General features: G+C 37.4%; 1 protein-coding gene across 2 annotated transcripts; it reads right to left on the reverse strand.

The window, feature by feature from the left end:
- Positions 1-11,714: 11,714 nt before the first annotated feature.
- ADAMTS5 (ADAM metallopeptidase with thrombospondin type 1 motif 5) lies at positions 11,715-57,920 on the reverse strand. 2 transcript variants are annotated; one of them, XM_082624809.1, is made up of 9 exons: positions 57,154-57,920; positions 54,995-56,783; positions 43,691-43,823; positions 31,309-31,476; positions 22,555-22,838; positions 20,999-21,182; positions 20,450-20,625; positions 18,275-18,450; positions 11,715-12,714 (listed from the first exon to the last, which is right to left on the reverse strand). In XM_082624809.1, exons 2-9 carry the CDS (start codon positions 56,099-56,101, stop codon positions 12,147-12,149), a joined length of 2,796 nt encoding a protein of 931 aa, XP_082480935.1. In that variant the 5' UTR covers positions 56,102-56,783; positions 57,154-57,920; the 3' UTR covers positions 11,715-12,146. The 2 variants fall into 2 exon arrangements, with proteins under 2 accessions (XP_082480935.1, XP_082480934.1); XM_082624808.1 differs by having other exon boundaries at positions 54,995-56,833.
- Between the last annotated feature and the right edge of the window lie 86,259 nt (positions 57,921-144,179).

The raw sequence follows: 144,179 nt of genomic DNA on the forward strand, positions 1-144,179 counted from the left end.
ACATTGTTGTTTCTGAAATGAAAACTTCCATATATTTGTGTGTAGAAATGACATGGTTGCACAGAATAATTAACTTTAAAATGTTGATAACTACAAAGAACAGCATATCGTATAATCTTTCAACTTTGGATGAATCAAGGAAGGATCTATGAATGTTACTGAATCATGCATTGTGAAATTTTTAATTAGTTGTGTTAAAAAAGAATGTTCTGGGACTTCAAAGTCTTTGCCTTAAGAAACCTTGTAGATTCCACTTGGTTCTCTGTAAACTCCTACTCTTGGACCCCTGAGCCACCTTGTAAGGAGACTGACAACAACCTGCTGAAAAGACCATGGGGAAAGGCCTGAGACTACAAAAAAAGGAGGGTCCAAGCTGAGCCTGACCTTCTCATTGTCCTTGTCAAGATACCAGGCATGTGAGTGAACCTATCTCGGACCCTCCAGTCCAGTCCAGCTACCAGATGAATCTCATCACATGACCCCAGTTGAGGTGTATCTCCCAACTGAGCCCTGAGTCACAAGATCATGAGGTTCAAAAAACTGTTGTCTTAAACCACAAAATTTGGGGATGGTTTGTTAATAGCAATACTAAATCAGAACATCCTTATTAAAATTTTAACTTATTTGATCAAAACCTTTATTTATTTATTGCCAACAAAAGATTTCTTAGCTGCATTTTGGAAAACATTTTTCCAGGCAGTAGATTTCTTTACTCCATGAACTCCTATCACTTTTGTTCCTGTTTTTAACCTGCTTTTGTTTGTTCTTATCACTGTGGCTACAGGTTCTCATTTCCCAACAAGCTTTTAGCTAATCCTGTCCTTGAGTCAGGGTGTATATATGGATCACTGTCCAGCAGCCCAAGTGACTCCATATCAAATTTAGTTTAGATGAGGGTCTGACCTCAAGCCTTTGTGCCCGTTCTAGCAGGTTGGATTCTGTGCTTTTCTTGTGTTCCCCTTTCTCATAATGTAGTCGCAAGAACTGGTTCTTAACCTTGTTCATTCTGATTAAGGGTCTAAGTTGGTAGACTTTCTAATACTCCACTCTAGATTGGGATCTTTCCTTGTTTTCATTTTCTGTAAGTGCCGTGTCAAGTTGCCAGATATTTGGCAGCCTAAAATAACACTAATTTATTATCTCACAGCTATCTAGATGTCTAGGCTCAGCATGGCTCTGTTGGGTCTCTGCTTTGGGTATAACCAGATTGGAATCAAGGTGTCAACAGAGCTGCATCCCTTTCTGGAGGCTCTGAGGATGACTCTGATTCCAGGCTCCTTCATACTGTAACCAGAATCCAGTGTCTTGCCGTTGTAAAACTGAGGTCCCTGTTTCCTTGCTGGCTGTCAGCCAGGGGTCATTCTCAGCTTCTAGACACTGTCTACATTCCTTGGCTTCTGGCTCCCTTTCTCCATCTTCAGAGTCAGCCATGGTGCATGGAATCCTTCTTGTGCTTGGAATTTCTCTGGCTTCACCTTCTGCCTTTCTTTTCTCCTTTTAAGAGTTTATGTGATTACTTGAAGACCCCCAGTTAACCCAGGATAATCTTCCTATTTTAAGTTAGGGGGGTTAGTAACATTAATTCCATCTGCAAAATAGTTTTAGAGCAGTACCTGGATTAGTGTTAGACTGAATAATCAAGGGATGGGAATTATGGAGGGAAATCTTTAGAATTCTGTCTTTTCAATATTCCATCCCAGGAACTAAAGATCTGTCTTGGAACCAAGAAGCTGAGTTCTTGCTACCACCCATCTACCCTGGCTCCCCTACTTCCCTGGCCTAACCCTGGCTTGCCTTTCGTCTATAATGTCAGTGTTACCTGTTTAAAATATTTCCATTACCATGTTTTTTCCTCACTTGCTAAGGCAACTTTGATCATTTTCTGAACCCCCTTAATGATGATTATCTGCCTGGATTGCTATCCATTCCTTCCTTCCTTCCTTCATTCGACAAGTACTTATTGAGTACTTATTATATGCCAGGTACCTTCTGAGAAGCTGATGATAAGGTAGTGGAAAAAACAAAGACTATGTCCTTAAAGTATGTGCATTTGTATAGATAAATAATCAGACATATACAAATGAGTATATAATAAAATTTCAAGTGATAAGTGCCATGAGGAAAAATGAAGGAGGGATGGTCCTCTTTGTTGTAGGGTAGTCAGGGATGGCTTCTCTGAGAGACAACATTTAAGTAGAGACTTGAGGGAAGATTAGAAGTAAGTGTATATAAGGGCAAAAATGTTCTATGCAAAGAGTTCTGGTCAGGGTTCCTGCTCAGTACTGAGCAAATCAGATGGGAGGTAAAGCAGCTGGACCAGGGTGAGGAAAATAGGAAAGGAAGTCAGAGGGGAGGCAGGAACCAGAGTTTTGGGGGCTTTAAAGGCCATGGAAAGGACACTGGTTTTTACTTTGAGTAAGGTAGGAAGGTATTGGCGAATTTTCATCCAAGGAGTTAAATGATCTGACTTATGGTTTTGCATGATCAGTCTGGCTGCTGAAGGAAGCAGGAAGCACCATCAGGAAGCATTTGTTAGCATTCAGGGTGGAACATGCTGGTGGTTTGGACTTAGGTGGTCGGAATGGAGGATCTCAGAAGTGGCTCTTAGCATCATCTCGAGGGAAGAGATATCTACTTCTTGTTCCTGTGCACTAATATTCTGTCTGACATACCCACAGTGGTCACAGTTCTGGCCACTTCTTCAGGGTTCCACCTAATAAGCTCTTGTGTCTTTTGTATCTTCTGTTTGATAATATCCAACTCTAAATGAGCTCCCATATTCAAACTGCCTAAAACAACTTAACTAAGATCCAAGGAGCCCAGGACGGGCACAAAGGGTTGTGCCCCTCCCGTGCAGCTCCATTTTATGCGTGTTTCTTTCCGGGATACCCCTGACATTCCAGGCTTGCACGTCTTGGTGGACCAGGGATCCCCACCTTGCTCCCCTATGGGATTACACTTCAGTGGCTCTCTGTTTAAAAGCTTCCGGGGGGTGGTGCAGTTATTCTTTGGAATATTCTCAGTATTGTAAAAGTTCTTATCTGAGGGCACAGTTGATTTTTGGAAAGAGCCACAAGTAGGTCCAAGTCAAATCTGATGAAGAGGTTGCATCAAGCTGAATGATCGTTTTTTAACCAAAGTAGAATGAATTGTGATTGGCAGGATTTCGAAACCTCATGGAAGCTGTGTGTTCTTGCAAATCCCGAGGTGCTGTACCAGCCACTGCTCCTAGATGTCCTCCCTGCCCTGCCCCTTCATGTGTCACCGTCCTACCTACTTGCTGGCTTATAACAGTTAAATTAAAAAAAAAAAATCTACCCTTTCTAGGTTCTCATCAATACACTACCAGTGTTCCCACAGGTACCCCAGTGAGTCTTTGAGACATTTTCTATCTGAATCGGGAAGAAAACCAAGGAATGGATGAAGCCCCTTGTCCCATTTCCAGTCTGTCCCCTCCCCCCAAATATAGGTGCAAAATACATGTAAGTTCCTCAGGGCCTCCCTCGTCCTTTCAGGGCTCTTGCAGGACATTACTCTGATAAACCACTTTTGGTGAAAATGTAGGCTCCTTCATGTGTGCCCACCCCAGACTAGGCTGTGAATGTTTTTTTTTTTTTTAACTTTGGTAAAAATAACATAAAATTACCATTTTAACCATTTTAAAGTGTGCAGTTCAGTAGCATTAAGTAGTTTCATTGTTGTGTAATCATCCCCACCATTATTTTCATTGCAAAACTGAAACTGTACCCATTCAAGGACTCCCCATTCCTCCCTCCCAACAGCCCCTGGTAACCACCATTAATTCAATTCCTGTCTCATATAAGTGGAATGATACCTTCTGTGATTGGCTTATTTTGCTTAACATGATGTCCTCAATGTTCATCTACTTTGTAGCATATGTCAGAATTTCCCTTTTTTAAAAGGCTGAATAATACTCCATCGTATGTATGTATCATATTTTGTTTATCCATTTACCTGTCAATGGACTTTCAGGTTGCTTTCACCTTTTGGCTCTTATGAATAATGCTGCTATGAACATAGGTGTACCGAAAAAAAAAAAAAATCCATGGAACAAGAAAAAACATCTTTGAATAGGAAAGAGATAGTAAAAATGCTCAAGACTAAAGGAACACTCTGGATAAATTCTTTACAATGTCTTGTAAGTACCAGACTTATTTGGAAGATGAATAGGTTAGTGGTCCCCAACAATTTTGTAGATGAAAAATTTTTTTCACCTAAAACTAGTTCAGTCACTGTTTTTGGGATGAGTCTACTACAAATGATTAAGAATATACTTTCCTGTTTTCCAAGATCTAGATGCTTTTAGTAATAAATAACAACAACAAAAGGTCTGAAACTCCAAGACAAACTCCAATGAAAGCAGAAATAGGTAGGCAAAGTGCTATGGGCATATAGAAATAAAAACAGAAATCAATATAATGGCAAAATTAATGAAATTCAAGTCAGAGTGAGGTTCTGGGACTGCTTACTATCTTTCTCCATCCCTGGGAACTGCCCCAGTTGGTGAATCATTCTGGAATTTGAATCTCTTTACCTATGAGATGGATATGGAGGAAAATTGGGAAAAACAGAGCTATGCTCCTTTGCTCGTGTCTACATTAAGACATAAATATTTTTCATTCCATGGGAAAACATGTTTAATTGAACAGATACAACAATAATATATTAAGAAAAAACCCACAGAATCTAGGAATTAAAGATGGTTTGGACTTTTCAAATGTCTGTTGCTCTATTTAGAACCATCTTTGTTCATTTTACTCCTAATCTAAAAACTACCCCCAGGATCATTTTTACACTTTCGACCTTGCCTGAACCAGCTCATTATTAGCTGTGAAGGAGTTTGTAAGATTAAATACCAAAGTTTTTTTTTTCCCCTTCCAGCCATTTTACGTTTGCTACATCAAATTCTCTCTCCTTAAACAATAGTTCTTTGTACACTCTAAGCTCTTGTCTGTACTCTCACTGCTTGCCTGATTCTCCAGTTTCCATGCCATTTTAATTGGAATTTTAGGACCACTCTTGCTTTTACTCAAGGGCCCACACATTAGGGCATCTAAATACTTCCCCTCATTTCCCCAGTCTCACACATTCTTCCATCCACCCTGCAATCTCTCCCTCAGACTCTCGGTCCATATGGATTTAAGACTCCTAGTGCTATGAAAAGCCAATAATTGATAATAAATATCTAAAGTGATTATGACAGTGCCTGGCACTTGGTGACACCTAGATGACCATTGACAGTTACGATGATGTGAGAGCCATCTGCAATATTGGGATCTTAAGACCAATGTCATAGGGGTCATGGAGAGAAACACCTGGGAGAAAGTTTGTGACGTCTTCACCCAGGGCCTGACCCAAAGAGGTGTTCAACCAATCTTAACCGAATTATTATATACCATGCTTTTAAATGTTTAAGCATTTTAAATTATTTCTTTCAAAAGTATACATCCTACCAAGAATAAAATTTAATGTACAGTTCTGAAATACTATTTGATAAGAGAGAGAAATTCAATGTTTGCAATATACACTAATAGTAATGATTTCAGGTTTAGAAGGAATTCACGTCCTTTGGAATCCTAATACTATAAATTTGATACCAAATATTAATAAATAGGCTTTTGCTAGTGGATATCAATTGTTTTTGAACTTCCATGCATGCATTATTATTTTGGCTCTTTAATTTTATATCTAGAATATGTTCATTTTTAGAAAAGAAAGGATGAAGCAGGTAGATTATATTGCTTGCTGCTTCTAATTTAACACCAGAAGTTTGACACTAGACAGACTTAGCAGGTGGTAGTTGGTAAGAAGAACTTGAAGCAATATAGCTCATTGTATTTTAAGAGAGAGAAAGTATTAATTGTCTGTACCAATGTGAATGAGGGATGATAGAAATTATAGAGAACCTAGGGCTTCATTAAGACCTGGCTTGGTCCTATTGCTGTCATGAGAAAATTAAAAATAAATGGACAATAGTTTCCACCTCCAAAACATATTATATGCAGTACATACTTTAACCTAGTTTACAATTTACATTTATTATGCCCAGTGAAACAACAAAGCCAATGTTTAATTTTACAGTTTAAAGTCACACATAGGGGAAATGCTTTACAAAATAAGATATTGTTCATTAATGAAAAATATTACAGTATAGGTCCCAAAAGTCTCAGTTCAAGTGGTTTACCTGAATAACAGAGCTGTTGTGGAATGCAGGCTACAAGACACAGTAATGCTTTCAATAGTCATTTCAGATTTGAAATTTGCCAAAGCTGAAGAGACATTTGAAACAAGACCCGTCTTAGTTTTCCAAGATTGTTTTTGGCTTTCCAACAGCATTATATTTACTGAAAAATGCCAACACTTCTGGAAAATTGAGTGTAAAAAGCAGCTTACATTTTACTGCTTGTATACAGCATGTAAATCTTCAATAGTTTACTCTACCTTGAAAGCATCTTTCAAGATTTAAGAATCTCAGTTCTACCTATTTTTGTTTATTACCTCACTTGATTCACAGACTCTAATATAGAAATCAAATATTCGTGCCACTGCCTACATCAAATCGAACATATTCCCGCAATCTGTTTAGTTATCTGCAGTCTATTTACAAAGCAAATGCATGATTTGCTCTGATCAATGTGTCATACTAAAATGTAAGCAGTATTTGTCGACTCCTACATTTATGTCATGCCGGAGTGTGTGATGCAAAAATACCATCCAGAGACTTCCTTAATCCAAAGTCTAGTTTCACAAAGTCACACACAGTATGATATTCTATCCTAGATATACTCAGCATGGGGTGAGTGTTTTTCATATGTTGTGAATTGTTACAGAAAAGGTGGAGATATAGTAGCCAAGTGTATGTATGAACATAAAATATTGCAAAGCTTAAAGTCCAGCTAAATATACACAGAAGTTCCTTTGTGTATAAGAAACAAACAAGTTTGTTTGAAAGGAATGCTGATGGCTTAGTATGTGATGGAACATGACATTTAAAAGTGGGCTACACCAACCTGATGCTCTTCAAGTTTGGACGTCACATTAAGCATCCTCAATGTACATATAGCTTATGTCACTAAACACTGCCAATCTGAATGACCATTAAATACAATTTCCCAAACTTTGAGTATCAAGTTGTGCCCAAGCTTCACCAACTGCTTAGAGTTCTTTCTTGCAAATTGAAAAATCATGTAGGATAAAATAGTAACTCAGAAATACCACATTTGGCAGTTGGTCACTGAAAATGTTAGCACCTTGATAAAGATTACAATTGGTCATTGGATGTGCCAAAGGAAAAGTAAAAGAAAAAATGCCCTGTTTTATTTATAAATCACAGTTTTCCTCACAGTGTTAGACTTGGGTCACTCTGATGTGGCAGTGCCTTATAGGATGATGGGCCATTATTTATTTTTTTTTCATTTGACCAATGGCAGTACACATGGATCAGCTGGTGCAGCTATGAGATAAGGACCACGGACAGCAAACTTACTCTTAGTGCTAGAATTTTAAGAGGGTGCAACTAACAGGGTTAATGGATGTGTATGTTTCAGTCCTACTCCATTTTAAAACCAGCGTTTTCTAACAACATAGTCCTTTACCTTTTCTACAAAATCTGCATTAAAAAGTATGATACAATGGCACCGGAAAAATATTTGCCAGGTTGAATGCTTTTCTGATCTAAACACTACGTATATTCTCATTTTCTGGCTCACTAATGCATGGGTTGGTGTTTCATGGGTTGGTGTTCTCATACATTAACTGAATATAACACAAAATTATGTAGTATAGACTGATGTGTTAATCTTGTGTTATAAATTGAGCAGTCATTTCTGTAGTTCATGCTAACAGGGAGTTATTAGAAAGATTGTGTTTTTCAGTGGGCTATTGAGCTAAGTTGATCTACCTGTTTGACAACCTAAAACTACATGTTGTTGACAAATGAGAAAAATAATAGAGAAAACATGTAAATTCCTTTTCTGTGTGTCTATGATAGATCACCTTGACCCTGTACTTGGTTCTATTATAGCTTTGGATGGACATTTCTGTCTTCAAGGTCATTCATTTACTTTGTACCTTTGAAATGTTAAAAAATATATATAAGGTGTTTTTATGGATTCAAGTTTAACTACTAATAGATTATTAATAGTCACCAATCATACCAATGCGATTTCATACTCAGCCATAAACTATTAGCAAAATCCAGCCATTATTAAATTCAATCTTATTTCACAAACAGTGAGCTCTAAGTTATAGCACAAGTCCTGAACTTCTTTGACTCTGGCTGCTGTCCTTACCTAAACCATTACAATGACCTTGTCCAATGAGGAAGGAGTAAAGGGGAGAAACATCAGAACCAGAGATTGATCTAGCCAATTGTGTATCCAAAGGTGCTTTGCCTTATTGCTATGACCAGACTGTGAAATCATAGTCAGGAGCAAGCTGGTGTGCTCAGAGGTGTCCCTGCTTGTCCCAAGTCCTATTATCCCTCCAAGAGATTAATTCGTAGTAGTAAAAAGTCATATTGTGTCATTGGAGATCCCACACTTGGTGAAACAGTTATGACTACAAACATTTGAATAATTTAAATCCACATTGTTTACTCTCATCTATAGAATCTTAAAGATACTAGAGACTGAATGATATTAATTTTAAGGAGGGTTTCTAGAGCAGCAAAAGACATTATTTGGTTTTATTATCATTGATATCACTCGGAGGCTGTGATGTATCAACAGCTCCTTGTCCAAGTTCATCAGTGAAGCTCATGGACCTGATTTTGAATTGTGTCTTAGCTTCTATGGGAAGCTTCCAGGCTACCTATATATCCTAATTTAAAACTTAGACCTTAGTTGCTTGAATAAATGCTTTTCTTATCTGAAGCTTGGATAACTTAGTATTAAATGGAATCCAAAAGACCTATTAAAATAACTACAAGTGATGAACACTACTAGCCATGGAAGATTAAATTTAAAACTTACTTAGAAAGAAAAGGGATAGTATCACAATAAGAATACATGAGGAATATATACATATACAACTGTTTCACACAGAAAGCTTTCTGTAAAAAAAAATACAAAAGCAACCAGTGCCGTATATTATGTAAACTCACAAAGTGTACTTTATACACAAACATGAAGCATAAATTAAAAAGTAGGACAACAGCAAAACATCTTAAATATAGAAGAATTTGCACATATTTTTGTTAAATAAGAATAAATAATTTTATCACACAAATTCACATACCAGTTGCAAAAACAATAAATTACTTATTTTTTCAGTGCTGCAACTTTTTTTTTTGTTTGTGATTAATCCCTTCATACTTAATGTGCTAAAACTGTTTCCACAGGAAGGCAGAAGAAGTTGAATTTGTTGAATAAATTAAAACAATGTCCTTAAAGCTCTAAACAACAAGGTAGGGCTTCGTTTGACTTTTTTCTGTTCCAGGAGAAATAAATGCTATTTTCTTCTGGGTTCCCTTAGTATTAATGAAACAACCTGGAGTATTTAGTTTTGTGAGTGAGATTAGATTCTTACCAACCTGAGCATTTTTAGACAAGTTTTGTTTTGTTTTTTTTTTTCTTTTTAGGAAGTAGCCCCTAGCATCCTGAATCCTACGCTCTTTATTCAAGATGTAACTATGGAAAGGTAAAAGGCATAACCCAATGTGAAACTGAACTAAATTATCTTCATTATAGAGGATTTTCCCTTTGCTCATCATTCTCTATGTCTACCAAACACTCCATTTCTCTGAATTTCAGTTTCCAGTCTATAAATTTTCTCAGGAGTTTAGACATACATTCCTTAGTCAGTCTATTGATACCCATACCAAACCAAACCAAACCAAACAAAAAACTCTAAAGGAAACTCCTTAAAAGCATGGAATAGTGGTTTATTTGGTCTAAGCTCTCTAGGATTGCTCCCATGAGAAGAGTAAAACTTTAATATTTGGGGAAAAAATGAATCATTGGTAAATCATATTTAAAAATCTATGAATACAGTATGGAGAAGCAGAGTAGGAGAAATCATGTTTGCTCTTCAATTAATTTTTAATGTTGCTGTCAATATAACCACAAAAGATAAAAAAAAAAATTGTCATAGTTTAAGTACTTGATTCAAGTTATTCTGAATACTGGAAAAAGTAAAGTTGGTCCTTCTCTTAGTTCTCTCTGCATAGTCAAGTGGTCGCTGTGATTTTTTATTTTTAATTTTTTTTCTGACTGATATGAATAGCTTTGTTCCCTGTCCCTGATATCTGGTACCTTCATCAAATGGAGGTTACCAGTCTTGTATAGGCCTCCTTTTTCTAACTAACTGGTAATTTATTAAGAAAAAAGGACCACGTCTAAAGCAAAGTCAGTCTATGAAAATCCAAAGGATGATTAACAGTTTTGTTAACTGTTACATAATTACATAATCCTTTTATATTAAAAATATCTTATAATAAAAATAAACTCTCGTGAGCTTAAGGAAACTCAAACAATAGTTTCCTAATATCCTTATATGCAAATCTTTAACAATAGGCACATTTGGTATGATTATTATAAAATTTTATAAAAACAACTAGCTTTGTGATATTTCACAAAGAAAAAGAAAAACCAAATGAAATGAAATATCTTAGATTTTCTGAGCTATGGGGTAGAGCGATGCAGTTTACTCTCTATGAGATTTTTATGCAGATGACTGTAAAAGTTTTCCATTTCTAACTATTCCAACTCACAACCTACCTAGACAGGCTATGGAAATAAGAACAGACTTTGCAAGGACCATCACATTTCATCACTCAAACACTTACTGGTACAACCAAATGCTTTCTAATTGGGAAAAATCTTAAGTACAGTATAAGTATACTTGGATGAAGAAAAAAAAAACAATGCAAGGAATTATTGCCTATGGTGTGGAAACAGTATTATTAATATTAACCATTTTTCTTCACTAGCCACATTAATGATAACCACTTCTAGATGTGGCTAACTACCAAGTCAACAAGAAGTACAAAACATTGTAGGTCCTACAGAACCCTTGAACAAAACAAACAAGCAAAAACAAAATGCATTTTAAAGGCTCACTGGTAAGAGGTATACCAGTGTTGAAGGTGACAGAAAATTCTTTGCTGTGTGTTCTGAATGTATATTACACATTGTGAGATATCAGATGGGAACCATAGAAAGAGAAAGCAGTTGTGAAAATATAACTTGAAAATATGGTGAAACATGTATGTGTTTTCTTTTTAAATTCTAACAGGAGGAGACTAATTTTTAGACTCGATAACATACACACACACACAAACATTTCTTCTACCTCCTAATTATGCATTAGTTTGGCTGGCTGCCTGAAAAAATACAGGCAGTCAAAGGCTTAAATAAATGGACCCCTGTATGTATTTAAATGACTAGATACATTGAGCTTCTTTTTTCTTTTCAGAATTTCTCAGAAGATTCTTGCTGTCAAAATGGTTTTTGACGAAAATTTTATCTCCTGTAGTCTGAACGTATACTAAATCTTTCTTAAAACAGCAGCAAGTTCTTAATTTCCAGTAAAACATCCACAGCTCTTTCTATAAACTGGAAGGAGTGGAAACAGCTGCAGACCTACTTTGGTCAAACACTTTTTATAGAAATATATATATATATATATATATATATATATATATATATATATATATATATATATATATATATATATATATATAATAGAACCAAGTGATATAAAGTGACATACCAAGGAAGAATGTATTTACAAACAGTAAAAATAAGCTACTGTGTAAATAATATGCACGAAAATGATTACGATGCCTTTGTAGACATTCTGTAAGAGGTAGGTGACAAGGGGGAGACTGCTCTGCCATCTTCAAATGTCCCCTGATTCTACATTCATCAGTGTTTTTGTATTCTTGTAGGCCCAGGGGATGTTCAATAACTCCCAAGTTTTTCTATATTCCAAGGTCACCACTGTAACATGAAGCAGTGAGCATCTTTCTTTGGTCGCTGAGAGTAGATTCTGCCCATAATCGGACTCCTGTTGACAATGATCCTGAAGTGTGACTTTCCGTGCTTTCGGTTGACCTCGTGTTCACCACGACTGTATCAGTGATGAATCATCCAGTTGTCTCTGCAGAAGACCACAACCACAGGCTAACATTTCTTTAGCAAACATTGCTTAAATGCAGAAGGCCTCTGAGAGAGAAGACATCCCTTAGCTAACTTCCGGTTTCCATCCTGGCACTGCACCGTCCTGGTGTGCCAACCCGTGTCACAGGTTCTAGAACAGGCGAGCCAAGGGCCCGTCACCCACTGCAGCTGTGGAGTGGGCGATCCCACTTTATTGCTGCTGTCGCTAGTGACAGAGTTTAATTTTGGAGTGGACTTCTTGGGAACAAAAAAACTGTAACGGACATCTAAGGCTTTAGTTGGGTCTGTTGCAAGAATCTGTACGATTAGAATTTCCTTCGTGGCTGAGTAGCCCATCCCATGCAAGAAGTCATCCCTGTGGCTCCAACCACTGTAGTTCATGACTGTTCCATTGATGTCAATGATGGTTTCCGAAGTGGAGATCATGTACTTTCCATTGATAAGGTACTCACCGTTTTTCTTCTTCAGGGCTAAGTAGGCAGTGAATCTAGCCTGGTCTTTGGCTTTGAACTGTCGGACTTTTATGTGAGTCGCGCCTTCTGGGATCCTCACAACATCAGTGTAACCCTTGCTGGAAGCAGCAATGTCCACAGGGAGAGAGAGAAAAAGAAAGGGGAGGAAAGAAAGATAAGCAAATGCTTAACAAATGGATAAAAAAAATAGAAATTCTCTAAAAGCCTCACCTTATCTTAATATAAAGTTTTAATGTATTAAAAAGATTCATTTAAAATTGCCTTCAAAAATTAATTTTCTTAGAACAAATTAAAATTGCAGTCAGACTATCACATTGTATACATTTGTATTATGATGTTCAAAATTAGGATGATGTTAGCAATCTGGCTTGGTTTTAAAAATTTATACTACCTTTAGCTAAAGGTTTACACAAAAATCACACATCCTTATCAAATCTTATCATCTTTACAAAGCTACTTTAGGCTTCTTCTGGCACAAAATGCACGTAAACACAAACCAGTAAAAATCTACCCTCAATTAATCTCATAGAAGTCTTTCAATTAACATTCCTCAAGCTTGTTTGCATATTAAGATCATGTGAGGATCTTTAAAAAATTCCAAAGCCTACAAATTTAAATCTCCAGATGCCAGAGCAGTTAAACCCCCATCTTTCAGAATGGGTTATAGGCAGCAGTACTTTTAGAGTTCCTCACACTGTTCCAAGGTGCAGACTAGTTGGGAAACCACGGATTTAATTATTTGTTGGGCTATAGACAGGTTAGAGGTTCTGACTCCATTTCTACTAAAACTCTGGATTTCCTGGGGCAGGACAGAAAATAGAACATAAAATTCTTTAACTGTGTAACCGTAGCTTACCAGAACCATCGAAGGATGAAAAAATCCTTAATGCCTTAGCAAATTTCCCTGAAAGCTTAGGGTCTGCAAAGTGTTATGGTCAATTGAGCGAGGCTTTATGGTGAGTGACATATGAGATAGATCTCTAATGGCCCATCATCTGCTCAGGAAAATGGGCAAAGGCATAAATATCTCTGATACCCATAAGGTTGCAGAAAACACAAGGACAGAAAGGTTAAGTAAGCACCAAGGGACTATACCAGTGATGAGGAGTCATCTTTTGCCCAAATCTTTGCCTCTCTAAGTAATTTCACATTAAGGTCCTCATATGTTTTACTTTCCTAGTTATTTAAATAGAAACAAATACTTTACTTGTGCAGTTTGATGGATGTTTGTGAAATTTAATTATTTACTTCTGAATTCTTACTCAAGTTTAGAGGATACGGGATAACGGATTCATATATGTAAAATCCAAATGTGTTTCCCACTCAAACATTTCCTCTGAATTGGAGAGGAGGCTTATCCCCAGGGAAGGCCCCTTTCTTTTGGGCATCTGACCTACCATGACGGCCAGACAGGTGTCAGAGCTTCCTACTGTGTTGAAGAGAGAAGATGCAATGCTGATGATGTTGCTTATCTATTCAATTTGATTCATTAGCTTTTTTTTTTTTTTTTTTTTTTTTTTTTTTTTTTTTTTGGTTGCACCACTTAGCTTGCAGGATCTTAGTTTGCCGACCAGGAACTGAACATGGGCCCTCAGCAGTGAAAGCCCGGAGTCCTAACCACTGGACTTCCAGGGAATTCCCTCATTTGATTCATTATCTTAATTTTTGTAATACATTTGGACTAGATTCTGTCACAGGATTTTTTTTTTTGAAGTATCTAATATTAAGAGATGAGATGTTTCTACAATGGCTTCAAACAAAGCCAGGAGAAAACATTCCATCTTACCTAAAAAGTCTATAACGTGGAGATGTATTAAAGTATTTGCACAAGTTCACTCCAGAGCTAATGAGTGGCAGTTCTAGGCCTCTCGACTCACAGTTTATGCTCCTTTTACCACGTCCCCATTGCATGAATCCCTTTCCTCCACCAACTGTACTTCATAACAGTTAAAATAAGTTCTGGTGATGTTCAGAGTTTAAATGATACCAAACAGAGTGTCAAGAAGATGAAGAATATAGGGTAAGGGAATTTGACAGGAGAGCCTTTTTTTAAATCCTGTTCTTAGAGTCTGACTCATATTCACGAGCATCACTGGGAACCCTCAGCACTGCGCAGGTCTCAAACTGAGCTTCCCTTGCCACTGGGAAGTATGAGGATTCATGCCCTGATTTCTTTTTTTTAAACATCTTTATTGGAGTATAATTGCTTTACAATGTACTGTTATTTTCTGCTGTATAACAAAGTGAATCAGCTATACATATACATATATCCCCATATCTCTTCCCTCTTGTGTCTCCCTCCCCCCCACCCTCCCTATACCACCCCTCTAGGTGGTCACAAAGCACCGAGCTCATCTCCCTGTGCTATGTGGCTGCTTCCCACTAGCTATGTATTTTACATTTGATAGTGTATATATGTCCACTCTCTCAACTTCGTCCCAGCTTACCCTTCCCCCTCCCCGTGTCCTCAAGTCCATTCTTTATGTCTGCATCTGCGTCTTCATTCCTGTCCTGCCCCTAGATTCATCAGAACCACTTTTGTTTTTGTTTTTGTTTTTTTTTAGAGTCCATATATATGTGTTAGCATACGGTATTTGTTTTTCTCTTTCTGACTTACTTCACTCTGTATGACAGACTCTAGGTCCATCCACTTCACTACAAATAACTCAAGTTATTGTTTCTTTTTATGGCTGAGTAATATTCTGTTGTACATATGTGCCACATCTTCTTTAGTGCCACATCTTCTTTATCCATTCATGTGTCGATGGACACTTAGGTTGCTTCCATGTCCTGGCTATTGTAAATAGTCATGCCCTGATTTCTTGATGTTTTAGTAAAATAGGTTTCCCTTTGTACTCTTTATTCATTTTCTTTGCACCCTTCTTGGTATCATTTACACTTTGGACATTAACCAGCTTCCTTGGCTACCATGAATGAATGCAGGTGTTTTCATATAACTATGAAGTATGAAGTGTGGCTGGCAAGGCGGGGAAATCTTCTTTTCTTCAGGGCTATCTCCCTAGTACAAGAACAGTACCTGCCATGAAGGAATACATGCATTCTTACATACTAAGCATGCTGCCATGGAAGGGACATTCTAGTAGGGTGGGGCTTAGACACCCAAACAAAATATGTGACGATATCTGTTGATTAAGAGCTGTGAAGAAACAGTGTAAGAAGATAGAGGAATGACGAGGATGGGGGAGAGAACCTCCTATTCACGTATGGAAGCCACCACCTTGTTGGGGGGTGGGTAGTGGTGACATTTAACAGACATCTAAGGGAATTCTAGAGGAAGCACCGCTTATTAATTGTTAAAAATTGTTCCAGGCAGAGGAAATAGTGCACATGCTGCCACTTGCCATGTTTGAGGAGTGTTGGGAAGTCCAGTATGTTAGCGCAGAGCAAGGGAAGTGGCCAGTGTAGAAGGGACTCAGAGCAGTGCAGGGACCAAATGTTTTAGCATCTCACAGATTATGAAGAGATCTCGGACAGTGACTCTAAGTGAGAAGGTAGCCATTGGAGGGTTGAGCCCAGGAATGCCACCATCTGACTTAGGTGATAAAGTGATGGCTCTCTCTGCTTTGTGAAAAAGAGTCTGTGAGGGGCCAGGGGCCAGAAGACCCATGGGAAGACCACTGGATTGGTCCAGGCAAGAGACAATGACTACCAGATGGCAGTGCTTCTGCTCGTGCGGTAAGGGGCAACCAGATTCTGGACATATGTTGGAAGTAGGACTGAGAGGATGTGCAGATGGATGGATTGTGGGGTGTGAGAGAAAATGAGGTGTGAAAGATGATGCCAAAGTTTGGGTACTAGGCAGGAGAAGGATTGAGTTGCCCTTTACTGATGCGAAGAAAATTGAGGGAGGAGTGAATTAAAATTAGTGAAGAGGTTTGAACTTAGTGCAGTGTTTTAATATGCATTATCTCATTTGGTCCTCACAGCAACATTCATTTGCAAGGTAATTACTATTATTTCCATTCTACTCTCAAGGATGCTAATTGTAAAGAAGTTGAGTGACTCTTCAAAGATCACGTGGCTAGTGAATTACTGAGCCAGAGCATGATTGCAAATATTCCAGCTACAAGATCAATGTTCTCTTTTATCGATCACACTAGGCCAAGATAATTTATATAGGATACTCAAACAGGTCATTTGTACCACATACTATAATCTTGGTCAAAACAATTTGCAAGCAGTTATGTTGCAACCTGCTTGTTGCTATCATGAATGTCTTCCTTCACCTTTTCAGGTGACATCAAATATGCAGATATTTGTTGTAAATATAAAAGCTTAATGCTAAATTTAGCATTATAAAAAGAGGTTTATAAGTTGATGTAGGAAGGATACACAGCATACAGTACATAAGGTAAGGTATTACTTTTTAAAAATAATTTTATTTCTCATTTGGTTCCTGAATTGTTTCCCTTCCTTTTTTTTGTTTCTTTTTTTCTTTTTTACAAATGGCCTGTGCATCCTATTTTTATGACCTAAGCTATAGCCTCTACTTTGGCGTTTATCAGCCAAGTAAAACTGGGTAAGTCTTAAACTTTCAGAGTCCCAATTCCTTCATTTGTAAAGCAAAACGTTAGACTGGATCATTTCTAAGGAGCCTTGCACCTTTGAAATATATTAAAACACAAGATATAATTGGACTTGCAGGGTTTTTGACCTAGATGGCCCAACACAATTAGATGAATAATTATTATATCACTAACAAATAGGATTAGTAATGCATATTTTAATACAGAATAAATTCTCCAGCCATACTTTTTTTATCATATCAAAGGACATTTCTAGTTTTTTACATTACCATGGCATATGATTGTTTTAAGAAATTCTTATTGTTGACTTGGTTTGTATATTCCTCTCCAGTTAAAGACAACAGAGCACATATATCAGGAATACAGGTGAACCTGACTAATACCACTCGGCATAAGAGTGGTCTGGTGAAGAGGAAAAACAATCCTGCATTCCAGCAGATTCTTTAGCTGACTCAGCCATCCTAGCTGATAGTATAATATTTCATGCCAGAAAGTGGTACTTTCTAAACTTACATATATAAAGCAAGAGTGTAATCAAGGACCATAAGAGGAAGCAGGAAACTGACATTATTCATTACAGAGTAGATATAAACCAGGATAATTGTCTCAAAAACAGGCTTGCCATCTACACTACTGCAGATAACTTACATTTTGCATTGAGAAATGTTTTCTCAAGAAAACTACAGCCTAATTAGAATGTATTTGTAAAAAAAACAAAAACAAAAACAAAAACAAAAACGAACAGTAGTTAAGTTGGAAACCAGCCATCCCTTCCTAAATGGTGTTTCAGAAATAACAGATCTGCAAGATATGGCTAAAGTGGAATGTCACAGACCTTTTCTTTGCCTTTTTCACACTCTGCAAAACCTGAACCCACGGCTATTGCAGTTAATCTTCTTGCAGAGGTGACATGGGTTTCCAGTCGGCATGTAGAGCTCATTTCATGTCCTCTCCTTCCCTTCACTCCTCATATTCATAATGTGTAATTAGGTCCTGGCTAGATGTCCTCCCACAGATAGCTTATGATGTAACACGAGATCTCCTTTATCAATTTTGCAAGAGTCTAAAGCTTCGTTCAGATCAGATAAGGACAATCGTTCTCTCAGGTTACCTTTTTTTATTGAAGGTTCCAATCACCTTTGTGCAGCTGGAGTTGTCTCCTCCACACACTCCACACTTGTCATACTGCAGCTTCGAGCCAATGATGCCGTCACAGCCCGTCCTCACACACTTTCCCCGGACGCAGACGGAATTGCTGTATGGCCTGCATTCCGTTCCATCAGTCACCTGAAGAATGAGAAACTCTTTAGCAGTGGGAAATAGTTGGACCTGTGAAGGTGGGTTCTTTGATAAAATTGCAAGTTCTAATTTGGGAGTTTTAAGTTTGATTGGAATAGATAGTACTTTGGAAACTAAACAACCAATCAAAACAAACAAACAAACAAAAAAAACAAAAAACAAAACCCATAGTCTCCAGGAGTATCCAACTGAAAAATTCTTGACATATTGGCAGAAAGAAGAAGAACTGGGATAGATTAGGGTTATGCCCTTTCTCTCTTCTTTATCTCTTGAGCTTAATTCCGAATGTGTTAGGAGACCCGAGGTCCTAGTCTCTATTTCTGTGTGCGTAATACGTTCCCATGGTATAGTCTTGCCTTTTTATTGCTAGTAACAATCTTTCACTTAGTGTGTGAGACTGTCTGTCACTTGTGTGGAGAGCAGAATACGAGCAGGCTCACGAATGCAGACAACCTTTTTGTTTGCACAATTGTTTTTTGTTAATTAATTTTTATAGTTGATTTACAATGTTGTGCTAGTTTCTGCTGTGCAGTTAAGTGAATCAGTTATACATATGCATTATATCCACTCTTTTTTAGATTATTTTCCTATATATGTCATTACAGAATATTAAGTACAGTTCCCTGTGCTCTACTATAAGTTCTTGTTAGTTACCTGTTTTATATATAGTAGTGTGTATGTGTCAATCCCAATCCCAATTTATCCCTTCCTCTCTCCCCGCTTGGTAGTTTGTTTTCTATAACCATAACTTTGGTTTCTATATCTGTGACTCTATTTCTGTCTTGTGCATAATTGTTATTACCGTAACAAAATTGAAAATCTACACTGGACAGTCACAACCTTGTAACGGTTGGAAAGCATTCCCTATTGTGTTGAACTGTGAGACACTGAAGTAGAGACAAATTTGTGTAAAAAAGAAGTCTGGGAAGGTCAGAGAAAAGTACTTACTGGAAGAGACTGAATATTTTTAAAGAAAATAATTGGCATATATTTAATAAGCTAGTTACAAAATACTATGTATATGGACTCAGTGGTTTGTGCATATAAGTATGTATAAGTAACACATATAGTCATATGTGTAAACATACATATTTTGTATTTGTGTATATACAAAACTCTTTCATATAAGTGTGTGAGTATATGAGGGTGTATATGTGTATAAAGTGAGGTAGGGTATTCTTCAACAGGTTAACAGTTCTCTAAATGATTATATTTCCAGGTAATATTTTTGCTTTTATTTCTCTATAATATTTTTAAATGAAAATGTATTATTTTTCAATAAAAAGATAAAACATTTTAAATGTTACATAAATTGGACATTAACTTATTTTTCAATAATATGTCATAAATATCTGAAGACCAGTTACAGAGATGGTTTTAAATATAGCACCTATTTGCAAATTAGATAAACTGTTTTAAACTGCCACATAATGTTGCTTGTGAGAAATGAAACTTCAGTAAGTTAGAAAATGCTCTTCTGTGGAAAACAAGGGATAATTTCATATGCATATATTATAAATGTGTATAACTAGAAGGACATTGATACATTTTAAAGGTACAAGACATTTTAAAGTCTAGGTCAGGGATGATGATCTTGAATCTATCTTCATGAATCGCCAAAGGAATTCTTCAGTAAAAGATGACAGAAAAATAGAAAATTTTCTTGTTTTATAGTCCCCTTTACAAATGTACCTAGGGAATACTATTTTGAAGTTAAGTTTGCAATTCACCTTCTTGACAGAGAGTTACACTTTTTCAAAAATAGCTTTTAAAACATTTACTTGTTCTGTTTACAAAATCCTTTTGATTCATTGTAGCAAGTTTGCAAATATAGAAATTACAGAGGTGAAAATGAAACCTTCCAAAACCTAGCCACCCCCCCGCCCCCAAATAATGACTGTTTACATTTGGTATGTGCAGGCTCCATTCTACCAAATAATTTCCCCCAAGGATGCCTACTGTTTCTGGACCGTCTGCATGCAGTTACCTTTGGAGAAAACACTACATAGTAGCCGGTGCCCTTAGCTCTGCAGGTCAGTTTGCACACATCTCCTGGCAGGACGCCTGCATATTTGGGAACCCATTCCACAAATGTTTTGACTCCTTTTGCATCAGACTGATATCCATTTTTGGCCTCACACTGCTCATGACGAAAAGATTTACCTAAAAATCAAACATGTCACATTATTACTCTCTCTGTTCTGAAACTTAGATATATTCTCGTTCATTTAAGTACATTTAAGGAGATGATAGATGTTAACTTTTTTTTCCAGAGTCTCTCCACACCAGTGTTGAAGGATTTTTATCTTCAACACAGAGTTCAAAACAACAATTATTTTCTTCCTACTCCCTGAACACTCGGTTGGTTATAATAATAATTTAAAAATCACTCATATATTTGTTATTGATTTGCATACTGGTGGAACTGTGCAGTACAAGATTGATAGGCTAATTCTCCAGCCTCCACTATTTATTACTGCTAGAATACAAATGACACCCAACATATGATGGTTGCTGACACTTGGGAGCAGCGTACCATTGGCCGGGCAGGGTAGGACATTGCAGGAGCGGTAGATGGCCCTCTTCCCTGTGCAGTAACGGCCATTGTTTCTGGGTGCGGGGTTATTGCAGTGGCGATAGGCAAACTGGACTCCTCCTCCACATGAGCGAGAACACTGGCCCCAGGACCCCCAGGATCCCCAGCTGCCATGGCTCGATGTCTAAAACAGAAAAGAGAAGATATTTTAACTGAAAAGGGAGGAAAACATTCAAAATGTACATTTGGAAATCACTTGCATTCAGTCACTCGGTGGAAACTTCATCACAGGTACATTTTCACTGAATTTAACATGGTCACAGGTATTGAACACTCTGGAATTACAATGTGATTCCAAATCTTGGCAATCCACCTTTTCTGTCCCCCACCCCCCAACACTAGAGGGTCTGAACACTTCACCCTAAGTACTGATCACACTACAAGTGTTGCTCGTGGCTTCTTTATATCTTCTGATACTACTGTGCATTTCTGTTAATAACCACCGAACCATGGTTCACTTTGTGTCCACCCTGATCTTGCATCTTTAAAGAACTGTGTGATGCTAAAGACTTTGTATGATTCCAGGTTGATTATGCTTACATCTTTTCTCACTCTTTAGCACTGAAGTTCTGCAGTCCCTTTGTTGACATCACACGTCCCACCTGTGACAGACCCTCTGCCACATGCATAAATGTATCTGACCTGGGCTTGGCTTCATTACCCCCGTAGAAAGGAAATGGGACAGATACTGAAGAGCGCTCAATCACATGCACCCACATCACAGGGAATGAAGAGTCCTGTTATGACATCCCCGGTTTATTGCTATGGAAACACGGCAGGCAGCAGGAAGCTGAGAGACTCCAAAAGGAAGATACTAGAAATGCCTTTGCTGAGGGAATTCCTGAAGAGTTTCCTCTGGTTTTATGTGTCAAGGTATCTGTGTCAAGGTATCTGAGGATGCTTGCTTGTGTGTTAGTCTTGAAAGGCACAGGCAACATGCCTATGGCAACACTCTTCTGGAGACTTTGACAGTGAAGGTGGCAGTTGCTGACCTGAAGCTGGACTAGGTGCATAGGGAGGCAGGAGGTGTCTCCCTGGAGCAGGTGTGGCTACTTTAGTTCTTGAAGTTAGATTAACTTGCCACGAGGGGGAAAGCATGACCATTTTGGAGTTCACCAAGTATGCATGAGGACAAGGTGTCAGCTTTGCTGCTATTTCCTTACCGAATTTAAATAAATGTATTCCAATAACTTTATGAGCAGTTTGAAAGTAAACTCCCAAGAGGTAATTTGGGGCCCTATGTGAGGTCTCAATTAGACAGAATCTGGGCTCTCTACTTATTTGTTACAGGATATAACCTGAGATCTGCATTTTCTCCAGTAATTGACAGCTGGGGATGGCTCTTGCAGGTAAAGGAGGGAGCTGTAAATAGATGCCTCAAGGAAAAATATTTTAACTAGGAAATAGAGCCTTCTGTGGCCAGTCTCTGCAGGTGTCACAGGAAGGTACATCAGACCTTGGGTCTCCAGGTCCTGCATGACAAGAAAATCACTTACTGAATAATATTTTTTCTTGGTCTTGTCCACACACTTGCCCTGCAGGCAGATCCTCCCTTTTCCACATGGTGTCCCTTCCACGGCTGGCAGCTTCTTGGTCAGACACACCATCTGGCCCTGGCGCACCACGGCGCACCAGAGGCGGGCACACACATCCATCCCGGGACACACCGAGTACTCGGGCCCGAAGGTCAGGTTGCACTGCTGGCTGGCATCGTAGGTCTGTCCCGGGAGTTCCTCGGGGCCCAGGATCTGCTTGCGTGGCAGGTCTAGCAAACAGTTACCTAAAAGAATAACCAAGATTGACCACTGTTCTATGTTTCTGTTTCAAACCTTGAAAATTATGGATCTGAAAATGCAAGACTCCAGCTGGTGCTGAAACACGATGCGTCTACAGATCTGTAGTGTGATGCCCTGGGGAGGGGACTTCCTGTGGACAAGGCTGCGTGCCTCTGTGAGCTCACCAGCACCCACTAGGATTTCCCATGGATGATGTGCTCTGGGGTATACATAATGATGTGCAGTGGTTTGATTAAATAAAATTATTTCATAATAATTAGCTGTGAAAATAGTCATTGTGCTGAGGGACTAACAGAAACTGGGATGGACCCAGAGGAAATAAGATAGTGGGTATAATAACAATGACAACAACAGGGCTTCCCTGGTGGTGTAGTGGTTGAGAGTCCGCCTGCTAATGCAGGGGACACGGGTTCGTGTCCCGGTCCGGGAAGATCCCACATGCCGTGGAGTGGCTGGGCCCGTGAGCCATGGCTGCTGAGCCTGCGTGTCCGGAGCCTGTGCTCCTCAACGGGAGAAGCCACAACAGTGAGAGGCCCGTGTACCGCAAACAACAACAACAACAACAATAATAAATAGGTGTTTACAACTTTGAGAAACAGAGTTTGTCCTTGCACCCTTTCTATATCCCTTTCTCCACTTCCAACTAGTCCATTCTTGCTTCTTCTTCATGCACCCATCCCCCAACCATGTCACCTTTCCATTAATTCCATAAGTAATAAACAAGTGGATGCCTCATTCATTCCTGCACTCACTCAATCAGCATCTGCTTAGCACCTACAATGTTCTAGCAAACATACTAGATATTAGGAATACAGAAAAATGACCCAGATCTGCCCCTAAATGTCTCCCAATAAACTGAAGGAAATAAAGTCTTTCTCTTAGACTGAAAGAATTTAAAAAAAAGAGTTTTCAAGCATCACATATCTGGAGCAGTGGGAGAAGAAAAGAAAACATCTTTGATAACTTGGGACTAGGCCCATGTTTTTACTCTTTGCATCCTTTTTCTCCCCTTTGTATCAGTTATTGAACGCAGTTGGTACTTGTTGGGTCTTTGGAGTGTGTTTGTCACAAACCAGTTGGTGCTCTCTGTACATAGTGATGTGGGGATTATAAAGGGATTGGGGGGTGGGGGGCTTCATCAGTAGAAGCTGACATAGACCGTGCAAATTCAGAAGATGAACTGTGCCTCACCTTCCCCAAAAAGTTTCCCTAAGAAATCCCTTCCCAGTGAGTTAGCTCCTTCAATTCCTCTCTTCATACAGGAGCTTACATATTGCCCATCAGTTCTGGTATTTTTCTGTTTACTTGATTTTAAGATTTACACACTGATTATTAACAATACTAAAAATAATTAATATTTGTTACACACTTAACACTTATCAGTTCTTTTAATGTATTAGCTTATTCAATCTTTACGAGAACTCTCTGAAGCAGATTCTTTCATTGTTTTATTTTGCAGATAAGGAAACTGAGGAATATAAAGATGGATCAGTTACCCAAGGTCCCATAGCTGTTAGGGTTTTATGCTCAGAGGTCCACCCTGCCTCTGCTGAGCATGTGGATAGATTGCTTATTTTATTGCTAAAGGGCAGGCATGTGTAGGCATCCTTTAAATGGTAGCTAATGGTAGAAACAGTTGGTCTAAAGTTTAATTCTGGCAAAACACTAAATGGCTGAGTGTTCTTGGCCAAATTAGTTAACCGCTCCCTAATTTATTTTTAAGATCTGTGAAATGTTTCTCTCCTCCCTGTGACACTGGAAGGGTAAAATTAGCTCACAGAGCTATAAGGGGGGACCAGAAAAATATAAAACAATCATATTGTTACTATCCCCAACATATTTAACAACATTTCAGATGTATTCAAGTCATTCTTTTTATTCAACAAAAGAAAACCATGTTTAAATCCTACTTTCCACTGAGAAATGGAATATCCAGCACATTTTAAGTATACTGCAAATGTTTTTACAACTACACTCAAGTTTCTTCAAAGCGAATACCTTGAAATTTGTTAATCTGTGTTGGAGGCATTATATGAAAATGAATAAAGAGCAAAGTTCCTACTTAACTTCTGAGCCAGAACGTTTGAAGAGGTAAAGCTTCTTAAGGCAAGCCAGAAAAAGCATTAAAAATCAGTATCCAGCCAAAGAGAACTTGGGGAGAAAAACATTAAGTTAAAAGAAAAACATCAACAGCAAGTCAATAGGAAGGAATGATAGTAAAACCTCACTAAGCTTTGTTTAGAAGATAAAGTGAGATGAGGCCCTTTGGAACTCCGGGAAAAGCATTATCTTCCTTGCTACATAAAAAAGAGCCTGTGTAAACCGGGGAATGCTTAGCAGATTGCTGATGGTAGAAGACTGTCAACAGATCTCTGAAGCAGCAAGAATGCTTTCCAGTTCTCCAAAAGTGCTGTTTGAAGAAACTTTTTTTTTTTTTTTTTTTTTTTTTACTGAAAAGCACAGACTGTAAGACTGGGTAACTAAATATTAGCTGGGAAGTCTTTAACATGTGTGGGTGCATGTGGCATGGGTCGACCTCGTTTCTTCCAAGCTGAAATAACTCAGCACCTCTCCATGGATATGCAGTCACTGATATCTTCTCTACCTCCCTGATGATATATGATGTGTGAAAAGAAACGTACAATGCAATTTGGAATCAGCTTATGACAAAGGAGGCTCCAAGATGTGGCCTCTTTTTGTGAAGCTCAATACCAAAGTATAAGTTTTAAAAATGTATAACATATTTACTTGGCTATTAAAAAAAAAGAGATATCTTAGCTCTATGGTTTTCCCTTAGAGGTCATTTGGAGATGAACTTTTCTTGCTTAAAATAAAATGATTTATTCAGCTTTGCTATTCATTTATTACTTTAATGTTCTCAAAGTTAGGATTTGTTGCTGCATTAGTTTCTGTTAACAGTGAAATCTACAGTCTATCCATTTCATCTATATGTTGAATTATGTCCTTTGGCAATAAAATAGGTGCTACCAAAGGGCAGACTTGTGCCAAGGGACAACCATAAAAACCATAAAAAATCAATATAAAGCCTGATTTCGAATCTCACGATATGAAATATTTAAGATGTGAGTAATAGCGGATCAGATATACACTTTTCATCTAAAAAATATGTACAATTTGGGGGAGGGGTGAGAGAGGAAATTGATCAGTCTTTTAGTATCTTTTATACTGACCTCTAAAAGTGTCCAATCTATTGTTGACTTTTCCTAATCTGTTTTACTTTTATTCTCAACCATATCTTCACATATTTTAAAATTTATCTTAGCCTGAAATCCTAGCTGGGCTTTGCTGCTGACATTTTGTCTGTTTATTCTGTTCCACAAAATTGCCGAGTTATTTTTCCTTTTCTCTCCTCCTTTTTCTCTCCCTCCCTCCTTTCCTTCCTTCCTTCCTTTTGTTTTAACATTCTGCATATATAGATGAAGAAAGACAATGGAAATGTGTGCACATCACATGTTTGGTTTCACCATCCATGTTAAGTTAAATGCTAAGTTAACTGTTAGGTTATAAGTAAAGTAGCAAATTTTAAAAGTAAGAGCCAGTGATGTGAGATAGACAAGTAAAGGAAAGAAAGTGGTAGTCTCTCCATGGTCACAAAGTACACTTGGGGTGATGGAAGGTATGCCATGCCTCCAGGAAATGGAGCAGAAAAATCTTTGGTTTTTTATATCTGACTTCTAGCACTGTTTGTCTTTCATATTAATGATTAATGAAACTTATCAGATGAAGGTTGGTTGTTCTTTATTCTTCTCATTCCCCCTCCCCGCCCCATTTCTAGCACTGTAGTTATTTCTGTCTTCTCTTCCTTTTTAATACACACACATTGAAAATAAGAACTGGCCCAAACAGGGAATCCCCTGGTGGTCCAGTGGTTAGGATTCTGCGATTCCACTGCCGGGGGCCGGGTTCGATCCCTGGTCAGGGAACTAAGATCCCGCAAGCTGCATGGCATGGCAAAAAAAAAAAAAAAAAAAAAAAAAAAAAAAAAAGAAAAAGAACTGGTCCAAATATCCTTGGCCTAGGAAAAATCTTAATATTCTTAATGAAACTCATTCAAAGAAAGCTCACAACATTGCAAAGTTTCTACTTTTATCATTATCTCCCTGGTCTTGCAACTCTTTTCTGAGGTCTTTATTTGCATGTTTAAAAGAGTCACTGATGCATTATGGGTTCAGTGACGAATAAACTAACTTGGGCAATGACAAAGGCACAGACAGTGGTTGCTGACCAAAGTAATTCAAGGGATCTGTTTGTGGTACACTGTTTAGCAGATATCATGCCAAGGAAATTCGATTAAAAATTCTCTGTGTTGAAGCATAGCTTTTTAAACATATGGGTCACTGTGGACTTAAAGTACATGTTTTGCTCACAGACCATGTTAAAGAACATATTTATTGTGAAAATAAAGAGACTACCATCATGGGCCTCGAATTTTATGAGTAGGGCCTTAAAAACTGAATGTTAAGATCTTATTACTAGCTTCACTGTCTACACTTAACAAAGGATTCAGAGAATTGGTTTTCTAATACCATTGTCTCTCCAAGGTTCTGTGTTCAGTAAGTGGCTGTAAACTTAGCTCTTTAAATATGAATTTTTCAAAGCTGTCTATAGATTTTCCTTAGCAACCTGTGTCTTGGGTGTTCTTGAGCTGTGTCTGCTTAGGCAGTGGTCCTTCTTATCACCTGGCACTGTGAACTGAGGGATCCAGCAGACAGGGCTATTGTTTTTGGCTTCATGGTTATTAAGCATTTGAGAAAAGAAATTTAATAACCTGTTTTTGCTGAACAGTTTCTCTGCCAGTGCTTACCTTTATTTTTGAGGATCATATTCCTAGCCAGCTTGCCTAGAGCTAACTTGTATAAACACTGCAGGAAGTCTACAAGTATCTTGGCCAGGCTGGGTTGGAGGAGGTAGTCTCCATAAGACATGGCTTCTTCCTTTCTGAATCACAAATCTGCAGGCCCAGTTATTTTAGAGTATGCACACTGACTTTTCAACCATAACCTAATTGCTGCATATTTCTTTTTGGAACTAAATCGGGAAACACTCAATATTAGGAAATTTGAATTTGGCAGTGGTAGAGTGCTACACGTCTGGCTACTTATGGCTAATAATTTTAAAAACAAATGAAATGATTCAAATTTAATTGTACTCTAAGACATCATTTCTCCAGCATTGCTGGAGGTGGGAACAAGACAGATAAGCTATTACATAAATGGGTTCTCTAGGTAAAGTAGTCTTTAGACACCACCTAAAAATTGTATCAATTTTGTGAGACTATCTACCTAAAAAATCAATAGCTTTGCTGCCTTTTATATGAGCGTCCTAATTTAACCTTCCTAAATAACAGAAAATCACTTCTTTTCTGAGTATCAATTATTGTATCCTGATGAAATCTTGAGGGATTTCAGCAGGATACAATAATGGGGTAAGAGGGTTTCTGACCTTCTGGAACATGGTGCCAGACCACTGTGCTTTTACTGTTTCAGGGCTACATTTTACAGCTCTTCTGGTTTCTCTCTTATTGTCAAATGATTTTACTTCTTTCTCTCAGCTTACCTGTCTTGCATGCCCTATGCACCCAAATGACTATTTTATTTTTTTTGCTCTAAATAGTTATTGGCCTAGAAAATTAGAACAGAAATATAGTAGAACTATTTCTACTACATATGAATGAATGGGCTCTGCTTGCAAATGTGAGTAGCTTCCTACGAGTAAATTGAAAAGGTTTGATGATATGATATTAGCTTAGTCTTCTAACAAAGATGTATGTTTGTTTGCTTTTTTGTTTGTTTTTCCATCGTCTTGGGCTTTGACTGTCCCCTTGGTTCTCTCCTAAGCTCTGGAGTTGAAATGTCAGAACTGCCACCATCTGAAAATCCTGTTGATTAGTTCCTATTGTCATACTTTGGCTTTAACTGACTTAAGTCAGTTTTTGGTTGCAATCTAAACGTTATTAAATTATTTAAATTCAAGCGTAAATGACAGAGAGTCAGAGAGTATTGGACAGAGAGTATTGTAGCTTCAGTTCTGCATCTGTTTTGAAATGAATATAATTGAACTTTGCCACTGTGTCACAGCTACAGTGCTTTTCTTAGATTCTCATCATTCTGAAATTACTTTACTCACTTTAGGCTACTGATAACATTGAAGTTTTTGGTGGGATGGGGCAGTTAAAACACAAGACTGCTTAATCAACACATTCAAAAGTCAGAGAGCCTAGGCGTGATGAAATGAATGAATGAATGAATATATTATGACAAGTTCCTGTCCAACAAATGTTGGTAACTGAATTTAGTTATTTATTTAACATATAAATGGGGAATTCAGATGTGATTTCCTCAGTGCAAATGAATAAGATCTATTTCTAGCAAAAGTATGGTTTTGGTTGTTATCTACCATGAGATCCTTTGGAGAAGACACAGAAAGATGTTTAAAATTTGTTGTAAAATTTTAAAAAATCTGAGTGTAGATTCTTTTAAATACAGAATTAATGTTTAAAAAATGAAAACAATACTGGGAGCATCTTTACTGCATGGAAAGTAAAATCATGAATTCCACAAACATGAAATAAATGAATCATTCCAGAAATATGGCAATAGGAACAAAATTCTGCACAGCATTGTAATTAGCTGACCTAATACTTACACAGGGAAAAAAAAAGTTGGTCCCATTTTAGCCATAAGTATTTGCTGCCTTAGCAACTAAATCTGTTCATTTAGTGATTCAAAGTTTAGCTCAACCTTTTGGAATGAGTAATGTGTGATTTTGAAATGAAATATTAATGTTATTCCATTTTTAGGAAACTTGAAAAAAAACAGTAAAAGTAATATTAAGAGTGGAAAGAGTGGAAACTAAGATTCCACCCAAGAGGAACGTTATTAGATATGGACTTGATCAATGTAGGTAGGAAGATAATTAGGTAAGCTTTCACTCCAGGACTCTATCAGCATTTAATCAGCATTTTAAACTGGGCTAACTAAACAGAAAATTACCACTTTATTATTAGTCTAGGAAATACCTAATACATTGATTCTTGATATTCTTTCTGAATCGTCAAGATATTAGGCCATGCTTTCAACTAACAAAGAACATTTATTTTGTATTAAGGGAAATTTTAAAGCAAGATGGGTGTGGATTGTTTTCAGGAATAGGAAATGTAAGTAGCTGAGAGTAACTAAAGCATTACCAGTTCACCATTAACATAACAAAAATGAGGTTATGAACATTTTGGCTACAAGATAGCAAAGAACTGTGTAGTGGAATTTCGTTTTGTCTGAAAAGAACTGAATTTATTAATTGTTGTTTAATCATGTAGCCAAAGCTCAAGATGGCCAACTCACTAACAAATTACAAAAATTTCAAGCCATAAACTTTGTGGAACAAGGAAAAACAGTTATTACAGATTCTGTTTATCTAACTTTGAACCATACATCATGAGATAAATTTGTGAACAATTATCATGATCAAGAATTTCTGTCACATTCACTTCAACCACCAGTTTTAGAAAGAGACATGTTTTAAGAGAGAGAGAGAGAAAAAAAAAAAAGGAATGAGAAGATGTCCACTTCTGTAATATGAGAAACTTGAACTCTGTGGCCTCTGAAGATCTCTTCCAGCTTTACCTCATCTCTTCTCCTGTGTTTCTAACATTTTAAGGTAACAAGGAATGCTAGGAAATTAGCAACAGCTTGTTTCAAAGATTACTTAAGGGTCAGAATTTATTATTTCTAAAACTGTGACTTCCTTAGTATTTTTATATAATTTACAGCACTAATCCTAGATTTACAGAACTTAATAAAATGTGCTGTGCTCTTGAACTGTACTTAGGGGATAAAGCCAAGGATTTTCTTTTGAAGTTCTTAAACTGTTTTCTCACCATTCAGATTGATTTTTCTATTCCTGTTCTGCAGTTTTCACTCTACTTTCAGGAAAACAGGCTGCCAGGATGAAACCAAATTTTTAGTGAATGCAAATCTAAAGAGTTTCCATTCTTGGTTTTATGTCACCATAAAGAGAATCTGACAGAACTGTCACCTACATTTTAACCACACCCCTATAATAAGAATGTAACAAATAATTCTGAGAGTCATATTAATAGCAGGGAAACAAGATTATCTGCCAGTGTTCTCACAGTAAGCTAGTGGTGAAAGAGGGAGTAAAAACCAGGCTTTCAGGGCACTGGCTAGGCATTCTGTGTGGTCTCCCACATTGCTTCTCTTTGAACTTTGCAATTCAAAAGCAAAAATACCATAGCTATAATGCCACCGAAGGACGTTGGCATTACACACCAACAGACAGTCCCCTTGTTCCTTTTTCTGACACTTTCTAAGCAACCACTGTCTTAGAGGGTAAGGTGAACATCACGAGGATATAATGAAGTACAACTTGCAATAATTCCAAGTTTTGTTTCTGAGCCTATGTAACTATACATACCATGGCCATCATCCAGGAATTCTGTGATGGTGGCTGAGGTGCATTTGGACCAGGGCTTGGATGCATCAATGCTGGTTAGGATGGAAGACATTAAGCGCTTATCTTCTGTGGAACCGAAATTTTCTTCACAGAATTTGGAATCGTCATGGGAGAGGCCAAGTAGATGTCCTAAGGGACAGAACAAATGAAGTGCAAATAATGAGTGATTTTTGCATTTCTACTTTTCCATGGCAATTATACTAGCACTTCACTTTTTTCCTCCCAATTATATGTGAGTTTATTTTAACTGCCTTTTCACACAGAGACTGGACCCCCAGGTAAATTAAAGCTGCATGTAGTCAGAATGGTCACTTCTGGTGAATATTTAGAGGAAAACTGAAAAATTACATTAGAGTAGATGTTCCTATAATCCATCTGGATCACACATGCTCAAGGATATGTAGAAACAGGGCTTATTTAGAATCTAGAATTGCAAGGCAACTGTGGGATTATGTCATAGCCCTCACTACATATTATTTTGAATGCCTGTCTAATTTTCCATCTTCTCTGATGAACCATAAGCCACAGGAGATCAGAGAGCATCTCCCGGCCTACCCTTGACATCCACTTTTGAAAAATATTCTGTATTTAACTCAATGTTCTGCAAGTTACAAACACTTAATAGATGGTATTTGAATGCCAGTGACTTCTATGTTCTTGGTCAAGTAAATAGGTAGCCATAAAAGAGATGACTAGAGGAGAAAAAAAAAAAAAAGATTTCAAGTAAATTTGTGTTTCCATGCATATGTAAGCTTGTTTCACTTCCATTTCTTTTAGTTATTTAGTGAGTTGTGAATGTATACTAGTCCCACAAGTAAGTGGTATATTTTGAAGATATACCCACTTACACTTAAGAAATGTCTAAAGCACCAAGATGCCCATTACAGGGTGTTAGCGCTTGGAGAGAAAACAAATACTGAGAAGGTAAGTGATTGTCCAAAGCTACTCAGGTGGTGTTTGTGCTTACGTCTCCCAAACACGCTCTGTGCAATCCCACACTGCTGTTCCCATTCTATCAAGCTAGGTATTATTTCACAGAGTACATACCCCATTCTTATAATCTGACTAAATTTTTTTGATTACATAAGATTAATTTTCACATAGTCTAAAGGTATAATGCATTCTCCAATAAATTTAAAATATTGTTGAAAAAAATCCAGGACAACAGTTTGGAGAGACTCTAAAAAGGTAGACAAGTCATCCTAGTAGTGTTTTCTGCAAAGCTTTATAGAATCATACACAAACCACCAAAAAAGAATGTGGAAAATACCACAGAAAAGTGATTACTGCATTCTCCTTGGGTTCCTGAATGCCAATGGCAGGAACTTTGTCCATTCCGCCAAGAAAAAGTCCAGTGAGCAACAGTAAAACCCAACAGAGATGAAATTTTTTATGCCAAATTCCAACTACTGTTGGCCAACTTGTTAAATCACTAACACCTCATTACAAAATTGTCCACTGAGCAGCTGGTTGATGTTGTGGTTGAAGTTAAGTGGCCAGGGTTCGGTAACCTTCTAAGGCTCCACATTTTGATGCTATTTATGCCGTTATCTACTTCAGTAGCATTTACTAGGCTAGTCAGTTCTCTGCGGGAAACCCTTTCACCACCACTCACTTTCTATTTGGTCAGCAACATAAATGCACATCATAGTCTGTAAAGTATCTTCCAAGTAACATGCAAAAGAAGTCTGCAAGCAGCTCGTCCAATTTTTGTGTGGTATGTTGAGTTTTTCACTGCACTCACAGAAGAATAGAACCTTTCATTCATGTCCTATTCAAAACTGCTAGAAGTTACTTAGTACATCAAACACTGTTGAGAATGTAGAATGCTTATCAGCTAACACTGTGGCATTAGTGTGGAAGCTTCATACTTGAGTCTTTTTCTCCCCTGGCATAGAAGAGAAAGGGAAAGTGGCCTAAGGAAACCTCTATAATATGAATCCAGGTTTTGTACTTTAAAAACTGTGATCTTTGCACTCGATTTCATAAGATATTTATATTTATTTAATGGAGTAATAGTCTTTTCCTCCGAATGTATCTAAATAAATAGCACTTTTTATATGCCTTTGTATTACTGCATCAAGAGAGAGTCCCTTCATTTGGAGGCTAAATTTTAGATTTCTGATTTAAATACAAGCCAGGTGGTAAACACCAAATTCGCTTTGAGGGACCTGGGAGAGTACCTCCATTTTTTCTCTTATACAGAATGGTGAAGCCTATAAAGTTAAATATCAATCATCTAAGCAAAGCAATTTATTTTAAGATATTCTGGTCTCTTTTAATGAATCTTTTGGCATGCTCTCTGGCCCCTAAATTGCTAATTTATCAATGTAATTTACTTGTTGCTGAAGATACATATAAGAAATGCTTAGACGGCCATCAGAAAAGATCGCCATTCTGGGCATGAACACATCTCAGTTCCACTTTAGCAAGACCTGAAACGAGATGTGAATTTTGTTAGATCTCCAAGAGTCAGTCAGAAAGGGACTGCTTGAGGGTCAGTTGAGAGAGACAGACTCCTTGGAGGGAGGATGAATGTTCTGTTTTCCGTGAAGAAAGCTTGTCAGCTGGCTGGGAGAGGCATGCTCTCCCAAGGACAATGAGAGTCATGGGCAATGTGAAGAATGTTTAGGCACCCAAAGAAACAGGCAGCCAGTGCCACAGGAGCTGGAACCAAGGCACAGCAAGAGAGACCCATGTGATTTCCCTTCAGAAGCTGAAGAGGAATTGAAATGGAAGAACAATGTGAGGCATGTCTGGAAGCTCTTCTGGAGAGACGTGACAGGCATACTAAAGGCTGTGAGTGGCCAAAGAAATGGCATTTTCAAATGTGATTCCCCCAATCATTAAGCTAGGACACCTAATGTCAGTCTGAAATCTGCCAATATCTTTGAACCCTGAAATGACAAGATACATATAAAAGCATATGCTATTTTCAAGGGACACTTACATTAGAGATCACAAACTATGATATTCAAAGCTTATTAACAGAGAAAAATCTGGAATCTAGGAAATTTCAAATGTAATGTCACAGCTGACAACAACACATTTTAAGGAAATGCTGTGAAGAGCTTAATCAGAATTTATCACAATGTCACTGATTGCCTAGGAGTGACTTTTCCAGTGAGAGACTGTTCCTAAGCATCTGTTTCTTAATGACGTGATGTTTTTATTTTTACTTAATTTTCCAGCTAAGATTATTGAGGTGCAGGAAGGTCTTGCCAGGGGTTGACCACAGAAATGTTTAAAGATTAGAGATTAAGGATTTCTCCCACAAGCAGCCTTGGGCAGGATTAGTGCAGCTGAGATTTAAACCCATGCACCCCAGAGAATAAAACAATGTTGGAGAAAATATTGACAACTCCTAAAATAACATATTGTTTTTTAATCAAAATGTATTTTATGATGAGTTTTTAGAGCAATGCAGACCAGAGTTAGTTGAGGGGTGAGGTCTTGGAGGAGTCAGGGCGGTGGGTTCCAGAAAGCCACAGAGAAAGGCGATTCTTTCCCTTGAAAGACAGAGGAGATACTTCTTTCTCTAGTCCAGGTATAGGAAAAGAGTGAGGAGGATTCAAGGCAATTTGGAAGGGTAAAGGAAGAGATCTGAGGAAGTTGAACCAAGCTACCTTAGTAAAATAGGATGTGAAAAATCCTAGTGAGAGGACAGGGCTGATATGGATTAAGGACCACAAGTCAAGGTCTGGGTTTAAAGCATTGGACCCAAAGACTCGCTGCAAGGAAGCATTAGCATTTGCATTTGGAACGATTTGTAATCAAAAGATTGTAATGCAAAAGATTGAAGAGCGGTTTGTTGGCCTTAATGAAGTTAGGCAATCTTATTTACAATACTATCTTTCTTAGTGAATCTTTAATTCTTGACTCCTGTTATTGGAAGCCACTTTCCACCTAAAATCCCGACAGTTAAGGACCAAACACAGTTATATAGTGCGTGAGTTTGTTAATGGTATTTGTATTCACACACTAAATTTTTTTTTAAAAGTATTTTTTTTTAAATTTTTTTTTTAAAAGACAGAAGTCAGAATAAAATTTACAGAGTAATGCAGAGGTCCAATTCAGTATTTTTCCAAGAGATGCAGCCTCCAGAACTGTGTCTTGCTGTTTGAAATCATTAGTAAAACTCAAGGTGTAAATTAAATCGGCTTCTGTATAAAATACTGACCTATTCTTTTTTTTTTTAACATCTTTATTGGAGTATAATTGCTTTACAATGGTGTGCTAGTTTCTGCTTTATAACAAAGTGAATCAGCTATACATATACACATATATTAATAAATATTAAATCATGTCATAAATACAACAGTCCTGCTGAGTGCCCATCACACAAAATAACCTCAGGAAGGAGTTTATTTGAATTATGCTAAGGAAATGAGTTTCATGGTAAATTATATTAAAGCAAAGTCTGTAGGGTAAAAGTCTGAGTTATAGTGTTAGTTCAGAAATGTCAAACAATTAGTCACCTGATAATTTTTCTAGGACAGTAATAGTCTTTTAAAATTGGTAAATGGGTGATATTTCATTAAATAAATTTCATCTTGGACATTCACAATGTAGATTTAAAAAGCATCTTGTCTCCTTAAATTCACAAGTGAATCTGGTGTTCTAAAATCTGACATAATGGACACCCGGGTAAAGACACATTACTTTAAAGGAAAATGTTGGTTCAGCTTCTTATTCAACTCAGTTATTACTGTACAACTAGGGATGACTTATAACATTAACCTCAGGGGTGAAATTGGGTTGTTTTTCTAAACTTTGCTCTGTAAATTAAACAGAATTTCAAGCTCTTGTCTCCTGACCCCAAACTGACCAATAGACAAGGGGACACAGCACCACATCTTTAAAAAATGTCATAAGAAACTCTGTCATGTGTTTACTTAAGAAAGCACTTCTCAGATGAAGCATCTGTTTCTTAATGATGTGATGTTTTTATTTTTACTTAATTTTCCAGCTAAGATTATTGAGGTGCAGTAAGGTCTTGCCAGGGGTTGAAAAGAGAGTCAAAAGCTCACATGAGATCAGAATCTAGACTCCTTGGTGAAGGAAACCAGGAGCTCCAATAATTGGATCCTACATGTCTATTCAAATGCAAATCCTTATGTAGCGGTGATAAAACTCTTAAAACTTCCATTTCAAAACATTAAACATAAACGCTAAATGTTATATCAATGATGTAATTTAGAAGGAAGAAAACAAATTTTTTTCACCTTATAAATAGCTGTGCCAATAACCTTTTGAATCAAATTCAGGATTATCTCCTTCGAAAGGAACACTAGCAAGCCATTATAGGATAGTGTCCAAATCTTGGGCTCTAGAGCCAGATGAACTGGGTTCAAATTTTCCTCGAGAAGTAAGTATACTAGTTATTGGCCTTAGATTGGTTTAGAAACTTCTCTGTGTATCAGCGTCCCCTCTTGGGTGACTCATTAATAGTACGTACCTCATGGGATTTTGTGAGGCTTAAAGGATATGAAAGATGCAAAGTGCTTAGAATACGTGCTTGAAAAATATAAATACCCAGTGATTGTTAGTTAACTTCATTGTTCTCACTAATATCTTAGCTTTGTTATAACTTTACTTATGGATATTCTAGTCTTTGGTAGTTTTTGATAAATTTTGATATTACTAGACCCTCCTGATTTGTGAAAGATGGCAAAATTTTCTATTCATAAGAGGAAAAATCACTCATTAAGTGTGCGATATATTTATTTTATGACACCTTCAACTTGTTGGCTTTCCACACACATGACAGACAATCTACAGGCCTCCCTTAGAGAAATATGAATTGGGATTTGATTTAAAAACAAACCAACTGATACTAAATGCTAAATCTTTCAATGCTGCCTCCGGACATGGAGCAAAGACCTATTCCCACCTTTCATCTGGGGGCCAAGAAAGACACAGTGTGGCATTGCTCCAAACCGGACAGAAAAAAAACGCTCAGTTAATGTTGATTAAAGCTATGGGTTTGAGGGTAAATACCAAGTTTAAACCTAGCTTCCTTTTACCTCACATCTCACAGCCAGTCCTGACATCTGATTCTGTGCACTTGGCTTTGGTGTATGGTGTTTCCAGGGCCTCTGCAGCTTTTCAAAACATGGCCTCGTTTAATCTAATCATCAGTGGGAACAGAGTCACATGCGTATCAACATAACCAGAGAACCGCAGAGAATCACTCCAACTGCAGCAAAACATATGCGGCCATACTGTTGTGTCTCGACCACTTCCTCAGCCTCCAGCTGAATATTTTGCCCTGATACTTTGCCTGATTTTCGCTTAGGAAGCATTTTGGAGACTTTCATGGTGGAGAGATTCACTTAGCACATTTTATAATTAACTACTCTAAGGTTAAGCTTCGGCCTGTTTGCAAATTATGGATTTCATTAGTCTAAATAAAATCAGATTGCTCCCCCTAGCCCATTAGAAGCTGGGCTAACATCAGTAAAATTATTATGTTGGAGAACCATGTGTGCAGCAGGTGAAATCTTTATTATTGAAAGCTGATAATAAAAGTTTGACAAGTTAAAAATATAAACTCCAAATGTAAACTTACATTCACATGAAACTTGCTACAGTTCACATTTGGATTGTAAAAATTCTTACCTCCACCCAAGGTCCAGGAATGGGGACTGAGTTCTTGATAGTTTAAAACAACTTTCTTAAACGTCCTAACAATTTACTCAGTGTTGACATGCCCCTCACATAGCAAGATGGCAGGCAATTTGTTACTGTCTAGGCAGAGGCTAGACGCATCAAACTCTATTTTAGAGAAGCCTGTATTGCCATCAGTTGACTACGCATCTCCAGAATCTAGCTCTTTTTTTGGAAAGAACTAGCAGGAAAAGAGAAGTGTTCCCATTTACACGTGGCACATGAAGAGTCACTTTTCAGATCTGTTCATTTAAGTCACTTCATTATGACTTTAACATCATGGACAGAAAAGGTACAAGATAAGGACTTCAGGCTTGCCTCTGTTTATTGACATTTTACATAATTCTCAATGTAGGGGCATTTTTTGATGAAGGGAGTAAAAGAACAAAAAACTTTTTATTCAACTATAATGACTTTGTATTTTAAACCACTATGTACAGAAAGAGGAAGCAGTGAGTGGGACATTCCATGTGAAATGCAATTTAAATTGGTTAATAAAAGTATTAATCAGGGGCTTCCCTGGTGGCACAGTGGTTGAGAGTCCGCCTGCCGATGCAGGGGACACGGGTTTGCGCCCCGGTCCAGGAAGATCCCACATGCCGCGGAGCGACTAGGCCCGTGAGCCATGGCCGCTGAGCCAGCACTTCCGGAGCCTGTGCTCCACAACAGGAGAGGCCACATCAGTGACAGGCCCACGTACCGCAAAAAAAAAAAAAAAAAAAAAAAAAAAAAAAAAAAAAAAAAAAAAAAGTACTAATCAAATATATCATTTCAGAGCTTCCTGGTGGCGCAGTGCTTGAGAGTCCGCCTACCGATGTAGGGGACACGGGTTCGTGCCCCAGTCCGGGAAGATCCCACATGCCGCGGAGCGGCTGGGCCCGTGAGCCATGGCCGCTGAGTCTGTGCATCTGGAGCCTGTGCTCCGCAACGAGAGAGGCCATAACAGTGAGGGGCCCGCATACCGAAACAAAACAAAACAAACAAACAAACAACAACTATATATATATATATATATATATATATATATATATATATATATATATATATATATATATATAAGTTCACTTCTTATAGAAGAAACAAAGTAGAAAGATCATGGGAACAGCCTGGAAATTTTCTCCACAGCTTACGTTTTGAGCACAGGAACGTATTTACACCGTATGCATGAAGCAAATTGCTCATTTTGGAAACGACTGAAGCGAATTCAAAACAGTCTAGCAAAAACGAGGTTTCACAACGTCATTTAATCACCATATGTAGCCTGGATATATAACCTCCAAATTTGGAAAGTAGTAAATGTCTAATAGAAGGGAAAGGAGGAAATTACATAAGAACAGAGTAGAATTAGAATCCAGAGCATGGTTAATTCAAGCTGATGGCTTCAAGCAACAATCTAAAAATAAAGCGCTAGAAACAGAATAGCAAGCTGCACTACCCAAGATCACACTGGCTGCAGAGGCAAAGCTCCGTAATTGTATACAGATGATTAGGAAATATTTTGTAAGGTTATCTTCTTTACAATTTTTAAGGCTTATACTTTATGACACGTGTTCGCAATATTTAGGCGAAAAGTGAAATTAAAGAAAAATAAAGCAATTAGAAAACAAAGTGAATGAAAGCCAGATCCCTTTATAAAAGGGAAATTAAATCCATATCCCCCTTTTCCTAGACCTTAAATTTCTCAGATTAGGGCACATGTAATGCAAAAAGGGAAATTAAGTAGGCACTGTTTGATTGGAGAATGAATTACAGAGAATTCTAAAGAAGTAAATAGAAATGATCCAAACAAGAAATTAAAGGGACCACAGAGCATAGTCAGACATCAAAGAGTTAGGTATGATTTTTTTTGCAAAGAAACCCACATTTCTCCCACGTTGTTCTCTTATAAAACTATGTCCACTATTCTTGTATTATTAAGAAAAGTTCTTATTGTACATATACAGTTTTAATAAAATGTTCTCATTAGCACTGGCTTCCTACCTCTCTGACTGCTGCCTGCCTTCATAACCTCTTGGCTTAGGAACTCAGGAGGGCTGGGAAAGATGATGCTGGAAGGTTCTTCATTCCAGTCCAGTTGCCTTGGGGATCAATGCAGCCTCAAAGAAGCTGCATTTACTGCCACAGTGGTTCCTTTACAAAGAAACCAGAGGCTGTTAATGTGTAAAAATGGATCACTAGAGGATTGAAGGAAGAAACAGCCCTTCCTTCATGGAATCTGTTATCTCTTTTTTACAAGGTCAGGATTTAGGGCTCATGATCTTATGGGTGGTCGATGCCACAATTCCACTCTATTGCTTCTTTCTTTCTTCTTCTTCTTCTTCTTTTTTTTTTTTTTGCGGTACGCTGGCCTCTCACTGTTGTGGCCTCTCCCATTGCGTAGCACAGGATCCGGACGCGCAGGCTCAGCGGCCATGGCTCATGGGCCCAGCCGCTCCGCGGCATGTGGGATCTTCCCGGACCGGGGAACGAACCCGTGTCCCCTGCATCGGCAGGCAGACTCTCAACCACTGCGCCACCAGGGAAGCCCCTCCCCCCCTTTTTTTTAATTGGAGTAAAATTGCTTTACGATGTTGTGTTAGTTTCTGCCGTACAATGAAGTGAATCAGCTCTATGTATACCTATATTCCCTCCCTCTTGGACCTCCCTCCTCCCAAATTCCCTGCCCCCCCATCTAGGTCATCATGGAGCACCGAGCTGAACTCCCTGTGCCATACAGCAGGTTCCCACGAGCTAGCTATTTTACACGTGGTAGTGTATTTATGTCAAACCTAATCTCCCAATTCATCCAACACTCCCCTTCCCCACCTGTGTCCACATGTCTGTTCTCTACGTCTACGTCTCTATTCCTGCCCTGCAAATAGGTTCATCTGTACCATTTTTCTAGATTCTATATATATGCGTTAATATACGATATTTGTTTTTCTCTTTCTGGCTTACTTCACTCTATATGACAGACTCTAGGTCCATCCACATCTCTGCAAATGACCCAATTTTGTTTCTTTTTATGGCTGAGTAATATTCCATTGTATATATGTACCACATCTTCTTTTTGCATTCATCTATCGTTGGATGCTTAGGTTGTTTCCATGTCCTGGCTATTATAAGTAATGCTGCAATGAACATTGGGGTACATTTATCCTTTTTGACCCACCTCCTAGAGTAATGAAAATAAAAACAAAAATAAACAAATGGGACTTAATTAAACTTAAAAGCTTTTGCACAGCAAAGGAAACCATAAACAAGACAAAAAGACAACCCTCAGAATGGGAGAAAATATTTGCAAATGAATCAACGGACAAAGGATTAATCTCCAAAATATACAAACAGTTCATGGAGCTCAATATCAAAAAAACAAACAACCCAATTAAAAAATGAGCAGAAGACCTAAGTAGACATTTCCCCAAAGAAGACATACAGATGGCCAAGAGGCACGTGAGAAGATGCTCAACATCACTAATCGTTAGAGAAATGCAAATCAAAACTACAATGAGGTATCACCTCACACAGGTCAGAATGGTCATCACCAGAAAATCTACAAACAGCAAATGCTGGAGAGGGTGTGGAGAAAAAGAAACCCTTTTGTACCGTTGGTGGGAATGTAAATTGATACAGCCACTATGGAGAATAGTATGGAGGTTCCTTAAAAAACTAAAAATAGAACTACCATACGACCCAGCAATCCCACTACTGGGCATATACCCTGAGAAAACTATAACTCAAAAGGACACATGTACCCCAATATTCACTGCAGCACTGTTGCTTATTTCTCATCATTCCTCTACTTAGTGTGAGATGAACAAGCCTCTACCTACCCAGGGCTTAGAACTTTTCTTATGGAACTTCTCTCACTCTGAATAATGGTGATTAATTACTGGTGTACTTTTTAAATCGTCTCTGTGTCACTACAATGCTCTTGAGTATTTGAACTAATTCTTAGCTTTGCTGCAAAATCAGAATATTGCCTTGGGTGGCTCTTGTGTTTCTCCCACTTATTCGTGCACATACAGAGATATGTAATAAATATCAATGAAGGATCAATGTTAAGCTGTATTTCTTATCAGTGAGTTTAATAGGCATGAATGAGAGATAGGTGAAGACATAATCCCAGCCCCAAAGCTCAAATGGCATTTATGTTTTAAAAACACTTTCAGACATACCAGGTCTTCTAGTGCAGCCACCAGAGAGCCATGCCTCATTCATTATTATTAGTTCACTTACTAGGGAAGAAATGAGACTCATTGTCTGAATCTCTTTCGTGAGATAAAAGAGAACATGGAGACAGAGCTGGGATTCCATCTTGAAGCTAAAGATGTTCAATTAATAAAATATTAAATTGAATTGTTATCAGTGATGCTATTGGACAGTTATTTACATTAAGATTTTATTTTTGTGTTTTTTTACTTAGATGGTAAGAAGAGTGTTAGTTAAGAGAATTAAGATCATGATTAATACATACGTACTGGAATTTAAGTACTGATTTCTATTTTACTGCTCCGATATACTGACTTATACAGTTACACTTTTGATATGAAGTTATTTTAAGTCCCAAAAGAAAACATAGCATGCAAAAATCAACACATTGTGAAATGTTCTTTGCCTACTAAAATTATGGGAAAAACGTTTTAATTTCTATTTTAAAATTATGTTTTCAGCTTAAGAAAACAATCTGCTTAATAAAATACAGCAAAAATGTACAATAATTATCAAGCCATACTTTGCCTCCAAAAAGATAATGCTAAAAGGTGACACATTAAAAAGTAAATGAACTAGTTAATTAAAAAGATAAACAGAAGTGTATATGGATATAAATAACTGCTGGTATCTGTAACTTACCCAACTTGGTCCCTGAAATAATTCAGTGAAATAGGCATTATTATGCCTATATTTCAGATATGAAAACTGAAGCTTAGAGAGTTTAAATAATCAGACCAGCATGACACAGGTAGAAAGTACTTTAGCAAGAACTGAGCCCAGATGCATATAATTCTAACATTTAATTCTAAGTACTAAATTAATTTCTTATGTACCTAGTAGCTAGGTCAATTATTAGGAAACACATATTCCTAATTGCTGGGATATTTTTCGTATTTAACTCAGTCTTAAATTTCTAGTTTTAGGATTTAGATGAGTTTCTTACTGTCACCAGGTAAGTGACATTTTAAAACCAACCCTGGTAACTGTTAGGTTTTGTTTCATTTGCTTTGCTATTAAAAACAAGACAGGAATGTTGTCCATAAGCTATTGATTACCTTTTCCAGGAGCTGACTGTTATCACTCACAGTGGAATAAAACCTGATGAATTTCTGTGTAAACTGATTAGCCCTGGATGAATCAGTAGAGTAACTTCTAAGGCAAACATCTCTGCATTCCGTTGTCAACTGTGACAAATTTTGTCTGAGTCCTTTATGGATGCTTCAAAATACAGTAGCACTAGCGAATTTCTCTTAAACTTTTAAATGGCACTGACAGAAAGGAAATATCTTCTGTGTATGCCTGACTTTGTTTTCCTTCCCTCTTATTAGTTAACCCTAAAAGTACAAATATAAACAAATATAATCCCCAATGCTGCATCTGAACCAGGAGAAATCTGGAATTAATTTCCAAGTATTTTGGTTCTTGTTGCAGCTGTTACAAGTGTTTGATTTGGCCAGGGAAGAGAAAAGACACTGCATACCAATTTCGTGAGCCACGGTGAAGGCTGCATGGAGACCATCATCTTCAATCACAGCACAGCTGCGTTCGGGAGAACATATGGTTCCAACGTCTGCCATTCCCAGGGTGTCACATGAATGATGCCCACATAAATCCTGCCCAGGAGAAAGAAAGAAATCACTAAAATCAATTTACATCCAGAAGGAGCCACCTTGTAGAGCCACTTGCTCACTCCAAATGTCAACACTGGGATATGTTTATGGTATCACCTGCTCAGCTCTGGAAACCTTCCAAAGACAAACTAATAGCATTGACTCTTCTAAGATTCTCTGGGTCCCAGAAGCACAGAAGGGACTCAATTACATTTTAAAAGATGTCATAAGATTGTGGCTTGTCCATTACAATAGCAGTCGCAGCCTTAACAAAGCTGTACTGTGTATATGCAGGCACATATGCCATGGATCACTTTCACATACAGTCATGCTTAGGAAAGCCTTAATATTCTGATCTAAATTCCTGCTAAATTTATCAGAAGCCAAGCCTAATAATTTGTTTTCCATCACAGGGGCAAATTGCAATCACCTATTTATGGCAGAATATAAATTTCTCAGTAATTTGGGTAAGAAACTAAGTTTTAATCTATAAGGGTAATTCCTCAAAAGATCATCTCTTAATTTTCAAACCGAGTTGTAATTTCATAGGTTGTGTCTTCAGAAATGTATACACTCTTTCCCACAGTGTTTAATGTAGTGTTTTTCAACCTGATCAATTCTCAGAAAATATATGTAATATACCGTATTTATATAAATGAGCATACGTGTTCTTCTGGAGAGCAATTGCATAGCTTTTAAGAGATTCTCAAAGAGGAACATGATCACACCTCGCTAATGGTTAATATGATCAAATTAGATGAAAGAGACATTAACAAGACAATTTTAAATTACGAAGCATATAGAGAAAATATAAGCCAAATTTTTTGACATGATAGATTTGTAATGATAAACTTTCCATTAAATTCTATTTGAGTATTAATGGACATTAGACTTTCTTGTATTTTGACTCCTGTTTTCAATGACAATTAACTGACAGTATATATATTTCTATCCAAAGCAAAAGCCATAAGTGAATAACTGCAGACGAATTTTTTAAAAATATTAATTACTGTGAAAGATGGCTATTTACTAGCTGAAATAAGTATTCTCTCTGTGGCAGTTATTATCTTTGTATCTCCAACTACCACAATGCCTGACTTATAATAGGAACTCAACAAACATTTGCTTAATTGAGGTGAATTCTGACATATAGTCAGATGCAATGTAGACCTCGCATAATTTTACTTTTTTATTTTTTACTTATTTTGTTTTTGATGACATGGAGCTAATATTTTTATTCTCCCAGGACAAAGAGAAAAGATGGTTATCCTATACAGATTTTTGCCTTACTGAACATTGTCACATACCTTTAATATGCTGTATGCTAGCAAGACCTCAACAGACTGCAGGAAGCCAGCATGAAATATTACTACTACATAACTAATGCCGCCTAGTCAATGTCAACATACTCTTCTAACTTTTCTCTGCATAAAAAGCTGCATAAAAGTCCAGTTAAGGTGAATAATATTTAAAAGGTATACCCTACGATTTCCCTAGTACATTTTCAGGTGCTTATTGTGTTCCGCATATTATGAGATCCCAGCTGTGATGAATTGCACTGTGGCCGCCATATTATTATAGCTGCAGACAGTAGAAATCTCAGCCAAGTAGCCTTGGTGAATCCAGTCACCAAACCAACAATAGCTTCCCAATGTCTCCTGGGTATCCTCATATGTCATCCCATGGGATCTCAAATTACAGCTGTTGAGAATAAATTAGTAGTTTTTAAAATTGAAATTGGAACACACTTTTGCATAACAAACAGTCTTTGAGATAATTATATAGTACAATACATGTTTTAATCCATTTTCCCCCATTCATTTTAGTAGCTTTAAGACCAAAGGCCCAGGTCATGGTGTAAGTGAACTGCTGGACACTGTGGGTTATTTCTGCACATGCATATTTTTTTAAACCGAGTTTTATGTTTATCTTCACAATTTGAGGTTCAAATAACAAAACCGAAGAATTGTTTCCCCTTCTTACTCCTTACTTCATTAATAAGCTCGGATGAACAGCCACAGCTAATGGAAATGGTCCTCTTCTTTTGAATAGAGTTTAATGTGGATTCTTAATCTCTCTCTGTTTACGGCTAATCAGTTGCTCATTAGAGCCCATCAAACCTCCTTGTCATCCTTGAATTGCATTAAATGCATTTGGCCTTTTGCCACGGAAATTTGTACATGTGACAAAATAATGAACAGAAGCAGTTATTTTTTTAATCACACTGATTAAACTCTTGACTGCATAGCCACAGACTATATTTCTGTACCTGTAATTATGTAAACTGGCAACCTTTTCACTTCACTCATGCAATTTCAAACCGTGGCAGCTCAGTTATGGTTTCTTCCTCAAGATATACAACAAATGCCTGTATTTCTTTGGGAGGCCATGTTCACTCCATTGCATTAAAACTCAATTTGTGCATCAAATTATTAAGAATACAGCACATCACATTCATGTCTATTTTCTGATGGTGATTTATAACAACATTTACAGGTGAAAACCTTATTTGAATTTTATAGAAATTTTATTTTTTTAATTCAGAGAAAGAGTAAGGACACCATTGGGGTAATAGCATCTATCTAACTGTCTGTCTGTCTGTCTCTCCATCTGTCCACCAATCCATCTAGCTTCCAAATCTGGAAGCAGGGGATACTAAAAGAATGTAGAACACATACAGTAGCCACATAAGAGGCAAACAAAATAAAAGTGCTGTCAAGAAATTTTCTGCTTTGTCAGTGTAAATCTGAAGGGAAGTTATATCTCTGCTATGTTAAAGATGGTTCTTTTTATACAGGATTGATATCTTATCATGATATTGATATCGTGTAGACAACAATGCAATGGAAGATTTAATAAAATGTAAGGGTTGCAAGAGCATGCAGAGATTTAACTGGTGGGTTTGTGGTGTCATCCTGGCCAGAAGCCAGGACTGGGACATTGTATCTAAAATAGAGCGGAGATGGTCAGCAAGCCCAACAAAGACTTGACAGTGAGGTCACTGACATGGTGACTAAGGGTGGTCATTTAAAGGATCATGAATATGGCAGTATCTGTAACCTACCGTGAAGCTTAGAAGGACTCACAATACCTCAGACCTATTCTTGTGATGGAGTGGGGTCGGGGAGGGAGCCAGCAAAGTCTGCTACCTTGAGAAGCAGGTGTCCAGAAGCTAATACAACTTGGAAAATCCCAGTGGTCGGTACTGGGTGGGGAAAATTAACTAAGCCGATGTAACTGTGCAAAGTGGAAGGCATAACAGGAGACGCAGGATTTCTAGTCTTGATGGGAGATTGGTCCCTCAGGCAGCATAAATGCACTGAGGGAAGGAAGGAAATGTGAAGGCTGATAAGGGCAGATATCATCACAGCTGCGGTAACGGCAGCCAAAATGAAGGCGGGGTACCTTGTATGGGGGAATCTAGAGTTAAATAGCAGCATCTTCTATTTCTACAGATATTACCCCCTGGTAAGGACAAGCCCAGAGCTCAAGGGAAGGGCAGAGAAGAAGGTTTAACTAGCCTCAGGTATCTACCTATCTGTCTACCAGATTCCTAGTGAAGAGGGATTAGTGACAGGAGAATTGGGTGTGGTATGTATTTTAGCCATCAGTATTACACAGACATATACTTATTCATCATAATTCATATTTGTCCAGTGGATCTGATTCTTGAGATGTCATTTGCCTTTCTGGCTACCTAAATAGCAGCCCCCAATAGGAGAGGTCTTGATTTGGACCTCAGCAGAAACTACATTAATAGGGTCTGTTAGGCCAACCGTGACAATGACACGTTCTGCAGTCTCTGTCCATGCTTCTGGATACAACTAGGTAACACAAAAAAACATGGAGCTCTGCTGGATTAGGGACCAAGGGATCCAGGTACACTTATTCCTAAAACAATTATTGTGTGTCCACAACCTGCCAGACACTGTGTGAAGTGCTGACAGTGTGGTGAATAAATACAATAAGATCTGATCCTGACCCTTAAGAAACATCATGATCTACTGAGCAAAACAAAACATATCGAGAAGGAAACAGATTGAACAGATTGCTGAGGGAGTTCAGAAGAGGAATTGCCAAGCTCTTCTTGGGGGAATCAATAAAGGTGTTTCAAAGGAGCTCACTGGATCTTGAGGGATGAAAAGGAGTCTGAGAGTGTTAGAGGAAGGGTATTCAAAAAAGGAAAGACTCATGAATATATCAGGGGTGGGAAAAAGCAGGGTCTGTTTTGGAAATGACAACCTGTTTCTTGTGGCTGGAGTACAGGATAGACCCGGTGGAGGATGAACAGGGGAAGCTGGAAAGGTAGCCTTGGCCCAGAGTTCCAAGATAGGGAACTTATCCTGGTAAATATGAGATAAGAAGAAGAGAAAGGAAAGATGGAGCACATTGGAGATTGAGGGGAATAGATGCTCAGAAGAGTCGTCGTTTTGAAGAATGGAGATGGAAGCTGATTAGAGATAGTGATGCTTTAAATTCAACTCTATTAATTAGAATCATTGCATGTATTATTTATATGCTTTGAGATTACTTTCCTTCATCAATAGTATTAGGAATTTGGACCAGGTGGTTTATGGATTTGTTCCAGCTACACACATGTTGAGATTAAGGGAAAACACTTCAATTTATAGATGGAGAAATTAAAGCTCAGGGGTCATTAGTGTCCAAAATCAGAAGCTTGAGACTGGTGGAGCTGCAATTCAAACCTATATCTAAACACTCCAATTCCTGAACTTACTTCACCAAAGTGCTGTTAAATCATCACCTGTGTTTCCCCCGACATTACTCTTATTTGTTACATTCATAATTTCTACTTGGGCAAGCAAATTCCTTTGTTGTAACAAATAACACAGTCTTTCTCTCTGTGGTATATCTGGTGAAACTCAATAATCTAGAGGCACAGTAAAATACAAAATGCACTGAGAAAGAGATTCCAGAAAGCAAGAAACTGGAAGAGATGTATAAGAAACCTGGTGACATCATTAACTTGCCTGTCTCTCACCTGCCGCATCAGATCAGTCACTGCAAGTCACTGACTCCATCTACCAAATGTCTCATGTAGGTGTCCTCTCTTTCTTGTTCCTTCCTGCCTGGACTATCACCTAAGGCTTCTAAATGTTGCTTTCATCTCCTGTGACTTCCCTACCTATATGCTGCAGTCAATTACCTTTTAGAGCCCAGACCTTATAGGATGCCTCCATTTCTGCAAAACTTAAAAGGCATGCCAACCTCAGCCTGGCATTTAAAACCTTGCACAATGCAACCCAGGCTTCCTTGTTTGCTTTAACTGCACCTTCAGGATCCATTTTGTCCACTATTTCCTGCATATCTCCCCAACTTTTTAGGCCCAAATTTTAGCCCAAATATTCCTCCTGCTAGAAGGGATTAATTTACTCACATCCACTTCTTTTTAACACTTATTGACTCGACCCCTGCCTCTCTATTTCTAATGTCACTGTGTTAGTTTAGACCATCTTGAGTCTCTCCTTGAAGATTACGGAAATAGTCTGTAAAGGCTCCCACAGGCTCTAGCTCAACTACTTAGGCCAGAAGGCTCATTCAAGAACACACCTCTGATCATTGCTCTTTTCCTTCTGATGCTCTTTCCGTAGACTCCCACTGAATTTAATTTACAATTTAAACTCTTTATGCTACCAACTGAATCATGTTCCCTGCCACTGTCTAAATTCATGTATTGAAGCCTTAATCCCCAATGTGATTATATTTGGAGATTGGGTCTATCAGGAGGTAATTAAGGTTAAATTAAATCATAAGGATGGGGCCCTGATCTAATAGGATCAGTGTCCTTTTAAGAAGAGATGCCAGAAAACTCTCTCTTACCCCTGCCCCCTCAAACACACCATGTAAACACAGAGTGAGAAGGTAACAGTCTACACGCCAGGAAGAGAGTTCTCACCAGAAAGCAAATAGGCTGAAACCTAGATCTTGAACTTCCCAGCCTCCAGAATTGAGAAAGTAAGTTTCTGTTGTCTATGGAGTTTTGCGATGGTAGCCCAAGAAGACTAATACACACGGCATAGAATTTCTTCTATAAGCTGATTGTTATCATCTTCTCTAGACTAATCTATCACCTTTCCACTCTCATACTGTCTGTCCTATCATACCTAAACCCCTATATTTCCCAGAATTACCATGCTGCCTCTGGACCACTGCACTATTAGTTTGGTGTGTCTGCAATGCCTATTTCCTCCTTATAGATCTGGTTAATTCTCCTCTTTCTTCCAAATTGAACTCAGATGGGTTAGGCTACCTTCTAATGTATTTCCATGACATTCAATGACCACATTTATTACAAAAGTCATCACACTGTATAACAATTATTCATTTCCTTGTCTGTTTCCTAGAATAGGTTCTTTGGAAAGGGGTTACTTTTCAAACCTCTTCATCCCTCTTTGACTATTAGCAACATATTGAATGTTTGAATAAATTTGCTGTAATATTTTTACTTTAGAGATCACTAGACAGGATGAACTTCCCTCTCAACCATCTGTCAGCTGTTACTCTGAGAAGTTTATCTCTGTTTCTCTTTGTATGAATGTCTTTATCTGTCAACTTATGATAATGTCACTATGGTTGTAGACCATTGAAAGGATTAATTATAAAATGGTTTATGACTATGGATAGCATCTTATGAAATGCTCAATAAAAGTTGGTTGAATCCAAATCAAGTCTGTCCCTCCTTTGAGGACCAATTCAATTCTACATTTACAATGAAGCCTGTACAAAGATACAGAGGCAGAATTGATTCTTCCTTCCTCTTTCCTTTCTAAGCCTTTTTTTATAGCTTAGTTACAGCATTTATTAGAGTTTTCCTAACATTAGACTGATTTATGCATATATCTGCTTCCTCTCCCCTTGTGATAAGCTGGGCTGGGCAGGGACCAGGTATTTTCCATCTCGCTGCTTTCAGCTCCCTAAATGAGTGTCTCACACTTAGGAGATGCCCAGAGGCATGTGCTGAAAGTGAGGAAGACAACAGTGAAATATGTCCTGTGTGCTGTGGTTTACTGTCTCTCATCTAATAGACTTCAGATTTTATGTAATATTCTTCATAATTAATTTAGATATAATTTACTTACAACATTATATTAGTTTCAGGTGTACAACATAATGATTCAATATATGTATATATTGCAACCTGATCACCACAGTAAGTCTAGTTAACATCCATCACACACATAGTTACAATTTATTTTTCTGGTGATGCAAACTTTTAAGACCTACTCTCAGAAATTTTCCATTCACAATTTATTTTTAGAATGTCAACTTGAGCTGCTGAATCTGCTCCCAGTCTTCCTATTTCTTAGACATTTAGCCTTCTATTGGTTAGAATTGACCTATCGGCTATGATTCCTTGATAAGGGTTTGCTTTTGAATTTAAATGGGATTTGAACTCAAATGGGATTTGAGCTCAAATATGTGATTGAATTAGTCGATCCAGTCTACAAGCAAATAAGAAAAAGCACATCCATTTCCTTCTTCCAAGCTTCCAGTCTTCCTCTGTCATAACCTTGCAAGGAGCCAGCTGTTAATTCTGGGTGGAGTTCCCACCACAGCATTATAAGGCAGAATGCAGATTGGGAGTTTGGGACTGACATGTACACACTGCTGTATTTAAAATACATAACCAATAGGGACCTACTGTATAGCACAGGGAACTCTGTTCAGTACTCTGTAATGGCCTAAATGGGAAAATAATTTGAAAAACAATAGATGCATGTATATGTATAACTGAATCACTGAATCACTTTGCTATACACCTGAAACTAACACAACACTGTTAATCAACTATACTCCAATATAAAATAAAAATTAAAAACAAATAAGGCAGAATATAGAAGTGAGGTGTTAGCTGACACACAATTGCCTGTTAACTGGCAGACTGATGATTAATGAAGATGAATGAATATTTTCTATTATATAGTCTCGTAGCTGGTTCCGTTTCAATCCAATGCTTCCAAGCCATGAAAAAGTAAAGCTTTCATTAATGTTGTGCAGGGGTGAGGGAATGTTAAACAGACGAGGTCGGGCATGTTCAGGGTGGTATGGTCATAGACAGGGAATGTTAAACAATTTCCCACTTTTTTTCTCAAGCAGGTAGGTGTTTTGTTTTTAAAGGAGAGTGCATCGTCTCCAAAATGGATTTAGGAGTGTGCCTTTAAGGAAACTATCTTAAAAGAAAAGAGGAAGCCAGGAACCAGAAAAGGATTCTGGAAAGCAAACATAAATCCTGGGGAGATCAGATTTCTACTGTTTGATGGTAGAAGTGGTATGAATTCCAGCGTAAGTGCCACTCTGGAATGAAAAGGGCTCCTCTTGCAAAAAAGTGACTGGTGCTATATTTCCCTAATTAGGACAGTGCCTTGTGCTGGGGTACAGTCCTGACAGTGAAGCCTGTTAGTTTGATAAATGAATTACTAGCACTATTCTGCTGATTCCTAGACATAACGCTCAAGGTGCCCTCGGCTAGTCAACAGGGGTGGAAAACATATCCTCACACATTTGCTTCATGCCTGAGAAACAAGCAATTTAGGAGAAGACATCTGGATACAGAGTTTGAACAGTGCTCAGAGCCCATCAAAACATGGAGTTCATGGCTTGGCATCTGGCTGCTAAGCAACGTACCTCTTACATTCAAAACAGAGATGTAAAAGTATATCCTGGTGCCAACTCCGGGTATTTCTCATTGAAAAAAAAATAGCCATGGAAGTTTTTCTTTAGGTCCTAGATATCTGACTTCCATGAAACTGAAGATCTCAGATCATTTCTCCTCTAGCCCTCTTGGTTTCCACATTCTGAAGTATTAGGCAGAGATTAACATTATATTTTAAAGTACTCTCAAATGAATGCCTCATGAGTCTTGTAATATTTTTCTCAGCCCCCTAATTAATTGCACTTTTAAAATTAGGTGCATACATCCATAATAATATGCTCTTCAAATATTTGGCTCTCATCAAGTTAGATGTATATACCAGAGGGCCAACCACAAACTAAATGAGATTTACTTTACTAAAAGTATGCTTCTGCTTGGCAAGGAGGCCAGGGAGGGCCCATGTAAAATATTTTCCATGTGTAGACTAGTTTGAAAAATGAATGTTCTTATAATACTTATTAAAATTAAGATAGATGTTAACTTATTTCCCCCTTGCTTTATCTATTTAAAGGAACTCATATATTTCAAAGCTTGGAAAATAGGAATTGTTAACTACCCAAACAAAAAACAAATCCAGAAGAAGCAACAGACAGATCATTTAGAATCCCTGACTAGTTTCCCATTTTTTCTAAGAAGCAATTAGGAAAATTATGGGGCAGGAAATAGGGAGTATTGGGGTCTTCTATTAAAGTTTATGGAATGTGCATTTTTATTCAAAAATGAAAGTGAACCATGAAAATGTTCAAAGTGAACACTTTGCAGTAGTATATCTACAAAAGTATTTTTTCTTCAGTCTTTAGAGAACTTCCTTCCATAAACTCTCTGAAGCCTCCTTCTTGGCAGCCCCTAGTGATGTAGCAAAGCAAGAAATCCAGACACGGAAAGTTGCGAACCAAAAAAAAAAAAAAAAAAAAAAAAGAGAGACTTGGAAACCAAATAAGAAAGGGATAGTTTTACAGGAGAACTTCACTTCATATGGAAGGCTACAAAAATGAATGTTTTTCCGTTTTAAAGATTAATGTTGTGCGGAAAAATTAAAGGATGGTTTCCAGGAGATCACTTCATGAAGAGAAAGGTTTTCCATTGTGCAAAGCACTGTGCGTTGCCCACTTCTCCCTAAACTGCTGCCCTCAGGCATCTTTATTTACATGTGGTTTACATCTGTGTCCACCCCGTGAACCACAAGTGTTTCTCCACTCCAAATTTATCAACACTTTTCCTTCACACCAGAGGTGCCTTAGTAAAAATAGGAGAATTAGGTGGTGGAGCTATGTGATTCTGAAACCTCCGCAAGCCATCATTGAATTTCCTGTCCTAGTTCTGGTTGTTCCCTTTGTACCATGATTTTGAATAATATTTCAAAGCTTCTAATCCTTCTCTCTATCCTGGATGGATCTCAAACACTTCAAGAATGAGCTTTCAAAGTCCATTCTTACCAGGCATCTGAAAGCATGACTCAAAACCGCCAATCAGAGTAGAGCTGTGAAAACTGAGGCTCAAATCTCTGAGCAAAACAAGCTCAAAACCAGTCCAGACTCTGTATCTGAATGTCACACTTTTGTGGCGGTCTACATAGATATTGTGTTCCTCCCAGAACCTCTGGGCCTATACAGATCCGTATTTTTTCCCTTCCTGTAACCCCCTTCCTTAAAAGAGGGAAATCCTGGGAAAACATTCCTTCATGTCTTGACTTTTTGCCCAGATCTTTCCACACTGGGGCTTCAGAAACATTCATCCAAAACCCAAACATGCAAGCTGGATGTGACCCTTGACTGGCAGCTGTGGAGGATGGAGAAGTTCTTGCCGTGCATTGGAGGACTAGGCAAAGGAGTTGCTAAGGAATCTCACAAGATTGGGTTTCTATATCCTCCTGGCCATCCCCAATCCCTTCCATCCAAGGAAGCAAGATTCCACCAAGCTGGATATGTAAGAACTCCATTAGGAAGCCAGACTGGAAAACAAGTCCTTCCTTTGGAATGTCTTCCCTTGACTTATGTCTTGAAAGGGGTCCAAGTAAGAAGGTATGGACATTTACAAAGGAAGATGGTGGATAAAAGTGACTACAGTGAATGAATCATCAGCCCTTTCCATTAGGTTAGACAAAGTTATATCTTTGGGTTCATTGGAAAGTAGATGATCCCTGATTCCAAAGACAAACTTGCTTTCCTCCTTTTCTCATTTAACGACGCACATTTTCCCAAGCATTCTAGCTCCATTTTACCATATTTATGCATCTACGACTGCGTATCTCAGACTGGAGACATCCTGCCTGTTTGACTGATTGTGTAAGCAGGTCTTGGTCATTTAAGGCTTGAATTGCTCCGGCTCTATCCCGAATACAGGAGCAGAGTTGGAGGCTGGCTGGGTTTCCTGCGAGAAGCAGGGAAGCAAACCCATGGGGGCAGGCGGTTTGTGGGAGAAACAAGGCTGTCAACAAGGCTGTCCCGTTGACCTACCTGCTTACTCCGGGGCTTGAACCACTCCCCCAGGCGGGACCTACCTCCCGAGTAAACAGGATGGCCGCGTCGTAGTGTTCCTCGTGGTCATCCTCCAGCTGGTTGTGCTGGTGCTGCCATTTGCAAAAGTTCTTGAGCGTCGCGGCCGCGTTCTTGCTCACCTCCAGGCTCTTGTCTTTGTCTCCCAGCACCACCACCTTCACCACGACCAGACGGATGTGGTTCTCGATGCTGGCGTGACTGTACAGCTTGTTGGCGATGGAGGCCAGGGTCAGGAGGTAATGCTGCAGGCCCTGGCCGTACATCCGCGCCATGGACGCGTCGGCCACCAGGAGCAGCTCCACCTGGCGGGCCCGGGAGATGGAGCGGCGCCGCCGCTGCCGCCACCACGTCTGTGGTCTCTGACTCCCATCGGACGAGGGAGCTGACTGGTCCGGGAGCTGCGGGGCCAGCGCCCAGCGTCGGTCCGGGCTGCTGTGCGCCGGGGGGCGCTCACGGGGCCCTGGCGGGGACGTGGGGGTCTCGCAGCTGGTGCGAGGCGGCAGGGCCTCAAAGCTGAAGCCCTCGCGGGTGTAGACGTGCAGGATCCGCGCGGACCCGTCCCCGTACACGCGCCCGGCCTCCGCCTCCGCCCAGGGCGCGCGCAGCAGCGGCTTCAGGGTGTAGCGCGCGTGCTTGACCGCGAAGAAGCCGTCGAGACCACCGCAGAGGTCAAAGACAGCCAGCGAGCGAGGGCTGCCGTCCACCGTGCCCCGGTAGAAGCAGTGGCCCCGGTGGCGCCGGGTCGCGTTCGGTCCGCCTCCTGCGGGCACAAAGCCAGCGGCGCCCACCGAACCATCCCGCTCTAGGTCCAGGAGGAACCTCCGGCCGCCCGCGTAGATCAGGTAGCCCACCTTGCCGCCGCCCGAGTAGAGCTGGTCGATGTTCTGCACTAGCCCGTGGCTCCTGCGCTGCGGCGCCAGGGGGTGAGGGTGGCCGGGAGGCTCGGCCGGCTCCTGCGCCACCTCCCCCTGCCGCCGGCTGGGCTGGGCGGCCGCCGCAGCAGCCCGAGGCTGCCCGGCTTTATCCTGGGCAGGTGCCTTGGCGGGGCCGGCCGCGACCGGGGGCAGGCGGAGCGCGCACAGCAGCAGGGACGCCCACCCGAGCAGCATAGTGCGCTGCCCGCGGGGAGGGGCTGCGCGACGGGGACGTTATGGGGATTTGTTATTCGCTCTGGAAGTTACCGGGGCGGGAGGTGGGGACACACATACACTTGCTTGCAAGGTTGAGTCAAGTGTCGGAGGGAGGGGGACCCGGCAGCAGCGCCAGCCTGTCCCGGCCGCGATGCCAGCGTGCGAACTTTTCTTTGTTGGTTTGCAAAATGTTTGGATTCGTGCTCCCGAAAGAGGAGGAAAAAAAAAAAAGAATAAAAAAAATAAAAAAGAAAGAAAGAAAGAAAGAAAAAAGCCGGGTTATGGAGAAAAGGGGAAAAACCCCAATCCAACCCCAGCCAAGATTGGGGCACCGAGAAAAGTAAGGAAGGTGCCGCGCACCAGGCGGGCAACTGGTGCGTGCTGCCTCCAGCCCCCTTGCTGCTCGGGACCCGCCAGCAGCAGGGGTTCCAAGCTCCGGAGCCCGCTTCCTTTCTTATTTTGTGGGTTTCCTTGACTCTACTGGAACCCGGAGGAAGGGAAGAAAGAGAAGAAAAAAAGCCATAAAAATTAAAACAGAAATGCAAGGGGCGGCCTGCGGCGAGCCAGCGAAGCTGCGCGTCCGTGTCCCTTCGGATGCAGTGTCTTCCTGCCCGCCGTCATCCCCAGTCGGCCGCTGCGAGCGCGGAGAGCAGCGCGAGCGCTGTGAAGATGCGAGGAGGTGGAACAATGAATTTATAGCGGCATGCCATCCTGCAATGGCAATTTCAACAATTCGTCACTGCAAGCTGCCTCTTAAAGGGAGAGCTTCCCCCACCACTCCCACCCTTCCTGATCCGCGCCTAATCAGATGGGGGAGGGCGGGCCTGGGGGGTGATCGAGGAAAGGGCGACCGCGGAGGAGGAAGGGACCCAGTGAGGTGGAAGGAGGGGGGAGGGAGGGAGCAAGGGCGAGGGGGAGAAAAGTATTTGAGTAAGAAAAACAGAAGATTTCTTTGGCCTCATTTAAAGCCACAGCGGCTGGGGTTTGTCTGATATTTCACAACCCATCGGGGTTGGCTAACCTCGGCTTACCTCATCTCCTGACGGGGTGTTTTGGTATGTTTTTAAAGTTACTGAGACGTTTCAAGTCTCTCTCTGCCCCCTTTTCTCCTGCTTTTCTTTCCCTCGGTAGGAAGTTCCTGACGCACGTTTTTGCCCTGTGCATGCCGGTGCGCTCTGGCCTCGTAGACCTTGCAACCGCATCCATCAGCCAAGGGCTTTCAGCTTCCCGTGCGCCCCCTCGCCCCGCTCTCCCGGTACCGGTTTCCTCCCTTCGCATCCCTCGGACTCTTCGTTCTCGTTCTTGGACGCACGCTAGGTTCGGGCTTCGGGTGACTAACTTTTCCCAGCCACCAGCAGAGTGGCCGCGCAGGCGGAGAGCCGCGGGCTCTTCCTGGCGCGTCGCTGCGCCCCGAGGGCTGCGTGTCCCCGGGACAGGGCCGCGGAAGGCCTGGGAACTCCGCGCCTTTGTGTGCGAGCCGCGGGCTCCCCCCTTTCTCAAGCGCGCCTTTCATCCGCGCCCACGATCTGTCACTTAATCCCGGATGACTGGAACTTCCTTTGCTTTGCTTTGCTTTAAGAAGGCAAGGACGGGAGAGGGGGAGAGTTAACTCTTGAAGGGAATTGCGCTCATTTTTTTTTCTCCCCATAATATTAGGAAAAAAAATGTGCCCACACTTTTCTCTTATTCCTTCGTCTAAAATGATATTTAAATGATAAATACCCATATATGTATTTATTTCTCCTAAAACAACCACCACCACCCTTGGCCCTGACCTACTATCATTCTCAGAAATTCCTTTTAGGTGAAAAAGAAGACTTTTGGGGGGAGGAAGGGCGCAGGTTGGTGTTTATTAGTATCTGAGTGGTATTGTTACTGCTACTTGGTTTCTCTCTCCTCTTTCTTTCCTCACATTATCAACTCTAGTAGAAAAGAAGGAAAATCCGACTTTTTAACCACTACTGATAATGGTTAGAAGGTCTACTGTGGGGACAAGAGCACCTTCCTTCCCCATTATTCCAAGACGAATTAATGAATACACCAGTGAAAAATGAATCTGCTATATAGTTAGCACATTTCTGTCTTTCTACTTTTGTTTAATTCACAGAGATGCATGCCAAGGATAGCAGGGGCACCTCTGTGCACTCCAAGCTGCTGGTGATTTTTTTGTATCTTTGTTAAGAGATCTGATGACTGTTTCAGGGAATCGGGAGGGTCCTGAACTGGCTTGAAGTCCTCCGAGTAGCAGCGATGAGCCCGGGAATCCCAGAGCTGCCCAGCAATGATGCCCATTGCCCTGTGCCTGGAGCACCCTCTCGAAGGAGGGGTGAAGCGTGTTTTGAGAGTTAGTTCTCACTTATAAATGAACTGATCATTGGGGTTCCCGGACCACCCAATAACTTCTAGTGTATTCTGAAATACCTCAAGATCTGGGAGGAAGTTCTATTGCTGAAGGTCATTGCCTTTTAATTCCACGACCCCTCAGTCTCTCAGTGGTCAGCTGTCCAAGGCCAATACTGCCAGTTGAATATTTTGAGGAACCAGAAACATTCAGAATCAGGAAATAAAGGAGAACCTAGTTCCTGAAGTCTTCCTGTTCCCCCAGTAGCCTTCAAGTTTGTGCTGGCCATTCTCTCTTCAGTGGTCATTGCCTGTGCCTTTAGATAGGATTTGTTATTGTTATTATTACCAATTTCAGTAAAAAGTAGCCCAATATTCATCACTAAATACCATCTCTAAAACAACTTGGATTCATTAATTTTAACCCTTTCTTCATTGTTAATCTCAAAGGATCATTTTGATAGAGAAGCAGATGGCAGTGGTGTAAATTAATTAATTATAATTATTTGAATTCACAGATTTCATAGTTAGCATTTAAAGAAATTCCAAATGAATCTTCTTCTTAGTGAATGAACATCTTTCTCCTCTCTCAGAAACACTGCATTACTTACATGAATCATGCCTCTGAATTTTATGCCTTCAATTTTAATTACATAATGATATTTGTACTCAGGTAGATTATTCAAATTTTTAGAAATATGTTGAAGAACAAGATAGATACAGATAAAGCTCCAAACGTGAATATCAAGTACTAAATATAAATATAACCACATAGGCACAAGGACAGGAACTAATACAGCTTATAAATTTAATGAGTAAATTCTTACATATTCAGAACATTTCTAATTGGATATAACCTTTTTCTTTTTCTGTGAAAGTAACTTGGGCACTTTAGGAAGTTCATTTGGTAACACTTTAAAAATATTACCCTTGTGGATTAGGATGAATATTCCACAAATGTTCCCGAAAATTTAAGGTCTGTCAGTCCAATAATATACTTTGCACTGGCTAAAAGTAGCCCATGTTTTTATCTTCTTTTTAAAGAAGAAAAAGAACATATATGAGGAATCATGTTTAGGGGGACAATTTGCTACTTCGTTATTTCATTATTCCAAGTGACAGTATTACTTGTGCATATTTAATGAGAAGTTTCCACTGCATTTCTAGAGTATATGACCACACCTGATGTGTAATTTTACATTTCCCCAAAGGAAGAGAGACTTTCTACTCCAGAATGTTACAAGTTGGAAATTATCTTAGAGATTATCTAAGAGTTGAAACCAAAGTGAGTTGCCTGGGAGTCAAAAGTCCACTAGTGGCCAGCTCTCCTGCAACCTAAATTCCTTCCCCCTGATTTGATGGGCAATCCACAACCTCTCTTAAAATCCACCCAGTGTAACAAATATCTGTCGAGGGCCCACTGCAAAGTGCTCTGGAGGTTCTCTGGAGACATATAAAAATGAATAAGGCATGATTAATGTTCGAAGATGCTGACAGTTCAGAGATGGAGCCAACTGTACCAAGAGATACTTGGAATGCAAACTGGAAAATGCAAATAGAGAGGGGAAAAAAGCAAGAGAACAACTTCTGCAGGTGCTTTGAGCTGTATATTTCCAGTACAGCTTCACTTCATAAGATGTGTATATCCTTATAAATAGTATTTTCTCAAATTTCCATTTGCTAAAGTGTCATTTTGTCCCCTTCCCCCATCTATGATTTTAATGCTAAAAGTGAGGAAATAACTGATAATAAAATATTCCTCTCCAGTCAAACACCTGCTCCTTACCTCTCAAGTAGGAGAATGACAGCCTGTCAACTCTGTAATAGTTTTCCTTTCCCACATCAGGATCCCTACCCTAGGTCTTGCTGTATTTTGAAGTCCCTGAGTATCATGTCCCTGAGAGGCAGGATGCTGGATGCTGGGAGTGAAGCAGCTCCACTGCTGCTTGAGGCCTATATGAATATTCTAAAGATTCTAGGGCTTCCCTGGTGGCGCAGTGGTTGAGAGTCCGCCTGCCGATGCAGGGGACACGAGTTCGTGCCCCGATCCCGGAAGATCCCACATGCCGCGGAGCGGCTGGGCCCGCGAGCCATGGCCGCGGAGCCTGTGTGTCCGGAGCCTGTGCTCCGCAACGGGAGAGGCCACAGCAGTGAGAGGCCCGCGTACAGAAAAAAAAAAAAAAAAAAAAAAAAAAAAGATTCTAGGTCAGCCTTTTCCTCAAGTGCCACTCAGCTCTGCAAATTCCAGTTCTCAGAAGACTTGCTTCAAAACCAAAGGTTATTTTAGATACCTCATATAAGTGTAATCATGCAGGATTTGTTCTGCTGTGACTGGTCGATTTCATTTCGCATAATGTCCTTCAGGTTCATCCATGCTGTCCACATAAAATAGTCAAACTCATAAAAGCAGAGTGTAGAATGCTGGCTGCCAGGGTCTAGGGGGAGGGGGAAATGGAGCGTTGCTCTTCAAGGGTATAAAGTTTCAGTTATGCGAGATGAATGAAATCTAGAGATCTGCTGTAAAACATCGTGCCTATAGTTAACAATACTGTACTGTACGCTTAAAAATTTAGTGAGGGTGGATTTCATGTTAAATATTCTTAACACAAAACCAAAATGAAAACCAAAGGTTACACTTGGGGAATAGGGAAAGGAGTGTATGCTACCTTTGATATGACTCCTAAATTTTTAGAGGGTAAAACTATTACCTAAACTATCCTTCTCTTTTTTCCTAACCCTTGACCTCCCTCTCCATCTCCTCCTATAATCTACAATGATGTACACATCAGTGTACATGCACGATCTCGCACATATTAGACACACAACACACAGCAGCATGTGTGCACCTGTGCACACACTTCGCCCTAACTCGGTTTCCCATCTAGGCTGTACTGATGTGACAAGGGGATAGAACGTCCTGAGAAAATAGGAGAGGGTATTATGCCGGCTCTTCCTTTCCCCTTGCAGAGAAAAATTTCTTGAGACCTTCACTGTAGAGATTTTTTTTTTTTTTTTTTTTTTTTTTAGGGAAGTATACCACATTTCTGATAAAACTCAAAACCATTTTTTTCTGGTCTCTGCTTAGGACATATTACAGAATGGTCTCTCTCTTGTGACAGATAATATATGCTTCAGAATCAGTGTTATTTAATTTTATAAAGAATAAATTTTGGGCAAAGCTAGATTTTCATTTTTTTATATGCAGAAATTTTATACAGTATAAAAGTCTTCAAGTGAGTAATGTACATGGTATCATTTAAGACATACAGGTGCTATCTGTAAAGTAAAACTGATGAGTGTTTTTATGCTGACCAGCTGTGAAACATTGTTTTAGCTTTTCTCACACAAATATGCACATATTACTTTCTTTTATGAGTTACTCAACTTCTTTTTTTTTCCTTTATTTTCCAAAAATCATCTCAAAATCAACGTTACTGGAAACACATGGAAAATCAGGAATTTCCACCCTAGAGTAATTTGAAACATTTGAGGTTTTTGTTTTTTCCTTCATGATGGCAAATTTAAGTAAAGATTTCAAATTGCGTAATGAGTAGTTCTTGCCATTGTAATTGTAGCAGGTACGAATTGTTGTTCCATAGCCCTACAACTAGTTTTTTGTTTTGTTTTGTTTTTTCAAGTAAACTTTACATGGTAGCAACACTTTGTTCAACCTCTGCAATATCACAGTCTCCTTGGAAACCAGTGAATCTCTCCTTATTAAAAGTATTTGCCTTATTCTGGTCAGTAAAGTAAGAAGCGGAAGTTAGTCCAAACAAAGCTGATAAACATCAATTGTTTCCTGCCTCACTCATCCCTGGCTAGTAAGGAAATGAGGACAGTGGCTACCTAATCAATAAGCTTACCTTCCACCCATGCTGCTGGTTGCTTAGATGGTTTAAGAAAGAAATACAGAGTATCATTTTTCATGACTGTCCATGGACTAATACATACCTGTCCAACACATACTTTTCTTAGACAGGTCCTGGCAGGTGGAAGGAGCAGTTATCCTGGTTATGATCCTACATGAGGATGGGGGTGCAGGTAAAAAGCTTGTAGTGTTTCCTTATTTTACTTCACAGGTGTCCCTCTTCCTATACCCCTCTTCCCAAGCCCCGAATCACGGCGGAAACAGGAAGTAGCAGTGCCGCTCTTACTGACTGACTTACTGAATAAAGATTTTATTCTCAGTTCCAGGAAGGAGCCCATTCATGACAATCACCATCAACTCTCCCTCTTTTCTTCTTCCAGTTAGCCCATCCTGAACCTGTTGGAAACTCCCCTTTCACCTCTACTGACGTGACCCAGGGTCCCAACGAGGTTGTTATCTCTCATCTTTAAGAATATGAGTAGAGCTTCCCTGCTGGCGCAGTGGTTGAGAGTCTGCCTGCCGATGCGGGGGACACGGGTTCGTGCCCCGGTCCGGGAGGATCCCACATGCCGTGGAGTGGCTGGGCCCATGAGCCATGGCTGCTGAGCCTGCGCGTCCGGAGCCTGTGCTCCGCAACGGGAGAGGCCACAACAGTGAGAGGCCCTCGTACCGCAAAAAAAAAAAAAAAAAAAAAAGAAAAAAAAAAAAAGAAAAGAAAAAAGAATATGAGTAGATGGGCTTGAGGCAGCAGGAAGAGAAGAGGAAATATAATTTGATTGAGTTATAGTTGAGGGAACTAATCTTTGTCCACATTTTTCTGTATTTGTCCCCAAAGCCAGACTCTTAGTTTTGCTCCTTCATTTTTCTAATTTCGGGATCCTCTTTCAAGCCATCTACACCTTTTCCAGTCTATATACGTGATGAAGCAAGATTCCCCTTGTCCTTCAGGCGTTTGGGGCGTCACATTCTATTGAGAACAGAGCTGGGTAGGAAAGAATGAAGTTGCGGTGCTGTCACTCATGAAACTCAGACCTACATTCAAAATCATCTTCTCAAAGGAGTCCTCACCAGATCAGCCCACAGTCATTATCAGACCTTGATGGTCCATGTCAGTTTGGGCCCAAATGTTTTAAGTGACTGTTGAATTATACCTGAAAGAGCTCTTTTGACTCATGACTTTAGAATTAATTACCAGTAGTTGGTTGTGAATTACTAAACACATATTTACAATGAACTATATAATCTCTAGCCTGTTTTTCTCCATCTCAGATCTTCATTTATTTCTGCCAAAGCAGGAATCAAATCAGTCAGTATTTTATTCACCTACTTGCTCATGAGATTTATTTTAGAAAAGTGGTTGAGGAAAATGGTGCAGGTTGAAACTAAATAAGGCAGAGGCATTCACAACAGGAAACTATCAAGTATGACATAAAGAAAACCTCTCACATATGTTCCACAGGTAAATTCTACAGAATTTTCAGAAAATCTAAAAATAATTTTTTAAAAATTAGTATAGGATTAAAGGGTAAACTATCCCAACTGGACTCTCTGCTAGCTTTCAGCCAAACAATTTATTCTCCAAAAAATGCAAAACAATGTCGAGACTATGAGGTGTTTTTGTTTCCCTCCCTCTGCTCTCTCTATCATAAACCTTGTTTTTGCCTTTGATCATTGACAAGTTTAATGGTTGGGTTCCTCCTACACAAGTAAACTTTTTGCATGCCGAAGATAACTCCATGTATCAGAATTATTCTTGGCCTCTTTCTCTTCCTTCTTTCTCTTTTCCCTCCCTCCCTCTCCCTTTCTTTATGTCTGTCTTTTCCACTAGAATGCATGCGCCATGAAAACAGGACCTATGCTTATCTTTATCACCTTGTAACTCCAGTTTCTAGCTTGGTAACTTGCAAATGGGAGGCATGAATAGATACATGGTAACTATGCAAAACATCTATGTTAACTATTTTTTAAAAGTATTTGTGCATGTGTTTTTTGATATTTGTCTGTCACCTTTCTTTTTTTTTTTTTTGTGGTGCTTGGACCTCTCACTGTTGTGGCCTCTCCCGTTGCAGAGCACAGCCTCCGGACGCGCAGGCTCAGCGGCCATGGATCACGGGCCCAGCCGCTCCACGGCATGTGAGATCTTCCCGGACCGGGGCACGAACCGTGTCCCCTGCATCGGCAGGCGGGCTCTCAACCACTGCGCCACCAGGGAAGCCCTGTCTGTCACCTTTCTTAACCATTCTTTCTCTAATAATAAAACCACACCTTTTCAGGGAACCCTAATCCACATGTTTGAGTAAAGCTGATCCTATTTATGTCCCCTTCCCACAGGTCTGGGCACTTGACACCAAACCTGGCAGCTCAGAGCTCCCCATAGACCTGGCCATAGAAATTGGTCCCAGAAAGAGCTCTGCCCATTGTATTCTCACTTGGGACATTTGCCCAGGTCATTAGGCACATGTACTTTTCTTTCCATGATCAAAAGATATAAGGACCAGGCTTCCCTGGTGGCGCAGTGGTTGAGAGTCTGCCTGCTAATGCAGGGGACACGGGTTCATGCCCCAGTCCGGGAAGATCCCACATGCTGTGGAGTGGCTAGGCCCGTGAGCCATGGCCTCTGAGCCTGCACGTCTGGAGCCTGTGCTCCGCAACGGGAAAGGCCACAACAGTGAGAGGCCCGTGTACCGAAAAAAAAAAAAAAAAAAAGATATAAGGACCATGTACTAAAAACAGAAATCTAACTGCTGTAAAACACCCACAAATTCTCAATGATCTCACACAATTGAAGTTTATTCTAAGTGGTATAATAAACACCCTCAAATTCTCAGTGTTTTTATGTAATCGTATTTTCTCCTTCGATATCACAGTTCTTTGTGGGTTGATGGCAGGTGGGAGGCCACTCCATGCAATCACTCAAAAATTCAACCTTGTTTCATCCTGTGATCCTACCCCATTCTTCACCTGTTGCCTCTGAGGCTGACTTAGAAAGGGAAGAAAGAGGGTAGATAAGGCATTCTTTCTTATTTGCCTGTTTCAACAGTGGCATACTTCATTTCTGTTAACAGTCCACAGGCATAATTAGCCATAGGGAGCGACCCAGATGTAAGACAGAGGGAGGCAGGCGTGAACCCAAGAAGAAAGGGGGTGAAAACAACATTTAGTCAGTCTCTGATGATTGCCATTTGTCTTAGAGATTCCACCAATGGAAAAAGATTAAGAATGAAGCCAAGCAGGGGTGAGAAAGAGAACAAGAGAGAGAAAATAGAAAGGGGAGGAAAAAAAAAAGAAGACAGTAACCTTAGAAACCTTGAATTCACAATGCCAATTAAATCTTTATTTTTGTTTATGCTAGTTTAATTAGAAATTCTGTCACCTAAAATAGAAAAAATCTGAATGAATACACCCCTGTTTTGCTTGCTACGCTATATGTAGGCCTAAACACAATGTTTTGCATATGGTAGACAGTCTAAATATTTTTTGAATCACAGATTATAGGAGTGAACACTCAATATTAGTATATTTGTCTGATGTTAGCTGTCAAATTTATACTAATAAATGCATCACACAGTCTATCATTATATTTCCTGTTATTCTGTTTCATGTCGCTGATGTGTCTCATGATGACCTGTATCAAAATTTTCAACACTTTTTATCTGGGTTGATTCACTTATTGCAGAAATTTTCACATTTATGATTAGTTAAAACTGAGACTTCAGTTGTACTTCTTTGATTCTAAATCTGTTTAATCCTATTAAACACTGCAAATGTCAGTGAAATTCTGTAACATAAAGACACCTAACAGCCCTCTGATGTGTGCTCTGAAGACATGTTTGGCTCCCTGCCCGCTCTCTGTGCTGACCCTGCAGTATGGAAAGATAGACATCATGGGGCTTTGGTAATTAGAGGAAACCACCAGAGCCAAACATCATAAGAAAATTCTTCTACCAAACCATGAGACACGGGAGTAGCAAAAGATTTACTTTGTGCCAACTTGCTCTATGGTTGAGCACAGCCCTGCAAAACAACAGCAAGAAGACAAAATGCCCAATTTTCTATCTCAGCCCAGGCACTCTCTGTGATCGTTTGTAATTTAGAAGTCACTTAGACCTTTGTTGCACCTGTTTTTCATGTGCCAAAGACTGACGATTTTAACACTTACCTTCCTGGGTTCTTATAAAGATTAAGAGTTTAAATATGTATGAAGTGCCTGGTGCACAGTAAATAAATAATATATTACTATTATTATTATTATTATTATTATTATTATTATTATTATTATTATTATCTCACTGCAGCAGTTGCGGATTTAGTTTTAACTCTCTCATGTCCATTTATATTTTGGCTCAGAATGTGTCTCTGACTGTCCTGAAAGGAGGTTTTGAAAGAACATCACAAGGTTGTGAAGAATAAAGATATTTAAAACATTCCAGGTGCTAAATTTGGAGAAAAGCCTGATGCAAAGTGGAAATTCCAAAAGGGTTTAGAGAGAAGTATCTTCTAATGGTCATTATTACTTCTGATGTCTGAGTGAACGGTAAAGAGGAATTAAAAAAAAAAAACAACTTTATTTTTTCCATTCATGTCTTCTTGTGTTTATATTCCCTGATGGTGTTGAAGTCATTTGTGTGCTTGTTTTTTTGTCCCTCTGCCACGTGCTAGACTGCCATCGTAGAGTATAGGGACCATCACCCCCATCTACACATACCGCCAGAGCCTAGCACATCAGACCTTATAGTCTCTCGACAAACATTTGCTTTAATTTATTTCAATTAAGTTAATCTCCTTTAATCCCACAGGGTTTAAGGAGAAATAAAGCACAAACTATTTAGTTTCTGTTTCTTTTCTATAATCTTGATCTGAGTTCAAGGTAAAGAGAAATAATTGTAGTTTATGAAAGCAATCATGACCATCTATAACTCAGTCTAGTAGAAACTTCTAGAATCCCATCTCCAGAAGAGAATATAAATGGTGACAATATGGTACAGGTTGTTGGTACTTGAGGAAAGACTCCATGACACTTATCTTTCCCATCACATGATATAATATATGGGCCCTTTAGGGTTAGTGGACATAATATTCACATTTCCAGTTTCTTGGTGGTTCCTGGAAGAACTTAGGTACATAGTACACAGCAATTCATAATTTGGAATGTGGTCAGCCTAGGTAGTTGCCTGGTGTTTCTGGTTCTGGGCTTTGTTTGTTTGTTCTGTTCTGAAAAGTCCTTATCACACAACAAAAAGCTAAGCTAAAGAGATTAAACAAAAAATGAAAACCACAACTTTTTGTTTCTTTAAAAGAAGCCATCCAAATCCACAGAATGTGACCTTATTTGGAATTCAGGCTGTTGCAGATTTAGTTAAGATGAGGTCATACAGCATTAGGGTGGGTCCTAAATTCACTGACTGGTGTCCTTATAAGACACAGATACGAAAAGAACCAACACACAGGGGGAAGATGGTCATATGAAGATGGAGGAGATTGAGCAGAGATTGGACTGATTCAGCCGCTATAAACCAAGGAAAGCCAGGGATTGTGGACAACTACCAGAAGCTAGGAAGAGACAAGAAAGGACTCTACCCTAGTGCTTTTAGAGAGCATGTGACCCAGCTGACACTAATTTTGAACTTCTATCCTTCAGGATGTGAGAAAATTAATTTCTGAGCCAAATGTTTTGACCCCAAAATAAAGTAATTAAAAAACTGAAAACAGACATTTATTGTCTGTTATTTAAAACAGACGTTTCTTCAAAGGAGGTCACTAGTATTATGGTAGAAGTGAAGAGAACACAAAGTATGCTTTAAGGCAGAAAATAAAATGGATAGATTTGAAAAGGGAATTCAGTAAAGGCTCAGATCTACCATGAAAAAAATTTTCACTTATGTTGCCCAGAGGTATAAGAAAAGGAAATAGTTGGGACAGTGACTCCAAATGGTTTAAGCAATGCAGTTTACTCACCAGTGAGATAAATATTTGGAAAAATCTGCAAGATGGTGAAATGTATTAGGTACAAAAAGCACACAGCTGTGGGTCTCCATTAAAATAAGGTTGAAGAGAAAGTCAAAAGCACAAACAGAGCTACAAATGGTGAAGGCAAGACAGTGGCAATTGGACTAAGCATGCCTAGAGTAAATGTTGGTTTGAAACTTCCTGAAGCATTTTATTTTTTGACACTTGTGAAATCAACAAATGCATTATCTGACTCATTGCTCCAGAAGTGTTCTCTTGAAGTGGAGAAACTCATAGTGGAGAAATAGCATGTTCAATAAAGGAAATTTCTTCTTAAATATTCATTCATCCATGAGATGGATAGGAAAACACAAGGATTTAAGGAGGCCAAGGATAAACTGACTCATCTACTTTTGTGGCAAAGTAGCATATTTTGGGATTAAGACTCACTTGTTTTCCTGTTCTGTCATTTCCCAACATTAAGGGACTTGAATAAGAACTGCCTTAATGTTTATTGACATTCCATTAAAAACAGTATAAAGCATGGTCAAATTCTTTTATTTTTTTCTTTCAAAAATGTCCACAAGTACTTTGTGCTAAGATGGCATTTTAAAATGCGTGGCTTCTCAATGTTTTCTTGGCATATCTATAGAGTAGAATACTTTGTCTATACTTTCTTTTTCTTCATGTTTTTGTTGAAAAAAGGGGAAAAAAATTTCCATCCTCTAGAAAGCAGTGAATCTCAAAAATTTTGGGGTCCCTTTGTCCCTTTAAAAATGATTGACGACCCTCAAACTTTGATTTATGTAGGGTTCTCAGTATATGATTATATCTACTGATAGTTACCATAATAGAAAAGAGAATTGAAAAAAAATAAATATTTGTTGATTCATTTGTAATAATAATAAACTTATTACATGCTAACGTAGGTAATATATTTTTTAGAAATTAGAAATCTTGAAAATAAAAAAATGTATTTTTAAAGTATAAAACTATTTTAATTACTTTCATTGTTCTGGGTCTAGGTCTTCATTTATACATGTGACAGAATGACAACACAGAAGGGCAATGTCATTGGAAAAAAAAAGTTTAATTTACTCATAGTTCCTTAGAAATGACAGGCACAACTTGCATCACAGGACCACTGGAGGAACACCAGGTTTTAGTCAGGAAGCAGAAACAGGAGTTGGGGAGGGCCTAGGCTATGACCTTTCTCGGGGTTTTTACAGGAAGGAGGCAAGGCAGTGCAGGGTCAACAGTTTAGGAATATCTAGTTTGCTTAATTTCAGTGAGCTTTGAGCTATAGGTGTGGGCTTCAGTTGCCTGGCTTTAGTCTCCAGGGATGATTAAGGCAGAGGGAATTGTCAGCTGTAGTACAAAGACCAGATAGAGGATCTTCTGTTGTGTGAAGGCCACATGATAGAGGAGGTGTGGTTTTGCGTTGGTTGGTTTGCATATCAACGGTATGCTCCCCAGCTGAATCCCTGAATCACCTTCTACCTCTAAGAATCTGCTTGCCCTGGGAGGTGTAGTCTCTCCCCAGTCAGAAAGGTTTGTTTAAGATGTCAAAACATCATAATATACAGAAAAAAAAATATATATATATATATACAAAAAATACATCCATAAACTCTGCATACAGTTGAAGATAGTAATTTGGAAGAAGGTATTGAATTCATCAAGGTGCATCTGTCTTAGTTTGTTCAGCTGGCTTTATAGAATACTAAACAACAATCATTCATTTCTCACAATTCTGGTGGCTGTGTGTTTAAAATCAGGGTCCGGCATGGTCAAGTGAGCCCAAGAAAGACTCAGTCACATTAAATAACATTCTGAAGGTCACACATAGCTAATAAAGGGGCAGAGTTTTTTTGAACTGAGTTTATTTTATTCCAAATTTTGTAGTTCTAACCATTATATTATACTCTACCATATGAAGTGGCTTAGTTTAAAAAAAAAAAAACCTGTTCCTTCCTAAGTTCTAGATAGAAGCTTGTTAAATAAATACCTTTCTAAACGTTAAATTTTAATGATATATTCAAAAATATTCATTGACTTTTTTTTTTTCTTTTTGCTGCTCAGTCTGTGGTCAGATGGGCCACAGACTTCTTATTGTATTCACACAAGGTGCAAGCGAGCTCTGTGGGGTCTTTTATAAGAGCTCTAAACCCATTCATTAGGGTTTCACCTTAATGACCTAAACCACTCCCAAAGGCCCCACCTCCTAATGCCATCACATTGGGTATTAGACTTCAATATGTGAATTTTGGGAGGACACATTCATTCAGACCATAGTAACCTCATATAGAGACAAAAGGGCAGGCAAAAGATGTGGGTATTAATCAGGGAGGATCCAACAGACTCAGTGAACAGAGAGGATGGTTGAGAAGTATATAAGAGGAAAATATTTGATGTTTCCAGAATTCATTAGATCAAGAGTTTACTCTGAGTATCAAAATGAATTAATAAAAATAATTTCTATTTGACTTATTACTCTGAATCTTCCTAACATAAAGGATTATATAGTAAAGGTTACCAGAGTGAGGGGAAACCGAGATAAATATTTAGCAGACTTTTGGTCAGCAAAAAATAGGTAACAGAAATCAGTGGGTTAAGATCTTAAAAAGACTGAAGGGAAAACATTTTAAGTCTAGAATTTTATACCCAGCCATATTATTTTCTAAGAATGAGGGCAAAATAGAGATCAGAAAAATTTTTCCAAGACTACGAAATTTTGCCATCATCCAATAGGCCCCTATATAGGAATGGTTAAAGTATAAAAATTAGCAAGAAGAAAGGTCAGCACAGAGGAGAAGCATAGAATACAAGATAAAATGATAAATGCAAAATTGACATAATATGTTGATTAATATACTGAATTTTGACATAATGGCAAAAACAGCACATTTTGTATGATTTTTCTTAAAGCATTTATCTAAAATAATAAAAATGGTGGAGTTTATTACAAACTTTAATAAAGGAACCAAACTGAAAGAACTCTCAAGTGACTAAAGATGGGACAATTTCAGCAACAAAATAAATGAAGTATTATTGGATTATAACCCAAAGTATATAACAAATATCCATGAAATCATGTGGATACAAATATACTATTGAAAAAGTAAAAAGAATAGAGACAAATTTCCTACATGATATGTCAATACAGTGCCCCTTACTTAGATGGAGCTTAGCTCTCCAGACCCTTGAGTATTGGTTACACTTAGTGATTTGTGTCCAATGAGTAGAATATGGAAAGGGGAGAGAACACCTACAGAACACCTACAAACTCTACCGTGCCAGGTGATCCAAGTCAATAATCTCAGTGATAAGTATTGTTGATAGTAAGTATCCTTGATATGATGTGATGAGAATGATACTTCGTCTTTCATCCCTATAGTCTTTCTTCCAAAAACCTATAACCTCAGTGTAACCATTAGAAAAACACATTGAGAAAGTGGAGGGACTAATGTTGCTAAGAGCATAGAAAGGAAAAGAAAGAAAGGGGAATTGTAAAAAAGCCTAGAAAGGCTTTTTAGTGAAACATAAATGTAAATATAGAAAAGAAAAAAGAAGAAGAAGACGAAGGCTGATTCAGGCTCAATTGGAGGGACAGGTAGAACTAGTGAGCTTGTAAAGCTTTAACAGTGAAGCAATAGGAGACAGAAAATGGTCAAGAAATGTGTGGCAATATCCAAACAGGATTTAACTTTAATGTTAAGAAAAGAAAATTGCCCTGGCCAAGCTGAGTGGAAAGACAAAATGAACAGATTTTGTGAATGGTAATAGTGTTTTATTGAGGAAACCGAATTAAAGTTTGAGTGCCTATCCATGGGACAGAACTCAGACTAAGTAGGTAGGACAGGGATTTCTAGTATGGTTCATACATGGAGCTAAGGGGAAATAACGCCATTTTTAATTTTTTAGAGTAATCCACAATGTTGTAAAGAAGAAGAGCCTAGGTATAGAGTCACCATAGGGAGCCCCAGGTCCCAGAATCCAGTTTCCTCTAAAGAAGAAGCTTAGAAGAGATGCTTTGACCAGATAGGGGTGTGGTGAGAGAATTCCTAGAAAGTACTACAGGGCAGAGCTGAGGGCTATTTTGCATCAAAGAGATCACTCTTTCCCTAAGTTTTCTCTTGCTCTAATACTTTCAATGAAGCACTTGTCTTAACTACAGGTGGTTTCTCACTTACAGCAATTTGACTTATAATGAGTCACATGCTCAGCACTCTGCCAGTTACTCAGAGCCCTGGCAGAAGGCTACACACAGCTACATCATTGGCACTGTCTGCTTTCTGACCTGCATCAATACGTAAGACCCTATGGCCTGGGTCCTTGACCTCAGATGGCCTCCTGATAACCTCTACAGCTCCCTCTGCCTGCGTTCTCTTTGGCTCTTGGTCTCAAACACTCTGTCAGTAATCAATGACAATAAGGTAGGATCCAATATGTAAAACTTTTCTCTCTACCTTCGAGTACAGGTTCCTTCATTTGGTATCAGTTGATACCAATACCAAATATTTACTGAGCACTTACTACAGGACAGTCACTATAGTAGTCACTTTGGCTAGATGAGTGTAATTAATCAAGAAATCTATGACAAGGACACTATAAATTGTATTTGCTTATAGGTGTATTAAGGTTTAAAAATGATGTGTAACTTGGACAAAGCCAGAGCTGGTACATGGCAGAGCTGGAACAAATCCAAGTTTCCTGACTCTAAATCTTATTTACTTATTGTACATATATTTTCCCTCCTCAGGAGGACCTTAGTTGTTCACTTTTACCCTTAAAATATTTCTACCAGTTATATACTTAGTAGAGACTAAGTATTTTTGTGAGTCTAGTTACTGTATTGTTCACATATACTGACTCTATACACTGTTAATACTATACTGTTCACTGCATACTTTTATGATTTAATGACAAGTAATTACTTTTAATAGAGAAATGGATAATTTTAAAAAAAATTGAGCCTCAGTTTGCTGATTAAGAAATATCCCCTTATTAACATTGTATCTGAAGGAAAACCAAAGTTAAATGGAATCATTTAATTTATAGCCCAAGTGATGACCTATAAATTAAAGGACTGTCTTATATTGGTCTAGGAAAAAAACAGAGTAGAAGACAAAGTTTTTGAAAGAGAAATTTCATCTTTTTTTTTTTTTTTTTTTTTTTTCCCAGTATGCAGGCCTCTCACTGTTGTGGCCTCTCCCATTGCGGAGCACAGGCTCCAGATGCTCAACCTCAGCGGCCATGGCTCACGGGCCCAGCCGCTCCATGGCATGTGGGATCTTCCCAGACGAGGGCACTAACCCATGTCCCCTGCATCGGCAGGCGGACTCTCAACCACTGTGCCACCAGGGAAGCCCTCATCTTCATTTTTGATTCTTGGATATAGATAGTGTGAAGTTAACCTAAGATCAGAGATTCAGAAATCTAGCCATTTCCTTGTACCTTGTGGTTGTCCTTATCAAGGATAGCTCTTGTTGGTGATTCTGATGTTTCATTATTCAGAGGCGTGAATGGACTGTCTTCTGAGATCAGCTTGCTGTCTACCAAAAGAGCCTCAGAGAAAACAAGCCTTGGTGAATTTTCATGGTCTAAAATTGCATCATTAAATTTGCAGATAAGAAACTGGGTCTTTCATGTCCCTAGCTCACCCGCTTTTCCGGGCTGACAATCCTCCTTGAGATGTATAATACTTTTCTTGGCATTTTAAATTTACTGATAAAACCAGTGGCTCCTCTAGTCCTGGAAAACATTTCAATCCCTCTCATCATGTGTTGAGTCTAATAACGGGCCCAGCAGAGAGTCATCTCGTACTGTCTACAGTAGTAAGTTTTAATATGTACAAACATAGAAATGTATGTACTCCCCCTTCTCCATACTACTTATTTCTTTTATAGAACACTTAAAAAGTTTTCTAAAATAGAATAAAATACAAACAATTATTCTTCATGAAGATTTATTAGTAAACTATATGAATTATGTAACATTTAAAAATGTTGAGAAATACATGATAAAATTAGTACCCAGAACATCTTAATTGTAAGGCGTTTATAATTTTGTGTATTTTATTCCAGCATTTAATTTTGTAATTTTATCAATTGTCTTTTTATCATATAGATTTTTTTAAATGCTAAAAAGCTTAGAGTTAAAAAAATAATATTCTTATGCCTCCAGACCCAGTAGTTCTACTCCCCAGAAGCAACTATTTCAAAATGTTTACCTGTTTCTTTTGATATTTACTTCCATATTTCTAGGTGGTATGTTAATAATGTTCTTCTTAATTATTTTTAAATTGAAGTAGTGTTGTTTTACAATGTTGTGTTAGTTTCAGGCGTATCTCAAAGTGATTCAGCTACACATATACATACATATATATGTTTATGTGTGTGTGTGTGTGTGTGTGTGTGTGTATTCTTTTTCATATTCTTTTCCATTATGGTTTGACTCATCATCCAATAACTTCTTACAGTGGCTAGAGATTGATCTCCTACATAGCCCTCCCATCCACTTCTTCTCCCTACATTCAACCAACAGAGTTAAACAAAATCTTAGGTGAACTCAGTAGTTTGTGAAAGTCCTATTTTCTCAATACATAGGAAGCAAGGTTGTTGGCTGAGAGTGAAGAAAGGGAGGGAGATGTTGGAGATTTTAGGAGAGTGGAGAATATGAGACAGTATGGCCTAAGAGAGTAGGAGAATAAGTTGGTTAATCATTTCATTTTAGTGTGTTCTTGTGAAGGTATAGGATAGAATGTAAGAACATGTGACCTATCTTGCATGCTTAAAGAACAACAAAAATCATTTTTAAATGATTTTAAAATGTATCAAAAAATGAATTTTTGTTTAGCTTAAATTTTATGGTAAATTGCATATCTTGGCTAAAAATAAATAAATGCATTATGAATTCCAAAGTTGTGGCATTTCTAGTTGAAGTGAGCATGTTCACCTTTACTTATCATTTAAATTAACTAAAGGCAGACTAAGTATGCTAAAGTTTGATTATAGTAGAATAATTGTATTGATATTTTTCCTAAAGGACTAGGTCTGGGTGAAACCCACCAAAAATATAAGTGTTTTGATTATTTAGGGATTTGAAGTAGCCTGTTTATGAGGTAGCTTGCTGTGCTAGGAATAGCTTGGTCTTGGGGTTGAAGAATCACGTGTTTCGTTTGAATCTCAACTCTGCCAGGTAAATTTCCTCATCTGTTAAAATGTCCAAAATAATATTTTTTTCTCATCTATTAAAATAAGAAAATTACCAGTTTTCATATCTATTACAATAACAGTTCCCTTTTAGCAATGTTGAGTGTAGTAGGAGTCATTTTTATATAGTACCAGGTACTTTGGAGGACTTTAATAATTAGAAATTGCTCTGCCTCAGAATTACAGAATATACATTCTATGGAATATCCCCCTGGAGGATATGCTGAAATTTAAACTCTGCTCAGGGTCAGGATAGGACCATTTTTACATCCATGAAAATAAATCACTCACAGAGCAAGAAGGATGCCAAATACCATGTATGTAATTCTTGCTACAGAAAGCCTATTCATTATTTCAGTTTATCTTCTTTTGAACCAAGTCATCACACATATGAGGTGTTTGCATGTGGTCATTTCTTTCATTGATCTGTGATGCATTGGACATTTATAGATAATTGATATAAAAGAATCACCATGCCCATGAACTAAAAATGATGACAGCTTTCATGCAAAAAAGGAAAATATTCGGGCTTCCCTGGTGGTGCAGTGGTTGAGAGTCCGCCTGCCAATGCAGGGAACACGGGTTCGTGCCCCGGTCTGGGAAGATCCCACATGTCGCGGAGTGTCTGGGCCCGTGAGCCATGGCTGCTGAGCCTGTGCGTCTGGAGCCTGTGCTCTGCAATGGGAGAGGCCACAACAGTGAGAGACCCGTGTAAAGCAAAAAAAAAAAAAAAAAAAAAAAAAAAACCCAAAAAACAAAAAAAGAAAAATATTCATTTTTTATAGTATACTGCCTTTTTGTAATCCTGTACAATTACATCACGGGTGGGGATAGAAAGAGAAATATTCTGCCTTATTTCCTAAACTGATATATATATTTTAACATCTTTATTGGAGTATAATTTCTTTACATTGTTGTGTTAGTTTCTGCTGTATAACAAAGTGAATCAGCTCTACATATGCATATATCCCCATATGCCCTCCCTCTTGCATCTCCCTCCTACCCTCCCTATCCCACCCCTCTATGTGGTCACAAAACACTGAGCTGATCTCCCTGTGCTATGCAGCTGATTTTAAAAAAATGTGGAGGCCTCCCTGGTGGTGCAGTGGTTAAGAATCCGCCTGCCAATGCAGGGGACACGGGTTTGAGCCCTTGTCTGGGAAGCTCCCACATGTTGCGGAGCAACTAAGCCCGTGTGCCACAACTACTAAGCCTGCCCTCTAGAGCCCACAAGCCACAACTACTGAAGCCCACGTGCCCTAGAGCCCATGTTCCGCAACAAGAGAAGCCACCACAATAAGAAACCCGCGCACCACAACGAAGAGTAGCTCCTGCTCTTCTTCGCAACTAGAGAAAACCCACGCACAGCAGCGAAGATCCAACACAGCCAAAAATAAGTAAAATAAAATAAATTTTAAAAAAATGTGTTTGGACAGCATATAAATGTAATAAGTATCTCACTGTACATAAAGATATCAAGGTTTGTCCTATATAAAAATTACTAAATTAGAAATGCAGTTTCGTTAAACTTCAAGGTTAAGTTGGAGCCTGGAATTTTAATGAAGTGCAACAGATACTGAGTGTGCCTCATTATCTTGTAAACGTATTGGACTGCACATGTCAATAAACCATTGTTTATTTATTTATTTATTATTTATTGTTGTTATACAGTGATAAAGTCTCCAAAAAATGCATCTAGGGGAGGAATTGCTTATGGTATGTCATTATATTTAAAGCCAAAACATTTCAACGTCAATCAATCATTAAAATGTTATCCAGTTTATTTGTGCTCCAGGAGATAGACTTTCTTCTTGACAGCTGATTTATCCCTCGTTTTAACAACTCTTCATATACTTCCCTTCCACATTCACTACATCCTCTGTCTAAACTACAACCTCTTCACCTACTATCTCTCCTTTCCACCCTGTCAACCCACACAAAAAAGCAAACAAAATAAAACAAACAAATATAAAACATTAAACACTCCCAGAGTGACTTGTTTCCTTCCTCACCCTTTTTGTACTGCATGACCTTCTTAAGGTCCTGGAATCACCCCAAACTGAACATCATTAACCCAGAGCATGGACAAAGTAGGTGGACAGTAAATATTTATTAAGTGAATGAATGAATTGTGTCAACAGCCCCACAAATTCCCCCTATTATTCTGTTTTCGGCTAATAGCATTGGCATCCATTCATCTGTTGCAGAAAACAAAAACAACAGCAACAACAACAACAGCAACAAAACACAAGGATTCATCTTCATTCCTGACATCTATTTGGTCAGCAAGTCCTGGCAATTTGATCTCAAAAATAACTCTAAATTCAGCTACTCTTTTCTGTCACTTTTGTTATATTATCTCACCTGGGATGTTAGGGTGAGACTGATCTCACCTTTGTCTGACCCCATCCTAGTTTCTTTTCTACATATCTTCTAGGGTGAAAACATAAAAGCATATATTAAAAACCATAGTTCATGAATCCCTATTGACTTATTGCATTAAATATCTTGAGAGTTTCCCCTTTCTTATATGAATAAGTCCGAAATTTTCAGTACCACATAAAAATCCATCACAACAAGGCCCCAGATTATCTCTTCACTTCACTACTAGCTGTTCTTTCATTCATCCCATATTGCAGTCAAACAGGATTCCCCTCTTTTTTAAACGCCCCTTACTCTTTCACTGACGCTGCACCTTTTTACTTCCAGTTCCTGCCAGTTTAATAAATGTCTTTCTCTTATTTATCTGGATAAGATGCATTTAACCTGCAATTACAGCTGAAAAATTTTGTGATATGTGCTTGACTCAAGGAGAAACAAGTCTTTCCTCTTCTGTGCACCCACAGTTATTTCAAGGGGTTGTAGTTACTCTTGACATTCCTCTGGCCCCCATGATACTGTTCATCTCTGTGGAAGAATCCACATCCTACTCTTCTTGTACTTGTGTTAGTTGCCTGTGGCTGCTTTAACAAATGATCAAAAACTTGGTGGCTTAAAGCAACAGAAAGTTGTTTTCTCATAGTTCTGAAGGCCAGAAGTCCAAAATGAGTATCACTAGATCAAAATCAAAGTGTTGGTAGGGCTGCACTTCCTCTGGAGGCTTAAGGGAAGAATATGTATGTTTCTTGCCTCTTCCAGCCTCTGATGGTTGTCAATATTTCTTGCCTTGTAGCCACTTCACTGCAATCTCTTGGTCACCTTACCTTCTCCTATTCTGTTTGTGCCAAATCTCTGTCACTCTCTTATAAGGATACATGTGATGGGGCTTAGGGTCCAATCCAGGATAATCTCTTCATCTCAAAATTCTTAACTTAATCACACCTGACAATAACTTAAAAAAAAAAAAAAACAGTGGCTTTTGGAAACCACTATTCAATTCACTACAGTCTACTATGACCCCCAAAGTTTCATGTCCATCCAACACACAAAACACACTCACACCATCCCAATATTTCCAAAAGTCTCAACCCATATAACATCAACTCAAATCTCATCCCCTAAATTATCTAAATCAGGAATATATAAGACTCTAAATATGATCTATCTTGAGGCAAAATCCTTCTCCATCTCTGGACCTGGGAAACTAGAAAACAAGTTATCTGTTCCCAAAATGTAAGGGTGGGGTAGACATAATCTAATAGTTATAGAAATTTCCATCCCAAAAGGGAGAAAATGGAAGGAGGAAATGGGTCATTGGTTTCACACAGTTTTGAAACCCGGCAGGACAAATGAGATTAGGTTTCAAGGCCTGAGAATAGTCCTTTGAGGATTAGAGGCTCTGGCTTCTGTGTCTATGGCTCCACCCTTTGGGCATATGGTTCCAGTCTCTGTGTCCATTGCTCTAGCCTCTACACACATGGCTCTGGCCTCTAGAATCAAGGCTCTAGTTTTGGAGTTACACTTCCTTTTCTTGAGTGGTGACACATGTTTGCATTTGAGTAATTTTTTAATCCTCTTTCCTGCTTCTAGGATTTTGGGAGTCTGACAACCCTCTTTCATTTTGTCCTGTCTGTTTCACTGTCAATGCAAGCTGACAGTTTTTTGCTGGTATAACTTTCTTTAAAACTGTTGTGGCTCTCTGGTGTATGTCATGAGGATTCACTCCATTAGGCAAAAGTGTTCTCCAAATACATTTCCTGTGTAATCCCATTTCTATTCCACCTTCTGCTGAGATGGCAAAGGAGATACATGAGTCACATGCATAATCTCTTCACCACCAGCAAAAAGTTGTCCAGCCACACTTTAGTCCTTCTCTCCAGAACACACTTACCTAACAGTGAATCTCCTAATTTTAGCATCTTTTGCAATCTGGTTGAGCTGAGAATATTCCCAGTTATCAAATACTGGTTCCTTTTTGTTTAATAGTTATTTTCTCAATTTACCTCTTTCCACTCATATTTTACGACAAGCAAAAAGAAGAAAACAAGTTGCATCTTCAACATTTTGCTTGAAATCTCGTCAACTAAATATCCAAGTTCATCGTTTACAAGTTCTGCTTTCCACACAACTATAGGCCATAATTCAGCTACATTTATTATTGTTATATAACAAGAAATGCCTTTTCTCCAGTTTTCAGTAACATTTTTCTCATTCCCTTCTGAGGTTTACCAGCAGTGCCTTTAAACATCTATATTTCTCCCAGCAATTTGTTTAAGTCAATCTAGGTTTTTCTATCATGTCTCAAATTTTTTTGACCTCCTACCCACTACCCAACTCCCAAGCCACTTCCACCTATTTACTTTATTTTTTACTGCATCACTACACTTCTTGGTATCAAAATCTGCATCAGTTAAGCTTCCACCAGAGAAACAGAATAACAAGCTATATATACAGTAAGATATTTACTGTAAGGAACTATTTTATGCAATTATGGGAGCTGGCTATGTCAATCCAGAATCCATAAGGCAGGCGTTCAGGAAGGGCAGGATGAAACTCTCAAGCACAGTCTGAAGCTGCAGTCCCCAGGAAGAATTTATTCTTCAGGAATGCCTCTTGTTTACTCTTGTTTACTTCTTCAACTGATTGAATCAGGCCCACCTAGATTATCAAGGATAATTGCCTTTGCTTAGAGTCAACTGATTATAAACTTTAATAATCAGTTACTAAAGGAGGTTATAAAAAAACCTTCACAGAAACACCTAGATCATTGTTTGATTGAATAACTGGGACTATAGTCTAGTCAAGTTTACACATAAAACTGACCATCACAGTACTCTAGAGTTAGGACAACTTCTAACATGTAGCAGGCTCTCATTTTACTTATGCTGAATAAACAAACAAATGCTGCCTCACTCTATGAGCTATATCTCTGCTCTACATGACTTTCTGTAGAGCTTGGATTCTATGGTTAGTTTCTTCATGTCATCACCAATATATTTCAGTCTCTATGACCATGCCATTTCCCAGTCTTGGATCAACCCCACTGCACAATTCTCTTGTTCCTAATCTTGGTTTACAGTCATGATGCCTTGCACACTGATACAGAAAATCTAGTTAAGATAGGTAAGTGACAACAGTGAGTCCCAAGTATTTAATAGATAGAAAGGCATGAAAATTTCAAACAGATTCATTTTATTTTTGCTCATCAAAAATATGTTTATTTGAATAATCCCATCTCAGTTTATTTGAAATTAGTCTATTTCTCCTATTAATTACTATTCCACATCTTTTCCACATCTTAACTTCCTCCCAAAATCATGAATCTGAGAAGTTAGCTAGTGATTGCCACTTCCTACACACAGTTTTCCAGGTTCTCCTAGAAAATTTCCAATAAATCAAACTGAAGTTAAATCCCTAAATTCCTCAAGATATGAACTATTCTTAAGTTAGTATTCTAAAATATTGCAAGTACTCCACCTAAGTTTACCACTCCCTCAAAGTTGAAATCCCCACTCTGCACTCTTCGAAATTACTTTCAAAATAAAAATAATGTATTATTCTCTTTTAGTTCTCCTACTTCTCATAAATTACCAAAAATTACCAATGGAGACTTGGTTTCTCTTCTGCAAGTTTGTTCAAGTCCCTGTAAACCAATTCACCAGGCCTAGAAATTGTAACACATTGAAAAGCTAATGGCCTTTGCTACTTTTTCACTAATTTGAGGCTTCAGTTTTTTTTTTCTTTTCCAAGGGCAATTTCTATTATTACAACAATTTCAATTCATAATACAAAATGGGTCAAAATTAAATGAGCTACTAAAAACTACTGGGTTAACCATCACTGCTGTTAGCATTTGCAAATTCACATATACATATATTAATCAAGATACAATGATTCAGTGATGATATACATCTGATATTCTACTGTTGTTACAAACTATATTATTCTGTGCAAGTATTCAAGGAAAAAGCAAATATTTAATTGAATCAATAATTATTTTTTCTTAAAAGCATTAATGCAAATAACATTTATCTAGGTCACAAACTAAACAGGTGATTACAAGAAAAGAATTAGTCTTCACAATTCAAGTTTAAAAGGAAAGTCTATTATTTAATGGCTGCCATTTATCTACAGATCCTTTTTTTTTATTAGTTTCTGCTTTATAACAACGTGAATCAGTCATACATATACATCTGTTCCCATATCCCTTCCTTCTTGCATCTCCCTCCCTCCAACCATCCCTATCCCACACTTCCAGGCTGTCACAAAGCACTGAGCTGTACTCCCTGTGCTATGCGGCTGATTCTCACTACCTATCTATCTTACGTTTGGTAGTGTATATATGTCCATGCCTCTCTCTCGCTTTGTCACAGCTTACCCGTCCCCCTCCCCATATGCTCAAGTCCATTCTCAAGTAAGTCTGTGTCTTTATTCCTGTTTTACCCCTAGGTTCTTCATGACATTTTTTTTCTTAAATTCTTTATTCCTGTTTTACCCCTAGGTTCTTCATGACATTTTTTATTCTTAAATTCCATATATATGTGTTAGCATATTGTATTTGTCTTTCTCTTTCTGACTTACTTCACTCTGTATGACAGACTCTAGGTCTAGCCACCTCATTACAAATAGCTCAGTTTCCTTTCTTTTTATGGCTGAGTAATATTCCATTGTATATATGTGCCACATCTTCTTTATCCATTCATCCATTGATGGACACTTAGGTTGTTTCCATCTCCGGGCTATTGTGAATAGAGCTGCAATGAACATTTTGGTACATAAATCTTGTTGAATTATGGTTTTCTCAGGGTATATGCCCAGTAGTGGGATTGCTGGGTCATATGATAGTTCTATTTGTAGTTTTTTTAAGGAACCTCCATACTGTTCTCCATAGTGTCTGTACCAATTCACATTCCCACCAGCAGTGCAAGAGTGTTCCCTTTTCTCCACACCCTCTCCAGCATTTATTGTTTCTAGATTTTTTGATGATGGCCATTCTGACTGCTGTGAGGTGATATCGCATTGTAGTTTTGATTTGCATTTCTCTAATGATTAATGATGTTGAGCATTCTTTCATGTGTTTGTTGGCAGTCTGTATATCTTCTTTGAAGAAATGTCTATTTAGGTCTTCTGCCCATTTATGGATTGGGTTGTTTGTTTTTTTGTTATTGAGCTACATGAGCTGCTTATAAATTTTGGAGATTAATCCTTTGTCAGTTGCTTCATCTGCAGATATTTCTCCCATTCTGAGGGTTGTCTTGTGGTCTTGTTTATGGTTTCCTTTGCTGTGCAAAAGCTTTGAAGTTTCATTAGGTCCCATTTGTTTAATTTTGTTTTTATTTCCATTTCTCTAGGAGGTGGGTCAAAAAGGATCTTGCTGTGATTTATGTCATAGAGTGTTCTGCCTATGTTTTCCTCTAGCGTTTGAAAGTTTCTGGCCTTACATTTAGGTCTTTAATCCATTTTGAGCTTATTTTTGTGTATGGTGTTAGGGAGTGATCTAATCTCATACTTTTACAAGTCCCTGTCCAGTTTTTCCAGCACCACTTACTGAAGAGGCTGTCCTTTCTCCACTGCACATGCCTGCCTCGTTTATCAAAGATAAGTTGACCATATATGCGTGGGTTTATCTCTGGGCTTTCTATCCTGTTCCATTGATCTATCTTTCTTTTTTTGTGCCAGTACCACACTCTCTTGATTACTGTAGCTTTGTAGTATAGTCTGAAGTCAGGGAGCCTGATTCCTCCAGCTCCGTTTTTTGTTCTCAAGATTGCTTTGGCTATTCGGGGTCTTTAGTGTTTCCAAACAAATTTTGAAATTTTTTGTTTTAGTTCTGTGAAAATTGCCAGTGGTAGTTTGATAGGGATTACATTGAATCTGTAGATTGCTTTGGGTAGTAGAGTCATTTTCACAATATTGATTCTTCCTATCCAGGAACATGGTATATCTCTCCATCTATCTGTATCATTTTTAATTTCTTTCATCAGTGTCTTAAAATTTTCTGCATACAGGTCTTTTGTCTCCTTAGGTAGGTTTATTCCTAGATATTTTATTCTTTTTGTTGCAATGGTAAATGGGAATGTTTTCTTGATTTCACTTTCAGATTTTTCATCATTAGTGTACAGGAATGCCAGAGATTTCTGTGCATTAATTTTGTATCCTGCTACTTTACCAAATTCATTGATTAGCTCTAGTAGTTTTCAGGTAGCATCTTTAGGATTCTCTATGTATAGTATCATGTCATCTGCAAACAGTGACAGCTTTACTTCTTCTTTTCCGATTTGGATTCCTTTTATTTCCATTTCTTCTCTGATTGCTGTGGCTAAAACTTCCAAAACTAAGTTGAATAAGAGTGGTGAGAGTGGGCAGCCTTGTCTTGTTCCTGATCTTAGTGGAAATGGTTCAGTTTTTCACCATTGAGGACAATGTTCACTGTGGGTTTGTCATATATGGCCTTTATTATGTTGAGGAAAGTTCCCTCTATGCCTACTTTCTGCAGGGTTTTTATCATAAATGGCTGTTGTGTTTTGTCAAAAGCTTTCTCTGCATCTATTGAGATGATCATATGGTTTTTCTCCTTCAATTTGTTAATATGGTGTATCACGTTGATTGATTTGCGCATATTGAAGAATCCTTGCATTCCTGGAATAAACCCCACTTGATCATGGTGTATGATCCTTTTAATCTGCTGTTGGATTCTGTTTGCTAGTATTTTGTTGAAGATTTTTGCATCTATGTTCATCAGTGATATTGGCCTGTAGTTTTCTTTCTTTGTGACATCCTTGCCTGTTCTTGGTATCAAGGTGATGGTGGCCTCGTCGAACGAGTTTGGGAGTGTTCCTCCTTCTGCTATATTTTGGAAGAGTGTGAGAAGGATAGGTGTTAGATCTTCTCTAAATGTTTGATAAAATTCGCCTGTGAAGCCATCTGGGCCTGGGCTTTTGTTTGTTGGAAGATTTTTAATCACAGTTTCAATTTCAGTGCTTGTGATTGGTCTATTCATATTTTCTATTTCTTCCTGATTCAGCCTTGACAGCTTGTGCATTTCTAAGAATTTGTCCATTTCTTCCAGGTTGTCCATTTTATTGGCATAGAGTTGCTTGTAGTAATCTCTCATGATCTTTTGTATTTCTGCAGTGTCAGTTGTTACTTCTCCTTTTTCATTTCTAATTCTATTGATTTGAGTCTTCTCCCATTTTTTCATGATGAGTCTGGCTAATGGTTTATCAATTTTGTTTATCTTCTCAAAGAACCAGCTTTTAGTTTTATTGATCTTTGCTATCATTTCCTTCATTTCTTTTTCATTTATTTCTGATCTGATTTTTATGATTTCTTTCCTTCTGCTAACTTTGGGATGTTTTTGTTCCTCTTTCTCTAATTGCTTTAGGTGCAAGGTTAGGTTGTTTATTCGAGATGTTTCCTGTTTCTTAAGGTGGGATTGTATTGCTATAAACTTCCCTCTTAGAACTGCTTTTGCTGCATCCCATAGGTTTTGGGTCATCGTGTCTCCATTGTCATTTGTTTCTAGGTATTTTTTTAATTTCCTCTTTGATTTCTTCAGTGATCACTTCGTTATTAAGTAGTGTATTGTTTAGCCTCCATGTGTTTGTATTTTTTACAGCTCTTTTCCTGTAATTGATACCTAGTCTCATAGCATTGTGGTCGGAAAAGATACTTGATACAATTTCAATTTTCTTAAATTTACCAAGGCTTGATTTGTAACCCAAGATATGGTCTATCCTGGAAATGTTCCATGAGCACATGAGAAAAATATGTATTTTGTTGTTTTTGGATGCAATGTCCTATAAATATCAATTAAGTCCACCTTGTTTAATGTATCATTTAAAGCTTGTGTTTCCTTATTTATTTTCATTTTGGATGATCTGTCCATTGGTGAAAGTGGGGTGTTGAAGTCCCCTACTATGAGTGTGTTACTGTTGATTTCCCCTTTTATGGCTGTTAGTATTTGCCTTATGTATTGAGGTGCTCCTATGTTGGGTGCATAAATATTTACAATTGTTATATCTTCTTCTTGGATTGATCCCTTGATCATTATGTAGTGTCCTTCTTTGTCTCTTCTAATAGTCTTTATTTTAAAGTCTATTTTGTCTGATATAAGAATTGCTACTCCAGCTTTCTTTTGGTTTCCAATTGCATGGAATATCTTTTTCCATCCCCTTACTTTCAATCTGTATGTGTCTCTAGGTCTGAAGTGGGTCTCTTGTAGACAGCATATATATGGGTCTTGTTTTTGTATCCATTCAGCCAATCTGTGTCTTTTGGTGGGAGCATTTAGTCCATTTACATTTCAGGTAATTATCGATATGTATGTTCCTATTCCCATTTCCTTAATTGGTTTGGGTTCACTACTCTAGGTATTTTCCTTCTGTTGTGTTTCTTGCCTAGAGCAGTTCCTTTATTATTTGTTGTAAAGCTGGTTTGGTGGTGTTGAACTCTCTCAGCTTTTGCTTGTCTGTAAAGCTTTTAATTTCTCCATCAAATCTGAATGAGATCCTTGCTGGGTAGAGTAATCTTGGTTGCAGGTTTTTCTCCTTCATCACTTTAAATATGTCCTGCCACTCCCTTCTGGCTTGTAGAGTTTCTGCTGAGAGATCAGCTGTTATCCTGATGGGGATTCCCTTGTGTGTTATTTGTTGTTTTCCCTTGCTGCTTTTAATATGATTTGTTTGTGTTTAATTTTTGACAGTTTGATTAATATGTATCTGGGTGTATTTCTCCTTGGATTTATTCTGTATGGGACTCTCTGTACCTCCTGGACTTGATTAACTATTTCCTTTCCCATATTAGGGAAGTTTTCAACTATAATCTCTTCAGATATTTTCTCAGTCCCTTTCTTTTTCTCTTCTTCTTCTTGAACCCCTTTAATTTGAATGTTGGTGCATTTAATGTTGTCCCAGAGGTCTGTGAGACTGTCTTCAGTTCTTTTCATTCTTTTTTCTTTATTCTGCTCTGCAGCAGTTATTTCCACTATTTTATCTTCCACCTCACGTATCCGTTCTTCTGCCTCAGTTATTCTGCTATTGATCCCATCTAGAGTATTTTTCATTTCATTTATTGTGTTTTTAATTGTTACTTGATTCACCTTTAGTTCTTCTAGGTCCTTGTTAACTGTTTCTTGCATTTTGTCTATTCTGTTTCTAAGATTTTGGATCACTTTTACTGTCATTATTCTGAATTCTTTTTCAGGTAGACTGCCTATTTCCTCTTCAACTGTTAGGTCTGGTAGGTTTTTATCTTGCTTCTTCACCTGCTATATGTTTTTCTGTCTTTTCATTTTGCTTATCTTACTGTGATTGGGGTCTCCTTTTTGCAGGCTGCAGGTTCGTAGTTCCCCTTGTTTTTGGTGTCTGTCCCCAGTGGCTAAGGTTGGTTCAGTGGGTTGTGTAGGCTTCCTGGTGGAGGGGACTAGTGCCTGTGTTCTGGTGGATGAGGCTCGATCTTGTCTTTCTGGTGAACAGGTCCACGTCTGGTGGTGTGTTTGGGGGTGTCTGTGGCCTTATTATGTTTTTAGGCAGCCTCTCTGCTAATGGGTGGGGTTGTGTTCCTGCCTTGCTAGTTGCTTGGAATAGGGTGACCAGCACTGTAGCTTGCTGGTCGTTGAGTGAAGCTGGGTGCTGGTGTTGAGATGGAGATCTCTGGAAGATTTTTGCCATTTGATATTATGTGTAGCTGGGAGGTCTCTTGTGGACCAGTGTCCTGAAGTTGGCTCTCCCACCTCAGAGGCACAGCACTGACTCCTGGCTGCAGCACCAAGAGCCTTTCATCCACCTAGCTCAGAATAAAAGGGAGAAAAAGTAGAAAGAAAGAATTAGTACAAGAAAGAGAGAAAGAAAGAAAGAAAGACAGGAGGGCGGGAGGGAGGGAGGAAGGAGGGAAGGGAGGAAAAAGAGAAAGAGAGAAGATAAGTAAAATAGAATAAAATATAATAGCATTATTAAAATAAAAAAGTAATTATTAAAAATATTAAAAACAAAACAAAACAAAAAAAAAAAAAACGGACGGATAGAACCCTGGGACAAATGGTAGAAACAAAGCTATATAGACACAATCTCACACAGAAGCATACACATACACTTTCACAAAAAGAGAACAAGGGGAAAAAATCATAGATCTTCTTCTCCAAGTCCACCTCCTCAATTTGGGATGATTCGTTGTCTATTCATGTATTCCACAGTTGCAGGGTACATCAGGTTGATTATGGAGCTTTAATCCGCTGCTTCTGAGGCTGCTGGGAGAGATTTCCCTTTCTCTTCTTTATTCTCACAGCTTCCGGGTCTCAGCTTTGGATTTGGCCCCGCCACTGTGTGTAGGTCGCTGGAGGGCGTCTGTTCTTCGCTCAGACAAGACTGGGTTAAAGGAGCAGCTGCTTCGGGGGCTCTGGCTCACTCAGGCCGAGGGGAGGGAGGGGTACAGAGTGTGGGGCGAGCCTGCGGTGGCAGAGGCCAGCGTTACGTTGCACCAGCACGAGGCACGCCATGCGTCTCCTGGGGGAGCCGTCCCTGGATCTCGGGACCCCGGCAGTGGCGGGCTGCACAGGCTCCCGGAAAGGTGGCGTGGACAGTGACCTGCGCTCACAGACAGGCCTCGTGGCGGCGGCAGAAGCAGCCCCAGCGTCCCACGCCCGTCTTCGGGGTCAGCGCCTTTAGCCGCAGTTCACGCCCGTCTCTGGAGCTCCTTTAAGCAGCGCTCTTAATGCCCTCTCCTCACGCACCAGGAAACAAAGAGGGAAGAAAAAGTCTCTTGTCTCTTCGGCAGCTCCAGACTTTTTCCCGGACTCCCTCCCGGCCAGCCGTAGTGCACTAACCCCTTCAGGCTCTCTTCCTGCCTCCAGCCCCAGTCCTCTCCCTGCGCTCCGACTGAAACCCGATACCCGAGCCTCAGCTGCCAGTCCCGCCTGCCCTGGCGGGTGAGCAGACAAGCCTCTCAGCCTGGTGTGTGCCTGAGGGCACCGATCCTCTGTGCCGGAATCTCTCCGCTTTTCCCTCTGCACCCCTGTTGCTGCGCTCTCCTCCGCTACTCCGAAGCTTTCCCCCCTCCGCCACCCGCAGTCTCTGCCCCGAAGGGTCTTCCTAGTGTGTGGAAACCATTCCTCCTTCACAGCTCCCTCCCACTGGTGCAGGTCCCGCCCCTATCCTTTTGTCTCTGTTTATTCTTTTTTCTTTTGCCCTACCCAGGTACGTGGGGAATTTCTTGCCTTTTGGGGGTCTGAGGTCTTCTGTCAGCATTCAGTAGGTGTTCTGTAGGAGTTGTTCCACGTGTAGATGAATTCCTGATGTATCTGTGGGGAGGAAGGTTATCTCCACGTCTTACTCTTCCGCCATCTTCCCCCAGCTCCTCGAGGCTTCAGTTTTAACTAAATGAATTCACTTGAGTTTGAAAATTATCCTCTTTGATACAGAAAATGAAAATAATGTATAAGATGAGTAGTTTGTTCCACACTTTGAATCCCAGCTCTTATATTATACAAATCAATTATGTATCTCATCTCTTTGGTTCTTACTCAGAGTATAAATAGTTGTTGAACGAATGAAATTTTTTTATCATTTCTCAAAATCCTCAGTTTTGTGCTTAGTTTTTTCAGTAGTTTTCTCAATTGTGATTTATCCCTAGTAACTTCTCTCTTTTATGTTTTTGCTTGGCAAATATTCAAGTACCTAAGTGTTCTTAGCCCAGACTTATAAATTGCCTTAAGCATATCAGCATTTTCTTCTCCATGGGCATAATTTTTAATTACTTACTTAGAATTTCACTTCTGGTATATCACCTGCTCTCTTAATATTTCCTCCCTTGTAGAGTTCCTATTCATGTGGTCATTCTTATACATTTTTTCTGAACTTTTAAAAACTTCCTGGTCACTAAATTTAGAATTTATGTTTGGAAGGGTAGGATGCCAGGCAATGTGGATACACTAAGCTGTGAAAACTTCTAATTTCAAATTGGTTCAACTACTCAGGGAATTCTTGATCTTGTTTGGTGTGAACATTAGAGTCAGGTACATTCTGTAGAATATCTTAATCTGAGTTTCTGTTAAATTGACTGGAAACATGCCAAACCATGTGTTGTTTCTGATATGTTTTTCCACCCTGCCTCCCCCACTGTTACCCATGTTCATCTGACCATAAAAGGCCTTCTAACTAGGGCAAACCCATCCATGTTTGGGTTCCTCAAATATTTCAAGCTATTTTTCCAACTTTTGAGGTTTGGCAAAGTCTTGTCAGCTTTTTATCAAGGTGGTTATTTTTTTTTTCTTTTTAATTTTCAAACCCAAGTGTATTTCCAGGGAAATGCAGTCCATATGTTTCTCATTTATTTATACATAACTCATAAAATAGTTTCTAATAATTATCTTATATTCACGGTATCTGTATGCCTTTCCATGCCTGTGCCTTGGTCAATCGGGAAATGTTTCCCCTTTTGTATTTTAACTTAAACACTTTGAACCAAATTTGAAAATCAGATGCACCAGAAAATTGAAAGGTTGGCAAAATGTATTTTTCATTTCTCTTATTATCTTTAATAGAAATGAACATTTCTCCTTTTGCTTAATTCAACAAAATGTTAGGTCCTTTCAAGTAACTAACAAATAACACATGCAAGTAGCATGTGAGTAATCAATGGGGAACAAGTTCTCTGTATTGTGTCCTTAATTGCTAGCCCCATTTATTTTGGAATTCGCCTTTTCCACTCTCCTAAGAGAGACTTTTTCCAGAAACAAACACAATGCTAGTCCTCAAGTAGAATTCACTGAAATTCCTTTCAGTTTTTCACCTAAACTAAAAATTTTCACTTGAACTTTAACCTTACTTCTAAAGTCACCAGCACTTGTACTAAATTTTGACATTTTTTCTCCCTCTCATCTTAATTTATCCTATCACCCTTCAACTTAACTTCTGTCCAAAGTGTCTGTCCTCTGAATTTACCTCTACCTCATCACCATACTGCTGCTATGCATGACAGAAAAAAGGTGGGATCCATTTCCAGGACTTGGGAAAGAAAGAGTCTATAAAGAGGGCCACCTGGAGGAGAGGAGCAGCGACCTTTGGTTGAGTAATGCAACCAGCCTGAGGCAACCCCACAAGAAGGATGCTTTGGAGGTAAGTATATAAAATTTACCTTCCTCCCCTTTTTGACCAAATCCAGCAGAAGGTAGTGAGCAATGGTGTCCATTAATATAATCCATACAGATTAGCTTCTCCGAAGAGAATGTAGAGTGAAAAGGATAGGAAATAGATTTGGGAGAATAATCAGAAAATTATCTGGAGCAAATGGAAAGGGCCATCCAAAGCTCCTGTTTAGCAAAGATACAAAGGAGACATAGTGTTGACCAAACTTACTGAGCTGGATTGTTCTAGGTAACTTCAACATCTATGTAACTCTTTTATTTTGGATACATTTCTCAGGTCTTGCTGGTTGGCATCTCCTATTGCTTGTGGATAATGACATGTGTGATATCAGGGTAATCTCAGGTTTCTAATCGAGAAAAGGGAACATAATTCTCAGTGTGAATATAAGTCTGAGAAGGATGATCCTTCTTGAGGATACAGCCTCCAAAATATATCAATATATTGTTTCCTACTAGGTTGTATCAAATTTCTTTGGACAACAATCCTCAGGTCCAATTCTTGCAGGCATCACTCACTCACTGATCATTCATGACCCTTAAGAGAACCTCTTCTGATGGAAAGAGCATGAGATTAAAAGTTACATCACTCAACTGCAAATTTGGGTTTGGTTCCCAGAAAAGCCATTTAACTTTTCTTAAGATTTATTAATGCTTTAAGAGTTACCTTGTCATTCACCCCTTTATTTTTATTTATTTACTTGTATTACTCAAAGTCTATACATTCTTTTATTTTTAATTATTGAGGTAAAAATATGACACAGGTAAAACGCTTTGAAAACTACAAAGTCGTTTACGAGTACTTCCCAATCCTGGCCCATTATAAACATTCATGTAGTTTATTTATTTATTTACTTATTTATTTTTATTGAAGTATAGTAGACTTACAATATTATATTAGTTTCAGGTGTACAACATAGTGATTCGATATTTTTATAGATTATATTCCACATAAAGTTATTACAAAATATTGATTATATTCCCTGTGCTGTACAGTGCATGCTTGTAACTTATTTATTTTATACCTAGTAGTTTGTACCTTTTAATCCCGTTCACCTATTTTGTCCCTCCCTGACACCTCTCCCCTTTGGTAACCACTGGTTTCTTCTCTGTATCTATCAGTCTGTTTCTGTTTTGTTATATTCATTCATGTGCTTTATTTTTTAGATTCCACATATAAGTGAGATTGTACAGTTTTTGTTTGATTAAGAAGTTTTAGTTTTGCACTAATTTTTAATAAATCAGCCTAATGCATATCTGCTAAAGTAAAATAGTATTAGAAAAAATACTCCTTCTATACTTGTGATGAGAGGAAAGATCAAGGGGATCTACAGAGTAGATGATTAGATCACAGTTTAATTTAACTTGTGAAATAACAAGTAATCTCATAAAGTTTCACTGTGACAATTTTGGAGTGATTCCAGGCTCTTGTTTTAGCTAAAGCATGACAGTATTAGAGTTTAAGTGATTCAACTTTGAAGAAGAAATTTCTCAGTATGACTTTTTTCAAGGATTTAAATTGGTTTAGTGTCATGAGATTTCAAGATGAGGCTCTAAAATCTGGTGTCATTGCAACTACTTATTTGTGTAAGTTCGTATTTTCTCAAAAACACTATAATGAGATAAAATACTTACTGAGGTTCATGTAAGATGGAAACACAATCCACACTTAAACATTTTCCAGTGACTCAACACAGCTTCATTTTCTTATTGGTTGACTGCTATAAATTAACACACTTATACAATAAATACTGCTTTTATCAGTTTATGAATTCTAGTAAGTGTATGAGTGAGATTTTATTTAGTAAACAATTTCCTTTGCTAAAAAATAAAATATTTGCTAACTATAGATCTTAGTCCTTGGAGAACTATGTTGTTTAACAAACCAAAAAAGGATAAACACACATCATAAGTTGGCTGGTTAAGACTTCGTGACCATAGTTACATTCTTCTCTTCCAAAATAAATTCTCTATTTTCCCATTTATGTATCAGGTCTGTCTATCTTCTAATCTATTTTATTTCATATGTTTCCCCATTTGTGATGCTGGTTCTCTGCCTACATTTTTAGGCAGTCAAGTTTTGCTATAGAGAGGATGGATGTCTGTCTCACTCATTGATTAATTTGTTCACTCAATACTTGTTTGATCCAGGCTCTTTTCTAGGCACTGGACATAAAATGATGAAAAAAATTAGAGGATCTTGTACTCAATTATTAAACTTCAGTGGTTAATGTCCTTCTCTTCCTTTTAGGTTTATGTTGTTGTCATTTCTACTTTTTGTTCTTTTCTTTTTCTCTCAATATTCCTTCAAGATATCCAGTCTACATTACCTTCCTAAATCACCTAATAGTATTCCTTTAGAGAAAGAACTGAGACTTGGATTCCTGGATTCCTGTGCAAGTAATTTATTAATGAAGTGATCTTAGGAAAATCTTTTAAGGGAACGAGGAAAATAGGATGGATCAAGGGAAAGATAGGCAAGCATGTTGTTTGGGAGAGGTCTAGACTGACCCATAGGAAACTCTGGAACAAGAATCACATCACAGAGGTTGTCCTACCCAGATGCAAGGGGGATGGATTGTTAGACCCCAGTTCTATTTGTCATTGGCTATGAAGCAACACCACAGGTGTGTGTGTGGGGTATTTAACCTCCCAAGCATCTCCAGGTAAGTCAGATCCCATCCTCTAATGGTGATCTTCTGGAGAAGGGAGCTGGTGTGAGCTGTTAGCTGCCAACCACCACAGCTTCTGAGGGGTGAATACAGTGGCTCAGTAAAAGGAATTTGGGTAGGGCATCAAGCACTTATAAACAGTTTGGAGAGTGGATAAATTTCACTCAGTAATAAAAATATATTTGAGAAGGGCAGGTAACTAGTAGAGGCCAAAATATATATGTCATTTAACAGAGATCTTGGAATTTGAGCTCCCAGATAAATATTTTCATTGGAAAAACATCACTTCCCATGATCAATTTCCTCCTAAAAACTTCACCATCTATATAAAATAAAGCCAATGCTATGTCTTCACCGTGAAATTGTACAATTACTGCACCAAGATGATTCCTATGTCCAGAGCTACGAATATGTTAGACCATCCAACCTACAAGCTCTATCATTACTTCATCCCACACAGTAACATGGGTGCATAAACACTGGTATGCCATGACCAGACCCCAAATGCAGCACCCACATTGCTCTGCCATCAGCCACCACTAATGATCAGAGAACAGTGGAGTCACCATGGTAAATCATATGTTGTCACAGTCTCTGAAGGAACACAAGCCTTAAAATTGGTGATGGTCTTTGGCATGTCTTCCCACATTCCAGACACAAGTCCACATGTGCAGGCAGTAGTAGACATTGAGAAGTCTCTAGGAATTGGTGCCTTTCTTATGACTCCATGGACTTCATCAATATACTTGAAGACCTTCTAAATTCACCATTCTGCTTATTACCAAGCTGAGGTTTCATAAAGTATGGGTTATAGAATTGAGGCTTCACTAGACTTGGTCTCTGGGTCTAGGATCTCACTAGGCATTTCCTATGGGGAAGGAGAGCTCATAAATTAAGTATTGGACACAAACTGTAGTAAAAATTGGTCAGAATACTAATGTTCCCCCTGCCCCTCCCACACAAAGAAATCATATTATAGAGGTTTTTTTTTTTTCTAAATCCTACTTATTGGCCCAAGTCAATAGTCTAAATGTATCATATCTCGAATACTAGAACAAGTTTCACTTAGATCCTCACAAGCTTCCACCATGCTATGACTAGCTAGCTAAAACTTCATCAAGACTAAATTACAAAGGAATAATGTTTCTAGGTTGCAAACACTGCTAAGATACTACCAACTCTTGCATCTGGAACAGCATGCTAAAGGGACTAACCAAATTGTCCAAGATGAATCATACTGGGCTAAGATACACTTTTGGACCAAGATGCCACTGGACTGAACCACGACTTGTAACATCCACCTTGTCATTCTTAGGCTAACCAGGCCACAAGCAAAAGCCAAAGGCCTGACTAGTTGCTAAACAGCAGCACTAGACTCCATGAATCTTCAATAAATGCACAAAGGAATAAGTAAGTTCTGACCACCAAGACTAACACACAAGACTTTATTATTGGCAACATCCAAAAGAGCCCAGTTTCACCTTTGCCCAGCAACAGACCTTTAGACTAAATGGATGCATTTAGCCTTGCAATGATCTGCGTACTGCCTTCCCCTCAAACTAGGCTCAGGTTCAGGTTTGGCAGGTAACCTAAGGCCTTTGACCAATTTCTTCTTGTCAAATTCCTGTCCAAGGAAACTCTGCTCACTCTTCCCCTAAAGAGAGTCAAGACACTAGATTTGTAGTCTTCCTAATCATATCTTTCCAAGGACTTAATTTTGGATTTACTGTTTCTGCAAATTATGTATTACAAGTCTCAGATCAGAGGAAAAAGGTATCTAGTATGTGTAATTTTCACTCTGTTCATTTTTAGGTCAGAGATGGGATCTGGAATAATACCTGCTTGGCAGGCTTCTCAAATTATCTGTTTAGGGTAGTTAATAGCAGTTCTGAAAGAAGTTACTCTCTAGTAAAAGAAAACCTCACTGATTCAAGTCCCCAGAAAACAATAGCATAATAGTGTCAGTTATGTGCTGCATGCAATGGGGGGATGGGATAAAACACTGAATCCATAATGGATCTTGTCCATAATGAGCCCACAGTCATGCTCAGGGAAAGAAAGACACGTAAGTAAACATGCCTCACAGGGTAATCACAGTGTCAATTGGAGGTGAACATCCAGCGCAATGGGAAATGAGAGAAAGATGATTGCTTTCAGCTGGCAGAATCAGGAAAAGGCTTATAGAGAAAATGTTAAATGTTTTTAAAAAGATTTTTGGTTTAATTCTCCTCCAAGTGTTTCTTATGAACACCAAAATTATTCCCATAGGACAGTTTTCATTAAAGAGGCAGCAATTCCTAAGACAGAAGAATGGATAAGACCACAAATCTGAAATTGGCCCCAGGTACATCCATCACCTGATAGTGCCCAAACAGGTGGGGTGGTCTGTCTAGGGTAGTTGGCTATGTGATCAATTAGTCCTTTTCTCTCTGTGGACAGAGCTTCCCTATGATGCCCTTGGGTACTGGTATCTGAGGCCCCTTCCTTTGCTCACTGTCTTGTACTGGATAGTTATTTCCTTAGCAGATGGCTTGATTTAAGCCATTATAAACAGTTTGTTAAATCCTGTAAGTAACCCTTCCATAAAGGAGACCAACACTCCAGGAAACTCCAGGCCACAATGATTTCTCAAGCCTGTCCTTAATCAATTTAACACTTGTGAGTCCAGAAACTCATTGGGCTAGTGTTTCTCAAAAACAGGCTCTGGGTCATTTGCCATGAAGGCAGTTGAGGTATTGTTAAGAATGCAGATCCCAGAACCTTACCCCAGGAATAGGAATCTCTACTGTTACACCTAGAAATCTGAATTTTGAGAGATTCCCCTGTTATTTTATTCACACTAAAAGTTTGAGAACCTCTACCCTATTTTATTAAAATTATCAATTGGCAGTGTATCTTGGGTAAGTCAATGGATTCTTTCATGTCTGATTTTTGTCATGTTACATAGGGGGCATTCTGTTTCTATCTGCATTCCAGGATGGCTATGATGTAATACATGGAGAGATTAATTCTATGCAAATAAAGTATATGTAATTATTGAAAAAATCGACATCCATCCATTATGTTACCATATTTCTCCTAAGCACTGACACTCTCACCAAATTCTCTCTTAAAAAATAAATGTACATAATTGTTCACACAAACTCTCAGCTCACCCGGACTTCACTTGTGAGTAGAGATGGTCCTAATGAAAACATAAAGAGATCAGCTTTTGCTCGTATCATCTTTTGTTTCTGTTGCCACAGCATCTAACCCCCTACTCTACTTTCTTAGGTCTGCCCCTTCAGGTGCAGGATGAAAAGTCTTATTGGTGCTACATTTTCCCTGGCTGGAAATATTTTGCCGACAAAAAAAGTCCCTCCTCATGATGCCAACTAGTTAATATGATTAAGGAATGTGCACTAAAAATGTTTAAAATGTGGCTTTATTTTTCCATTCGGATAATGCCCTTACCTTGTTTCCTAACTTTCTGGTGGTTTTCACATGTGAAGCTATGGCAGGCTGTTATGAGAGTTGTTTGAAGGTCAAGTAACTTTTGATACTTTGACCATGACTGAGGCTGGCGACTCTATCATTAGCTTCCAGAGAGGGTGAGAGCACTGCTAAAAGCATATCTGAAAATGAATGGAGTCTACAGGGCAAACACTCATGACTGTCAAAGGAATTGAGAATGGAAGCTTTGGAATCAAATTAATTGGGTCCTGGATCTACCCTTGTGATGTTGAAATAATGAAGTTCTTTCATCTCTAAAAACAATCAATTTTCTCTTTAAAAAAATTAGGATAGTAATACTTATTATACAGGTTGTTCTAAGGATTAAATGAAGTGCTTAGAACAGTATCTGGCACACAGAAAAAAACTTGAAATGGTAACTAGTTTTATTCTTGCTGAATACTCACAAAAAATCTATTCATAGAAATTATATAAACCTGACTTTCATAAGTTCAGAATCTTCAAAGTAGGACTTACTAGGAAAACCAAACAAAACAAATTTTAATATCAATAAATACTAGTTTCTTCATAGTTTGGCAGTATAACTTAATAACTATCTAAATTTGGTTCATATTCTGATATCATAGTCAGATATTCATAGTTTATAGATAAGTGGTTTATGAAAAAATTCTGTGAACTTATCCCCTCACAAAATACTAAACCATTTATTTTTGTGTGTGACAATGGTACTTTCAAAGAATTTTAAAACCAAAAAAAAAAAATTGTTTATCCCATCCATCCTCTCCCTGTTTTTGACTTTCTAGTTTTACAAATAAAGTGTTGTTAAGGTATAGGGCATGGATATTTTATGGAATAGAGACATAATTTTATGATGTTGAAATTACTGACAACATAAAATCTTATATGTGTTCATTCCCTCTCTCACATTCTTCTCAGATTATACATAAAAAATTGGAATTTAGAACCATGTAGAATTCTCATATAATCTCTACTCAAATACAAGCAGCAGATGAAACTTTCCATTTCTATCCAAAATGCCACCACCGAGTAGAAATTGAAGGCACTTAGCAATGAACATGTTTTTACTACTGAGAAAAATTTCCACATTATTGAAGCAACAATAGCAACAAGTTTCTAGTTAAGTTCACTTCAAATTTATGAATACCTCAGGTTTTAAAGAGTGGACTATTAAACTGTAGTTTTAACAGACAAGAACAAACTTGACTCCATATTGGATTTATTCCTTAACTCTAACCTTTGTGCTCTGTGGCCTATGCTTAGTCATGCTTGCTCTGCACCTTTTGTAAAAGAATGTTGCCTATAGCTTGAAATATACAAGATAGCCCCTTCCCAAGGCTCTGCTTCCAAGGCTTGACCTTTAAAGGTATAACACTTATTGTTCATATAGAGATAAAATTTTTCAGAACAGAGGATAACATTTGTCTTGTTGGAGGTGTACAAGAACATCATGACCAGACCTAGGTGGACAGCTGCAAGAACAAAGAATTTTGACATCCCCTCCAAGCTCTGGCTGGCACCAAGAAGTTTGCAACAAACTCTCCCCTTTTAGTATAGCAGAAGCCCGAATTTTAACTTCGGTAAAATGAGTCATTGGGATACCAGTCCACTGGTTTTCCAAATTAAGTTTCTATTCCTTGCCCTAACATCTCATCTCTTGGTTTATTGGCCTGTCACTTGGTGAACAACATGAGCTTGGAGTAGGTAACATAGTCATAAAGTTATTAAGAGAATCCAGATTATGACAATTCAGATCACACTTTGACTTTTTACTATGAAGATGCAAATAGGAAAACTCTATGCTTAACAATGTCCCTAAAAAATAAAAATTCTTATCCTCATTATGCATTTAACTAAACTGATGATCAGAAAGATTTCATCATTTGTCCTTGGTCATACTTGTAGTCAATACCCCAATTCCTTCTGATTTTAAAACAAGGCTTTTTCTCCAGTGGCCCTTCTGCCCGCAGATTAGTGAGATGGAGTCAGCAGGGGAATGTTTTCAATGTGGTTTCTGGGAAGGTTCCTGCTCCAAATATTCTTTCACCAAATAATTAGGATGCTTGAAATTTCTCCAAAGTATATATATTTCTGTGAGTCTTAGGGGATTTTAATTCATTTAGAATCTCACAGTAAAATCCAAATGTATTTAAAGTTAAAGTGAACTTTATTATCTAACATCCTAAAAATTATTGATGAATGGCTGGCTAGAGCTACTGTGAAGTAGGAGAAAAAAATGCTGAATGGGCAAACAAGCAATAATGAAACTTGTTACTTTTGCTTCTTAGAAATTACACCTTTTTGGTTGTTGTTTCTGCCTTTGCTATACAGCTTTTAAAACATGGAATTTAAGAAAAAATATCTTGTTAAAGTGGAATGATTTGTAACATTCACATTTTAGAAGGGCAGTTGGATATTTCCTTTGATGGAGTGTCTTAAAGTGGTGGGAAATAGGCCTTAGGAAACGTTCAATGGTAAACAGATGGCACTGGCCTGTAAAAACCACAGGGATCTGGAAATCTGTTATATCCTTAACTCATGCACAAGCACATTAGTGGTCTGGTGAGTTACAGTAAAGGCTGAGATTATTTTGAAAGGAATAGTCTTGTTACAACTGTAGGGGTAATGTATATATATGAATATGTGTATTTGTGTGTGTACTTCAGTGTGTGTTTGAAATATGAAAAGAAATGCTTTTATTTATAGATTTTCTGGATACACTGATGAAATACAAGGGGAGTGGAAACAATTATTTGGATGATTTTAGCTAAAGTGATACTTTTACTTCAAACGTATAGTTATTTCAAAGTAAAGAGGCAATTGCCTTAATCCCAAATTCTTTCATATGTAGACCTTCACAATACATGGATTCAATTAATTGCTTTTCAAGTGAATTATTAACCCCATGATGGATGGTGATGGAAACTTTCACCAGTAGCAAAACATTTTGAAAGAGAATCAGATTTTAAAACTGAACTCTTTTAATAATAATGATCTTGGGTTTTGGACTGAAAGAATTCCCAATTGATAGAATGTAATGAAAACATTCACAGATATGGCTGTTTTGAAAATGTCTTGATTTAGTTAAAAATCATAACAATCATTTTTATTTTTATTTTGAAATACATTCAAACTCTCAGAAATATTGCAAGAATAAAACAAAGACTTTTTTTTTTACCCTTAACCATGTTCCATAAATCACTGTTTGATACTCCATCACCTATGAATACTTTAGCCTATAATTTCAGCAAAGAAACTATCCTACATAACCACAACCTAGTCATCAAAATCAGGAAATTAACACTGATATATGACTACTGTCAAATCCTCAGATCTCATTCAGGTTTCTTCACTTGCCCAATGTCCTGTATAGCAGAAGGACCATTCAAGGATCATGCATTCCATTTACTTGTTGTGTCTTTTTAATCCCCTCCAATCTGGAAGAGTAGCCTAGTCTTTCCTTGACTTTCATGACCTTGGAACATTTAAAGATTACAGAAAATATTTGGGGGTTTTGCTCCTAGTCTCCCAATTTTTCTTCTGATTTTTTTTGTTGTTGTTGTTGTTATTAGACTCAGATTTTCCATTTTTGGCAAGAATTTCACAGAAAGTGTAATTTGTTCTCTCATTGCCCTATCAGAAGGTACTTGATCTCAATTTGTCCCATTACAGGTGATGTTAACTTTGATTACTCTAACATTACTTTATTACAAAGTTATTCATTTTTCTTTGTAATTAAATGTGTTGTGTGGGCGGGGAGAGGAGAGTACTTTGAGATTGTAAATATTCCATTCTTCATTAAGTTTTAGCCCACAATTTTAGCACCTATTGATGTTTCTTGGATTAATCATTTGTTATTCCTGTGATTGCCAAATAGTAACTTTCAAACTCCACCATACCTTCTAAATGTATTAGCTGTTATTCTACTGTAAGAAAAAGTGTTCTCTTTTTTCCTATTTTAAATTTTCCCTTTGAGTTGAAAAAGGTAGTGGTTTTTGTTTGTTTGTTTCATATTTTTTTCCTAAACCATGTGGTAGGTTGCTGTTATGAAGATAAGAAACTTGTTCTTAGTTGTAGCAGAATTCTCTGAGTCTCTGATATATCTGCTGTTGCTCATTAACACATATGGGAATGACAAATCTTCTCAGAATAAGAATAATTCTATAAGGACACTGTGGTTTTTATTGTTAGTTCCATTGCTACATTTATCCACATTTTCCTTGTAAAAACACAAATCATACATATGTAGAGTAAAAATGTAAAGTATATTAGTTTTCTATACTGTATAACAAATTACTACACACTTAAAACAACTCATGTTTATTTCTCACAGTTTTGTGGGTCTGGAGTCCCACACAGTCTTGTTGGGCTCTATGATTCAGAGACTCACCAGGCTGCAATCCAGGTGTTGGCTGGGGCTGTGGTCTCATCAGAGGCTGGACTGCTGGGAAAGAATGTACAGCTCAGCTTCCTCAGTTTTCTGGCAGAATTAGATTAATGGCAGCTAGCTTATTCAAAGCCAGCATGAAGGAGGAGAGGGAGAAGGAAGGAGGAGGGAGAAGTGGAGAGAGGGAGAGTCTCTAGAGTAAGTCAGCTAGCAAAGAACTGTGTGTACTGTAAAATAATCACAGTAGTAACATCTCATCACCTTTGTTTTATTTTATTCATTAAAAGCAAGTCAGGGCTTCCCTGGTGGTGCAGTGTTAAGAATCTGCCTGACAATGCAGGGGACATGGGTTAGAGCTCTGGTTCGGGAAGATCCCATATGTCGTGGAGCAACTAAACCCATGCCCCCCAAATACGGAGCCTGCACTCTAGAGCCCACGAGCCACAACTACTGAGCCGACAAGCCACAACTACTGAGGCCCATGCTCCTAGAGTCTGTGCTCTGCAACAAGAGAAGCCACCACAGTGACAAGCCCATGCACTGCAATGAAGAGTAGCCCCTGCTCGCTGCAACTAGAGAAAGCCCATGTGCAGCAACGAAGACTCAATGCAGCCAAAAGTAAATTAAAAAAAAAAAATTCTTCTCTGTGAAAGACACTGTCAAGAGAATGAAAAGACAAGGCATGGACTGGGAGAAAATGTTTCCAAAAGACATAGTTGATAAAGAACCATGTCCAAAATATACAAAGAACTGTTAAAACTCAATAATAAGAAGACAACCCAATTTAAAAAAATGGACACAAAACCTTAACAGACACTTCACCAAAGAAGATATACAGAAGGCAAATATGCACATGAAAATGTGCATATATCATCATACACCATCATGTATATGCAAATTAAAAGAACTATTAGAATGGCTAAAATCCAGAATACTAAAAATATAAAATGCTGGTGAGGATGTGGAGCAACAGGAGTTCTCATTCATTGCAGATGGGAATGCAAAATGGTACAGTCACTTTGGAAGATTGTTTGGTGGTTTCTCATAATGTATTTTTACTATACAGCTGGATTAAACCTGCTAATTTTGTCACAGGATTTTCATAATTTATTTATAGGTGAGAGAGTCCTACATTTGATTGTGTGTGTATATGGGTGTGTCTATGTGAGGGACTGTGAGCTCTGTTCTTATTTATTAATGGGACAACTTATTGTGAAGCTAATGAAGCTTGACTTTCAGAACTTCCCGTACATTAACATCTTCCAAATCCTTCTACCTAATTTTGTATTCAAAATAGCATATTCTTTATTTTTTTGAAAGAAGACCCACATAATTATATAAGCAACAGACCCCCAAAACTTGTATCACCCCTTGAGTTGAGCATATTAATATTTCTCAACTCAAAGAAACGCTCACCATGGAAACTGTGATATTGATTGTAACTCTAAGGACATGGAAGATGCCATCATGATGCTGCAGTGGTACCTCTTAACTCTAACACCCAGTACCTACTCACTCAACAGGGAGGACACAAAGCAAGAGTCAGCCATGAGATAGCAGTTTATGAGGTAGAGAGTGGTTGTGCCCTGGATAAAGTCTTGATCACTGGAAGATTCTTGTGTCTTGTCTTGATAGATCCTTTTCATTATCATAATGAATTATATCACAGTGTATTAAATTATAGAAGTGAATTATACTGCATAAACTCAATTTTTATTTATCATAGAAAATGAATTTTATATTTGACCAGTTTCCTGCCCTGTGCTGTAAATTCCACAATGGTTGGGACTTTACCTTTTTGTCCATGGTTCCTATTAAAATGTGAAACACATATTTAGTAATCAATCATTATTTGTTAAATACATGAGTGATCTTTGAATTAGGTTTTCCTAGAACAAATACTATTACTTGCTCAGGATACATTTTCTATACACAGCGAATTGTCAGACTCAGGAAAATTTCATTTCTTCCAAAGCTGATGAATGATTAGTTTTGCTGGTTAAAATCTGGATTAATTTGTTTAGATAAATAATGGCTATTTCAACTTATTTAAAAAATTATAGGCCCTATCTTACTGATGATCAAGTTATCACATATTACCAACTTTGATTCAGAGGTAGCAAGCAACCAAGCAAAGAAGTACTATTTTTTATTTTATTTTTATTATTATGTAAGTTTCAGGTGAACAACATTATAATTTGACATCTGTATACACTGCAAAGTGATCACCGCCACAAGTCTAGTTGCCATCCTTCACCATACAGTTGACCCCCTTCATCCATTTCACGCATCTTCCAACCCTCTGGCAACCACTAATCTATTCTCTGTTTCTATGAGTTTGTTTTTGTTTTATTTTGTTCATTTGATTTGTTTCTTTTTTTTTTTTTGGATTCCACTTATAATTGAAATCATATGGTATTTATTTTTCTGTCTGACTTATTTCACTTAGCATAACACCTTCAAGGTCCATCCATGCTGTCACAAATGGCAGGATTTCATTCTTTCTTTATGGCTGAGTTGTATTCCATTTTGTGTATACGTATTTATACACCACATCTTCTTTATCCATTCATCCATTGATGGACACTGAGGTTGCTCCTATATCTATCTTGACTATTGTAAATAATGCTGTAACAAACATAGGATATACCTATGCATATACCTTTTGAATTAGTGTTTCATGTTCTTCAGATAAATACCTAGATGAGGATTAGCTAGGACATATGGTACTTCTATTCTTACTTTCTGAGGACTCTTCATACTTTTTATCATGGCTGCACCAATTTATAGTCCCACCAACAGTGTACAATGGATTCCTTTTCTCCACATCCTCTCCAGCATTTGTTATGCAATTCTAACAAGCATGAGGTGATATCTCATTGTGGTTTTAATTTTCATTTCCCTAATAATTCGTGATGCTGAGCATCTTTTCATGTGCCTGTCAGCCATCTGTTTGTCTTCTTTGGAAAAAGTCTATTTAGGTCCTCTGTCCATTTTTTAATTGGATTGTTTGTTTTTTTGATATCAGGTTGTATGAGTTCTTTATATATTTTAGATTTTAACCCCTTGTGGGATACTGACTTGCCAGTACCTTCTCACATTCAGTAGGTTGCCTTTTTAGTTTGATCGTGGTTTTCTTCACTACACAGGAGCTTTTTAGTTTGATGTAGTTCCATTTGTTTACTTTTGCCTTTGTTTCCCTTGTCTTTGGAGTCAGATCCTCAAAAACATTGCTAAGACTGATGTCAGTGAAGTTATTGCTTGTGTTTTCTTCAAGGAATTTTATGGTTTCAGGTCTTATATGTAAGTATTTAATCCATTTTGAGTTAATTTTTGTGCATGGTTTAAGAAAGTGGTCTAGTTCCATTCGTTTACATGTGGCTGTCCAGTTTTCCCAACACTATTTATTGAAGACACTGTTCTTTCATCATTGTATGTTATTTGCTCCTTTGTCATAAATTAATTGTCCATATATGACTGGATTTATTTCTGGGTTTTCAGTTCTGTTCCATTGATATCTGTGTCTGCTTTTGTGCCAGTATCATACTGTTTGAAATCAGAGAGAGTGATACCTCCAGTTATATTCTTCCTTCTGAAGATTTTTTTTAGCTATTCAAGATCTTTTGTAGTTCCACATAAATTTTATAATTATTTATTCTAGTTCTGTGAAATATGCTATTGGTATTTTGATAGGGTTTCCATTGAATCTGTAGACTGCTTATCTCCATTTCTTTTAGTTCTTTTTCTGAGGTTTTGTCTTGCTCTTTCAATTGGAATATATTCCCCTCTCTCATTTTACTTAAATCACCATGATTGTTTCTATGTATTTGGTATATCAGCTATCTCTCCCAATCTTGAAAGAGTGACCTTGTTTAGGGGCTCAAAGACACAAATTACCTGACCACCAGAGCAAGGTGCTCAAGGGGTATCCCCTATGTGGGCTGCATGTGCTTTCCTGAAGCTGTGACTTCCATGGGGTGGTGATGGGTAGGGCTGACCAAAGACTTGCTGTGAGGCCCAGCTGCTGCCACAGGGCACTGGTGGGCAGGGCTATTGCTTGGTCAGCTATGAGGCCTGGCCAAGGTGCAGAGGTAGCCAACATTCTTGGTTGGGCACACTCACTGGTGCTAATAGGTTATATGGATAATTTCAAAATGTTGCCTGCCAGGTCAAATATTAGCAGGGTAGCATCAGATCACATAAATGGCTCCCACCAGTGACTCAGTCCCCAGGAAACATCCCAACTGGTTCCTATATCTCTGGCAGATGCTTCAAGATTAGTAAGTGGGTCCCCTTCACCTGTGGTCCATGTGCTTTTCACTCTGGTGTTTTTGCACTGGTTTTCATGTTGAGTGAGTCTATGCACAAGCCCTTTAAGAAAGAGTTTTTTGTTTGTTGAAGTTGTATAGTTTTCCTGGATGTATTCCCTGTTGGTTTTCCAAGGCAGATGTTTGAGGGGCCCAGCTCTCTGCCTCTCCTCCCTGTCTAGATGGTGTTCTTTTACTCTTTGTTGTGGAGGTTCTGTTTATCCAGTTTCCACATATCTTTCTGAAGGAATTATTCCATATGTAGATTTGTGGTGTCCATGAGAGGAGGTGAATTCAGGATCTTCCTACACTACCATCTTGAGCCCTCTTTCCAAGCACAACAGTTTTGGCATAAGAAAAAGAAATTTACAAAACACTTGAATATAAAGTAACCCCGAAACATAAAAGATAATATATAATTCATGGCTCCAGAATAATGCCCACTTGGGTTTCAGTAAATTCTACTCTTGTCCAATTTAAACGAAAATACAAATGATATTGTTTAGCTTGAGTAATGTGTTTTATTTTTATTAGAACACCTTTTTTTAGTTGAAAAAGGAAAAAAAAACGAATAAAAACTAGAGGAGTTTTAATTGCTAATAAAGGAATACCATCTGAAAATTACAGACAAGCTTTAGATGGGTTAGATGATTTGGTTCCTACCCCATAAAATGATGACTTTTTCCTTTTAACACAAGTCTTTGGCCTAACTACAAGTTTCTGCAATATAATCAAATGATGCTAGAGCTTTTCTTTAATGGCCCTGGCAGCATTCTATTCATGAATTTCAGGGAGCATTTACTTTATTTTATTTTTTGCAATTTTTAAAAAATTATTTTTGCTGTGATGTTTGTTCATTGCTGCACGTGGGCTTTCTGTAGTTGCAGTGAGTGGGGGCTACTCTTGGTTGCGGTGCAAGGGCTTCCCATTGTGGTGACTTCTCTTGTTGCAGAGCGCAGGCTCTAGGTGTGTGGGCTTCAGTAGCTGCAGCACGTGGCATCAGTAGTTGTGGCTCACGGGCTGTAGAGCACAGACTCAGTAGTTGTGGCATACGGGCTTTGTTGCTCTGCGACATGTGGGATCTTCCCAGACAAAAGATCGAACCTGTGTCCCCTGCATTGGCAGGCACATTCTTAACCACTGCACCACCAGGGAAGTCCTATTGCACATTAAAGTAATATTGGAATATACATTTATATATCTAAAACTGGGAAAAATTACAAATCCAGCTAATATCAAATGGTGGGGTAGTTATGGAATCTATCTGTCTGGATAAACTAGTAAAAAACTATGAAGATGAATAACACCAAAATCTTGTTGGCTAAAAACACAAAGGTTTATTTATAGCTCAGGATGCATGTGTATTACAGTGTCAACAGCAGTCCTCTGTTCACTACACTCAGAAACCTAGGCTGATAAGGCACAACGAATTAAACACTGTTGATCACCCTGCTAGTGGGAAAAGGAGAGCTCTCTGGGCAGAGAGTGGGGATGGTATGGATTTGGGATGGAGGAATGGGCTTTGCAATGGCAAATAAATGACTTGGCACTTTTACCCATGTTTCATTGGCCAGAAGTATCCATCTGTCCCCAGCCACATGGAATTAAAGGAAGCTTCATGTATTTCTGGTGGAAGTGAAGATTGCTGTACCCATTTTTCAGAGCAACATTTTTCATTCTCTTCCCAATGTTAGTGACTTTTTTCTCCCTTTCAGACTGAAGACAAACATTTCTTAACTGCTCTCAGCTTAGGTTGCTATAGACTCTCAGCTCTGTGACCTGGACTATGATTCATTGCATTAGACCGTCTTAAAAGTAAGAAAGGTATCCTTGCATTGGAACTACCAATACCATTAATGCAAGATATTTGGACCCTCCTAGATCTTAAAGAATGAAACTTGTTTCTTTTGCAGTTAACTTTCTTAAAGATGTCAGATTTTTTATTGTAAACAACAACAAAAAATTCAAAAGAAGCACATCTTACATATAGATGTTTCTTAATAATACATAACAAGCAGTGATATTAAGCTACCTACTCTTGCTTTAAGATTGGATCTTCGTGTTCATCTGGGGCCACAGTCACCATGAAGCCAGAGAATTCAGTCTTGTCTACCATCTCTGTGTCCTTGTTGCTGTTTTTGGTACTTAATGGGTTCCTCCCCTTTCTCTTAATTTGTATGATTCCTATCCACTCTGTGGTTCATTTTCATTTCATCTCAGTGTGACTCTTAAAGAATGGTTTGCTTAAATTGCTTGTGGTGAAGAACAAAGCATAAAAGGAAAATTATTTCTAGCATGAATCTTCTCCATTCGTATTACTGAGCAGTATTTGCTCTAAGTCTTAAGAATATAGTCCAAGGAAAAAATTCTGTCTGTGGCTGGTGGCCCTCAGATGCTCAGTGAGCCCTTGAAATACACTATTGTGGAGTCTGTTTCCTCTTGCTAGGAACTAATTCCTTTGGAATGTCTGATTGTCCCCTAGGCTGATAATTAAATGTAAAAATTAGGCTTCGGGGAAGTCATGAAAATAAGAGTAAACAAGTTATTGACTTTTTCCTTAGTGTTCTGTACCTAGAAAAAGCATAGTTTATTTCCTTTAATATCTACAATTTCTAGATCCTAAACTTTTCTATTCTCTTTTGACTGTTTCTTTCTAATTTGACGATAAGTCCATCAGAGCTGGAGACATTTAGTATTTGTTTTATACTACATATCTTATACCTAGAAGATATAAATATATGTTCATTGACTGAATAAATAAATTACTGTTCTGGTTTTGAAAAGAAAATGAAAATTCATTGGAGCTCTCTGTACTCAAGAACGTAAATAAGTAATAGACAGGGAAACTGGAATTTGGGAGACTAGAAACAATATCAAATAATGAATCAAGGAGTTGTTATTTCCAAGGACATATTGGCTCTCTTTTGGGGGTTGACTTTTGTACCACCTCCCCAAATTTATATGCTGAAGTCCTAGCCTCCTGTATTTCAGAAAGTTGCCTTATTTGGAAATCAGGCTGTTGCAGATGTAATTATTTTAAATGAGGTTTTATTGGAGTAGGGTGAATCCCGAATCCAATATGACTGATGACCTTATAAAAAGGAGAAATCTGAACAGTCAGGCACACAGGGAGCATTCCATGAGAGGATTGGAGATGTACTACCACAAGTCAAGGAAGGCTAAAGATTAAAAACCACCAGAAGCTAAGAGTCATGGAGTACGTTCTTCCTCACAGCTTTCAGAAGGAACCAATCTTGCTGACATATTGATTTTTGACTCCTAGCCTCTGGGACGGTGTAGCAATGAATTTCTGGTGTTTAATCTGTCTAGTTTGTGGTATTTGTTACAGCGGCCCTGGTAAAACAATACAGTCAGTCACAGTCACCTTATTTTTTTTAAAGTTGATAGAAATGCTTAAGCCAAACTCAGTAACTCAGGCAACATTTCCCCTTTATACTCTGATTCAACTAGTTCAAGAAAGAGACTCTCTTTTGACATATGCAATTAGAAAAATTTAAGTAATGGCTGGAATATTTACTACTGAGATACAAGGGGTGTGTGTGTGTGTGTGTGTGTGTGTGTGTGTGTGTGTGTGTGTAGGGGAGGGTTATGGAAGGGAAAGTGTTCCTAACTAAGAAAGCTGGGTGAGTTCATGAAATATTTCCATTTCGGAGGTACCAGTTGCCAGAACCTAACAGGTGTTACTCAAAGGTTTCACAGGATGAGGTTATGGGTAACAAAACACGTTTTACCAGTGCCTTATCCACTGCACTAATTTTAAATTAAGAATCTTTAAATTCAGTGGGGATCCAGGGACATTCATACTTAATGTAAGAATAGGGGTCTGATAACCTTAAAAAATGGGAAAGGGTTCAGCTGCTGAATCTTGCCTGAAAGACAAAGGCTATGCCAACTGTTGGGAATACATATTCTCTTACCTTCATGCTTTTCAACATGGAGGGAATCATAAGATAGGACGGGGAACTAATCTCTCAGGAGACTTAGTCCAGCAGAAGAACCATCCCCATGAACAAGTGAAGGATAAAGGGTGAACTAATTTTAATATGGTTTCTATAACAAATTTCTACAAAATTTACTTCCTCTGATACAGATGGGTCTTTGAAGCCATAAAACAATAAAGCACATATCAAACCTGAAGTGGTAGAGGAGGGAAGTTTTTAATAATTCGTTGAAAGAACTCCATTGATGGTCAGTTTTTATTCTCTTTGCTGAAGATTGGAAAAGCAGCAGTGACGCAAAGCTCAGCGTTTGAAATGAGGCAGAGAGTGGAAGCTGTTTACATGACTTTTTTTTTTTTTTTGGTACTGTTGCCTTCCCACATCCTACTCTGACTCTTTTTAAACTTCTTGTTGGCCATTCAGGACAAGGGAACATATTTAGGGATGCGTTAACCTGTTAGGGAGACAGCTGCCCTTTGGGGCTTGTGTGGGAAGGAATGTCTCAGCCACAAGCAATTCCTGTTGGCATTCGTACTAAGACAGCATCTAAGATCCTTCTACTCTTCAAAGTGTAGTAGAACATGTATTTTTAAAAAAGCGTACTCATTCATGAATACTTTGGAATAACCCTCCACTTAACCATTTAGGGCAGGGAGTTTGTACTTCACAATGAAGCAGGAAGATAAGTATATTTGTGACCAATCTACATTTGTATTCATTTTCGTTGAAACAGATATGACACGACCACTTTAATTTTGTAACTATGTGCTGGCAGAACAATTCCTAAGTTATTAGCAAGATCTATGAAAAGAGTAAGGTAGAAAAAAATGATATATGTAGAATCAAGAGAGTAAACAACGTCAAAGGGAAAAACCACAGGAACACAGAATCACTGGCTTCAGTCATTGACCTGGAGAACAGACTGCCCACCCAAATGTATGGATTCATTTATTCTCCTTTTATGAAAATGTGTGAACTTTATTTTGCTTTGTTAATTTAAACATTTGGAATTCTTTTTTGTTTTTTCCCCTCCAGAGATAAAAAAATAAATCAGTTATTCTGAAGAGTAACTATAAATGAGTTAATAACCATACATTTACACAGACTGAAATTTATTTCTGTCATTCTGTTTGTCTAAATAAATTTAAAAAAGAGGTATCCAAACCGAATGTTTCCTCTGCTGTTATTAGTCATCCAAATATTTGCGTTCTTGTTGAGTTAGGGCTTTCGTCTAAATAGCTTTCAATATGCTAAAATAAGTAACAAACTATTAAGTCCTGGTAGAGTTTTTAAATTAAGAATGTTAATTTATCATGCAGTGGTATATGTTAATTAATAATTATTCAAATATATACTAATTGAAATGTTTTTTCAATAGTATCACATTTACTAAAGTATTGAGATAACAGTGCTGCCAAAAGTAAAAAAAAATATTCTCATTATTTTCTTACATTAAAAAAATAAGAGCTTTAAAGATTCTTTAAAATACAATACAAAATAAAACTAAATAAACTCTTTCAGTTACTGAAAAACATATAATTCTACATATATGGTAATATATAATGCTTTTCTGTATAATTTTACCAAGAGCCATTATTATAAATTCAGAGATGTGTTCTTTCAGAAAATGTTTGGCCTTAAACTTTAAATTGAATAAAATTGAACTTTAAATAAAAATGTCACCTGAAAGGATGCCAGTCCTCAATCTATTGATATTACTACATTTTTACCCTAATATATTAATTGGTAAAATTTACAAAAATCTATACAAGGTTGAAGTTCCTGTTCAAAAACATGGACCAATGAAAATACTCAGGTGGTGGAGGGACCATACATTTGTAGGGAGGGAGGGTCTTCAGGCCTTCTGAAGAGGACTGCCCAGCTGCCATCCTCACATCTCTATCAATGTGTTTCATTTACCTGAACTGGTTCCCCCTAAATCAGCAGAGGAATGACCATAATTATCTGCCTTGGGACTAAAAGGCCAGTTTCATCATGACCTTTATCTCTGAGATGTCAACCATTTCTAATCTCCCTAAGGAGTGTGCACTACTATTCTATCACTATTCTGATTCTATCCCCCACTCCTTACTTCTATCTCTCTCACTCAGCATTACTTTTATCCTTCCATGGTCTTGTTGACATAGCCAAATTTCATATGTCCTCAACCTTTTTATAAGCGTTTTCTTCATCTTCTTGCTCTGAAACCTGGCTCATTGCTGATTCCATAACTTCTCCTCTTGTGGCATCAAATGGCAGCTGTATGGCTCCAGCAAACTTAGTTTCATGGCCTTAGAGATGGAGTAGGTGTGCTCTTCGCTACTTTTGATTCTTTGAGACAATTCTTACTTCCTCCTTCCTAAATTCCCGCAGTTTAAATTTCAAGTCTTCAAACTAGAACACTATTTGCTTTTCCTTGGGCAAGCGTCTACTGATCCCAGGATAAACCCCCTTCATTCTTTGAAAATATTAGCCCCTAGGTAAATGTCACTCTCTCCAAAATAGTCCTCTCATAATATTTGTGAAAAACAATATCTGTGTAGGCCTTTCCATAGATGGGTCTCTCTGTTTCTGAATTCCTTTCCAGTTATCTTGTCCTCCACTTACTTCAGCCACTGACTCTCATAGCCATGATTTTATTGTTAGCAACAACTGTAAATGTTCAATACTATCAGTTTCAAGTGTATCACATTTTGGCCCTCACTTCCTACCTTTCTAGCTCCTTCCATCCATTACCCTGACTCCAACAATCCTTTGACCCTATGTAGACTAACAAGCCATTCATTCTATTGCCTTTTCCTTGCCTCGTGTACCCTAATGTCAGAATGGCTACATGTTCTGGTTTGCGTAGAAGACTTTTTTTCAGATCTGTTATCTCAGCATAATAATTAAACGTGCTCTAGTTCAGACAATACAATATATGGTTACTCTGTTTAGTGTTCTCACTTCCCTTCTTACTCAGCCTAACTTCTATAGCCAAATAAAAACATGACTTTGCATATACTTTTCAACTACCTTGTCCCTCTTTCTCATAATCAATACTTTGGCAAAATCCCAACCCTGGTTAAATCCAACTCTCCAAATACTTTATACCTGTACCTGCATCTCAATGTGGCTGGAATCAAACAGAGAACCGTGCCGTCTGATCTCATATTAAATTAATAATTCTTAATTTCAAAGTGCCCTTATTTCTGTCAAGTAATCATACTATATTACCCTGGCCCATTTATTCTTCCACTCTCCCAGATGATAATTTCATATCTTTTCTCTCCTTAAACTTCTAAATCTTCTTAACCCATCTTCACACTGAGCTGGTGATCTTCTATTTCACAGAGAAAAATGAACCAATCAGAAAAGAACTTCCACAAACATTTATACCCTAAGAGAACACCGAACCCTTCACCTGTGCACTAGACTGCACCCTTTGTCACCTACGGGATTCTTCTTTTTCTGTCACATCCCAGGCACAATCTACTTACAAACAGCATCAGCTTATCTTCAGAATAATCTTTCCATCTTTACTGCATCTATTCTGATCCAAGACATTGACATCTCTCAACTGGACAGTTTTGAATCACTACTCTTTTCTGCTCCAACACACATCTTCTAGACTTTTTGCAGCACAGCTGTTAAGAGATATTGTTAAGATATAAGTTACATCATACAATTCCTCTCTTCGAATCTTCCCAGTGGCTTCACATTTCATTCCAAATGGAAACCAAATTTAAATAATAACTTACAAGGACTTATAAATGTTTGTTTCTCCTTTTCACTTCCTGATTTTAATCTTTCACTATCCAATTCTTGTTTACTACTCCTCATTTAAGATGGCTTTCTTGCTGCTCCACAAACACTCCAGGAATTTGCTTACTTGGGGATTTTGCATTGGAAGTTCCTGTTTCTCAAGTAACTTCCCCTTCCTCCCAAATGCCATGGGACTTAACTCACAAGGACACCTTCCCTGTGAGCCTGCTCTAGTCTACTCTTCTTAAAATTGAAGTCCTCATCCCAAGTGATCTCCTTAACCCAATTCCCTGCCTTGTTTTTATCCATAGGACCTATTCTCTCTCCCCTTTCATAATCATTTCTTTTACTTAGATGATTGATAGTTACATATCTTATGTGTATGTATATTCTGTTTTCTGGAATTCACTGATGACTTTCTATTAATTGAGAGAATAAAGAACATTATTTTTATGAACACAAAATCTGACAGTGTGGTGGTGAGGAATATGGCCAGAAAACTCACCTCCTACTTACTAACCTTAAAACCTTAGAAAAATGTATGACTTCTCTGATGCTGTTTCTCCATCAGTCCAAAGGAGTAAAGACAAATATGCAGGATTTTTTTCTTTGTTATTTGTAGATTAAATATAAATGTATGTATAATGTTTATCATAAAACTTGGTAGAAGTTAGATTAATAGTAAACATATTTTCATTAATTGTTAAACATTATTACCAAAATTATTTTGACTATTAGTAAGATGATTAATATATGCAGCCTATATATCAACCTTCATCACATCTCTGAATCATTTATGTGGCATTATTAGATTATGATTATAATGGATAAATCTAAAATTGGTAGAAAATAAAAGCTTAGCAAATTTCAAACTTTACTTTTATTATAAGCTATGTTGAACTGTAAAATTTCAGTTGGTTTGATGTCTGCAGAGCACACTGGGAGAAAAAAATACATTCCTTATATAAATAATTCAAACATCTTTATTTTATGTATAAATAAATTGGCAACAATAATAAGTTCAGATGGACAGATTAAAGCTCCGATATTTCTGGTAGTTTACTTTATCTGAATTCTCTGTGGAGGCCAAGATTAAAGTGACTAAATCTTCAACACAAAGAGGGTAGTTAAACCCATCTTAGAGTTTTTATAAACCCAGATTCCAAAAGAATGGTAAAAGCCTGATTCTTTTTGGTTGATCTATATAAGTAGTTTAATTTAAGAAAATAATACTATCACAATTTCAAGCCTTAAAAAAGTGTAATTAATAGTTTTATTTCTTAGAACTGGGCACTACTGGGCATATACCCTGAGAAAAGCATAATTCAAAAAGTGTCATGTACCACAATGTTCATTGCAGCTCTATTTACAATAGTCAGGACATGGAAGCAACCTAAGTGTCCATCGAAGGATGAATGGATAAAGAAGATGTGGCACATATATACAATGGAATATTACTCAGCCATAAAAAGAAACAAAATTGAGTTATTTGTAGTGAGGTGGATGGACCTAGAGACTGTCATACAGAGTGAAGTAAGTCAGAAAGAGAAAAATAAATACCGCATGCTAACACATATATACGGAATCTAAAATAAATAAATAAATAAAATGGTTCTGAAGAACCTAGGGACAGGACAGGAATAAAGACTCAGACGTAGAGAATGGACTTGAGGACATGGGGATAGGGAAGGGTAAGCTGGGACGAAGTGAGAGAGTGGCATGGACTTATATATTCAACCAAATGTAAAATAGATAGCTAGTTGGAAGAAGCCACATAGCACAGGGAGATCAGCTTGGTGCTTTGTGACCACCTAGAGGGGTGGGGTAGGCAGGGTGGGAGGGAAACGAAAGAGGGAGGAGATATGGGGATATGTGTATAGCTGATTCACTTTGTTATAAAGCAGAAACTAACACACCATTGTAAAGCAATTATACTCCAATAAAGATGTTAAAAAAAGAAAGTTTTTCTTCTAGTAACTGCGAATTGGATCTGAAATTCAAAGATCTGAAATACTTTGAAATAAGACTCCTATAAGGGTGCAAGAATGTTAGTAGGTCACTAAATTTCTCTTGCAGAGAAACGTGAATAATAAAGAGTTTAAAATATTGTCCATTGTATAAATATAGAGTCAAAAATAAGATTTTCTCCCAAATTGTAAGGCAAAATCTTTCTGTTCTTTGGTATGTAAAATTACAGATATAATATGTACTTTTACACATGTAAAGAAATATCTGTTGTAAATGTAACCTTCAAAATGTCCTTTGTTAGGATTTGAGACATGGGGAAAAAAAACACACACACACACAAAGGAGAATGGTGATGGACTACATTTAAAAGAAAACATTCTTGCTGATGAAAAGCATTTTAAAGAGGAATTCATCTTATCTTTGAAAAGATCTATTCCACTGCACCTAATTACTCCTCAGTATAGCTTGGAATTTGAAACAGCCTCCCACTCCCACCTTCTAAATACCAGTGCACTGTAAATCCACCCTTCTGCCAGAACTTATTGTTGCAAGGAATAATTTGAACCAGAAATACTTAAGTAGGGAGAATACATATCAATCTGGCCTTCTTTGTGAATTGCTTAGACCAACAGGTTCTTGGCAGAATAACCCACAAAAGTTGTCTTTACAGAAAGGATCAGTATCAGCCAATAATTCTTCCTAACTTCTCCAGGGTACCCAAAGGGTGGAAACATTGTGAATATAGGTCAACACCCTTCTTGTAGACTTCAAATTACTGGCTATTAATACTTTGTGAACTTCCTGCTTTTAATTATACACATCTATTGGCTAGTTAGCAGGTGAAATGACTTAACTCCTCAAGGAATACATGTGGACTCAAATCAGCAATTTTCATTAATAACCTCTCCTTAGAGAAAGCTTATATCAAGTGAACCTCTTGGCTGCCCCCATCTTACTAAAAGAATGAATTTTGTCGTTCCTTGTAAGCAGTTGAAAGGCTACAATAATGAAACCATGCATGATACCATGATAACTCTTGTCTGACAAGTTGAAGACAATGCCAGACTACTACACGAAAATAGCCTGCTCAGAATTCTCTTCCCCAAAAGACACGGGCTTTTTCATCTTCTGGGCCATGAGCAGCACCAAGTTGAAAGAGATTGGGAAACATAATCTCACAAGAAATATCTACAGGGTAATGAAGCAGGCAACCATGATTCACAAGCATTGAACTGTGCAGGAGCAAATCACACAGGGAAACATGGAGATCTTTGAAAAAATTCTGAAACTGAGGCAGTCCTTCTCTTTCACTTGCCCCTTACCCTCCTGTAGCCTCAAAAGGTACAGGAGATGAGAACTCAAAACAGCTGAGCAGTGAGCACAAGAGGACAGTCTGGTATAATTTCCAGCACCCCGTCTCCATCCATTACTGTGTTTAAAGTTTCAGATTCTCTGCTAACCGCAAATTCATTCAAGTGAGGGATAAGCCCTCCTTTCAAATTACACCTAATCCTGGAAGGTTTAACCAGTCTATATATAGCTTTATACACTTATTTAGCTATATATATGTATATATATATATGTATATATATATATATACATATATATATACATATATACACATATGTAGCTAAGTGTATATATATATATATATATATATATATATATATATACACACACACAGAGAGAGAGAGAGAGAGAGAGAGAGCTAAGTGTATATATATATGTTATATTTAAATTTATTTATTCAGATTGCTTTCCTCCTAATATCTACTTGAAATTCGCAGAAATTAGGAAGTTTTAATGAAGGGAAGAGAAAGAAAAGGTTGTTTCTAACCATGCAAACTTGGAGAAGGACAACTTTGGTGCCTATTTGCAGTCTATGGGCCTTGTAAATCTAAAAAGAAAAAGTAGAATGATGGATTTTAGACCTGAAAGGGTTGGTACCAAGGTACAGAGCAGTAAGGTTGGGCATTAAGAATTTCACTTGGTGCTAGAGGGTTAGCTATTGCTACACTTTCATTCTCCCCTAACTTATACCTTGGTGCTTATATTATGAGAAAAAAGTGCCAAATAACTCGATTTATTAATGAAATAGTAGTATTTAATAGAAATTCATAGCATTTTAGATTTGTCTAGATTCACCAATGTCTATTTTGAGGTCTGGCATCATTTATACAGTTTCCTAGACTTCTTTTGTTTTTGTTTTTGTTTCTTGAATTTTATTTTACTTTATTTTTTTATACAGCATGTTCTTATTAGTTATCTGTTTTATACATATTAGTGTATATATGTCAATCCCAACCTCCCAATTCATCCCACAACCACCACCCACCCTGCTTTCCCAACTTGGTGTCCATATATTTCTTCTTCTCTCCAGTTGTGTCTCTATTTCTGCCTTGTAAACCAGTTCATCTGTACCATTTTTCTACATTCTACATATATGCATTAATATACGGAATTTTTTTTTCTCTTTCTGACATACTTCACTCTGTATGACAGTCTCTAGGTCCATTCACATCTCTACAAATGACCCAATTTCATTCCTTTTTATGGCTGAGTAATATTCCATTGTATATATGTACCACATCTTTATCCATTCGTCTGTCAATGGGCATTTAGGTTGTTTCCATGACCTGGCTATTGTAAATACTGCTTCAATGAATATTGGGGTGCATGTGTCTTTTTGAATTATGGTTTTCTCTGGGTATATACCCAGTAGTGGGATTGCTGGGTCATATGGTAATTCTATGTTTAATTTTTTAGTCTGTCATAAGGAGTGAAGTAAGTCAGAATGAGAAAAACAAATACCATAACTAACACATATATATGGAATCTAAAAAATAAAATGGTTCTGAAGAACCTAGGGGCAAGATAGGAATAAAGCCACAGACATAGGGAATGGACGTGAGGACACAGGGAAGGGGAATGGTAAGCTGGGACAAAGTGAGAGAGTGGCATGGACATATATACACTACCAAATATAAAATAGATAGTTAGTGGGAAGTAGCCACATAGAAAGGGAGACCAGCTTGGTGCTTTGTGACCACCTAGAGGGGTGGGAAGAGAGGGTGGGAGGGAGACGCAAGAGGAAGGGGATATGGGGATATATGTATACCTATAGCTGATTCACTTTGTTATGCAGCAGAAACTAACACAACAATGTAAAGCAATTATACTTCAATAAAGATGTTAAAAAAAATACTGTTCTCCATAGTGGCTGTATCAATCAATTTACATTCCAACCAACAGTGCAGGAGGGTTCCCTTTTCTCCACACCCTTTCCAGCATTTGCTGTTACAGATTTTCCGATGATGCCCATTCTAACCGGTGTGAGGAGATACCTCATTGTAGTTTTGATTTAGATTTCTCTAATAATTAGTGATGTTGAGCAGCTTTTCATGTGCCTCTTGTTCATCTCTATGTCTTATTTGGAGAAATGTCTATTTAGGTCTTGTGCCCATTTTTGGTTTGGGTTGTTTGTTTTTTTAATATTGAGCTTCATGAACTGTTTATATATGTTGGAGATTAATCCTTTGTCTGTTGCTTCATTTGCAAATATTTTATCCCATTTTGAGGGTTGTCTTTCCCTCTTGTTTATAGTTTCTTTGCTGTGCAAAAAATTTAAGTTTAATTAAGATGCATTTGTTATTATTTCCCTTACTCTAGGAGGTGGGTCAAAGAATATCTTGCTCTGATTTATGTCAAAGAGTGTTCTTTCTATGATTTCCTCTAAGAGTTTAATAGTGTCCAGTCTTACATTTAGGTCTTTAAACCATTTTGAGTTTATTTTTGTGTATGGTGTTAAGGAGTGTTCTAATTTCATTCTTTTACATGTAGCTTCCAGTTTTCCCAGCACCAATTATTGCAGAGACTGCCTTTTCTCCATTGTATATCCTTGCCTCCTTTGTCATAGATTAGTTGACCATAGGTTTGTGGGTTTATCTCTAGGCTTTCTATCCTGTTGCATTGATCTATATTTCTGTTTTTGTGCCAGTATGATATTGTCTTGATTACTGTAGCTTTGTAGTATAGTCTGAGATCAGGGAGTCTGATTCCTCCAGCTCCATTTTTTTTTCCTCTTAAGATTGCTTTGGCTATTTGGGGTCTTTTGTGTCTCCATACAAGTTTTCAGATTTTTTGTTCTACTTCTGTAAAAAAAATGCCATTAGTAATTTGATAAGGATTGCATTGAAACTGTAGATTGTTTTGGGTAGTATAGTCATTTTCACAGTATAGATTCTTCCCCTCCAAGAATATGGTATATCTCTCCATATGTTTGTATCATCTTTGATTTCTTTTATCAGTGTCTTATAGTTTTCTGAGTACAGGTCTTTTACCTCCTTATGTAGGTTTATTCCTAGGTATTTTATTTTTTTGGTTGCAGTGCGTGAATGGGATTATTTCCTTAATTTCTCTTTCTGATCTTTCGTTGTTAGTGTATAGGAATGCAAGACATTTCTGTGCATTCATTCTGTATCCTGCTACTTTACCAAATTCATTGATTAGCTCTAGTAGTTTTCTGGTGGCATCTTTAGGATTCTCTCATATAGTATCATGTCACCTGCAAACAGTGACACTTTTTCTTCTTTTCCAGTTTGTATTCCTTTTATTTCTTTTTCTTCTCTGATTGCTGTGGCTAGGACTTCCAAAACTATGTTAAATAATAGTGGCAGGAGTGAACATCCTTGTCTTGTTCCTGATTTTAGAGGAAATGATTTCAGATTTTCTCCACTGAGAATGATGTTTGCTGTGAGTTTGTCAAATATGAGCAGTGTAATGATGAGGTAGGTTCCCTCTATGCCCACTTTCTGGAGAGTTTTTATCATAAATTTGCGTTGAATTTTGTCAAAAGCTTTTTCTGCATCTATTGAGGTGATCATATGGTTTTTATTCTTCAGTTTGTTAATATGGTGTATCACATTGATTGATTTGCATATATTGAAGAATCTTTGCATCCCTGAGATAAATCCCACTTGATCATGGTTTATGATCCTTTTAAGGTTTTGCTGGATTCTGTTTGCTAATATTTTGTTGAGGATTTTTTAAATCTATATTCATCAGTGATATTGGTCTGAAATTTTCTTTTTTGTAGTATCTTTATCTGGTTTTGGTATCAGAGTGATTGTGGCCTTGTGGAATGAGTTGGGGAGTGTTCCTTCCTCTGCAATTTTTTGGAAGAGTTTGAGAAGTATAGGTGTTAGCTCTTCTCTAAATGTTTGCTAGAATTCGCCTGGGAAGTCATCTGGTCCTGGACTTTTGTTGGAAGATATTTAATCACAGGTTCAATTTCATTTCTTGAGATTGGGCTGTTCATATTTTCTATTTCTTTCTAGTTCCGTCTTGGAAGGTTAAACCTTTCTAAGAACTTGTCCATTTCTTCCAGGTTGTCCATTTTATTGGCATAGAGTTGCTTGTAGTAGTCTCTTATGAGGTTTTGTATTTCTGTGGTGTCCGTTGTAACTTTTCCTTTTTCATTTCTAATTTTATTGAGCCCTCTGCCTATTTTTCTTGATGAGTCTGGCTAAAGGTTTATCAATTTTGTTTATCTTCTCAAAGAACCAGCTTTTAATTTTATTGATCTTTGTTATTGTTTTCTTTGTTTCTATTTCATTTATTTCTGCTCTGATTTTTATGAGTTTTCCTTCTACTAACTTTGGGTTTCTTTGTTCTTCTTTCTCTAGTTCCTTTAAGTGTAAGGCGAGATTGTTTATCTGATATTTTTCTTGTTTCTTGAGGTAGGATTGTATTGCTATAAACTTCCCTCTTAGAACTGCTTTTGCTGCATCCCATAGGTTTGGGATCATCGTGTTTCATTCTCATTTATCTCTAGGTATTTTTTGATTTCCTCTTTTATTTCTTCAGTGAGCTAGTCAGTGATTTATTTAGTAACATACTGTTTAGCCTCAATGTGTTTGTGTTTTTTACGTTTTTCCCTTTAGTTGTTTTCTAATCTCATAATATTGTGGTCAGAATAGACGCTTGATATGATTTCAATTTTCTTAAATTTACTGAGGTTTGATTTGTGACCCAAGATGTGATCTATCCTAAAAAATGTTCCATGTGCATGTGAGAGGAAAGTGTAATCTGCTATTTCTGGATGGAATGTCTTATAAATATCAATTAACTCTATCTGGTCTATTGTGTCATTTAAAGCTTGTGCTTCCTTATTAATTTTCTGTCTGGATGATTTCCTCTTTTATAGGTGTTAGTATTTGCCTTATGTATTGAGGTGCTCCTATGCTGAGTGCATATATATTTATAATCGTTATATCTTTTTCTTGGATTGACCCCTTGATCATTATGTAGTGTCCTTCCTTGTCTCTTGTAACATTCTTTATTTTAAAGGCTATTTTATCTGATATGAGTATTGCTATTCTAGCTTTCTTTTGATTTCCATTTGCATGGAATGTCTTCTTCCATCCCCTCACTTTCAGTCTGTATGTGTCCCTAGGTCTGAAGTGGGTTTCTTGTAGGTGGCATATATATCAGTCTCTCTCTTTTTTTTTTTTTTTTTTGTATCCATTCAGCAAGCCCTTTTCTTTTGGTTAGAGCATTTAATCCATTCACATTTAGGGTAATTATTGATATGTATGTTCCTATTACCATTTTCTTAATTGTTTTGGGTTTGTTTTTGTAAGTCCTTTTCTTCTCTTGTGTTTCCCACTTAGAGAAGTTCCTTTAGCATTTGTTGTCAAGTTAGTTTGGTGGTGCTGAATTCTTTTAGCTTTTGCTTGCCTGTAAAACTTTTGATTTCTCCATCATTTCTGAATGAAATCCTTGCCAGGTAGAGTTATCTTTGTTGTAGGTTCTTCCCTTTCATCACTTTAAATATATTGTTCCACTTCATTCTGGCTTTTAGAGTATCTGCTGAGTAATCAGCTTTTAACTTTATGGGAGTTCTGTTGTATGTTATTTGTTGTTTTTCCCTTGTTGCTTGTAATAATTTTTCTTTGTCTTTAATTTCTGTCAATTTGAATACTATGTGTCTTAGCATGTTTTCCTTCTGTTTACCCTACCTGGGACTCTCTGTGCTTCCTGGACTTGGGTGGCTATTTACTTTCCCATGTTAGGGAAAATTTCAACTATAATCTCTTCAAATATTTTCTCAGGTCGTTTTTCTCTCCCTTCTCCTTCTGGGAACCCTATAATGCTAGTGTTGCTATGTTTAATGTAGCCCCAAAAGTCTCTTAGGCTGTCTTCATTTCCTTTTGTTCTTTTTTTAATTATTATTATTCTGTTCTGCAGCAGTGAATCCCACCATTCTGTCTCCCAGGTCACTTATCCGTTCTTCTGCCTCAGTTATTTTGCTATTGATTCCTTTTAGTGTATTTTTCATTTCAGTTATTGTATTGTTCATCTCTTTTTTTGTTCTTTAATTCTTCTAGGTCTTTTTTAAACATTTCTTGCATCTTCTAGATCTTTGCCTCTATTCTTTTTCTGAGATCCTGGATCATCTTCAGTATCATTATTCTGAATTCTTTTTTTTGTAAAAGGTTGTCTATCTCCACTTCATTTGGTTATTTTTCTGGGATATTATCTTGTTCCTTCATCTGGTACATAGTCCTCTGCCTTTTCATTTTGTCTACCTTTCTGTGAATGTAGTTTTCATTCCACAGGCTGAAGGATTGTAATTCTTCCTGCTTCTGCTCTCTGCCCTCTGGTTGATAAAACTATCTAAGAGGCTTGTGCAAGCTTTCTGATGGGAGGGAATGGTGGTGGGTAGAGCTGGGTGTTGCTCTGGTGGGCAGAGATCAATAAAACTTTAATCTATTTGTCTGCTGATGGGAGGGGCTGAGTTCCCTCCCTGTTGGTTGTTTGGCCTGAGGTGATCCAGCATTGGAGGCTACAGGCTCTTTGGTGGGGTTAATGGCGGACTCTAGGAGGGTTCATACCAAGGAGTACTTCCCAGACGTTCTGCTGCCTGTGTTCTTGTACTCACAGTGAGCCACAGCCACACCCCAGTTCTGCAGGAGACCCTCCAACAGTAGCAGGTATGTCTGGTTCAGTCTCCTATGGGTTTACTGCTCCTTCCCCCTGGGTCCAGATGCACGCACTACTTTTTGTATGCCCTTGAAGTGTGGAGTCTCTGTTTCTCCCAGTCCTATCGAAGTCCTGCAGTCAAATCCTGCTAGACTTCAAAGTCTGATTCTCTGGGATTCCTCCTTCTGTTGCTGGACTCCTCAGTTGGGAAGCCTGACATTGGACTCAGAACCTTCACTCCAGTGTGTGGACTTCTGTGGTATAATTGTTCTCCAGTTTGTGAGTCACCCACCTAGCAGTTATTGGATTTGATTTTATTGTGGTTGCTCCCCTCCTACCATCTCATTGAAGCTTCTCCTTTGTCTTTGGATATGGGGTGGGTTTTGGTGAGTTCCAGTGTCTCCCTGTCGATGATTGTTCAGCAGTCAGTTGTGATTCTGGTGTTCTCACAAGAGGCAGTGAGTGGATGTCCTTCTACTCCTCCATATTGAACCAATCTCTTAGACTTCTTAAAATTATCTCCACTCCACAGACACACTCCCACTTGATCAAATTAATGATATAGGAAACAGATTGTCATTCTTTGCTTCTAAAACCCAGATACATGTATGCTCTGGAGAGTATATCAGTCTGCCAAGGATAGAAAAAAATCTGCACTCTGTGTCTACCATATTATATTAGTTCTCTTTAATTCTGCCTGGATTTTTTTTCTTTTTTATTTGTATGTAATAAAAAACATTATTTTAACATTAAAATAGATATGGGTACAGTTTACATTGGCTGAAAAATTCATACAGCTCTAGAAACTTCCAAGAAACTTTCTGCTTCTTGTGAATCACTACCATTTACATGTCTAGACCTTCAGGGTGTAAGTTTCTTCTGTTTTATTTTATTTGCTTTTATTGAAATATAGTTGATTTACAATATTATATTATTTTCATAGTGACAGCAAAGTGATTCAACTTTCTTTATAGATTATACTCCATTTAAAGTTTTTACAAAATAATGGCTATAGTTTCCTGTGCTGTACAATATATTCTTGTAACTTATTTGTTTTATATATAGCAGTTTGTATCACTTAATCCCATACCCATATTGTGCTCCTTCCCCCTTCCCTTTTCCCACTGGTAACCACTAGTTCTCTGTATCGGTGAGTCTGTTTCTGTTTTGTTTTATACATGCATTCATGCTATTTTTCAGACTCCACATGTAAGTGACAACATAGAGTGTCTTTCTCTGTCTGGCTTATTTCACTAAGCATAATACTCTCTAGGTCCATTCACACTGTTGCAAATGGCAGAATTTCATTTTTTTTTATGGCTGAGTAATATTCTACTGTATATATATATATACCACATCTTCTTTATCCATTCATCTGTTGATGAACACTTGGGTTGTTTCCATATCTTGGCTATTGGAAATAATGCTATTGTGAACATGGGGGTGCATGTATCTTTTCAAACTAGTGTTATACATTTTTGGGGATATATACCAAGGAGTGGAATTGCTGGATCATATGGTAATTCTATTTTTAGTTTTTTGAGGAACCTCCATACTATCTTCCATAGTGGCTGTACCAATTTACATTCCCACCAACAGAGTACATGAGTTCCCTTTTTTCCACATTTTCGTCAAAATTTGTTATTTGCAGTCTTTTTGATGATAAGCCATTCTGATTGGTATGAGGTAATATCTCATTGTGGTTTTAATTTGCATATCTTTAATTTTAATGGTGTTGAGCATCTTTTTATGTGTCTGTTGGCCATCTGTTTGTCTTCTTTGGAAAAATGCCTATTCAGGTTTTCTACCCATTTTTATTGTTTTTTTTTTAAATTTTTGATATTGACTTGTAGAGCTGTTTATTTTTGTAAATAATAATCCCTTATCTATCATGTCATTTGTAAATATTTTCTCCATTCCGTAGGTTGTCTTTTTGTTTTGTTGATGGTTTCCATTTCTGTGCAAAAGTTTTTAAGTTTAATTAGGTTACATTTGTTAATGTTTGCTTTTGTTTCTTTTTTGCCTTAGGAGACAGATCCAAGAAAATATTGCAACAATTTATGTCAGAGAATGTTCTGCCTATGTTCTCTTCTAAGTGCTTTATGGTTTCAGGTCTTACATTTAGGTCTTTAATCCATTTTTTGTTTATTTTTGTATATAGTGTGAGGAAATGTTCTAATTTCATTCATTTACATGTAGTTGTCCAGTTCCCAGCACCTCTTGGACTGGGTTCTTCCGATCCAAAAACACTTGATGTTTTCCCATTATTCATATTATATTCAGTTTCTTTCATTAATGTCTTATAGTTTTCAGAGAACAGGTTTTTCATTCCCTTTGTTAAGTTTATTTCTAGGTATTTTATTCTTTGAGATGTGATTTCAAATAGAATTTTATTTTGGGAGGTTTTTCATTCTGATAGTTAATTATTAGTGTATAGAAAAGCAATAGATGTTTGTATATTAATCTTGTATCCTACAACTTTACTGAACTCATTCATGAGTTTTATTAGGTTTTTTTGGTGGAGACTTTAGGGCTTTCTATAGATAGTATCATGTCATCTGCAAATAATGACAGTTTTAATTCTTCCTTTCCAATTTTGATCCCTTTTATTTCTTTTTCTTTTTTAAAAAATATGTTTATTTTATTTTTTAAATAACTCATCCTTTAAAAAATATTAATTAATTAATTTCTGGCTGTGTTGGGTCTTTGTTGCTGTGAGCGGGCTTTCTCTTGTTGTAGCAAGCAGCGGCACACAGGGTTCTCATTGCAGTGGCTTCTCTTGTTGCGGAGCATGGGCTGTAGGCGCATGAGCTTCAGTAGTTGTGGCACATGGGCTCAGTAGTTGTGGCTTGTGGGCTGTAGAGTGCAGGCTCAGTAGTTGTATCTCATGGGCTTAGTTGCTCCACAGCATGTGGGATCTTCCCAGACCAGGGCTTGAACCAGTGTCCCCTGCATTGGCAAGCAGATTCTTAACCACTGTGCCACCAGGGAAGTCCCTTATTTCTTTTCCTTATCTGATTGTTGTGGCTAGGACTCCAATAGTATGTTAAATAGAAGTGGCAAGAGTGGGCATCCTTTTTTGTTCCTCATTTTAGAGGAAAGCCTTTCAGCTTTTCAACATTGAGTATGATGTTAGCTATGGGTTTGCCATAAATGGTCTCTTTTATAATGAGATATGTTTCCTCTATATCAACTTTATGAGAGATTTTATCATTAGTCAATGTTTTATGAGAATTTTTAAACATGAATCAATGTTGAATTTTGTCAAATGCCTTTTCTGCTTCTATTGAGATGATCATGTGATTTTTATCCCTCCTTTTGTTATTGTAGTGTATCTCATTGATTGATTTGCCAATATTGAACCATTTTTGTATCCTTGGAGTAAACCTCAGTTAATCATGGTGCATGATCCTTATTATATATTGTTGGATTCAGTTTGCTAATATTTTATTGAGGATTTTTGAATCTATATGCATATCAAAAGTATTAGAGTATACATTTTTGGTAGTCTCTTTGTCTGGTTTTAGTATCAGGGTAATTTTGGCTTCATAGAATGAATTCGGGAGTGATTCCTCCTCTTCAAATTTTTGGAATAGTTTGAGAAGGATAGGCATTAACTCTTCTCTGTATGTTTAGTGGAATTCCCATGTGAAGCCATCTGGTCCTGGATTTTTGTAAGCTGGGAGGTTTTTATTTATTTATTTTTTTTTACAATTTCAATTTCACTACTAGTGATTGGTCTGTTCAGATTGTCTGTTCCTTTCTGATTCAGTCTTGGCAGTTTGTATGTTTCCAGAAATTTGTCTATTTCTTATAGGTTGTCTAATTTGTTGACATATAACTGTTCAGAGTATTCTCATGATTTTTTTGTATCCCTGTGATATTCGTTGTTTTTTACCCTCTTTCATTTCTTTTTTTTTTTTACATTTTAAATTTTTGTGGGGCCACAGTGCACTGATTGTGGAACCTCAGTTCCCCAACCAGGGATCAAACCTGGGCCTTGTCAGTGAAAGTGCCAAGTCCTAGCCAGTGGACTACCAGGAAATTCCCTTCCCTGTTTCATTTCTTGCTTTGTTTATTTGGGTCCTCTCTCTTTTCTTCTTGATAAGCCTGGCTAAATGTTTATAAATTTTCTTTATCTTTTCAAGAAACCAGCTCTTGGTTTCACCAATCTTTTCTATTGTTTTTTTTAATCTCTATTTTATTTATTTCCAATTTCCTTTCTTCTGTTGACTTTGAACTTTGTTTGTTTTCTTTTTCTAATTCCTTTAGATTGTAGGTTAGGTTGTTTATTTGAGATTTTTCTTATTTCTTGAGGAAAGCATGTGTGCTATAAACTACCCTCTTAAGAACTGCTTTTGCTGCATCCCATAGATTTTGGAAAGTTGTGTTTCCATTTTCATGTGTCTTGATATATTTTCTGTTTTCCTCTTTGATTTCTTCATTGACACATTGCTTTTTTCAGTACCGTGTTTTGTAGTCTCCACATATTTGTGCTTTTCCCGTTTTTCTTTCTGAAATTAATTTCTAGTTTCACACTGCCATTGTCAGAAAAAAAATGCTTGATATATGTTCTATTCTCTTAAATGTGTTGAAACTTGTTTTGTGGCCTAGCATGTGATTTATCCTGGAGAATATTCTATGCACACTTGAAAAGAGTGTGTATTGTTTTGGATGTAATGTCCTGTAGATATCTATTAAGTCCAACTAGTTTACTGTGTTATTTAAGACTACTGATGCCTTATTAATTTTCTGTATTGATGATTTTCCATTGATATAAGTAGTGTGCTTAAAGTTCCCTATTATTATTGCATCATCGTCAATTTATCTTCTTGTGTCTGTTAATATTTGCTTTATGTATTTAGATGTTCCTGTATTGGATGCATGTAGGTAAACAATTGCAAATCGTCTTCTTGTATAGATACACTTATCATTATATAATGCCTTTATCTTTTGTTATAGACTTTGTTTAAAAGTCTATTTTGTATGATACAGGTATTGCTATCCACTCTTTCCTGTCATTTCCATTTCCATGAGATATCTTTTCTCATCCCCTCGCTCTAAGTCTGTGTGCCTTTAGCTCTGAAGTGAGTCTCTTGTAAGTAGCATTTATATGGGTCTTGTTTTTTCATCCAATCAGCCACCCTATGTCTTTTGATTGGAGCATTTAGTCAATTGACATTTAAAGTAGCTACTGATAAGTGTATGTACTTATTGCCATTTTATTATTTGTTTTCTGGTGGTTTTTGTAACTCTTTTCTGTTCATTTCTTCTTCTCTTTGCTTGTATTACTTTGTGGTTTGATGATTTTCTTTAGTAGTGTACTTGTGTTTCTTTCTTTCTAGGTTTTGTGTATCTATTACAATTTTTTGATTTGTGGTTACTATGGAGCTCATATATGTTGGCATATAACTATATCTACTTGTTTTAACTTGGCAGTCATTTAAGTTCAAAAACATTCTAGAAGTTCTATTTTTTCACTCCCCTCCCCTACATTTTGTGTTTTTGATGTTACATTTTACATCTTCATGTTTATCCCTTCACTGTTTATTTTAGTTATAGTTGCTTTTACAATTTTTTGTCTTTTAATCTTTATAATGATTTATTTAACTGATTGATCCTCAGCCCTTAGTATATATTTGCCTTTCCTAGTGGGATTTTTCTTTTCCTATAGATCCTTACTTCTTGTAATAGACTTTTCTTATCCACTAGAGAAGACCCTTTAACAGGCGTTTTAGGGAGGGTTTAATATTGATGAACTTTCAGATTTTGCTTATATGAGAAGTTCATTATCTCTCCTTCAATTCTAAATAATGATGTTGTTAAGTAGAGTACCCTTGGTTGCAAGATTTTCCCTTTTAGTGCTTTGAATATATTATGCTGCTCCCTTCTAGCCTGCAAAGTTTCTGAAGAAAAATTAGCTGATAGCCGTATGGAGGTTCTTTTGTATATGACTCTTTGTTTTTATCTTTCTGCCTTTAGAATTTTCTCTTTATCTTCATCTTTTGACATTTTAATTATGATGTCTTGGTGTGAGTCTGTTTGGGTTTATGTTATTTGAGACTCTGTGCTTCCTGTACCTGTATATCTATTTCCTTCTTCAGGTCTGAGACTTTTTCAGTCATAACTTCATCAAATACCTTTTTCAGCCCCTTCTTCCTCTCTTCTCCTTCTGGGACCCCTATAATATAAATGTTGGTACTCTTGATGTTATCCCAGAAATTTTGTTTTTAGCTTTGCTATTCTGATTGGATCTATCTTCCAGATCACTTACACGTTCTTCTGTATTGCTTAGTCTGCTATTCCTTCATTTTGGTGTGTTTTTCATTTCAGTTATTGTATTTTTTCAGTTCTGACTGGTTCTTTTTTATATTTTCTAGTTCCTTGTTAAAATTCTCACTGTGTTTATCTATTCTTTTCCTGAATTCAGTTAACATTCTTATTACTAATGTTTAGAATTCTTTATTTGATAAAGTGTTTACTTCTCTTTCTTTATTCATTTTTTTCAGGGTTTTTCTCTTGCTCTTTCAATTGAGACTAGTTCCTCTCTCTTTTCATTCTGCATAACTTTCTCCACCTCTATGAATTTAGGTGAAACAATTGCCTATTGCAGTCTTGAAGGAATATCCTTATGTAGGAGTGTTCATGGTCTGCATGTGCCCAGTGCATTTGGTGGGAAAGCTAGATTTGACATGAAAAGAATATATCTTTCCTCAGGGTATGCTGTTAGCTATCACCTTGGTAGGAGGTGAAGTTAGAGATAGGGGAGTTTAAGCCAGAACCAGATGTGAGATGGGGCTTCCTCTGTGCTCAGAGGCTGTTACCACCCTACTAGATGTGGGGTCAGATCTCAAATTGATGGAGCAGAAGCTCTGAAGATCAGGTCTGAGCTGATTCTCTTTCCTTTATGTGTGTGCCCTCTCATCTCCCAGCACCAGCACCCTTGTCCCAGAGGGAAGCAGTGCTGGAGCAAGAGGAGCCCATGCAGACTCTCAGCTCATGACGAAGCATGGGCTGTGGTGGTTCAACCACAGACAGAGGCCCAGGCTGTGTTTGATGCAGTGTCTGTGCAATTGCCAGTAATGGCAACCCCACTGCATCTGAGTCTCCTTTGTCCCTCACAGCCAATGAATGTCCCCAGTCTTCTCAGCCTCTGCCCTTTTGTGGAACTGCTCTTCTCTGCAGGTGGGGCTCACTTGGTCTCTCAGCATATCAGGGCTTCGGCTGTGGTGGTCCAGCTGCTGTCAGAGATCATGGCTGCTTCTGGTGAGCTGCCTGAGTAAGCATCAGCAATGGCTATCTCCATTGCATCAGATGCCACCCCAGGTCCAAGTCATCTCTCTGTTCCATGGCCAAGCTCTCTCCCTTGTCCTGGTAACCCTTGCCCTTGTGCTGAGCTGTGAGGTGAAGTAAGTGGGGCTGAAGCATTTGCTCAACTCAGGCTTGGGCATGTGCCAGGGCAGTCACAAGAAACCAGGTAGCCACTGGAGTAGTCCTCAATCCACCTTATCTGCTCTGTCTTGGGAGCAAGCCAGCACTCTCATGCTCCTCACAAATGGAGTCCAGGCTTCCTATAACCCTCCTGTTAGTTCTAGTGGCCCTCCAGTCAGCCAAGGGAGCTTTTCTGCCCTATGTTGGACTCCAGGACTGGGACAGCCAATATGTGGCTCAAACTGCTCACTAATTAGGGCAGATCTCCACTGGTGTATTCTCCCTTTTCCTCTGAGTCCCCTCCCAGGAGTATGGTCCCAACCTGATCGCTCTGTTCCCTTCCTTCCTGATTCTGTGTGGATCTTTGTTACAGCCTTGGTTGTACTGTTTCTGACAGTTTACAGTTAGTTTTCAGTGAGAATTTTTCCACATTCAGATGTATTTTTGATGTGTTCATTGGCGGAGGTGAGTTCCACATCCTCCTACTCTGCCATCTTGATCCAAAGTTCCATTCTTCTCTTTTAAATGTGTGTCTGTGGGAAAGATTTTAAAACTAATGAGTAACATTTTTCAGTACTAATTCTGCTATTATTTGTATAAACCTAACACACATCTTCACTTCTCTAAATTTATTCGCCTGGAATTTTAAAGGGATTGAAATATTACTCTCTCAGTTTCCTTGTGGGGACACAACTGTAATATTGTATGACAACTTTACATCATCAGTTTTGATTGAAGGAGTTGGAGCTTTCAGAGACACATTTCATGACCCATGTTTGACAAAAACTTTGTTAACAGATGTGAAGAGGAACAGTTTATGGAATTCATTGAGATAATGCTATTTTATATCAAAAAATATCTACTATGGTTTTACAGAAATGTCAGACATTTTAGTAGAGTAGTTGAAATTCTTGAAGAAATGTTTTACATAAGAGCTGTCATTTTTAATATGCAAATTTTGTTGTGATTTCATCATGGAACATTTTATCCTTTCAAATATGTTTTTACAATACAACTTTGAGAAATATATTTTTCCATAAGATAATGAACTCTCATTATCAAGTATAGAAATGTCCTTAATTTCAATTGAAGAATAATATTCTAAAGTTTAAATATATAGTATATATTGATAATTTTAAAAGTTTTATGATTTTATTATAAAATTTCCTTAATTTTAATAGAATAATATTCTAAAGTTAATTATATATATTGTATTAAAAATTTATAATAAAATTTGTGATTTTATTGTATTATAAAATATACTATGCTATAAAATTATTTTATAATAATTTTATAATAAAATTTTATATAAAATATATAATACTTTAAATTTTGAAAACAGGTAATTTATGAAACTTAATTCATTTAACTATTTCACCTAATTTAAGATAAATTCAGTTAATTTATTTAACTCTTTCACTAAGGCAACATAATCTTAGCATGATGCACTATTACTATAGTGTTGCTTTTTGGTTATTTTTGTGATTGTTATTTTTTTATTTTTGAGGTATTTGGGTAAATATTTTGATTAATTAGATCTTTGAAAACAGATTGTTAGAGTTTGCTTTGCAGAGAAACCCAAGTACTTCCCTGAGGTGACTTGAAAGCTTGTAGTAAAACAGAAATAGTAGCAATCAATATAATGTCTAATCTGGACACCCCATCACCCTTAAACTAATAAATTAGAGTGTCAATGATGTCATAGCCAAAGATTCTCCTCTATTATAAATGGGTTAATTAGCAGCCCATAGAAACACCGTGCTCTAGTGCCAGATGCAAGCTTATAAATGACACGTCAAAGCAGAGCTGATACATTGCTTTCCCTTCACAATGGGTCATGAATCAGTGCTCATCACATTCTAGGCAGCCTAAGCAAACAAACAAACAAGCAACTTTATACCCAGGGTTGTACTTTCCAGATCCACTTCCTCTCAAATAAACAAAACCCTGGTAATTATACCTCAGTTTTTTAAAAAGTCAAAAAAATTTTTAAAAGAACCCAAACTTTTGGTGTGATGGTAAATTTTATGTATCAACTTGATTGGGTCACGGGAACCCAGATATTTTGTTAAACATTATTTCTGGGTATGTCTGTGGGGGGTGTTCATTTGTTGAAGGCCTGAGTAGAAGAAAAGGCTGAGTAAGAAATAGTTCTTATTCTCTGCCAGACTGTCTTTGAGCTGAGACGTTGGTCTTTTCCTGCCTTTGGAATGAACTCAGACTAGAGCATACAGCACTGGCTCTTCTGGTTCTCAGGTCTTCAGACTTGGACTAGAACTATACTGTTGACTTTCTTCGGTCTCTGGCTTATTGACTGTGGATCTTGGACTTCTCAGCATCCGTAATCAAGTGAGCCAATTCCTAATAGTAAATTTCTTTAGATAGTTAGACTGATCTTCTGAAAATATTACTTATTTCTCACCAGGATAAGATTAATTGCAAACTTAGTGACTTTGATAATCTTATATTGTAGTTTCTCTTATCTCCAGTTCCTTTAAATACCTGTTGTGGATTTTTGTTTGTTTGCTTTTTAAACTGTGAGCCAGTCTTTTGGAAATCCATGCTCTCTTTCAAAAATTATTTACAACTATATATCATGTATCATCCTTTCCCAGATATATAGATGAGTTTTAAGGGGAAGGAGATAAAACAAATGTGGGAATCAAAGAAGACAATAAACATAGATCATATAACTACAGCTATAGAATTATCAGACCTGGAATTAAAAAGGTATGCTACTGTGTCTGACTTACTTCACTCAGTAAGACAATCTCTAGGTCCACCCATGTTGCTGCAAATGGTATTATTTTGTTCCTTCTTATGGCTGAGTAATATTCCATTGTATGTATATGTATGTATATGTGTATGTATATGTGTGTGTATATATATATATATATATATATATATATATATATATATATATATATACCACATCTTCTATCTTCTTTATCCATTCCTCTCTTGATGGACATTTAGGTTGCTTCCATGTCCTGGCTATTGTAAATAATACTTCAATGAACATTGAGGTGTATGTATCTTTTTGAATTATGGTTTCTTTGGATATATGTCCAGGAGTGGGACTGCTGGGTCCTATGGTAGTTTTACTTTTAGTTTTTTAAGGAACCCCCATATGGTTCTCCATACAAACACTATGAATTTACATTCCCACCAACAGTGTAGGAGGATTCCTTTCTTTTCACATCATTTATTGCTTTTAGATCTTTTAAATGAGGGACATTCTGATTGGTGTAAGTTGATACCTCATTGCAGTTTTGATTTGCATTTCTCTAATAATTAGTGGTGGATCTAGAGATTGTCACACTGAGTGAAGTAAGTCAGACACAGAAAGTCACATCATATATATTGCTTATATGTGGAATCTAAAAAAAAAAGAGTACAAATGAACTCATTTACAAAGCAGAAGTAGAGTCACAGATGTAGAAAACAAACTTATGGTTACCAGGGGATAAGAGGGAAGGGCTAAATTGGGAGATTGGGATTAACATATATACACTACTGTATATAAAATAGATAACTAATAAGAACCTGCTGTACAACACAGGGAACTCTACTCAATACTCTGTGATGGCCTATATGGGGAAAGAATCTAAAAGAAAAGAGTGGATATATGTATATGTATAAATGATTCACTTTGTTGTACACCTGAGTCTAACACAACATTGTAAATCAACTATACTCCAATAAAAAGTAAAAAATAAAAATGAAAATAAAAATGAAAAAATAACAACAACAACAAAAGTTGTGTTATCAATACATTCAAAAACTAGAGTAGAAGCTGAAGAATATCATCAGATAATTGAATCTAATAAGAAGTATAAAATGGAAATTCTATAATTGAAAACAAATAAAATAAATGCTATGAAAAGAACAAAATAAAAATGTGGGTTAAAATGAAAAGTTTTAACATACATACAATTGGAGTCACCAAAAGAAAACATATATATATATATATATATATATATGTATATAATATATATATTTATATACATAATATATATAATATGTATACAAATATATATAAAATAAATATATATAAATGTATATATATGTTTTAAGAAATAATTGTATAGAATTTTCCAACATTCATTATAGACCTTGAGCTATGGATTCAGAAACTTTTATGAACCCCAAACCAATTAAAAAAAAACCTAATACATATTCACATAATAGTAAGATTACTGAAAACCATAAAAAAAGAGAAAATTTAAAAGCAACCAAAGGGAAAGAATACATTACTTTCAAAGGACCATAAATATGATTGATATCTAGCTCTGCAACAGAAACAATGAAAGACAAAAAACACTGTTGCCATTTTTAATGAGCTGAAAGAATATAACCATAAATATGATTAATATCTAGCTCTGCAACAGAAACAATGAAAGACAGAAAACACTGATGCCATTTCTAAAGAGCTGAAAGAATATAACTATCAAACTAGAGTATTATTCCACAAAAGAAATATTCTTTAAGAACATAAGAAAGTAGAGACATTTTCAGACAAACAGTGAAAATCTTTCATCTCTACACCCATACTGAGGAAATACTACATAGAATTTTTGGGCAGAATTAATATTATTTTAGATGGAAACACAGTAAATAAGTCAGAAATGAAGAGCATGAGAATTGATAGATACATAGGGAGATCTGAATTAAAACTGACTGCTTAATGTAATAATAAATTAGTAATAATAATATTTGTATTTTTTTAAACCACACAAATGCAGAATTAAACATAATAGTAAAATAGTATAAAAATTAAGGAGAGTAAATGCCATAAGGCCATTACATTGACTAGAAATTGGTAAAGTATGAATTTAATATGAAATCTAGTAAAGCATGGATACATATCAAAGCTTCTAACATAACATTGAAAAGAATAATGATACAATTCAACAATAAAAAAGATAACCCATTAGAAAATGAGCAATGTACTTGAGTGGACATTTCTCCAAAGAAGACATACAAATAACCAGTGATCACATGAAAAATGGTGAACATCACTAATCATTGTGGAAATGTATATCAAAACCATAACTATATACCACTTCATACCCATTAGAATGGCTATTATCAAAAAAGCAGAACTAACAATTGTTGATGAGGATGTGAAGAAATTGGAATCTTGTATATTGCCAGTAGGAATGTAAGATGGTGCAGATGCTGTGAAAAATGGTATGGTCGTTCCTCTAAAAATTAAACATAATTGTGTCATGTAGCATATCTGTTCCATATCTGGGTATATATCCAAAAGGATTGAAAGCAGAGACTTACAGATATTTGTACACTCATGTTCATAATAGCATTATTAACAGCAGTCAAAAGGTGGCTGCAACTCGTGTCCATTGATGGATGAATGAATAAACAAATGTGATGTATACATACAATGAAATATTATTCAGCTTTACAAAGGAAGGGAATTCTCACATGTACTATAACATGGATGAACCTTGATGACATTATATTGATATTAAGTGAGATAAGCCAGTCACTTACGTGAAGTACCTAAGGTAGTCAAATTTATAGAGCTAAAAAGTTGAATGGTGGTTGTCAGGAACTGGGTGGAAGAGGGAATGAGGAATTATTGTTTAATGAGTATGAAATTTCATTTTGGGAAGATAAAATATTCTGGAAATGGATGCTTGTAATGGTTGTACAACATTGTGAATATAATTAATGCCACTGAAATGTACACTTAAAAATTGTAAATTTTATGTCATGTATATTTTACCACAATAAAAAAGAACCTTAACAACAATAAAAATAAAAATAGAATGTATTACTAGCAAGTTAATAGAGGATGAGGAGTGGAAAAATAAAAATACTTTATCCAGAAAGGGCAAGAAATTAAAAAAAAGAAGAAACAATGAACTGATGGGACAAATTAGAAAACAAATAGTAAGCTGGTAGAGATACATCTAAGTTTAATAGACAATATTAATCATAAAAATTGGATTAAAAAATGAAACTATACATTTTGTTGGTTTGCAGCATTGGGAGTTCCTGGGTAAAATCTGAAACTGGTCCTCTTGCAGGGAGGTAAGGAGAAACTGAAGAAAGAGGCAGGCCTCTCCAGATTGGTAGGTGGCAACTTTAATAAACAAGGGAACTGTGAGTCTTGCCCTGGGTGGCCACAAGATGAGTAGATCTCTGCACCGGCCCACCAGAATCTTAAAAGATTAAATAGGGGCCTTGACTGGGTTCAGTAGTGTACACAGTCCAGATGGTCTCAACAACATCTTGTTCTCTCAAGGTTGCATCCTTGGAACCCTCCTAGTGTGGGAACTGTGGGTGGAATGTACATTCAAAGGACAGGGGAGAGGGTGAGCAGCCTCGGATTGCCAGGGTCCAGCTCACAGATCAACCAGAGGTCATGACCTCTCAAATACCTCCTTCAACAATGTTGCTTACACAAGCTACATCTTTAATGTAAGGATATAGAATAGTTGAAAGAAAGAGGGAGGAAGAGATGAATACTGCAAATAGTAACCAACATAAAGCTGTAAAACAATACTGATATCAAATATTTAAGGAAGTGATTATTAATAGACATATTCAACGGAAAGTATACAAGGCCTAAATTTGTTCACCACTAATTCTATATTCTCAAAACTGATAAAAAGGGACAGAGAGACAAATTCACAGTCATAATTTGATATTTATATATAACTTATTCAGTGAATAATAGGTGAAGCAGACAAAAATTCAGTGTGGGTATTAAAATTTTAACTACATAAACAACATTAAACAACTTGACATTGTATATATACATTATATGTGATATATATAATATGTAATATATGTAATTCTCTCTCCACACACACACGCACATGTGCACACACAGACACAAATGCTGCACTCAAACAACTGCAAAATTCATTCTTTTCAAGTGTACATAGAACATTTAGCAAAATAGGTCATCACATGCTGGACCACAAAGCAAGTCCTAACAAATTTCAAAGAATTTGAAAATGAAATTATAAAAAGTATGTTCTGACAAAAATGCAATTAACCTGGAAATAAAAAAACAAATAAAAAAATAGAAAGATAACTAGTTAAATCCCTAAACTTTGCATATTAAACAATGCATTTGTAAATCATCCATGTGCCACAGAAGAAATTACATGGAAATCAGAAAATATTTTGGAGTAAAATATAATAGTAATATGACATAAAAGTCTTTTGAATGCTACTACATGCTGTACTTAGAAAATAAATTAGTAGATATGCAATAATAAGAGAAGAAAATCTGAAAAATTAACACTATAAAGTTCCATATGAAGAAGCTGAAAAAATGAGTTAAATAAAATAGAATCAAGGAAATAATGAAAAGTAAAAGCCAAAATCAATAAAACAGAAAACAAATTGTTAGGGAAAATAAACAAAGACAAAAATTTGATTGTTTGAAAATACTATTAAAATTGATAACCTAATAAACCTGTTCGTGATTTAAAAATAGATAGTGCAACTTATTAAAGAAGTAAAGGTTATATCTATATTTGATAGATATGGAAAATTTATTAAGCTTATAATTATATTAAATGAACAAATATCTTGAAAACCACAACTTACTGAAAGTGACACAAGAAAGAAAATTAAAGGCAAGCTGTTCTATATCTTTTATTAATTTGAATTCACAGTTTAAACTTCCACTAAGAAAACTCAAAGTCCAAAGGACTTTGAATTCTTCCAAAAATGTAGGGAAGCAATATCATTATTATTAAAAAAACCTTTGGGAATAGAAATAGAGGGAATATTTCCCAATACTTTTTAATAGCAAACATAATTTGATACCAAAACATGAACATTTCAAGTAAGGAAATTTGTAAGCAAATTTATTTAAAGAACATAGACACAAAAATCTGAAATGAAATATCAGCAAAATTAATGCAGTAATGCATAAAGTAGTGTTTGTTCTAGTAAGGCGAGTGGTGTAATGTCTGTAAATCAATCAATATAACTTACTGCATTAATAAAGTAAAGGAGGAAAACATGGGGTCATCTGATTAGATGTAGAAAAATATTGATTAAATCATTGTCTACTTCTTTTAAAAAAATCTATTGGCAAACTGGGGAAATAATGGAAAATTTCATTAAACTGATAAGGGAGTTGTATCAGTTGGTTATTGCAGACTAAAAATCATCTCAAAACTCCATGACTAAAATTCATATATATCTTATGCTCTTGATTCTGTTGGTTGGCCAACTTAGGATGAGTTTGAAATTAACAAATAGAAAATGAAATACTCAAATAATATCTTTTAAAATAACATCAAACATAGCAAATACATAGGAATAAATCATAAGAAAGATGTGGAAAACCTCTACACTGAAATTACAAAACAAACATTACTGAAATAAAGGAAAAATAACAAGTAAAGGCAATAATGTACTATGTTTATGGATCGGAAGACTCATTGTTTGAAGATATTGACTATCAACTACATGCCCCTCAAATGGTACATATAACATAACACCAATCAAAATCTCTGCAGGTGTGTGTGTGTGTGTTTATTAAAAGTGAATGTAGAAATTCAAAGAGTAAAGAATAGCAAAGACAAGCTTGAAGAAGAACAAACACGAGGACTTAAACTACCAGATATTATGCTTTATTATAAAACTACAGTAAAACTGTGTGGCATTGACATAATTGGATAAATAGTCCAGAGAGACCCCAAAAAGAATCCAGAATGATACATGCGTGTAAAAAAATCACACTATTTATAACAAAAGTGCCACTGAAATGCAATGAAGTAAGGTTCATATTTTCAGTATATGATACTGGATAAACTGGGTATCTCTATGGAAAAAAAATGAACCTTCACATTTTCAGTAGATGATGCTGGGTCAGTTGAATATCAAAATAGAAGACAAATTGAATTAAACTTTTTCTCACATCTCACATCACATATAAAAATTAATTCCAGATGGATTGAAGATTCCAGATGGATTGAAGATCTAAATGAGAAAGGTAAATTATTAAAACCTCCGTCCAAAATAGGAGAGTATTTTCATGGCTACAACATAGGCTTTATAAATCCTTGAGTTGCTTTATAAATTTGATTGTGAGAAGGAAGCATGTATACTGGACTTTCTGATCCCAGTTATATAGAGTTCCAAAAAGAAAAATAAAGCCAATCAATGATGCTGGAACTCACAGTTGTGGTTACCTTGGTGGTTTAATTACTGCAAGTTTGTACCAGGAGTCTTCTGGAGTGCTGGTTATGTTTATAATACCATTTACAATAGTATCATAAAGAATCAGGTACCTATGAATAAATCAAAGATGGGAAAAACTTCTATACAGATACTTAAAATACAAAAAATAATATTGAGAGAAATGAAAAAATGCATAACAAGACATTTTCATGAGCTGGACGACCCATTGTAAATATGCCCAGAGTATTCTCAAAATAATAAAGGCAAAGCCATCACAATCAAGGGCTATTTTGTTACATTTCAATATCAAAGTATGTATGACATGTTTCAATAAAAAATATTAGCACAATAAAGGAAATAGGACATAAAATGAATTGTAATTACCTACAAGAAAGGAAAAAGAAGAAGGAAAAAGAAATATGTTGTAGCTGCCGCATACTCTTGTTTTTTCATGTTTAGAAGATGAGGATGTATGGCTATCTAGATATGGTGCTAATACATTCCATTCTTTGTGTCAAATTTCTCACCTTCTCAAATTGCATAAGTGTAGACATTTTGGACCTTTATATCTGTGATATTCTGGGAAATAGCCTTACTATTCCTCAGTAATATTTTACAAGTGAACTTGACGTGGAAAGGATCACTGTCCTGAAATACATTTATTCCAGAGTAGAAACTTTGTCAGTCTTCTCAGTGACTATGGAACAGAGTGAGATGCATGTGTATAAATATTCTGAGGCCCATTATAATGCACTTCACCATCACATGAGATGCAACATAAAGGAAAGTCAGACTGAAAGTGCTGTGTTATTCAACTGTTTCATTTACAATCAAAATCTGTGGCTCAGCATAGCCTACGGCAGGTCCATATGTAAAGAATTCATGAATGTAATATTACTTAAACAAAATAAAAGACATCCTATTTATACAACAATTTAATAATTTTATTGTAATTCTGCACAATATTTTATGGAACTATTGAACAGAAGATTTGTGGATCTTTAGAAATAAATTAATTCACCTTCTATTGGAAAAATTGCCTATGGTTTTCTAAGTGTTCTTTTAACACATCTAGAGATGTGAAGTTCGTTATCTTATGGGGCAGTTTATTAAATTTTTATAGCCTTATATTAAGTTATTAGAAGACTCATACTAATCTGAAACCAGTCTTCCTGTAACTTGTATTTATCGTTTTTAAATCTTCCCTGGGGTGCCACATAGAATAAAAGTTTAATTTCAGGCAAAGCCGCATATATTTTTAGATTGTTTACAATGTTTTTGTTCTTCTAGATAAATTCAGATTGCAAAACAATCGAGTATATTATGAACTAGGCAACATATTGTATTCAAGGAACATTTCTGAAACATATATTTTGATTTTTCATAGATTGCTAATTAATTTATAATTTAGATATTCTTTAAGCTTGTCTTCTCCATCCAAAAGTATGACATCATCATCAAATCATTTACTAAAGTGAGAAATTCTTGAATCCTCTCTTCCTCTAACCCTGTACATCTAAGCCATCTTCAAATACTATAGGCTGTACTTAAATGGTCTGCCTGAGTCTACTTTTCATCCTTATAGTCCATCCTTCACACAGAACTAGAAATCTTTCTAAATTATAAAAGCATGATATTTTGTAGTGGGCAGCCTGCTAAGATAGCCCACAATGATCTCCATCTCCTGATATTCATGCCATTGTACCCTTCCTTCCCCTGAGGGTTTGTTGGACATATTGGCATCTAATGAATAGAATATGGCAAAAGTAATGGGATGTCACTTCTGAGCTTAGGTTACAGAAGACTGTGACTTCTATCTTGTTTGCTGTCTCTCTCTTACTCTTCTCAATTACACCTTCCAATGAAGCAATCTGCCCTGCTGTGAACTGCCTTATGGAGAGGCCCACGGGGAAGGGAAGCAAGGGTGGCCTCCAGCCAACAGCCAGTTAGGAAATGAGGCTCTCAGTTCAATAGTCTACATGAAACCGAATTCTGCCAACAATCACATAAGTGAACTTGGAAATTGATCTTTCCCCAGTCGATCCTTGAGATGCCTGTATTCCCAGCCAACACTTTGATTGTAGCCTCATGAGAGACTCTGAGCCAGAGGTCCCAGGTAAACTGTGCCTGCACTCCTGAAACTATAGAAATTGTGAGATGATAAATGTTGTTTGAGACTCTAAATTTTGGGGTATTTGTTAGACAGAAATAGATAACTAACATATACTCCTTTGTTAAAACCCTTCAATCATTTTCAATACAAAAATCCCTCTGGCTAACAATGCAATCAACAGCCTACTGCCTACTTCTTTACTCTCCCCTTGTGCTTCTTTGCTGTTGACAGAGCTCCAGCTTCTGGAGCTAATGAAGCTCTTGTCGACTTGAAGCTTTTGTTCATGCTGATCTCTCTGCTGCCATGTTCTCATGTCCTCTCTTCTCATGGCTGGCCTCTTGTCACCCTTTTGACTTTCTTGAACCTGTATCTAATAAATCTCTTCCTTAACTCCTAATTAGATACCTTAACCCTAGATTATGTTCAGAGCATTTTTCTTAACTCATATAATTTCAATTATTGAGCTGCTACTTAAAAAATTCTGCCTCTCTTAATGGTCTGATTATGCCAGGATTCCAACCTGGACCCCAGGGATTCCCACTGTATCACACTACCAACCACATTGAACTGTCCTGGTTTGTAACATTCTGTAAGTTAATGCATTTGTTATCAAAATTTCTTTGTAGTTTTAGAGGATGCAATCTAAATTTAAAAAAGTTCAAATAGTATTTATAAGAAAGAGTAATAAGGAATTACAACAAAGAGCAAGACAAAATCGATGTCAGGAGCTAGCCATTTAATTTTCATTATAGAACCTTAGTTCTGCTTATATGCTATTCTTAGTGTTTTATTTTTATTCCTTCAATTTTACTTTGTGAAGAAACAATTTAGGATTTAATTTTTTGTAACATGAAATGTGCATTACAATTAAAATTTAAATGTGCCTCAAAAGATTGAATTGGATTCTTGGCTGATAAAGGAGCACAGCATATTGTTCTCTTTTCACCAGCCATTATGTCCAGACTGAAGGACATTTGAAATTATTTCAAATACATTGGTATGAATGGTTTTATTTCAAAATCTTCATAGTCATGTATTAAAAAGAGGGTTGTCTGGGATGAATGAATATTGAGAAAAAAAGATCAGGCAGTAGTCATATTTCAGGATTATATTACTGCCTTTTCTTTAGCAGTTGTGAAGCCTCCACAAACTGAGTAAACATCATCCCCAAAATAATAAAAAAAACTGAGAATCTGGAAGGCTTTAATATAGCACTCACAGAAATCCTTACAAGTAGAGCCATGCATTAGTCCTCATTTCAATGAAACAATATCATAGCATTCAAGATGAGAGTCTATTACTTAGTTTTTACCATATTGGGTACCCAACAGCCCAGTATCACTCTCAGTGTGACTTATTAACATGAATCAGGCTAGAAAATGAATTCATTCTCAGTTGGTCAACTTTATTTGCTCGATTTATTGAATGGTTCCCCAATCTACAAAGAAGGACAGTCAGCCCTTTCTTCCCTTTGAAAATATCCAACCTTCCCTTTCTTTTTCCTCTCCTGCTTGCCTCAGGGACATTTAATGCTTAACAGCCTTGGATTGATTTCTGTGCCCATTGGTGCTTCCATTTGCCATCTGTTAGTTGAAGTATTTATATATTTAGAAACACAGGAAAGAGAGAACGTGAGAAACTGAAGACATTTGAATAGGTAGGACAGGGCAGCTATCAAACTCTTTGTATGAACCGTTACTGATCCATAATATGTGAATAGTTGGAATAAGATATGAGATTTCAAGAGTATTGAATGGCTAGATATTAAAGCACTGAAGCAAAGGAAAAAATAGGGTTTGGATAACATTGGTTATAAGAATGTGTAAAGAGTGTTAATATATACTGGTATTTTTAAAAGTAGAGAATTAGAAAAAACAACTTTACTTATAATCTTCAAAGATTTTTTAACTTGTCAAGGATGTTATTATTGGAGGAGGGAAAATGTAGACATTAAACTTGA

The sequence above is a fragment of the Mesoplodon mirus genome (genome assembly GCF_964341445.2).
Source record: "Mesoplodon mirus genome assembly, chromosome: 6".
NCBI classification, from domain to species: Eukaryota; Metazoa; Chordata; class Mammalia; order Artiodactyla; family Ziphiidae; genus Mesoplodon; species Mesoplodon mirus.

What these genes read in the sequence shown, in the direction of transcription:
- ADAMTS5 (XM_082624809.1), bottom strand. Translation starts at nt 56,101, where the DNA reads ATGCTGCTCGGGTGGGCGTCCCTGCTGCTGTGCGCGCTCCGCCTGCCC. An exon ending in CCAAGAAAAAATATTATTCA is followed by an intron (nt 21,183 to 22,554) that starts GTAAGTGATTTT and finishes TTTCTGTTTTAG; the next exon opens with ACATCGAGCCATGGCAGCTG. An exon ending in ATGTAGTGTTTTCTCCAAAG is followed by an intron (nt 18,451 to 20,449) that starts GTAACTGCATGC and finishes CTCATTCTTCAG; the next exon opens with GTGACTGATGGAACGGAATG.